This window comes from Scyliorhinus canicula, chromosome 3, assembly GCF_902713615.1.
Source record: "Scyliorhinus canicula chromosome 3, sScyCan1.1, whole genome shotgun sequence".
NCBI classification, from domain to species: domain Eukaryota; kingdom Metazoa; phylum Chordata; class Chondrichthyes; order Carcharhiniformes; family Scyliorhinidae; genus Scyliorhinus; species Scyliorhinus canicula.
Genome location: NC_052148.1, coordinates 179,107,459 through 179,251,637, shown reverse-complemented (window position 1 = coordinate 179,251,637; position 144,179 = coordinate 179,107,459). Strand labels below are relative to the sequence as shown.

Genomic DNA, 144,179 nt, shown 5'->3' with positions numbered 1-144,179 from the left:
GGTTTTGTGTGTGTGTGTGGGCTGTGTCTGTGAGTGGGCTGTATCTTGGGCGGGTGGGGACTCTGGCACACTGACACCAGTAATGTGTTTTTTATTGTCACATTGCGACTTTTACGGCTCAAAGGCTTTAGATACAAAGATGTTTCAAATTTGTCACAAATCGTGACAAATCGCACCTGGCCCACCACTCATTTCGGCCAAGGGGTTTTATTTCATTAGCAACACGGCGACAGAGGCTGAAAGACGGGACAGTGCAGCTCAGACAGGAAGGACAATCAGAGACAAGGGACAGAAAACGGACTGATCCAGGGAACGAGGTGGAAATATCGAAATATATTCACAGTTCTACTTTTAACTTACCTGATACATTGTATACAGTTGATAACCAAGTCTTGACTTTGTGGCACATTAGCAAACCATTCGTTTTGCCTTTGCTGTCCATCTTGAATAATTCTACCTAGTTGTAAATTCTCAATACTTATAACAACCTAAGACGTTTTAAAATAGGAGAACATCTGTTTCCAAAGAACGGGGGGGGGGGGGGGGGTTAGTGCCCTAATTGTCACTGAACCAGAACTAATGGTGGGGAGTGTGGGAAGGTCGAGTCCCACCCAGATATTACAATTTGAATTCAATAATCTGGAATTAAAAGTCTAATGATGTCGATTGTCGTAAATATTCATTTGCTTCACTAAGGAAATCTGTCGCCCTTATGCGGTCTGGCCTACATGTGACTCTAGCTTCATAGCAATGTGCTTGACTCTTAAATGCCCTCAGGCCCCACCTCCCATGGATGAGTAAAATAAACATTCAATCGTCCTGAACAAAAAATAAAGCGGCCAAGGCCAAACCGCTCGTGGATAGTTACTCTGGACCAATAAATGCTGAGGATACAACGCTGATGTGGCGGTGTCTGTAAAAGGGATACACTTGGCCCGCCGCCAGCTCATCTTTTCTGGCCTTAGACGGTTATATAGGGCTGCCCAGCAAATCCAGCCGGTAAACGTGTGTTTCATGTCTTTCTGAGGAGTAAATCTGCTGACACGAACTCGACAAGATGAAACGGCGCGGTTTCTAATGAATGGGGGCAGATTAGTGTTTGATCAACACACGTGCAGATGGGGTGGCTTCAGTTTGGTGCTATCGCTTCTTTCATGGCTTGTACAACTCAATCTTCTATCTCTGCAAAAACAAATGTCACTGCTTCCAAAGGGTAAACAGCTGCAGATGAGTGGCGTGCTCTGAGCACACATTTCCAGATTAAATAAAATCAAAATATGAACTAACAGCGGCAGCAAGGGGCCTTGTACACGTTCCCCATCTAGTGGCCGATCGGAGTGCAGCGGCTCTCCTGAGTGGTGACCTCCTGGTTGCGTTAATATCTGTGCAATTTCCAGGGTACTGTTTCAGGGCTGATAATGATTTAAAAACTCATTATTGCATTGAAATAGGAAAGAAAAATCATCCCATGTGCGACACGCCCGTACTTAATCTAATTTTAAATAGATTTTAGTCGGTCCCTGTCTACAGACCGAACCTTTGAAAATGAGTGGTATACATTTAATGTGTGGTGGGCATCAGCAACATGCAGTTTTGTAAGGGACCTGGTGTAATACTGAATTACAGCGGTCAGCGAAAGAGACGGGAGAGTGCGCCTGCACACAAAAGACCAAAACAACCAATTTTACAGATTTTATTTTCGGAATTCGATTTAGTTTTAAACTGGTGGTTTTCACACGTTTCAACAGAAGACAACGATCAAATGTTTTGACAACGTTGATTGCTTCTTTTAATAATTCAGAGTATTTCATTCCCTTCTGCTGTTTGATAACAGACGTGTTTAAAAATCCTCTTATGATTTTCCATTGTGAAGCGCTCTTGTGCAAGTGACTACTTGGTCCCGTTACATTTGCTTGCAGAACCCCCCCCCCCCCCCCGCTTTATTTTCAATTTCTGGCGGAACCAATAAGCAGACATCCTGTGGAAAGAATGCCAGCATGTCACCAGCCCCATCCTGTGGAAAGAGAGTGAACTGCAGTCCTCCACATCTCCCCAAGAGTCAGCAAACATCACAAAAAAATCACATCATCAAACTCTTACACCAGCGTTTTTATAGGAAGTAAAAGCAATGGTTTCAGGGATGTTCTGACTACAGGGACTAGGCAGACATTTAGTCCGGCGTGAAGAAACTTCGTAACCATTTCAACTACAAATTTATTCCTTTTAGGAGAGGAAGGCAAAACAGCCAAATCCTTGAATTGTCCACCACCAATGCATCCCACTTAGAGATTTGTTGCTGCCTCATGGTGAAAATTGTTGACCCAATTTTAGCTGCGGAGCATTTCCTTATCAAATGTTATCAGTCTTGTGGCGAACATGGGACAGATAGTCTGTCTACAGTATGTTCAACCTCAACCTGGAGGTTTAAAATATAAGCATGGATAAATGCAACAGGTTGTCCTTGTCACATGGGTTACCGGACAGTTAAGATGGTTATATTATTCTTCTCCTCTTTCACTGGGCGGCAACGGCCGAGCGAATAAGGGGATGGATCAAGGAGCCAGAAGCCAAGTGGGTGCGCGCGGAAGAGGCCTCCTGCAGGGGGACCTCCCTCCGGGCCCTCGCCACGGCAGCACTCCCATCCACACCCTCCAGTCCTGGAACCAGCTACGGCAGCAATTTGGCCTGATCAAAATGTCGGACAAGGCTCCCATCTGCAACAACCATATGTTCACATCAGCACTGACTGACACCACCTTCAAAAGGTGGGGGCAGGAGGGAGGGACACTGACAGTCAGGAACCTACACATCGACGGCAGGATTGCAACACTGGACGAACTGACAGAGAAATTCCAGCTAGCCAGGGGGAACAAGCTAAGGTATCTACAGCTCAAAAACTTCCTACGAAAGGAGACAAGGACGTACCCACAACCGCCACGACAGGCACTACTGGAAGAACTACTGGATGCAAGCATACTAGATAAAGGAAACTGTAGTGACATGTATGACCGACTGATAGAAAGGGCCGACACCGTACTGGACGCAACAAGAAAGAAATGGGAGGACGACCTGGGGATGGAGATAGGGTGGGAACTCTGGAGCGAAGCACTGCATAGGGTCAACTCCACCGCCACGTGCGCAAGGCTCAGCCTGCGCAACTAAAAGTGGTACATAGAGCCCACTTAACAAGAAACCGTATGAGTAGGTTCTCCCCGGAGGTGGAGGATAGATGTGAACGGTGCCAAAGAGGCCCGGCCAACCACGCCCACATGTTCTGGTCTTGCCCCAGACTTGCAATGTACTGGACAACCTTCTTCGAGGCAATGTCCAAAGTGGTGGGGATGAGGGTGGAGCCATGTCCGAAAGTGGCGGCCTTCGGGGTTTCGGATCAGCCAGATCTATTCCTGGGGAGGAGGGAGGACGCCCTTGCCTTTGCCTCCATGATAGCCCGCCGTAGAATCCTGTTCGGCTGGCGGTCAGCAGCACCACCCAAAGCTGCAGACTGGCTGTCCAACCTCTCGGAATCTCTCCAAATGGAGAAAATCAAATTCGCCATCCGAGGGTCAGATGATGGCTTCCACAGAATGTGGGAGCCATTCATGCGACTGTTCCAGGACCTGTTTGTGGCCAACGAACAAGCAGAAGAATTGCCAGGTAGCCAGGAATCAGGGGAAAGTCGGCAAAACATGAGAGGGAGAGATAGACCGGGAAGGGGGAGGGGGGACAGCTAAACCTAAGAGGAAAGAAAGGCGAATCACAGGAGGGGGGAAGGGGGGGAGAGGGGAGAGGCAGGAAATAAGAGAGTAGAACCAGGAAGGTGGGGGGGGGGGGGGGGGAGGCAGGGAAATGAGAGCCGGAAGGAAGGTACGGGATACAATAACGAACATGGCATCTCCAGGAGCAGGAAACGAGGAGCATAAAGACGAAAGACGGGAGGAATGGCAGAAGCGGAGGTGAGCGCGAGACGGCAGCGAGATACGTCCGGGAGAAGCAAGCGACAACACCAACACCAAACCCATTCGAATATTGCCCACTGTAATTTTTTCTCTGGCACCCAAATGTATATTTACCTCCTCAGTCTCCACCCTCCCCCCCTCCCTTCCCCCCACCAACAGTCGCCCACTTATGTGTTGTAAATAATTTTGCCAGGTGTACAGAGTTGCTGCTGTTGAGCTGGTGCACAATACCCTACCAGTTATTCTATTTTTTTTAATTGTATTTTTTTATTTTATTTACTATTTTCTTTTCTTTGGTATGTTTGGGTGTGCCCTTCTCTTCTATATATGTGTGTGTATATATATGTATATATATATATATATATATATATGTCTCTTTTGCTGTGTACATAACGGTAAATATACTTTGTTCAAAAACCCAATAAAAAACATTTGTTAAAAAAAAATTCTTCTCCTCTTTCTTCCTTTCACTGTCCAGCATGCATGATTCAGTGACAGTCCCAAAGGGTTGTGAATCTGTGGAATTCCCTACCTAGTGAAGCAGTTGAGGCTACCTCATTAAATGTTTTTAAGGCAAAGATGGATGGAATTTTGAACAGTAAAGGAATTAAGGGTTATGGTGAGTGGGCGGATAAGTGGAGCTGTGTCCACAAAAAGATCAGCCACGATCTTATTGAATGGTGGAGCAGGCTCAAAGAACCAGATGGCCTACTCCTGCTCCTAGTTCTTATGTCCTTCTGTTCTTATTAAAACTTCGGAGTTTACAATTTTAGCAGACTTTTCATTATCAGCATGAACACAAGGATCATCCTACTACCTTTGAAACCTTGGACAGGATTTCAAATATGAGCTTCTTAACAGCACCATCAGGCTGAAATGTGGGTCAGAAACCTGCACTATGTGGGGGAAAATCACTCTTTGAGATTTCCCCCAGAGCAGCATATTAATGGTTTAAGGTAGGGCATCACCAGACTACTAAACTGGCCCACGCTGCCTGCTGGAATCTGGAAACTGACTGGAAAATCCCAGTCGGCTGCCTTTAACAGGCATTCAGTGGCCGTTCATGAACTGTGATGGTTACCTACCATGCACAGGAGGTTAGCCCTGCCTCCTTTTATTCCACCCCTATCAAAATTCAGGCATGCTGGCCAGTGGGGCAATTTTTAGCTCCCACCCGTTCTCAGCCCCAGCAGGAGCTAAAAGTGCTGCCCCTTATAGTTGCTGACCAGCGAGAAGTGTGTGATTATTGAATCGGAGGTTGGCAGATTGTGATTTCTCACGTGGGGCCTTACTTAGTACAAGAGTTGTTTAGCCTGTAATTGGCCGCTAGAACATGTCGCAATTTCAAAGGGTTTTTAACCATACCATTTGTTCTCAGAATGATCCACATTCATCTATTTCCCTTTTTAGAAATGCCACATATTTTCTTGGCCTAAATTCAACTATTCTATGCTGCATTGGATTGATTTTGCAGAGAGGTTGATTGGCAGTCATTAACAATTAGCACATTGTTAAAAGAGTACTTATGCCATTAATTTCCAGACTTAGTTTTTTGGGGCACGTTTAACGAGCAATTAACACAGCAACTTCATGAAAATGACAAGGAAATTAAGAGTGAGATGCAGTTTCCATGAAGCTAAAGGCAATATGGCGCAAATAGTCTAGTAACTTGTGGTGATTCGCAATTCATGGGTCATCTCTCCCTCCCCTTAAGTTGCCTGCTAATTTACACTTTAATAATGGCATGTATCATTTAGACAATTATTTTTTAGCAAAATCTGGTCCAAAATGAAGTAAGGCATATAACAGCTGGCCAATATGATACCATCCATTTAGCGCTTCTGTCAAAGATTAATTTGTGTTTCTAAAGAAAGTGTTAGTTATCAGAATCACTTCCTTCCCCAGAAGAAAAAAACTAACTGGAGGAGAATTTTCACCATAGCAGGAAAGTGTTTTGAAATTTGACTTCATGAAATGGACTTTTCAAGGATGCTCTTAAATTAACTGTTCAAAGCTAGAAATTGCACTTGAATTTTACTCAGAGGAAATTAATCCGATAAGCGGAATTAAATCATTTCTGATTTAGTCAAAACAAGCTTTTCTACTACTTTGCCTTAATTGTATATGATTACTTAAGGAGCTAAGTGCTGACTGGAATGAGGTCCCTGTTACTCAAGTAAGGCTCAATATAATGAGGGCATAATATTTTCCAGAGTTGTGCATGCCATATGAAAGGATCATATGTAAGTGATGGCAACTTCAGGGTTAATCCAAATTTATGGCCCCACTGAAATGCTAAATTTATGTTTCTCACTTGTCCAAACCATTGCACAAATATGTATCAAGTCTGGCATTCATAACATCTCAGGTTACAAATCCCAAGTCATGTCATAAGAAATTGTAATTCAATTGGTCCCTGATCTGATCATAAAAGTGAATTATAAGACTAGTTGTGATACAAATATATCCTAAAATAGCACAAACATATATGCTGCAAGAGCCACATTCCAGTAGTAGCTAAATATATTCCTGTAACTGAGGAAATATTCAGGGTAGCAAAATATGGTTTTGGAAAAGAAAAATACACATCCATTTAAAAATAAATGCACAGTCCAAAATAACTGAAGTGTTCTATATCAGACTTATTTAAGCAAGAAAACTATTAAAAAGCAAATCTTCTTTGATTTAAAATTTATGTATAATTCACTCAGATCCTGATTGTGCAAAATAATAAACAATATTACTTCCTTATTCTTCTCATACTTCTTTACTGTGAAACAAAGTCTAGAAATTGCTATTAACGATATTAATGAGCAAAGGGTACATTCACACAAAGTTTATTATTCACCAAAGGCATTGATCTGTTTATTTTAAAATAACATTTTCCTTAAAATAATGGACAGAGGAGTGTAATGTACACTTATCAAGCACTTGTTAATATTGACTATAATGTTTGTACATTATACTATTTTTCTTGTTTAGAATTCTAAATCAAAAGCGTGGCTTTGAAGCATATTGGCTCATTAAATTTAGTGTAAAGAAGTGTCAGATACTATGATTTACTAAGGTGAAGAAAGCAAATATAATTACTGTTCAATGCATAATATTAAACTATGAAGGTCATAGAGTATTTTACCACCTGAGTAGGCTCTTCCTGATGTTGTCATGGCAATGTCTTATTGTCATCATTAATGATAAAGCTATGGTATTGTATACTGAAATCGTCACAAGGTAACAATTACTAATAACAATGAATGTTAAAGTGTCTAAATGTCTTATGTGCACATGCATGCATTTCTAATGGAAGCATTATGGAACAGTGCAAATGAATGTGACAAGCTATGAAGAAAGAGAGCAAGATTTTATGAAAAGATTATATGAAGCACAGAAGTTTTGGTAAAATTATGCAGAAGTCTGATTAGGAGCCACTACAGAATGAAAGGAATTAGTATGGAGGCCATTCTTGGGTTTATAAACTTCATTAAAATGTTCGGTATTCCTATTCCAATATATTTAATAACAGCAATTTCAGAATTAATCCAGGGAAAAGATAGATCCCAAGAAGTATGGGCAGAACGGCAGCACAGTGGTTAGCACTGCTGCCTCACAGCGCCAGGGACCTGGGTCAATTACAGCCTTGAGTGACTGTCTGTGTGGAGTTTGAACGTTCTCCCCATGTCTGCTTGGGTTTCCTCAGGGTGCTCTGGTTTCCTCCCACATTCCAAAGATGTGCAGATTAGGTGGACTGACCAAGCTAAAATTGTCCCTTAGTTTCCAGACATGTGCAGGTCAGGTGGAGTTACAGGGATAGGGCAGCGGAGTGGACCTGGGTAGGGATCGGAGGATTAGTGCGCACTCAATGGGCTGAATGACCTCCTTGTGCGCTGTAGGAATTCTATGATTCTATAAGTTTACATTAGAATTAAAGCTTTCAGATAATGTTTTCTATTACATTTCCAATGAATATGATTGAAAGAAAGTCGGCCTAATAAAAACTGAAAATAAGTGTATTAGTTCAATTGTAAAATAAGTGCCACATTGCTGAATTTTGCAGGGAACCCTGTATGAATTGCAGAATAGTTTTGCAAAGCAATTAGATAGCTGCTAATGGGTCATGCTTCCTTTTGTTTGCAAATGCTGCTATAGATGGGACTGTGTTCTGAAGAAGATTCATCTTGGATTTGAAACATTAACTCTGCTTGTCTCCCCACAGATGCTGCCAGACCTGCTGAGTTATTCCAATGCTTTCACTTTTTATCTCAGAGGATTATTTGGCTGGATTATATTGCAAAATTAAGCCACAATGTCATTTTACTTTCCTAATCCTAGCCCTTTACCAATGTGTAGGGCAGAAATATAATAACAGCAGTATATGTTACAGGCTGAAAGCTCAACTATGATCTGAACAAAACTCTTGCCAGTAGCATCCGCAGCACCATTAATATTTGCCACCAATGCAGCTTTTCATCCGGGAGGAAGATAGGTGATTGTTTATGCCTCTCAGGCATATGTCCCTCGCATATATTATAGAATTGTCAGGTGAGGAAAGTCAGAATAGGCAAGTTACTATCCATAGAATCCGTGTAATCCCTACAGTGCAGAAGGAGGCCATTTGGCCCATTGGGTCTGCACCGACCCTCCAAAAGAGGACCTTACCTAGGCCCCCTCCCCCACCCAATCCCTGAAACCCCGTAACAAAACCTAATACTTTGGACGCTAAGAGACAATATAGCATGGCCAATCCACCTAACCTGCACATCTTTGGATTATGGGAGGAAACCGGAGCACCCGGAGGAAACCTATGCAGACACGGGGAGAAAGTGCAAACTCCACACAGACAGCCACCCATGGTAGGAATCAGATCCAGGTCACTGGCACGGTGAGGCAGCAGTGCTAACCACTGTGCCGCCTTGCCGCCCTATCATTCATGTTCGCTACCTATTTAATGTCGGTACTCTGAATACACCCCATGGTAAATAATATGAGTTTACAGACTCAGCACATAATGGATCCACTGCCACAGTGTCAGAATTATCTTCCACTCACCCAGCTTTCTAAAAACAATCTTCATTTCTGGTGTTGCAGGGAAGACAATCTCACAAGAGGACAGAAACCTTTTCTGAACATTACAATTGCAGAGTTATCCGCTGCCAGGTTTCAACTCAGTGGATATAATGTTAGAATCCATCCCTCAGGACAACGTTGTCCAAGAAGATGCAACTAGGTCCATGTAGGATGATGGTAATGCTGTTTTACCAGACTTTATTAGACAACATCTGAGACACAACACAGGCAAATGCACTTCCTATGTATATCTACTTAACAAATATTTACCATAATTTGGTGATTGTAGATTTTTGCTCTCACAGAAGTTTTGAAATCCAGTATTAATTTATCAGAGACAATGCTTCCAGCTCTTTACCCAGTAGCTGAAAGCACAATTTTGAATTTTTCAGAGTGATTGCTGAGAATATTGTATGTTGAATGAAGTGTTATGAACATAGGAATTTTAGATCTATTGTATTTTATGTATTTGGTGAAGTTAGGGTTAAACGTCTGAGTTAGAGTGTGTTTGACTGCTGAGGTAATGTTTTAAAATAATTTTGGTTTGAAAGACAACAGAGCTTGTAGGAGTCAGAGGTACAATTAACCATGATAAATAGCTTGGGCTAATACACTTTTGATTAAGGGGATTTCCGGGTGTGTTAATTAATTTTCAGCTTGGTGAGATGATGTTATTGTTGGGTGGAGCTCAGATAGCAGACATTTTGGGAAAGCATTTTCAGTTCAGTTCTGATCTCACTGAAGCTGTATGCACAGTGAAACAGTTCTGCTCTCACTGTAAGTTAGTTAAAATAGATTCACTGCATTTAAAGCCGTACAGACTTGTCTGAGGACAAGGCGTAGCTAAAACATGCCAGTTGAAACAGTCTTTGAAGATACACAGCCAAAGTTTCTGCATGGGTCTTACCAGAGTTAGATCTTCTCAGTAAAGAATTGTCAAGAGATCTCTTTCTCAAAGAATAACTGTAAAGCAAGTATTCCTTTTTGCCATTGGCATTTAAGGTGGATTGAGAGCTGAGATGGTTGGTTTCTTGTTGTTTAAGTGGGAATAAAATAGGAATTAAGGGTATTGGATTCACTGTATTAAGTAGTATTGTTTACAGTGTAATTGTAATTTATTTTCTGTTGTGATGTAAAAGATTTTAATACAGCATAAACTTTATAGTAATAAGGTTAATTTTAATATGCCGTATCACTATTTCCTTGTGCAATCACTGCTGGAGAGAAGTATCCTTTCCTCACAGTTTACAAAATTAAAATGAAATATTCAGGTTTCTGTTAGTTTTATGCAAAATACTGATGTTAGTTAAAAGAGATTAACTGCATTTAAAGCAGTGCAGCCTTGTCTGAGGACAAGGGAGAGTTGAAATAAGCCAGTTGAAACAGCTTCTGAAGCCAGAGTTTCTGCACGGGCTTGACTGGAGTTAGATCTTTTCTGTAAAGTGTTGTTAAGAGACCTCTTTCTCAAAGAATAACACTGTAAAGCCAAATATTCCTCTGTGCCATTGATATTTAAAGTGAAATGGGATCTGAGATGGTTGTTTTCTTGTTGTTTAAGGGGGAATACAGATAGCAATTAAGAGTATTATATTCACTGTATTCAGTAGTATTGTTTAAGGGGTAATTGTAAGCCATTTTCTGGTGTGACGCTAAAAATTTTATTTTGTAATGGTCTCGTCGGATGGCTTGATTTATTACAAGAACACTTGTAGCTAAAGTCATAAATGATTTATTAACTTTAACTGTGGGTAAACTACATCCAAAACAACAGATGAAAAACAGTAAAATCATGCAAAGCAACCTCTCTTCTTAAACTTCCTCCAACCAGTCTGAGGTCAGCTGTGTTTAACATTCACTTATAGACTAGTGAGTCTCCTAATGGTCAGTCAGTGAATTACAACACAACCATGATATAGAACATAGAACATACAGTGCAGAAGGAGGCCATTCGGCCCATCGAGTCTGCACCAACCTTTTTAAGCCTTCACTTCCACCCTATCCCCATAACCCAATAACCCCTCTTAACCTTTTTGGTCACTAAGGGCAATTTATCATGGCCAATCCACCTAACCGGCATGTCTTTGGACTGTCAGAGAAAAGCGGAGCACCTGGAAGAAACCCAAGCAGACATTGGATTGGATTGGATTTGTTTATAGTCACGTCTACCGAGGTACAGTGAAAAGTATTTTTATGCAAGCAGCTCAACAGATCATTAAGTACATGGGGAGAAAAGGGAATAAAAGAAAATACATAGTAGGGCAACACAAGGTACACAATGTAACTACATAAGCACCGGCATCGGATGAAGCATGTATCGCCTACCCGATGGAAGAAGTTGGAAGAGTGAGTAAGCCGGGTGGGAGGGGTTTTTGATTATGCTGCCTGCTTTCCCCAGGCAGCGGGAGGTGCAGATGGAGTCAGTGGATGGGAGGCAGGTTTGTGTGATGGACTGGGCGGTGTTCACGACTCTCTGAAGTTTCTTGCGGTCCTGGGCCAAGCAGTTGCCATACCAGGCTGTGATGCAGCCACATAGGATGCTTTCTATGGTGCATCTGTAAAAGTTGGCAAGGGTTAAAGTGGACATGCCAAATTTCCTTAGTTTCCTGAGGAAGTATAGGCGCTGTTGTGCTTTCTTGGAGGTAGCGTCGATGTGGGTGGACCAGGACATATTTTTGGAGATGTGCACCCCTAGGAATTTGAAACTGCTAACCATCTCCACCTCGGCCCCGTTGATGCTGACAGGGGAGTGTACAGTACTTTGATAACTGAAGTCAATGACCAGCTCTTTAGTTTTGCTGGCATTGAGGAAGAGATTGTTGTTGCTGCACCATTCCATTAGGTTCTCTATCTCCCTCCTGTATTCTGACTCGTCATTATTCGATATCCGGCCCACTATAGTCGTATCGTCAGCAAACTTGTAGATGGAATTGTAACCAAATTTTGCCATGCGGTTGCGTGTGCACAGGGAGTAGAGTAGGGGGTTAAGTTCGCAGCCTTGCGTGGCCCCAGTATTGAGGACTATTATGGAGGAGGCGTTGTTGTTCATTCTTACTGATTGTGGTCTGTTCGTCAGAAAATCGAGGATCCAGTTGCAGAGTGGGGAGCCAAATCATAGGTTTTGGAGCTTTGATATGAGCTTGGCTGAGATTATGGTGTTGAAGGCGGAGCTGTAGTCAATAAATAGGAGTCTGATGTAGGAGTCCTTGTTGTCGAGTTGCTATCGGGATGAGTGTAGGGCTAGGGAAATGGCGTCTGCTGCGGACTGCTTGCGATGGTATGCGAATTACAATGGATCAAGGCGTTCTGGGAGTATGGAGGTGATGCGCTTCATGATCAGCCTCTCGAAGCACTTCATTACAACTGAAGTCGGGGCCTCCGGACGGTAGTCATTGAGGCATGTTGCCTGGTTCTTCTTTGGCACCGGTATGATGGTGGTCTTCTTGAACCAGGTGGGGACCTTGGAGTGGAGTAGGCACAGGTTAAAATGTCCGGGAACACCTCTGCCAGCTGGTCCGCACAGGCTCTGAGTGCACGACCAGGGATCCCGTCCGAGCCCGTCGCCTTCCGAGGTTTCACTTTCAGGAAGGCCGATCTGACTTTGGAAGCTGTGATGGTGGGTATGGGTGAGTTATGGGCTGCTGGGGCACTCGACAGCGGATTGTTGGTTACCTGCTTGAACCGAGCATAGAATGCATTGAGTTCATCGGGGAGGGGTGCGCTGCCGCCGGAGATACTGCTCGGCTTCGCTTTGTAGCCTGTTATGTTGTTTAGTCCTTGCCACAACCAGCGAGAGTCTGTCTGTAACTCAAGCTTGGTTTGATAGTCTCTCTTGGCATCTCGGATGGCTTTGCGGAGGTCGTACCTGATTTCTTGTATCGGTTAGGGCGTCTGACTTGAACGCCTCAGATCTGTCCTTCAGTAGGGAGTCAATCTTGTGATTGAGCCATGGTTTCCGATTAGGGAACGTACTTACTGCTTTCTTTGGCATGCAGTCGTCCATACATTTGCTGATGAAATCTGTGATGGTGGTGGCGTACGCATTTAAGTTGGTCGCTCAGTTCTTAAATATGGACCAGTCCACTGTCTCTAAGAAGTCACGTAAGAGTTATTCTGTTTCCTCGGACCAGCACTGCATGACCTCATTAGCTGGATTCTCCCGCTTGAGTTTCTGCTCGTATGCCGGGAGAAGGAGCACTGTCTATGGTCTGATTTCCGGTCGGGGGATGGAATGGTAGGCGCCCTTGATTTTTGAGTAGCAGTGGTCAAGAGTGTTGTCGCCCCTGGTGGGTCAGGAGATGTGCTGGTGGAATTTTGGCAGTACATCTTGAGGTTGGCCTTGTTGAAGTCCTCGGCCACGCTGACAAGGCCTCCGGGTGTTCTGTTTCGTAGTTATTTATAACTGTGTACAGTTTATCTAGTGCCTTCTGTGTTGTTCCTTGTGTCTTAATAAAGCTCGTAGACTCAAAGGTGGAGAAGATGCTTTATTGTGAATTTGTTCTGTCTTCAGAGCTTAACTTACGGCTACCTCAAATGCTGCCTGCCTGTGTCTGTGTCCTGCTACCAGTTCTGCCTTCCGTGAAGTGTGTCCTCACTTCCTGTCCCTGTGTATTTATAGCTCTCCCGTGCTCCCTCTAGTGCTTGATCAGTTGTATTGCATCTACTCAGATCTACAATCACCACATCCCCCTTTTTTCTTTACATATTTTCTGTACATTGTTAAAGAAAATTGTACAAAACAGTTACTTATGATATGTGTATCTATACAAGTGATGGTGCTATTGCATATTTTACAAAGCCAATTTATATTTATGAGTCCAATCTTAATAAAAACATTTATGAGTCCAAACTTGATGAATTTGTTCACTGAGTTTTTTCTTTTGTTGTTGTTGACATGGTGATATTGATATTGCAACTCCGTTGTGAATGTTGTCGGTGTTCTTGTTATTTTAAGTAACCAATACGTCATCCCATGGTGTTTGCATGGTCGAACCACTGATGTTGACTGACATGGACTTTTTTCTGTGCTTGTGGTATCGATTTAGTATGTCATCTGCCTTGAAAGTTGGTGTGCTTGCTTGTTCTGGAGCAGATGTGAGTTTGTGCGATTCGTTGTCATCCCATGGCATGTTTGTAGTCTTGTCATTGCTTTGCAGTGTGCTGTGGCATTATCTTTCATGTGCAGAGTTGTACTTGTTTCTGCAGTGCTTCTTGCGATTTTTGTTGTTCTTATCGCGCTTCGTGTTGCTTTTGTTCTTGCTGTTGTTGTTCTCGTTTCTGCTGTGCTTCTTGTGGCTTTTGTTTTTCTTGTTATGCTCAATGAGTGTCCCGTGTGGATAATTTGAGTCATTGTCACAGTTATTGGTGCGAGTGTCCTTTGTGGAATCTGTTACATTGAACGTTTCGTCTCGAGAATGGTGAGAATGATCTGATGTTGCATTGATGCTGGTGACATCAGTCATTTGTGGTGGATTTGATTCGTCGTCTTTGCTTTCTTGGTGCTCCTCTTCTGGAGTCAAATTCTTCACGATTTCATTTGACGCGGTCTCCCTGGACTCTTGGTGCTCCTCTTCCGGAGTCAAAATCTTCATGATTTCAATTGATGTGGTCTCACTGGGCTCTTGGTGCTCCTCTTCTGGAGTCAAAATCTGGATGGTTTCTATTGGCGTGGTCTCTCTGGACTCTTGGGTGGTCCTACTCTGTGGCTCTGTACAGACAAGCTGAGAACTGTCAGTCTCGCTGTGATCCTGTGCCTCCTGTATGTTGAGTGTGATCACCTTGTCACTGTTTTCGCATCCAGTGGGTAGATGTACATTGTCTTCTTCTTGATTATGTGAGCTTGGTAGGCTTTCATAGTCTGCTTGCGGTTGCGCCACGCCAACTGGCGCCAAAGGGCCTCTGCCGGCCAGCGCGAGTCGGCGCATGCGCGGGAGCGCCAGCGCATGCTGGCGTCATCCCCGTGCATGCGCACAGGGATTCACTTCCACATCGGCCATCGCGGAGGACCACAACGGCTGATGCGGAAGGAATAGAGTGCCCCCACGGCACAGGCTTCCCCGCGGATCGGTGGGCCCCGACCGATTGCGGGCCGGAGAATTCGGGCAGCCCCGCCACCCATTGAGTCGTGCCGGACCCCACCATTCTCCGAGGCGGGCGGCGCAACTCATGCCGGGCCGGTTTTTGGGGGGGCCGGAGAATTTATGAGGACGTCGGGAGTGGGATTCACGCCGACCCCCAACAATTCTCCCACCCGGTTGGGGGGGGGGGGGGGGGGGGTTGGAGAATCCTGCCCAAGGTATAGTTTTAAGTGTGTTTGAATTAATTTTTCTGTGTCTGGAAGAGTAAAGCTTGTATTTAGGTTCATGTATGTGTGGGGATTGGTTAAGTTCCAACTGTGTTTCTATTGTGCTTAGAGAGGGCTGTGGTGTGAAGAATAAATAGTAGTAGCGCGGCATTGCTTCGCAACAGGAGGGCACTTTCCTTTGTTCTTAGTCCTAACTGGAAGTCAATGCAGATGTAGATATGTAGGGAGCCAGAAGGAGGCTCTCACAGCTCTGCTTGAAGCAGTTGGTTTAGAAGGCTAGAGAGGCAACATTGCTCTCAGTTTTGCTACAAGAAAAACCATATCACGGAGTAATCAGCAGCTACCTAAGGAAACAAGGGAAACTAAGAGAAATTTCCAAGGAGTCTGGAGGTAAACAGAATAGAGGAAACTGGGAACATTACTGTCCAGTAAAGTTACAGAGAGTTGAAAATACATTGGACTTTGAGACGCCAGAATGATATCTGTGGTAGTGCTGAGGTTTGTGAGACATTTCAACAGCTTGAGACATTTTTTGAAAAATTCAGTAAATCAGTGGCTGGATTTCAGAGTTTATGCAGAAGATAAAGAAACCCTAAAGGGGTTGGTATGAAACCCTGGACTCGCTATTAAAAGTGGAATGGGAGCTATGTTTAAAAGTGTCATTTGTAAAACTTGGACTGGATTTCAGAATGCAAACCACTAAGGAAAAGCATTATTGTGAGAGAATATTTTAGTGTGTTTTTGGGAGTGCATTTTGGAAACTCTCATGACAATTATCTGGGGAGATTCTGAGGAGACGTGCACCAGCCTTTACTAGGGTTTTGAGAGGAGTGTGTCTTTCCACAATCATATTTTGTGCTCAAAGGGGACTTTGTGTTAATGAGACCATTATAGAGGAAGACATACTTTATAATCTGTGTTAATCCTAAAAACTATGTGTAAATATTATGTTAAGGGGGAGTAAAGGAGAATTGTATTATAATCCAATTTTTTCACGTTTGATAAATGTTTTTTCCTTGTTCTTCAAACTAATTAGTAGCCCTATGACCTGTTCCTCCACATTTTAGAAAAATAAAGTTATGGGGTGGTATTCTCCCCCCCCCCCCCCCCCCGAACGCCGGGTGGGAGAATTGCCGGGGCGCCGCGCGAGTTGCGCCACGCTGCCCCGACACCTGCATGCAATTCTCCCACCACCCCCAAACCAGGGCCGCTCGGAGAATTCGCCGCTCGCGTTTGCGGCGATTCCCCAGCCCGGATGGGCCGAGCGGCAGCTACGACACAACAGGTTCCCGCCGTCGCCATCCACACCTGGTCGCTGCCGGTAGGAACTGTGCAGGAACGCTGGGGCGGCGGCCTGTGGTGAGGGGGGTTCCTTCACTGGGATGGGGGGGTGGCTACGATGGGGTTTGGCCCACGATTGGGGCCCACCGATTGGCGGCAGGCCTCTCTAAAGGAGGACCTCCTTTCCTCCGCTGCCCCACAAGATCCATCCACCATCTTCTTGAGGGGCGGCCTTGGGGAGGATGGCAACCTGCGCATGCGTGGGTGACGTCATTTACGCGAAGCCGGCCGCGTCATTTATGCGGCGCCACTTTTTACGCAGAGCCAAGGCCCAGCGCGCGTAAAAGACGCGACCCCGCTCCACGCCCCCCAGGGGTGGTGGAATAGTGGGCTGGGAGCGGGCTCCGACGCCTGAGTGAGACACTCCGGTTTTCACTCCGGCGTCGGGACTTTGTCTCCCTTTGGGAGAATCGGGCCCTTCGTCTTTTGAGCCAGGGTCACATTCTGGGATCTTCCTGTCCATCAACTGGGACCGTAACTCACAGCAATAAACAAAAGTTTACATATTTTGCTTTTAGTTTTACAACCAACAGCAACAATTTCCATTTATATAGTGCCATTAATGTAATAAAATATCCTAAGGTGCTTTACAGGAGCCTTATTAAACAAAACTTAATGCTGAGCCACACAAGGAGATATTCGGCAGTTGATCAAAGGCTTGGTTAAAGTGGTAGGTTTTAAGGAGCATCTCTAAGGAAGAATGAGAGGTGATGCTTGGAGAGGAATTTGAGAGCTTAGGTCCATTTTACTATTTTATAAACACACAAAATGTTAAAGTACACATGTATCCAACTTGAAAATCTGAGTACTGAGATTGTATATCCAACAATAGTGTCTGTTATTAATTTTTAAAATTTACTAATCAACAATTTAATTAGCAACATCTGTATTCCTAATCAGGCACATGTGGCAAATGTATTGGGCAATACTATCATGGGGAATTTCCTGATGACACTGCTCTAGAGACACCACTCATCACCTAAGTATTAGAATTTCAACTCCCATTAGATACTCCTGGCATTTCGATTACCTGGTCTTAGCTTGCACAAGTCATGATTTGGCATTTACTCAAACTCTTTCTGAGTTCTAAATGCTTTAATTCCCACATTGCTTCTACGAATCAAAAACTAGGTCAGAACCCGTGCAGTTTGGAACCATAGAATCTCTACAGTGCAGACGGAGGCCATTCAGCCCACCAATTCTGCACCGACCCTCTGAAAGAGCATCCTACCTCGTCCCACTTCCGCACCCTTTCTCTGTAACCTCATCTAACCTGCACATCCCTGGACGCTAAGTGGCAATATTATCATGGCCAATCCACCTAACCTGTTCATCTTTGGACTGAGGGACGAAATCGGAGCATCCGGAGGAAACCCATGCAGACGCAGAGAGAAAGTGCAAACTCCACACAGTCACCCAAGGTCAGAATCGAACCCGGGACCCGGGGGTTGTGAGGCAGCAGTGCTAACCACTGTTCTACCGTGCCACCCAGGTCTCACAACAGCATGGAAAATTCATTTGTCTCTTGGATTCTGATCATTGTGTCTTTGGCAATGGTAATCATGGCAACTGAAAAATTTCATAATTCGGCCTACCAAGGCTAAGGATGAGAAAGAACATTGATTCAAAGGTAGACAAAATCAGTGTTTGAAAAGTAATCAATAGAAGCTACTTAATATACTTCAGTTTCTGATACATGCAGTGTAACAATTTGAGTTAAAGAAAGTTAACAACACTATTGAAACACAAGAACAGCTGCTTTTTTGCCGAAAGATGAAGGTTATGGCACACCGCCAAACTGGAAACTATTAAGATTTGTACTCTTATTATCCACACGCCTGTTTGGGAATTGTAGAATTGGAAGTTGCTGATCATTGAGTGCAGCCTTCCCAGAGAGTTTCAGATACAGAGAATTTTTTTTTTTCACCCTAATTTCTGGATTTCCTTGATCATTGTTCAATGATTTATATTTGAAATATTTGTCACATTTGTACAGATATTGTAATGCTGCATGCACAACACGTAAAAGGTGTTTCCTTAAATTGGTGCATGGGCTGATGTATGCGCATGGATGTGCGTGTGCACATGTATGTGTATGCGCACATGTGTGCATACAGGTGTGTGTATGCGTGCGCACACGCGCATGTGTTTATGAGTGTTTGAAGACCCCCTTTTAATTTTCCTCTGATTCAATTAAAAAATAACCCAGCACTCAAGTTTATTCTTAATTATTTTTTTAATATAGATTTAGAGTACCCAATATTTTTCCAGTTAAGGGGCAATTTAGCGTGTTCAATCTACCTACCCTGCAAATCTTTGGGTTGTGGGGGCGAAACCCACGCAAACACGGGGAGAATGTGCAAACTCCACACGGACAGTGACCCAGAGCCGGGATTGAACCTGGGACCTAAGCGCGTGAGGCAGCAGTGCTACCCATTGCGCCACTGTGCTGCCCTAGTTTATTCTGAAATAACATTGTTGCGGGCATGTTGCTTGAATGTTTTTCTTCCAAAGTGAAGGGGCACACTTCTCTTTTTTATATGTGAGGTTGAGGGATTGGGTGGCCGGGAGGAACCTCTGAAGGTTGGCGTCATGGCCGCAGATGGTAACATTGTCCAAGTACGAGTATGTAGCCCACAAACCGTACTGGTCCACCATTCGGCCTATTGTTCTCTGAAAGACCTAAACCCCGTTAGTGACGCCGAAACGGACCCTGAGGAGGTGGAAGAGTCGGCCGGCTGCTTCAAAGGCCATGTAGTGGCGCTCTTCCGGGCGGACCGGGAGCAGGTGGTAGGCCGACTTCAGATCGACCGTTGAGAACACCCGGTACTGTGCGATCTGGTTGACCATCTCTGCTATGCGGGGGAGGGGGTACATATCCAGTTGCGTGAACCGGTTAATGGTCTGGTTGTAGTCCACAACCATCCGATTCTTTTCCCCGGTCCGGACGACCACCACCTGCACTCTCCAGGTGCTGTTGCTGGCCTCGATGATCCCTTCACTCAACAGTTGCTGGACCTCCGATTTGATAAAAATCATGTCTTGGGAACTGTACTGCCTGCTCCTGATGGCAACAGGCTTACAGTCAGGAGTGAGGTTTGTAAAGAACGAAGATGGGGGAGCCCTTAAGGGTCGCGAGGCTGCATACCGTGAGGGGGCGTATGGGTCCGCCAAACTATAGGGTCAGGCTTCGGTGACTGCATTGGAAGTCTAATCCAAGCAGTAGGGGGGCGCAGAGGTGTGGGAGGACGTACTCCCACATTTCGCGATACAGTACCCCCGGATCTGAACCGAATGGGATTCGGAGGCAATGGAGATTGTTTGGGATGCGGGGTAGATGTGAAGGGAGCAGCCCCTTACTGTGTCAGGCTGAACAAAGCTCTCCGTGCTCCCGGAATCGAAAAGACAGGGTCTCGTGCCCGTTGACCCGAACGGCCATTATAGAACTTTTCAGGTGTTTTGGCTGCGACTGGTCGAGGGTGACTGCGCCAGCTGCGGGTAGCCTGCATGGTCGGTGGTATTGGGATCACAAAATGGCGACCCCCATGAGTTGCACGTGTCGAGCTGGATCGAAGATGGCGACCAAGATGGCCGCCCCCATCGGTCGCACGTGTCGGTCGGTGCCGGAACCAGTGACCAAGATGCCTGCCCCCACGAGTCGCACGTGTCGGTCGGTGTTGGAGCCGCTGGCCAAGATGGTGGCCCCCACCAGTCACACGAGGCTGATGACGCGTCTGAAGGGGGCGTACCCGGCAGGCACGCAGCCACATTGTGGGGTCTGCGGGCCTGTGAGTCCACGGGTCAGGCCTGGTGAGTTTTCATCTTCTGGGCTTTAGGTCGGCCCAGACAAACTCTGGCAAAGAGTCCCTTTTTTCCACAGTCGCTGCACATCGCAGTGCGGGCTGGGCACCACTGCCGGGGGTGTTGACCCTGGCCGCAGAAGTAGCACTGCGGTTCCCCGGTCTGGACGGGCAGCCTCGCAGCACAGGCCTGTGACGTAGTTGGGTCCGATGGGGGCCGCGACGATGGTGTCCACAAGGGGTTCGCCGGGTCCACGGGGAACGCACTGAGGCTCTAGTAGGCCACCTCTAACAAGTTTTACCATGTCCTGCAGGTCAGTGGTCCCGTTTTCCAGTAGGCGCTGCCTGACGTAGTTCAATCGGACCCCAGCCACGTAGGTGTCCTGGATCTGTAGCTTCATGTGTTCCTCTGCCGTCACATTCCAATAGCTGCAGTTCCTTGCGTGTAGGGTCAGGTTTTCCAGATACTCGTCCAGCGATTCCCCGGCGCGTTGACGGCGAGTAGTGAGGAGGTGTCGTGGGAACACCTCGTTTACGGGCTTCATGAAATGCGCCTTGAGGGCCGCGACCGCTGCCTCGTACGTGGCAGCTTTCTCTATCATTACAGAGATCCGATGGCTCACCCAAGTGTGGAGGAGTCGTAGCTCGAGGGTTTCGGAGGGAGGCGTTGCGGAGGAGTCAAGGTAGGCCTCGAAACAGCGAAGCCAGTGTGAGAAGATCTCTTTGGCCTCTGTAGCTCGCGCATCGACTTCGAGTTTATCTGGCTGTCGCTGGATAATAAATTGTTACACCATCAATTCACTGCGAGACTGTGAGAACGAGTGAATATAAGGCTCTATTATCCAGGAACTCGCCTGCCAGTGTCTGCTGTACAAATGAGTGTCACCCACAGGTGGCCGATCTATATATCGCCCCGGGAAGGGCAGAACCAGAGGCGGAGCCCACCGTGGTTCCAGTACAGTACCTGGAAGTAGACCGTATTATCATTTCCAAGAATTTGGTTAACATCAACAGAAGTCTAGCAATGGGTATCTTTTTTATTCATCAATTCACCTGATTCCTTGTTAATGTTCCTTACATATCATGTTGGATCTTCAAGATCATTCTGATTGGGAGGGCTGGTTTAGCTCAGTGGGCTAGATAACTGGTTTGTGATGCAGAATAAAGCCAGGCAGCGCAGGTTCAATTCCCGTACCAGCTGAAAATTATGAATTCTGCCTCTGTTTACCCGAACAGGTGCCGGAATGTGGCGACTAGGGGCTTTTCACAGTAACTTCATTGCAGTGTTAATATAAGCCTTCTTGTGACAATAAATATTATTTATAGGGGCTGGTTTAGCTCAGTGGTCTAAACAGCTGGTTTGTAATGCAGAACAAGGCCAGCAGCGCGGGTTCAATTCCGTTACCAGCTTACCCGAACAGGCGCCAGAATATGGAGACTAGGGGTTTTTCACAGTAACTTCATACTTATGACAATAAAAGATTATTATATATATCTTCAAGACCATTATCATAATTTTTCATGTTAACCTTTTGGAACAGAATCGCTTGAGATTAACCTCTGATACTCTCTTCGTACTTCCAATGACGCTGAATCTCCATGATGTTCTGCTGGATTACATTTGTTCATTAATGGATATTGATATAAATAGATTATAAATCCAGTCATTCTCAAACATTTCCTGACCACAGACAATAAATGCCTCAACTATATAATTCTAAACTTTAATTGGAAAATGTTGCCAGAGAAACCACAACCACTACCATCTAGAAGGACAAGAGCAGCAGGTACATGGGAACCCCACCACTTGGAAGTTCCCCTCCAAGTTATTCATCACCCTGACTTGGAAATATATCGCCGATCCTTCGCTGTCGCTGGGTCAAACTCCTGGAACTCCCTCCCTAACAGCACTGTGGGTGTATCTACACCATATGGATTGCAGCGGTTCAAGAAGGCAGGTCACCACCACCTTCTCAAGGGCAATTAGGGATGGGCAACGAATGCTGGCCTCGCCAGTGATGCCCACATCCTGTAAAAATGAATTCATTAAAATCATTTACTTGGGGCACTATTTTCATGGAGAGCCTTTTGGGAAACTTACTTCCGCTTTGTAAAAAACATCAGAAGCAGCAAATGCCATTTGAGTCACTGAAATGACATAAACAAATAAAGCAATAGTCGTCAGTGTGATTCTATAATCATGTTGTGTGTCTGTAATTCTCTAAAAAGCAGCTTAATGAAGAGTTTTGATGACAATATTTAGTTACTAGTTTGCAGTAAGTATCCTTTTTGGTTTTGACTCGGAAAAACATGAACAGTTTTATACTTATTCGTTGCAATTGATTTTTATGTGGAATAGGTTTGTTTTTCCTTGTTGCTAAGGAAATTTATCAGTACTTCGGGTCTGACATGAGTGGTTCCCAGACATAATGCTCAGTTTCCAATTTCCAAGATTTAAATAAAATTGAACTTGCACCTTTGACCCGGTGTCCTGCTCCCAGTTAATCTCCCATTTTCAAAGTCAAAACATACATTTGTCAGTTTGAATAAAGCAGAGGAAACCGGTGTTTTGATTTTAGTCTTGAAATCAGTCCTCTCTCCACCGCTCTTCTCAGTGTTATGGCTACAAAGTTTTCCTTCTCAATGGAGAGCAAGTGATCAGCGAATGTGAAATGACATTTTGAAACATTATTTCCCCCTCGATCAGTGGTCCATTGGATTTTAGTGCATTGACAGAGGTGAAGAGGATAGAATACCTACAGTGCAAAGAAGGCCATTCAGCCATCATGTCTGCACCGACCCTCTGAAAGAGCACTCCAACCGGGCCCACTCCCCCACCCTATCCCCGTAACCCTCCAACCGCAATTATCCTTTGGACACGAAGGGGCAATTTAGCATGGCCAATCCACCTAACCTGCACATCTTTGGACTGTGGGAGGAAACTGGGCACCCTGGAAACACACGCAGAAATGGGAAAAACATACAAACTCCACACAGACAGTCACCCAAGGTCAGAATTGAACCTGGGTCCCTGGAGCTGTGAGGCAGCAGCGCTAGCCACTGTGCCACCATACTTCTGGTTTTCTGAGAAGTTCCTTAAATGAGAACCTCATTACTGACGTGATGCTCAAGGTGATATTGGAATTTTGCATAACAAATTGGAATCCGAGTTACCACATGAAATCATAATAATAATAGCTTATTGTCACAAGTCGGCTTCAATGAAGTTACTGTGAAAAGCCCCTAGTCGCCACATTCCGTCACCTGTTCGGGAAGGCCGGTACGGGAATTGAACCCGCGCTGCTGGCATTGTTCTGCATTACAAGCCAGCTATTTAGCCCACTATGCTGAACTAGCACCTATGTAAATAATACCAGTTCTCAATTGTTTTCACGCTTGTCATCTTTCATTGTCAGACGTGAATAATTTTGGAAATATGAAACTACTGAGTTTGGCCAAATAACTCTTACACTATTTGTCCTTATGATCAGTGTTTAACTTGGGTTTCAGGACTTTGATACAACATTTTGTTTGGCCAAAGTCATGTCCTGTGTGAAACAATCACTCATCACACATGGCAGTCATTACCTTGTGATTGCGAAACCGCAGGAACAAGCTTTTGTTCCTGCTCAGTAAGTAACAAGTAAGGCTGCGCTTGTAAATCCACAGGCAAAAACTTTGGTTGGTTGGAACTGGTCATGTTTGAGTCACTGCTCTTAAACTTTTTACCGTTTCACCTAAACATCTACAAGCTTAAAATTGTAATTCATAGAAATGAACAGGTTTTAACAAAAACAATAAAGCTGAGGATGATTATTAATCATTCATTGGATTCAAACACTTCCTAATCAAGTAAACCTTCCTCTCCCTTCTGTAGCAAAATGCAATTGCAGGGAGGAAACAAGAAGCAGTTTGATAGCACCAGTCGAGCCAGAAACCATATTGTAAAAAGGAGATGTAATTCTTTTGGGAACATTTGACTTTAATGATTGTTGGCAATACAAAGATTTGGGAAAAATGTACTGGGGAACCAACGGCAAGTAAAATATTCTCCGTAACATATTAGCGGCATTCTTGCTCAAGGACATATTTTACTCGAGGATTGCATGAACAAATCCACTGTTTCGTTACCGATGAATAAGCAAGGAATGATCTGCAAGCAGGACCCAGACCTTCATGTCATTTGCCATTTCAACTCACCGTTCTGCTCTCAGGTCCACATGTCTGTCCTTGAGCTGCTGCAATGTTCCAGTGAAGCCTAGTGCCAACTGGAGGAACAGCCTCATCTTCGGATTAGACACGTTACAGCCTTCAGGACTTAACATTGAGTTCAACAACTTCAGACTGTGAACTCTCTCCTCCACCTTCACCCCAATTTTATTTTTATCAGTTTATTTTCATTTCTTCGATAGACCTGTTTTCCCCTCACCATTGACCCCCTCCTCCCACCCCACCCCACTTGGGCCACCTGTTCCCTGTTCCTAGTTTCCATTTAACACACTGCTTTGTTCTACAATTAACACATTCTAATCTCTTCATAAAGTAACATTGCCACAGTCCCATATGACCATAGGCTGCTTCCCCTTTGAGGGGGAGAGCTGACTGGTGGTGATTTAACCTGAGGATCACCACACCTCAGGGCAGGGGCAAGATTGAGAAGATGGGGCCTTCATGAATTATCTCAGCCGGTACGGGAATTGAACCCTCACTCTGCATCACAAACCAGCTGTCCAGCCAACTGAGCGAAACCAGCCACTATCAGCCACTATCAACATCCTTCTTAGCCTTAATTTACATTCCCTTTGTCTTTCTGTCCACAACATCTTTGTTAATCTCCACCTATAGCTGGCGCTCTATCCAGCCCCACTGTTCCAGCCGCCACCCCCGCCCCCCTCAACAACAGTATAAATCTGGCCCTATTTCCAGTTCTCTCTCCAGCTTTGACAAAGAGTCATCCAGACTCGAAACGTTAGCTCTCTTCTCTCTCCACAGATGCTATCAGATCTGTGGAGATTGTCCAGTATTTTCTGTTTTTGTTTCTGATTCCAGCATCTGCAGTAATTTGCTTTAATATTTATGATTAAGCAAGGAGACAGAGTGACCCAAATGAGATGTATATTGCCCTTTCACTGATTTGAGTTGATTTTGAATCCAACCAAGATTGATGTGTTGAAACTTTACTCTTTTGCCAATTGTGAAATATGAAATGTGAAATAATTTTGGGCATTTCCACCTCAGTTTTCAGCATAAGAAAGTTAATAGCCTAGAATTTGGTACAGATAATCATAGATTCAGTCAATTTGATTCGCTTCACGTGCTATCAAGAAAAGCTGAAAGCACTGGGTACTGCAAAGGCTATGGGCCTTGACAATATTCTGGAATAATATTGAAGACTTGTGCTCCAGAACTTGTCTGGCCCCTAGTCATACTGTTCCAGTACAGCTACAACACTGGCATCTACCCGGCAATGTGGAAAATTGCCCAGGTATGTCCTGTACTCGAATAGCAGGACAAATCCAACTCTGCCAATTACTGTCCCTTTAGTCAACTCTCGATCATCAGCAAAGTTATGGAAGGGATCGGCAAAGTGCTATCAAATGGCACTTGCTTACCAATGACCTGCTCACTGATGCTCAGTTTGGGTTCTGCCAGGGTCACTCAGCTCCTGACCTCATTAAAGCCTTGGTTCAAAAATGGACAAAGAACCAAGCATGAGGTGAGGTGGAAATGACTACTCTTAACATCTAGACAGCATTAGATAGCTGGTTAGTAATGGTCAGCAGCGCGGGTTCAATTCCCGTACCAGCGTAACTGGAATGCGGTGACTAGGGACCTTTCACAGTAACTTCATACTTGTGACAATAAAAGATTATTATTATTATCCCCAGCAGACATGCCACTATCGAGAGTTTGTGCACTCTTGATGTAATCGTTGAGAACATATTCAAACATGTTGCTATACCAGGAAAAGCATGCCAATGCAAAAAAGAAACAACAGCAGCAGTAGTCCATAACAACACTGAACATAGTGGAGAGGAGCACTGAAGAGGAGCATCCTATTTTACTGTTTGAATGTGGTCATGATGGCTACAACTGAAATTGTCCTGAAGGTAAGCAGCAAACCGTTGAAAATCAAAGCCGGCACTGGGGCCTCGGTGGCCGTCGTGGGGAACAGACTTTCAAGTATATCCGTGACGGAGCCCCAAACTTTAAACTTGAGCCAAGCTTTCCACTTTCACTGGGAAAACCTTGAAAATCTTCGGAACCACTTACACACTAGTGGCCCATTTGGCCCTGGTTGTCATGGTAGGGCACAACCCAGCCTGATGGGAAGAGACTGATTGCAGCAAATCAAACTTACTTGCCTGGAAATCTAAAGAAATTTCAACAGTGTCCTTCAAGATGTCCTGAGAAGGTATGAGGATGCTTTTCACAACAATAAGGCCGTGTCAAAGCCAATATATACATCAATCCCCTTTAGGGCTAGGCCAGTGCCCTATGCTCTTCATCAGAAGGTTAAAGCTGAACTCAAGAAATTAGAAGAACTGGGCATAATCAGACTGCTTCAGTTTTCCAAGTGAGCAGCACCCATAGACCCCCACCATCAAGCTGGATCGTTCCATAAAGATCTGTGGGGACTATAAGCTAACCATAAATCAGGCTGCCCAGGTGGATAGGTACCTGAATCCCTGGATTGAGGGCCTCTCCACCAAGCTGGCGGGAGGCCACATCTACATTAAAGTGGATCTCAGCCATGCATTCCTTCAATTAAAATTGGATGAAGAATCCCAGAAATTTTCCACTTATCAGTTCATGAGGTTGCCATATAATATCACATCAGCCTGCGCTATTTTCCAGCATATGATGGAAAACCTCCTCCATGGATTCCCAAGGTAATGGTCTAACTTGATGATGCTTTGGCTTCTGGCAACACCTTGACGATCTTATGTCTAGCCTGGAGGAGATGTTAAGATGGTTTTGTGACATGGGGGTCCGTCTCAAACATGAAAAATGTACATTCCAGGCCTCAGAAGTGACATATTTAGGTTTCCCCGGCGATGCAACAGGGTTTCCTCCCCTCGAGGAGAAAGTCTAGGCTCTCCGTGAAGTCCCAGCACCCAGAAATGTCAGTGAGCTTAAATCCTTCCTCGGCATCTTAAATTTTTATCAAGCATTAATTTCAAATTCAGCCACAGCATTGGCACCTTTGCACCAACTGCTAAAGAAACGTCAACGGTGGCAATAGAGGGAGCCTCAAGAGAAGTTTTTCATTTGGTGAAGCAAGCTTTACAACCCTCGAACCTTTGAGTTCACTTTGACCCTGGGACGCCCATCATGCTCACATGTGATGCATCTCCTTACAGGATAGGGGCAGCACGATCCCACAAGATGTGCCCCATTGCCTTTGCCTCGAGGACCCTTTCAGAAGTGGAGCAAAACTACGTCAAATAGAGAGACAGTTTAGTTGTTATTTATGGTGTGAAGAAATTCCACCGATATGTGTACAGACGGCGATTTGACATAGCCACCACCATAGGTTGCTGCCATGCTTTTTGAGGGAGAACAAACCAATGCCACCGATAGACTCGGCTAAAGTGCAGCATTGGGTTTTGCTGCTGGCGGCCTGCAATTATGCCTTCTAGCACCGTCCAGGCATGCAGACCGCCTTGGCAGATGCAATGAGCATCCATCTGCCACCACCACCAGCACCCCAGGAGGTTGTATCAGCTTTGAATTTCTTAGACACCTTGCCTGTGTGGGCTGGCCACATTCATAACTGGATCCAGGGGAATCCAACTCAACCGAAAGTCAAGAGGATGATGCAAACAGGGTGGCACTATGAGAAATCCAAACACTTGAGATCCTATTTTATCCGTCAAGATGAACTGACCTGCGAGGTTGGTGTGCTTTTGTGGGGCTCACGAGCTATCATTCCGTCACCAACCAGGTGAGCTCTCCTACAGGGGCTGCATAGTGCCCACTCAGGGGAAACAAAGACGAATATACTTGCATGCAGCTGTATTTGGTGGCCAGGCATTGAAAAAACATTGAAGAAATAGTGTAACAATGTCATCCTAATCAGATGCAACAGTCCCTGTCTCCGTCAGCTATTCTCCACATTTGGGAATAGTCCATGGACCTAGGCCCTTTCTTGTCAGGTTGTTTTTCATTTTGGTGGAGTCCACTCCAAGTGGCTGTCTGTACAGGAGGTAGAGACCACCACCTCAGAGGCCACGGTGGATGCCTTGCGCCGTATTTTGTCTTGTCATGGACTGCCGCAGTCAATTATGTTGGACAACGGTACCCCTTTTACAGGGGACAAGTTTCAGACTTTCATTTGAGCTCCGGGCATACACCACACTAGGATGGCCCCATACCACCCTGCGTCTAATGGATTGGCCGATGTAACCAGTTAGATCTTCAAGAACGGCATGCAGAAACAGTCTGCCAAACCGTTACGCCAACGACTTGCCAATTTCTTGTTGTCATATAATTCAATACCCCACACTCCCCCGGGGGTCACAACTGCTGAGTTACTGATGGACTGCCACCTCAAAACACGTTTGGACTTAGTAACTTTGGGGGGAGGATGAGGTATGACATGCCCCCCAGAGAAGTCAACAGGCTATGCAGAGGGGTGACAGATCATCCCGGGTGGGGTACCCGGTCTTTGTTCATAACGTCCCCTCGGGGCCACTATGGTTAGCCAGATTGTGGCCCAGACAGGGCCTGTCAGTGAGGAGTACTCCATCACAGTCCTGACTTGTGCCTTTTAGTTGGGGGACAGGCTTTGGGAAGTCAGGAAGTGATTTATTCACCACTGGATTCCTAGACTCTGACCTGTTCTGGTAGCCACAGTATTTATATGGTTTGTCCAGTTAAGTTTCTGGTCAATGGTAACCCCCAGATGTTGATAGTGGGGGATATCTGGAGAATGCGATATTCTTCTTAGTTTCCAGACAGCAACAGTCTCTACGTAATTGTGGTCACATACGTGATTTTTACACTTACGAACAACATTCGTGAATTGTATGCTGATCGCTTCACTGGTATTAGCAAACTGAAAGGTGGTACGTGTGGAAGAAATGGTGTCTTTAAAAATACTATAAAATTAGCCGAAATAGTATTGTAAATGCTTCGCAGAAGGTTGTATGCTTTCTATTTCTACCTTTGTTCATAAAAAACAGTCTTATCAGCCAGGGACTGAGACAAAACAAAGAAGTACATCTTCTAGAAATGAAAGCAGAGTCTTTTTGTGCCCAGTGTCTAGTAAGGCATACCGTGAGGGGGGTATGGGTCCGCTGAACTGTAGGGTCACGCTTCGCTGACTGCATTGGAAGTCTAATTCAAGCAGTGGGGGAGGGGGGGGGGGCGCAGAGGTGAGGGAGGACGTACAGCTTAAAACGAGCGTACTCGGCGCCCTGCATCACGAGGTTAGCAATATAGTACCCCCGGATCTGAACCGAATGGGATCCGGAGGCGAGGAGATTATTTGGGATGAGGGGTAGATGTGAAGGGAGCAGCGCCTTACCGTGACAGGGTGAACAAAGCTCTCCGTGCTCCCGGAGTCAAAAAGACAGGGGGTCTTGTGCCCGTTGAACCGGATGACCATCATGGAATTTTTCAGGTGCTGTGGCTGCGACTGGTCGAGGGTGACTACGCTGAGCTGTGGGTAGCCTGTGTGGTCGACGGTATCGGGGTCACAAAGTGGCAGCCCCCATGAGTCGCATGTGTCGAGCTGGGTCAAAGGTGGCGACCAAGATGGCTGCCCCCATCGGTCGCATGTGTCGGCCAGTGCCGGAGCTGGCGGCCAAGGTGGCAGCCCCCATGAGTCGCACGTGTCGGTCGGTGTTGGAGCCAGCGGCCAAGATGGCGGCCCCCACCAGTTGCACGAGGCTGATGACGCATCAGAAGGGGGCGTTCCCAGCAGGCACGCAGCCACATTGCGGGGTCTGCGGGCCTGTGAGTCCACGGGTTGGGCCTGGTGAGGTTTCGACTTCTGGGCTTTAGTTCGGCCCAGACTGACTCTGGCGAAGTGTCCCCTTTTGCCACAGTCACTGCACGTTGCTGTGCGGGCAATGCTGCCGGGGGTATTGACCCTGGCCGCAGAAGTAGCACTGCGGTTCCCCGGTCTGGACGGGCAGCCGCACGGCACAGGCCTGTGACGTAGCCGGGTCCGATGAGGGCCGCGACAATGGTGTCCACGAGGGGTTCGCCGGGTCCACGGGGAATGCACTGAGGCTCTGGCAGGCAACCTCTAACGAGGTGGCTAGTTTTACCGTGTCCTGCAGGTCAGCGGTCCCGTTTTCCAGCAGGTGCTGCCTGATGTAGTTCAATCGGACCCCAGCCACGTAGGTGTCCTGGATCTGTAGCTTCATGTGTTCCTCTGCCATCACATCCTGATAGCTGCAGTTTCTTGCGAGTAGGGTCAGATTTTCCAGGTACTCGTCCAGCGATTCCCCGGCACGTTGACGGCAAGTAGTAAGGAGGTGTCACGGGAACACCTCGTTTACGGGTTTCACGAAATGCGCCCTGAGGGTTGCGACCGCCGCCTCGAACGAGGCCGCTTTCTCTATGACCACGGAGATGCAATGGCTCACCCGAGCATGGAGGAGTGGTAGCTTGAGGGTTTCAGAGGGAGGCGTTCAGGGCCGGCTCAAGGCACTGGCAACTCGGGCTGTCGCCCGGGGCGCGATGTGCTCGGGGGCGCCAGAGACTCGGGTCCCGCGCATGCGCAGTTGGGCCGATGCCAACAGCGCATGCGCGGTGGCCGCCCGCCCCCAGGGCGGCCCCCCGGCTCGGTCCGCCCCCCCCCGCTCCCCCGCCCCGCCCTCGGGTCTGCCCCCCCGCCCTCGGGTCCGCCCCCCCGCCCCGCCCTCGGGTCCGCCCCCCCGCCCCGCCTCGGGTCCGCCCCCCCGCCCCGCCCTCGGGTCCGCCCCCCCGCGTGTCCGCCCCCCCCGCGTGTCCGCCCCCCCCCGCGGGTCCGCCCCTCCTCGGCCCCCCCCCCCCCCGGCCCCCCCCCCCCGGCCCCGCCCCCCCCCCCCGGCCCCCCCCCCCCAAGGGCACCGAAGTTCAGCTTGCCCGGGGCGCCAGCAACCCTTGAGCCGGCGCTGGAGGTGTTACAGAGGAGTCAGGTAGGCCTCGAAACAGCAAAGTCAATGTGCGAAGATCTCTTTGGCCTCTGTCGCTCGTGTGTCGAGTTCGAGCTTATCTGGCTTTAGAGCGGTTTCCATGGTGCTGTCACTGGATAATAAATTGTTATACCATCAATTCACTGCGAGACTGTGAGAACAAGTGAACATAAGGCTTTATTATCCAGAAACTCGCCTGCCAGTGTCTGCTGTACAAATGAGTGCCACCCACAGGTGGCCGATCTATATATCGCCCTGGGGAGGGCGGAGCCAGAGGTTGAGCCCACCAGGTTCCAGTACATGGTCATAGGTCACAGCATTATACAGACAGCTCATACTTGGGTGAATACATTCACCACAGAACCCATTAAGTATTGCGATGGCAAGCCAATCGTTAAAAACCGTAGAGCAAAGTTATTTGCAAACATGGAGAGAAGTGCCATCAATCACATGGGGGGAATGTTACATTTTCATCTCTGCTTGTATGGAAGAAAGTTTGATGTAATAATCGATCAAAGATCACCAGTAAGCTTATTCAACTCAGAGTATTGGATACTCAAACTACAAGAGTACAAATTCCATGTTAAGTATCAACTCGGCAAGCTTCGTCCAGTGAATATCTTTTGTGACATCTGTCAAGAGTCTGTATACTAGTCTTGAGGAAAAGGTTACTAAACAATATCTTAATTATGCAATTCGAAGTGCTATTTAAAGTCATTAAAACTAACTGACATCAAAGCGGCAACAAAACAAGATGAGGCGTTACAACTCAGTATACCAGCTATGGAATTGGGACACTGAAAAGACTGATCAAAAGTGTGGCAACAAAAAAAATCCCTGTAAGGTCTTCACAATGGTTGAAATGAGCTCATTGTTATAGCATCAGATCACATCTTACACAGCAATTATATTGTCATTCCGTGAGAATCAGTGAGAATATCTTGTTGGTATAATCCATGAGGGTTAGCAGGGACTTGTCAAAACCAAATAATTCCTTCGGGAAAAGGTATTGACAGCATGGAGGTTCACAAAATCAATCCGTGTCTGCTTTGTCAAACAATCACAAATCTTAGTTATCCTCTCAAGATGCCTGAACTATCTCCAGTAACTTGGATGGAGCTAAGTATTGATTTTGCAGACTTTCACACTGGTGAATATGTGCTTGTTGTCATTGACAACTACAGCAGATTCTCAGTCATAAAAATAGTTATGTCTACTTTAACGAAAACAGTCACCCTAAAGCATTTTTTGTGATGATTTGTTAACCGCTTGACTGTGATCATTGATTCTTTTGTGTTGGTTGCAACAAATGATTGGATTTCCAACATGGCCATCACGCATCAAAAGCGCTTTATCTTCTGGCTTGAATGGTGTAACTCTAAATTCCTGTTTTGCTCTGCATTTATTCTCATTCTGTTCTTGAAAGCACCAAAAACATAATTTGGCAGCTCATTAAACTATTATGGAGGGTTTGTCCCTAATACATAGAATTTTTTTTTTACAGTGCAGAAGGAGGCCATTCGGCCCATCGAGTCTGCACCGGCTCCTGGAAAGAGCACCCTACCCAAGGTTAACACCTCCACCCTATCCCCATAACCCAGTAACCCCACCCAACACTAAGGGCAATTTTTCATGTCCAATCCACCTAACCTGCACATCTTTGGACTGTGGGAGGAAACCGGAGCACCCGGAGGAAACCCACGCACACATGGGGAGGATGTGCAGACTCCGCACAGACAGTGACCCAAGCCGGAATCGAACCTGGGACCCTGGAGCTGTGAAGCGATTGTGCTATCCACAATGCTACCATGCTGCCTTCACATCTTGAAGGCGATCTAGTATTTAATCTAGCAACTATTCTCAAGCCTGTACAGAACCTATTGTGTCAAGGAAGGAAATGGAAGCGAGCGGATCAGTGCAAGAAGGTATTCTTACAAGCTAAGGAGATACTGCTAAAGTCAAAAGTCCTGACAGACTTTGACTCAAAATTACATTGCAACTAGCGTACGACATATCATCTTATGGGTTGGGAGCTGTGGTTTCTCATAGAACGGCCAATGGTGAAGTGATGCTCATAGTGTTTGCATCAAGATCCTTGAACAAAGCAGAAATAAACTATGCACAGATGGATGAGTCTTATGGTCTTATGGTCTTATGAGGAACCTCGAGGCATCATTTTCAGAATCAAACGTTTTTACCAATACCTGAAATTGGTATTGGTAAAATACCAATTCCTGAAATGTGGAGGAAGAGGATGATGACTGAGAATGATGATAATTCTGCACATTATTTTGATAATTGAATAGTTATTTCTGTGCATGGCACAATTATTATCTAATCCTCATTGGCATAAACCTGTCCAGCCTTACAAGACATTTCAACGTTGTTTTACATATTTGACACTGCCAAACACTATTTTCATTTTATGTATGCCAAAATTTTATATGTAAACTTTTACATATAAGTTTACATGGACTGAATGCATTGAAGGTAACTCATTAGCAAGGATCATTATCAAAATAACCAAGCAATTCCTGATGACATAGAGGAATACAACACATTCAACAACCTAAAGTTCTCCAGCATTACTCATGGTAAAACATCAGTTACGCACAGTGTTTGATCTGCTGAAGCCACCTAAGGCAAGAAAAATTGTTGAGAGGAAACAGCAAAGTTAGGTTTTGTGGCGTGAGAACAGGGCTAAACGCCATGTTTATCAGAAAGGTCAGGATTTATTGGCAAAGAACTACATCACCAGTGAGAAGGGGATACTTGCCATCATTTTGGCACAGGAAGGACTGGTCTCCTACACCAGGGTTTTACAAAGTGCGGGTCTTAACCCTTGGGTGGGTTGTGGACAGGTGTCAGAAGGGTTGCGGAGTTAAGGGTTGCGGTGCCCATCGGCCACTAACAGCATTGAGAGCAAGCATTGCTGTGCAATCAGCAGTGCAGTCCTGAGAAGACACGCTGATTTGCCAAAGAGTCAACATCAACTCTGGTGGGGACAATTACTGATGACGTCCAAGCTCAACCAAAAACACCAGAGGTTACGGTCAACATTAAAACACAGATGTCTGAGGTTGGCTGACGAGGTCGGCGGGAATACAGCTGTTGGAGTGAGCGGAGCTACAGAGTCGGGGGATGAGTATTTAAACTAGCTGCTTCGTGGATTCGAGTCTTTTCGGCGGGAATTCAGCTGTTGGAGTGGGCGGACCTACAGAGTCGAGCGGTGAGTATTTAAACTAGCTGCTTCGTGGATTCGAGTCTTTTCGGTGGGAATTCAGCTGTTGGAGTGGGCGCAGCTAGAGAGTCGAGCGGTGAGTATTTAAACTAGCTGCTTCGTGGATTCGAGTCTTTTCGGTGGGAATTCAGCTGTTGGAGTGGGCGGAGCTGCTGCGCTGCTTAAACAGCGGCCACAGGGTCTTTAGGGATAAATTTGATGAGTGACATCACAGCAAAGCAGTGACCTGATTGGCTGGTAAGGAAAGTGCTCCAATTAGCAGTAGCTTGGAGAAATTGAACTCTTCGTGTGTTGGTAAGTATTGTGATTGGTAAGTAAAATCTTTATTCCTTTCACTTATTCATTATTTGATATTATATTTGTAATCAGTTAAGGTAAAGTGTAAAAATGGTAGGAGAACCCAGACCCATGTTATGCTCCTCATGCTCAATGTGGGAGTTCAGGGACGCAGCTGATGCCCCTGCTTCCTTCATGTGCAGGAAGTGTGTCCAGCTGCAGCTCCTGTTAGACCGCATGACGGCTCTGGAGCTGTGGATGGACTCACTTTGGAGCATCCGTGATGCTGAGGAGGTTGTGGATAGCACGTTCAGTGAGTTAGTCACACCGCAGATTAGGATTGGTGAGGGAGACAGGGAATGGGTGACCAAAAGGCAGAGAAAGAGCAGGAAGGTAGAGCAGGTGTCCCCTGCGGTCATCTCCCTCCAAAACAGGTATACCATTTTGGATACTGTTGGGGGAGATGACTCACCAGGGAAAGGCAGTAGTAGCCAGGCTCATGGCACCGTGGCTGGCTCTGCTGCACAGAAGGGTGGGAAAAAGACTGGCAGGGCCATAGTCATAGGGGATTCAATTGTAAGGGGAGTAGACAGGCGTTTCTGTGGTCGAAAACGAGACTCCCGAATGGTATGTTGTCTCCCGGTTGCACGGGTCAGGGATGTCTCAGATCGGCTGCAGGACATACTGAAGGGGGAGGGTGAACAGCCAGTTGTTGTGGTGCATATAGGCACCAACGATATAGGTAAAAAAAGGGATGAGGTCCTACAATCAGAATTTAGGGAGTTAGGAGATAAGTTAAAAAGTAGGACCTCACAGGTAGTAATCTCAGGATTGCTACCAGTGCCACGAGACAGTCAGAGTAGAAATTCAAGAATAGTCAGAATGAATACGTGGCTTGAGAGATGGTGCAGGAGGGAGGGTTTCAGATTTTTGGGACATTGGAACCAGTTTTGGGGGCGGTGGGACCATTACAAATCGGATGGTCTACACCTGGGCAGGACTGGAACCAATGTCCTCGGGGGCGCTTTTGCTAACACTGTTGGGGAGGTTTTAAACTAATGTGGCAGGGGGATGGGAACCAGATTAGGAAGTTAGAGGTCAGTAAAGAGGCAGCAACTAAAGCCAGTAAGGTACTAGATAATAAACTCATTGTGACTAAGGGGAATAGTAGACAGGGAAGAGATGATGAATGCAAAGGGCCAGGTGGTCTGAGGTGCATTTGTTTTACTGCGAGAACTGTAGCAGGTAAAGCAGATGAATTTAGGGCTTGGATTAGTACCTGGGAATATGATGTTATTGATATTACTGAGACTTGGTTGAGTGAAGGGCAAGATTGGCAACTAAATATCCCAGGGTATAGATGCTTCAGGAGGGATAGAGATGGAGGTAAAAGGGGTGGAGGAGTTGCATTACTGGTCAGAGATGATATCATAGCTCTGATTTAAGAGGGCACGATAGAGGATTCGAGCACTGAGGCAATATGGGTAGAGCTAAGAAATAGGAAGGGTGCAGTAACATTGTTGGGACTTTACTACAGGCCTCCCAAAAGTCAGCGTGAAGTACAGGTACAAACATGTAGACAGATTATAGAAAAATGTAGGAGCAATAGGGTGGTCGTGATGGGAGATTTTAACTTCACCAATATTTAATGGGACTCATGTAGTGTTGGAGGCGTAGATGGAGCAGAATTTGTAAAGAGCATCCAGGAGAGTTTTTTAGAGCAGTATGTAAATAGTCCAACTCTGGAAGGGGCCATACTGGACCTGGTATTGGGGAATGATCCCGGCCAGGTGGTTGAAGTTTCAGTCGGCGGTTACTTTGGGAATAGTGATCACAATTCCGTAAGATTTAGAATACTCATGTACAAAGACGAGAGTGGTCCTAAAGGAAGAGTGCTAAATTGGGGAAAGGCCAAGTATAACAAAATTCGGCAGGAGCTAGGGAATGTGCATTGGGAGCAGCTGTTTAAGGGTAAATCCACATTTGAAATGTGGGAGTCTTTTAAGGAAAGGTTGATTAGAGTGCAGGACAGACATGTCCCTGTGAAAATGAGGGATAGAAATGGCAAGATTAGGGAACCATGGATGACGGGTGGAATTGTGAGACTAGCTAAGATGAAAAAGGAAGCATACGTAAGATCGAGGCGACTTAAAACTGATGAAGCTTTGGAGTAATATCGAGAAAGTAGGACAAATCTCAAACGCGCAATAAAGAGGGCTAAAAAGGGTCAAGAAATATAGAACAGTACAGCACAGAACAGGCCCTTCGGCCCTCAATGTTGTGCCGAACAATGATCACCCTACTCAAACCCATGTAACCCGTATACCTGTAACCCAACAATCCCCCCATTAACCTTACACTACGGGCAATTTAGCATGGCCAATCCACCTAACCCGCACATCTTTGGACCCGGAGGAAACCCACGCACACACGGGGAGGACGTGCAGACTCCACACAGACAGTGACCCAGCCGGGAATCGAACCTGGGACCCTGGAGATGTGAAGCATTGATGCTAACCACCATGCTACCGTGAGGCCCCCTATATTAGCCAAATATCTTTGGCTAACAGGGCTAAGGAAAATCCCAAAGCCTTTTATTCGTATATAAGGAGCAAGAGGGTAACTAGAGAAAAGATTGGCCCACTCAAAGATAAAAGAGGGAATTTAGGTGTGGAGTCAGAGGAAATGGGTGAGATTCTTAATGAGTACTTTGCATCGGTATTCACCAAGGAGAGGGACATGACGGATGTTGAGGTTAGGGATGGATGTTATAAATACTCTAGGTCAAGTTGGCATTAAGAAGGGGAAGTTTTGGGTATTCCAAAAGGCATTAAGGTGGACAAGTCCCCAGGTCCAGATGGGATCTATCCCAGGTTACTGAGGGAAGCGAGAGACGAAATAGCTGGGGCCTTAACAGATATCTTTGCAGCATCCTTGAGCACGGGTGAAGTCCCGGAGGACTGGAGAATTGCTAATGTTGTCCCTTTGTTTAAGAAGGGTAGCAGGGATAATCCAGGGAATTATAGACCTGTGAGCTTGACGTCAGTGGTAGGCAAACTGTTGGAGAAGATACTGAGGGATAGGATCTATTCACATTTGGAAGAAAATAGACTTATCAGTGATAGGCAGCATGGTTTTGTGCAGGGAAGGTCATGTCTTACCATCCTAATAGAATTCTTTGAGGAAGTGACAAAGTCAATTGATGAGGGAAGGGCTGTAGATGTCATATATATAGACTTCAGTAAGGTATTTGATAAAGTTTCCCATGGCAGGTTGATGGAAAAAGTGAAGTTGCATGGGGTTCAGGGTGTACTAGCTAGATGGATAAAGAACTGGCTGGGCAACAGGAGACAGAGAGTAGTGGTGGAAGGGAGTGTCTCAAAATGGAATCCACACGGAAGGTGTTCCACAGGGATCCATGCTTGGACCACTGTTGTTTGTGATCTACATAAATGATCTGGATGAAGGTATAGGTGGTCTGATTAGCCAGTTTGCAGATGATACTAAGATTGTTTGCAGATGATACTAAGAAGTTGCAGATAGCGAGGGGGACTGTCAGAGAATACAGCAAAATATAGATAGATTGGAGAGTTGGGCAGATAAATGGCAGATGGAGATCAATCCATGCAAATGCGAGGTGATGCATTTTGGAAGTTCCAATTCAAGAGCAGACTATACGGTCAATGGAAGAGTCCTGGGGAAAATTGATGTACAGAGAGATCTGGGAGTTTAGGTCCATTGTACCCTGAAGGTGGGGTCGATAGAGTGGTCAAGAAGGCATACGGCATGCTTGCCTTCATCGGATGGGGTATTGAGTACAAGAGGTGGCAGGTAATGTTACAGTTGTATAGGACTTTGGTTAGGCCACATTTGGAATACTGCGTGCAGTTCTGGTCGCCACATCACCAGAAGGATGTGGATGCTCTAGAGAGGGTGCAGAGGGGGTTCACCAGGATGTTGCCTGGTATGGAGGGTGCTAGCTATGAAGAAAGGTTGAGTAGATTAGGATTGTTTTTGTTGGAAAGACGGAGGTTGAGGGGGTCCTGATTGAAGTCTCCAAAATTATGAAAGGTATTGACAGGGTGGATAGCAACAAGATTTTTCCAAGAGTGGGGGTGTCAATTACAAGGGGACATGATTTCAAGGTGAGAGGGGGAAAGTTTAAGGGAGATATGCGTGGAAAGTTTTTTACGCAGAGGGTGATGGGTGCCTGGAACATTTTGCCAGCGGAGGTGGTAGAGGCGGGCACGATAACGTCATTTAAGATGTATCCAGACAGATACATGAAAGGGCAGAGAGCTGAGGGATACAGATCATTAGAAAATATGCAACAGTTTTAGATAGAGGATCTGGATCGGCGCAGGCTGGGAGGGCCGAAGGGCCTGTTCCTGTGCTGTAATTTTCTTTGTTCTTTGTTCTTTGTTCTTGACAACCACACAGAAATCAAGGTCCTCCGAAATGTCTAACTTATTGACAGATGTGTTTGTTAATTGTTCATACTGTACATTTTTATTGTTAATGTTATATTGGGCGGAATTGGCCGGGTGGGAGAATCGCGGGAGGGCCGGGCGACACATTACACGCTGCCTTGGCACTCCCCGCAATTCTCCCAACCCTCCGTTCGGAGAATCGACGGTCGCCGTTTTTTGCGGCGACCGGCAATTCTCCGGCCCGGATGGGCCGAGCGGCCTGACGTTCCCGAACTGTTCACGTCGGCGGCAACCACACCTGGTCGCTGCCGTCGTGAACATGGCGCCAAAGGTTCATTTGTGGCTTGTGGGGGCGGAGAGGGGAGTGAGCACCACGGCCGTGCTCAGGAGGGGACTGGCCCGTGATCAGTGCCCACCGATCGTCGGGCCGGCATCTCCTTTTTTTTTTAAATAATTTTTATTGAAGAAATTTTTCAAAATACAAACATTTTAACCCCCCCTACATTTACATTTAAATTATAACAAAACAAAGTCAAACCCCCCTACTTAACAAAAAAAAGAAAAAAAAAGTCCCCCCCCCCCCACCCCCCTACTCGCGCGTTCCCCCCCCCCCCCCCCCCCCCCCCCCCCCCCCCCCCCCCCCCGCCGGCGAACCGACAGTCCGACCAACTTATCATTTCTAGCAGCGTCCTCGGGCAGGCCTTGCCCGTGCCACCACCGCTACCGTACTTCCTTCGTCTTTGTCCCCCCTCCCCCCCCCTCCCCCCCCCTCCCTCCCGCCCTCCCCTCCCCTCCCGGGTTGCTGCTGTCACGGCCTCAGTTTCTATCTCTGATCCAAGAGGTCTAGGAAGGGTTGCCATCGCCTGAAAAACCCCTGCACCGACCCTCTCAGGGCGAATTTGATCCTTTCCAATTGGATGAAGTTTGCCATGTCGTTTAACCAGGTGTTAACACTCGGAGGCCTTTCGTCCCTCCACTGAATCAAGATCCTCCTCCGAGCCACCAAGGACGCAAAGGCTAATATTCCAGCCTCCCCCGCCTCCTGTACCCCCGGTTCCACCCAACCCCGAAGATCGCAAGTCCCCATCCTGGCTTGACCCTGGACCCCACCACTCTCGACACCGTCCCTGCCACCCCCTTCCAGAACTCCTCCAGTGCCGGACATGCCCAAAACATATGTGCATGATTCGCAGGGCTTCCCGAACATCTAATACACCTGTCTTCACCCCCGAAAAACCGACTCATCCTTGTCCCCGTCATGTGGGCTCTATGCAGTACCTTAAATTGAATGAGACTTAGTCTCGCACATGACGACGACGAGTTGACCCTCTCCAGGGCGTCTGCCCATGTCCCGTCCTCTATCTGTTCCCCCAGCTCTAACTCCCACTTATCTTTCAGCTCCACTACTGGTACCTCCTCCACCTCCTGCATAATCTTATAGATGTCCGAGATCTTCCCCTCCCCGACCCAGACCCCTGATAGCACCCTATCACTCACCCCCCTGTCGGGGAGCGCGGGGAACCCCGCTACCTGTCGTCTGGCAAATGCCTTCACTTGGAGGTACCTGAACGTGTTCCCCGGGGGGAGCCCAAATTTCTCCTCCAGCTCTCCCAGGCTCGCAAACCTCCCCTCTATAAACAAGTCCCTCAGTTGTCTAATACCCGCCCTCTGCCAGCTCTGGAATCCCCCTCCTGTGTTTCCCGGCGCAAATCTGTGGTTCCCTCTTAGTGGTGCCCCTATCAGACCTCCCACTTCCCCCCTGTGTCACCTCCACTGCCCCCAGATCTTGAGGGTGGCCGCCACCACCGGGCTCGTGGTATACCTTGTGGGAGGGAGCGGCCATGGTGCCGTTACCAGTGCCCCTAAGCTTATATTGCCGCAGGACGCCCTCTCCATGTGCTTCCAGGCTGCCCCCTCCCCTTCCATCATCCACTTTCGTACCATCAATGTATTTGCCGCCCAGTAATATCCTGAAAGGTTGGGTAACGCCAGCCCTCCACTATCCCTACTCCGCTCCAAAAAGACCCTTCTAACTCTCGGGGTGCCATGTGCCCACACATACCCCATGATACTACTCGTTACCTTCTTGAAAAAGGCCCTGGGGAGGAAGATGGGCAGACACTGGAACAAAAACAAGAACCTCGGGAGGACCGTCATTTTAACTGACTGCACCCTCCCTGCCAGCGACAGCGGCACCATGTCCCACCTCTTAAATTCCTCCTCCATCTGTTCCACCAGTCTGGAAAAGTTCAACTTGTGGAGGGTCCCCCAGTTCTTTGCCACCTGCACCCCCAAATACCTAAAACTTTTAACTGCTCTTTTGAAGGGGAGCCTCCCAATTCCCTCCCCTTGGTCTCCCGGGTGTATTACAAAGACCTCACTTTTCCCCAGATTTAATTTATACCCCGAAAAGTCCCCGAACTCCGCTAGTATCCCCATTACCTCCGGCATTCCCCCCTCCGGGTCTGCCACATACAACAACAAATCATCCGCATAGAGCGAGACCCGATGTTCCTCCCCTCCCCTTGTCAGTCCTCTCCACCCCCCTGAACCCCTCAGTGCCATCGCCAATGGCTCAATCGCTAATGCAAAGAGTAAGGGAGATAGGGGACATCCCTGCCTAGTACCTCGATGGAGCCCAAAATATTCTGACCTCCTCCCGTTTGTTACCACGCTTGCCATCGGAGCTGAATAGAGCAGTTTTACCCACTTGATAAATCCCTCCCCAAACCCAAACCTTTCCAACGTCTCCCACAAGTATTCCCACTCCACCCTGTCAAATGCCTTCTCCGCGTCCAGCGCTACCACTATCTCCGCCTCCCCTTCCACTGCTGGCATCATAATCACATTTAGCAATCTCCGGACATTTGTGTTAAGTTGGCGTCCCTTCACGAACCCCGTCTGGTCTTCATGGACTACCCCTGGCACACAGTCCTCTATCCTGGTTGCCAGGACCTTTGCTAACAGCTTGGCGTCAACATTCAGGAGGGAGATGGGCCTGTAGGACCCGCACTGGACCGGGTCCTTGTCCCGCTTCAAAATCAAGGAGATCAGGGCCTGCGACATCGTTGGGGGCAGAACCCCCCCCCCTCGCGCGCCTCATTAAAGGCTCGCACCAGCACTGGACCCACCAAGTCCACAAATTTCCTGTAAAACTCCACCGGGAACCCATCTGGCCCCGGCGCCTTCCCCGCCTGCATCTGGCCTATCCCTTTAATTAGCTCCTGCAGCTCTATCGGCGCCCCCAACCCTTCTACCAGCTCCTCCTGTACCTTTGGGAACCCCAATTTGTCGAGAAAGTTCTTCATTCCCCCTCTCCTCTTCGGCGGTTCAGACCTATACAATTCCCTATAGAAGTCCCTAAAGACCCTATTCACCTCTTGCCCCTTCTGCACTACGTCCCCACCCCTCTCTCTCACTCCCCCAATCTCTCTGGCTGCATCTCGCTTACGAAGCTGGTGTGCCAGCATCCTGCTCGCCTTTTCCCCGTACTCATACGCCGCACCCTGCGCCCTTCTCCACTGCATTTCCGCCTTCCTAGGGGTCAGTAGGTCGAACCTGGCCTGCAAGCTACGCCGCTCCCTTAATAGCCCCTCCTCTGGTGCCGCCGCATATTTCCTATCTACTTCTAGGAGCTCCCCCACCAGCCTCTCCCTTTCCTGCCTCTCCTTCCTCTCTCTGTGTGCCCTTATGGAGATCAGCTCTCCTCTAATCACTGCTTTCAAGGCCTCCCAGACCGTCCCCACCTGCACCTCACCTGTGTCATTCGTACCCAGATAGTTCTCAATGCCCGTTCTCACCCTTCTGCACACCTCTTCGTCCGCCAACAGCCCTACATCCAGGCGCCACAACGGGCGTTGATCCCGCGCCTCCCCCATGTCCACGTCCACCCAATGTGGTGCATGGTCCGATATCGCAATGGCCGAGTACTCCGTGTCCTGCACTCTCGGTATCAGCCCCCTGTTCAATACGAAAAAATCGATCCTAGAGTACACTCTGTGGACGTGGGAGAAAAAAGAATACTCCCTCGTCCTAGGCCTACCAAATCTCCATGGGTCTACCCCTCCCATCTGCTCCATGAACCCCCTTAACACCTCTGCCGCTGCCGGCCTCCTATTCGTCCTGGAACTCGATCTATCCAGCCCAGGGTCTAACACCGTATTAAAGTCCCCTCCCATGATCAGGCCCCCTGCCTCCAGTCCCGGGATGAGGCCCAGCAGGCGCCTCATAAAACCCTCGTCGTCCCAGTTCGGGGCATACACATTTACCAGTACCACATTCTCCCCCTGCAGCCTACCCCTCACCATCACGTACCTGCCCTCCTTGTCTGCCACCACCTCTGACGCCACAAACGACACCCTCTTTCCCACCAAAATCGCCACCCCCCCGATTCTTGATATCCAAGCCTGAGTGGAACACCTGTCCCACCCACCCCCTTCTCAGGCGGACCTGATCTGCTACCCTCAAATGAGTCTCCTGCAGCATTGCTACATCAGCCTTCAGTCCCTTCAGGTGTGAGAAGACCCTTGATCTTTTGACCGGCCCATTCAGCCCCCTTACGTTCCACGTGATCAATCGGATCGCAGAGCGACCCGTCCCTACTCCCTGTCGATTAGCCATGTCTTGTCCCTTGCTCGCCCCGGGTCATCCCTCCTTTTCTGACCCGCTTCCCATAGCGATGGCCCCCCCCCCCACCCCCCCGGCTCTCCCCTTCTCGTCCCTGGTCTTTCCAGCAGCAACCCGGTGTCCCCCCCCCGCCCCCCCCCCCCCCCCCCCCCCCCCCCCCCCCCCCCCCCGCCCTGGCTAGGACCCCTCCTAGCCGCGATGTACCCAACATCGTACTCCCGAGAGTCAGCTGGTCTCCGCTGACCCGGCTGCTCCTGCCACATTCCGACTCCTCCCGGTTCACCCCATCTGCGCCCGTGAAAGATCCCCTTAAAACCCCCGAGAAAGACCCGCATAATCAACCCGCTCCCCCCCGTCCCGTCTCCCCAACTTAACGATATAAATACCCAATGGCAACTAAATACATAAATACTTAACTACATACTTAAATAACAAAATAATTAACTAACTATCAACTAACAGTGTGCCCAACCATCACCCTCCATCAAACAGTATAAATAACCGCAGATAACCATAACCCGAAAAAAAAAAGGGAACAAAAAACCCCCCCAAGCACCCAAAGAAAAAGGGTAAGAGGGGTAAATAACTAAGGGAAATTGGAAACGGGAAGAAACACCCCATAAGAAGCCAACGACCCACAATAGAGATTTCAACAGTACAAATATACAGAAACACCCAACAACTCGAAACCTTCAAGATATTCAGAAAAGTCAACCGTTCGAGAAAAAACACCCCAAACAATCCACGAAATCACAGCTGTTTCTGTAGTGTAGTGGTTATCACATTCGCTTTACACGCGAATGGTCCCCGGTTCGAAACCGGGCAGAAACATCTGGTGTTTCCAGTTTGGGGCAGCAGGGTAGCATGGTGGTTAGCATAAATGCTTCACAGCTCCAGGGTCCCAGGTTCGATTCCCGGCTGGGTCACTGTCTGTGTGGAGTCTGCACGTCCTCCCCCTGTGTGCGTGGGTTTCCTCCGGGTGCTCCGGTTTCCTCCCACAGTCCAAAGATGTGCAGGTTAGGTGGATTGGCCATGCTAAATTGCCCGTAGTGTCCTAATAAAAGTAAGGTTAAGGGGGGGGGTTGTTGGGTTACGGGTATAGGGTGGATACGTGGGTTTGAGTAGGGTGATCATGGCTCGGCACAACATTGAGGGCCGAAGGGCCTGTTCTGTGCTGTACTGTTCTATGTTCTATGTTCTATGAAACTGTTACCCAGTTCCGACCTGGCCTGAAAAAGAAAAGGGCCACTTGCTCAATCAAGAGTCCCCAGGCGGCTACGACCGCCGGTGCTCCCAGGTTTTAGTTCGTGTCCAACTTTTCCTCTTGTACAAAGGTCCAGGCCTCCTCTGGGGACTCAAAATAATGATGTTGGTCCTTGTAGGTGACCCACAAGCGCGCCGGTTGCAGCATTCCAAATTTGATCTTTTTCGCGTGTAGCACCGCCTTTGTCCGGTTGTACCGGGCCCGCCGCTTTGCCACCTCCGCACTCCAGTCCTGGTACACCCTTACCGTCGAGTTCTGCCACTTGCTGCTTTTCTCCCTTTTTGCCCACCTCAGGACTTTCTCTCGATCACTTAGCCGCTGGAACCGCACCAGCACCGCCCTCGGGGGCTCGTTTGCCCTAGGCCTCCTGGCCATGACCCAGTATGCCTCTTCCAATTCCAGGGGCGCCGGACCGGCCCCTTCCCCCATCAGGGAGCTCAACATCTCCGCCACATATCCCGGGAGATCCGACCCCTCCAGGCCTTCTTCCAGGCCCAGGATCCTCAAATTTTTCCTCCTCATCCGAGTGTCCAGCTCCTCGAAGCGGCTCTGCCACTTCATGTGGAGTGCCTCGTGCACCTCCACCTTTGCCCCGATGACTGTGGCCTCCTCCTCCCTCGCGGTCATCTCCTGCTGCAGATCTTTAATCGACGCCTCTTGGATCGCCTGGGCTCCCACCAACCTGGTGGCCGTCGCGTTCATGGACTCTAAGAGCTCCACTTTCATCTCCGTGAAAAAACGGAGGAGAGCGGCCTGCTGCTCCTCCGCCCATTTCTTCCACTCCTACGATGCGCCGCCGGCCACCATTTTGATTTTCTTCCCCCGCTTTTTTTGGGGAGCTGCTGCCGTTTTTCTTGCCGCTCCACTCCGGGTACCGACCATAAAATCGGTCTAGTTCTCCTCAGGGGACCTTCCCCCACCGGGATTCGTTTTTTCAGCACCGTTGGGGCCCTCCAATTGGCCCAAAAACACCTTTGTCGCAGGAGCTTCCAAATGTGCGGCTTAGCTAGTCATAGCCGCAACCGGAAGTCTTGTCGGGCCGGCATCTCCAAGAGACGCACTCTTTCCCCTCCGCCGCCCCACAAGATCAAGTCGCCACGTCTTGCGGGGCAGCGGCGGGGAAGACGGCAACCGCGCATGCGTGGGTTGGAGCCGGCCAACCTGCGCATGTGCGGCTGACGTCACTTAGGCGCCGCCGTCGCGTTATTCTCGGTGCGCCGTCTTGACGCAAGCGTCAGGGCCCAGCGGCCGAGATTTACGGAGCGCCGCTCCTAGCCTCCTGGGTGGGGGGGTGAATAGGGTGCAAGGAGCGGCCTCCGAGGCCGTCGTGAAACTCGGCCGAGTTAACAACAGCCTTCCCGATGCCGCGCGGGAGCGGAGAATTCCGCCCATTGTGTTTCATTGCAGGAACTTCTGATGTAAAGGGGGAGGAAATTGTTGTGTATTCATGTTTGTTCCTCGTTGGAATAAGCTCACTTTAAGAGTACGATATGCCTTTTGTGACATATTGATGATATCATTGACTGCAGGTGCAGGGTAACAATCAGTCTATTGTTACAGCTTGTTGAGTAAACACCTTTCCAATAAAGCTCTTGTTGTTTGTACCTTCATGGTCTGCAAGCCTATCTTTTAAAAATATCACAACCTCCATTTAATGCTGCCCAATATCCTTAAAATTCTTTGACACCTTTTCCTGATTTAGCATTAAATGTGGCTCTTTCAGTGCATTCTTGAGCTGTACTTTATAAAATTGATAATTTGTTAAGTGTATTTAGCAAGTGTACCCTGTCTCTTAAAAAAAAACCCACACCAATAATGTTTGAAAGAGTAACCACGATTGCATTCCAATGTATAAAGAAAAGCACTTGGGAGATTAGTGCATGTCAGAGGCAATTCGAGAAACCACACTGTTGAAAATAAATTGCAGAACACAGACTCCATTAGACACACATGGGAGGTAGGTGTCATGTGCATTTCTAAAGAAATGGTGTGGGAGATACTATGCTTGTCAGCTCATTCAATTCCCACCTTAGCAAAATGCTAGAAGTCTAATGCAAGTTCATCTGACAAGCATACAACACTCTGCACAACAACTAGTTTAACACTGGCTCTGGCTCATGCCAGAAAAGATATGGTGAAAAATGGAACATTCAGGCCTGCTTTCTGTTTCTGACCGAATCTCTATCGTGCTCAAACTCACTTGCATTTTGACACCACAACATCTTTCGATCTACTTGTAAGATATGCCTTTTGTGAGATGTGATTTTTAATCTCACACAAAATAAATTTTTCATATTTGTCCTACATGTGTGATCCAGATGTCCCTATTACTCATTTGAAATACATGGCGGCTTGGAATTGCTACTGGTGTTAAAAGGGAATAGGTGCAGAAGGAGGCCATTCAGCCCATCGAGTCTGCACTGAACCATGAAAAGAGTACCCTGCCTGGGCCCATGCCTCAACCCTATCCCCATAACCCCACCTCATTTGTTGGACACTAACAGGCAATTTAGCATGGCCAATCACCTAACCTGCACATCTTTGGACTGTGTGTGGAGTTTGCATTTTGATCCCTCAACAATTCACCCGGAACACCCGGAGGAAACCCACGCAGTCATGGGGAGAAAGTGCGCACTCCACGCAGAAAGTCACCCAAGGCCAGAATTGAACCCGGGTCCCTGGCACTGTGAGGCACTAGTGGTAACCACTGTGCCAAGGTCCATTTATATGGGTTAATATGGTTGTTCAAATGTGGATGGAGGAGTGTTATGTGAATCGTTGAGTGATTATCCATTTGTTGTCCATATTAAATAGATCTGCTCCCCTTTCCTGCCAACCTTTCCAAATAACTTTTGGATTAAAAGTCACTGAGCTGAAACATTGGGATGGATAGTATGTGATGCTCCCCCCCCCCCCCCCCCCCCCCCCCCCCCCCAACCACCACCACCACCACCACCACCACCACCACCACCACCACCAACTCCCCACTCGTCGGGTGTGTTCCTGGCAGGGGCGCATGTAAAATAGCTAGCCCACCACCCTCATACCCATCCCCAAGGTCACCCCCATAACATGGTAGGTTTGCAGGTGCCGAAATTAGTAGCCCATCACCATATTTAAATGAATAAATACCGGTCAATTCAGGCTAATAGCAAGCCAATTGATCTCAACGATATGCTACCCAAACCGTAATATGTTTGGGATGGGCAGGAGGGTGGTAGTGTGAGCAGAAGTTTAGAAAAAAATGTTTTGAAAGATTGGGAAAGAAAAGGGAAATGATGATCAGATGGTGCATTGGGGGCAGCCTGCTAAGATATAAACACCCTTCCTGCCTACCCGCCTGTTCTTCAAATGCATCCCGCCCCCCCCCGCCCCCTCAACATCCCCACCACTCTCCATAAGCTGGCCAAATACACCCCCCAATACCCTGGGCTTACCTCATTCCAGGGTCTATTGGGCTTTCTTCTTGGGGACTGGTTGCCATCCCAGCAACGCCCACTACAGAGCTCGGATTGGTCAGCAGCTCCTGAGGGCAGGACTTTTCCCATCGTTAGGAACGGAAGTTTCACTGTCAGTCAATTTAGCCCACCTGCAGTGTATTCTGGCTGTGGGGCAGCTTGCATGGTCCTTCCGGGCTCTGGGAGGGAGGCTGGATGTTGGGGGAAGTTTGCAGGTTCTGCTCCTTCAAAAAATGCTGTTCCCTCTTCACAGATGCTGCGAGACTAGCTGAGTGTTTCCAGCATTTTCTGTTTTTATTTCGCTTTCAATTCCCTACTTTAGACACCTCCTGGGTCAGACGTCTGATATTTGTAGGTAACGCTGCTTTTTTGATAATGAGGCAAAGCTGCAGTCTCATGGACTGCAACCATAGTATAAAATGTATGAGAGCAAACAGGCAGACGTCTCTTTACAGAGAGATGTAAAACAGGCTGTCGATCTGTTATAAATTGCTTTACATTATCCCACAAAGTCGAGATCTCATTCCAAATATGCAAAAATGCTAGTTGTAGATCCTTCTTTAAAATTTCCAAGTGCAAAAATTATTTTTCCCTTGGAGTTGATGTTACCTGTGATTGGGTATCTTCATTGACAAGTTGGAAAAAGGTCACAAAGGCAATAGAGGTAATGTTGAAATGTTGCACCGGCCTATCATGCAGGTGACATACATCAGAATTTGGAGTGTACTCAGCGCATAATTTTCAGGCCATTCATTTAAATAGTCAGAAAATCAAACGCAAGGCATGCACAAAGTTTGATAAATGGATAAGGATATAAAGTGGGAGTGTAAGGTTGGAAATTAAATCCTAACAGCTGTATTATTTAGTACATTAATGTATTTTAACACTCAGAGCTGAGTGACGTTACGGTGAGAAATGGAATCTTTTCAACACTAGACATCAAACACTTTCAGATTAGCTTTGCACAGATCAAAGCAAAATAAACTTCCCACTACTCTGACCCAACAGCATGTAAAGTCAGCCAATGTGAGAGGAGCATTCTTCAACTGCACCAAAGTGAAATTTCCATTTTCTGGATTTCCCACCATTCTGATCTGAGTTAGGCTGCAAACGTAAAGACATATTATGGGTTGTTTTGGATTCATAAAGAACCAGTGGAGAATGCCTGCTACTTCATTTGGACCTTTCCAGCTGATAAAGGAGGTTTTCATATCATCTAAGACAGCTCCGAATTTATAATTTCGAAAGGGGTTCATCAAGGTAAAATAATTCTCTGTGTTGTGTTGCTTCTAGTGCACATTGACAAAACACATTGCAAAATTTGCATTCCTGCCCTGCAGTTTTTACTTCAGTTCAAGTCAGTGGACAAACAATCATAGGCTCAGGGTGTTTAATTTTGCAATATGAACAGCAAATGCCAGGAGTGGTACAATTACACTTTTACCCCATCTTCCTTTCAAAGTTTTTTAAATCAAAGTTCCTGGAACAATGGAAAGCAGCTTATTCTGAAAATTCTACGTCACTGTTCAGGCTATCACTCGGACTGGAGTTTTGGGTTCAGAAGTGACAGAAACCTTGCAAATATTTAAACGACAATTGAATTTTGTGACAGATTTTTCCTGATGAGCTTTCTCATCTTTATATGTCTTATGACCTTGTGACATGTGCTGCACCCTGAACTTGTTGCTATAGGATTTTTATGGGTCTGTGCTTTTTGTTTAGTTTTACAGAGACCTACCGAATGACCTGATGACATCATCATTTTGTGGCAGAGTGCATGCACGAGATTTGTATAGAAACGCCACTGAAAGTTGGAGCAGTCCCTTTGCCGCCCACAGGTTTCACAGAAGTAATAAAACACTTTGTATAAATAAATATTGAGTCAATTAAAAATGCTTCATTCTTACAACTGGGAGCTCACAGCACTTTGCTTCTTTACTAGGGGATTAGGTGTGTGTTCTAATAGAGATGTACTTCTCTCTCTTTCTTTCTCTCATTTCTTTTACCTGGTGCCACTGTGAAAAGTTGGATACCTGCCACTTCCACAGCTGCAAGTGACTTCATCTGGCTCCGCACATTCATCTCCAAACAGAGACCCAATGGAGCTTTGCGAGATCTAAGAAAATCTGGCTTCTCCACTACAGAGGGAAGAACAAAGATCAGGTTGTTTATCCTTACAGTTCTTTCTCTGTTGGCTGCACTCTTCAAATGTAAGAATGCCTTTAGTTTAGTTCTGACAGGGCCTGAACATAATGGAAGAGGAGCAGATGTTCTCCTGCCTGAAAACAGCAACTGTACAGCTACAGGCAGATTTAACTTTCCTCTCTTATTTCAGAAAGCACAGTGACTATGTATGTCAGGTGTTTCAAGTTAAAAAAAATACTAATTGTATTAGAACATAGAACATAGAACAGTACAGCACAGAAAAGGCCCTTCGGCCCTCGATGTTGTGCCGAGCAATGATCACCCTACTCAAACCCACGTATCCACCCTATACCCGTAACCCAACAACCCCCCCCCCCCTTAACCTTACCTTTTAGGACACTACGGGCAATTTAGCATGGCCAATCCACCTAACCCGCACATCTTTGGGCTGTGGGAGGAAACCGGAGCACCCGGAGGAAACCCACGCACACACGGGGAGGACGTGCAGACTCCGCACAGGCAGTGACCCAGCCGGGAATCGAACCTGGGACCCTGGAGCTGTGAAGCATTTATGCTAACCACATGCTACCGTGCTGCCCCTTTGAGAATATTGATATTCTCCAGTTGTTTTCTTGGCTTCAGCTATAATTATTTTGATGAACAATATCAACAAGAGATGTTTAATTATTGCAATTTTTAAATAAATGCCCTTTTGGTTGACTTCAGTTAGCCTTAAGGAAAAATAAAATTCTTCTTACCTGATCAGTTTATGGCTGCTCTCGTCCCTTCTTTTTATCTGAAGATGTTTGTTTCCTGCTTGAGTAGGGTTCCAGATTGATTGCTTGTTCTCCGGTCCTTCCTACAAGTGGCCATTATTCACATTGACAGCGAGCACCAGCAGTCTGCAATGCAGGAAAGTATCGCAACTAATGTTTCATCATGAGGTTGTAACTGATTTATGCCTATTTCCTGGTGAGACATGCAGCTGGATTTTGCAGTCCCCGTCCGACGAATTTGAAGGTATGTTAAATCAGTAGGTGTCCTGCCCGCTGCATACCCACCTGCCCCTGCGCCCAACTGCAAGTATACCAGAGGCAGGGGTAGTGTCAGACATGCCACCTTCCATTGGGATAATTAAGGCCCTTAAGGAGGCAATTAATGTTCACTTGGAGTGAGGAGGATAGTGCAGAACTTCAGAAGGATGAAGACAAGTTGGTGGAATAGGTGGACAGGTGGCAGTTGAAGTTCAATGCAGAGAAATGTGAAGTGATTCATTTAGGTACGAAGATAAAAAATAATCTTTATTGTCACAAGTAGGCTTACATTAACACTGCAATGAAGTTACTGTGAAAAGTCCCTAGTTGCCAAATTCAGGGAGGGAGAATTTAGAATGTCCAAATGACCTAACAGCACGTCTTTCGGGACCTGTGGCACGAAACCGGAGCACCCAGAGGAAACCCGCGCAGACACAGGGAGAATGTGCAGATTCCGCACAGACAGTGACCCAAGTCAGGAATCGAACCTGCGGCCCTTGCGCTGTGAAGAAACAGTGCTAACCACTGTGCTACCATGCTAGAGAGACGATACAAAATAAAGGGAACAAGCCTAAAGTGGTTCAAAAGCACAGAGACCTGGGTGTATAAATGCATAAGTCAGGGCAGCACGGTGGCACAGTGGGTTAGCACTGCTGCCTCACGGCGCCGAGGTCCCAGGTTCGATCCCGACTCTGGGTGTACTGTCCATGTGGAGTTTGGACATTCTCCCCGTGTCTGTGTGGGTTTCACCCCCACAACCCAAAGATGTGCAGGGTAGGTGGATTGGCCGCGCTAAATTGCCCCTTAATTGGAAAAATGAATTGGGTACTCTAATTTTTTTAAATAAATGCATAAGTCATTATGGGTTGCAAGAAAGATTGAGACAGTGTTTAATAAAGCAACCAGTATCCAAGGCTTTATTAATAGGGACATAGAGTACAAGAACAAGGAGACTGTTGAACTTGCATAAGATACTGGCCCAGCCTCAACTGAAGTATTGCATCCAGTTTTGAGCGCCACATTTTAGGAAGGATGTGAGGGCATTACAGCGCGTACAGAAAATATTTATAAAAATGGTTAGGGATGAGGAACTTCAGTTATGCAGATAGATTGGTAAAGCTGGGCTGTTTTTCTTGGAAAAAGGAAGGCTGAGAGGAGATTTGATCAAGGTGTTTCAAAACCATGATGGGTCTGGATAGAGTAGACAGGGAGAAACTGCTCCCGCTCATGAAAGGATCAAGACCAAGAGGGCACAGATTCAAAGCAATTGGCAAAAGAAATAAAAGTAATAGAAGGAAAAACATTTTCATCCTGTGAGTGGTTAAGGTCTGGAATGCTCTGTTATGACACCCTGGGGTCATGCAAGGTCAATTCTGACCCCACTTGACCCAGAAGTAAATTAACCAATAATTCTTAGAAACATACACAAAGTCTTTGGCTCTTGACTGCCCAATAATTACACGCATCAGGTTTGTAAATATTAACACAATTACTGTTTATTTATAACAAGAACTATAAAGAAATATGCAGAAAGTACAACTGGTTAACTATTATCTTCTTCTTAATTCCCCACTTTAACTTGTCCCCGACCCTCCACACACATACAAGACAGACAAACACAGATAGGAAGAAAGGGGTAAAAAAGCACAAGTATAGGGAAAGAAAAAGAGTCTTTTTTTCAGATGTTGCTTTCCAGCATCTTACTCATTTTCAAACCATGCTTTCAGTTTGTGGTTTTATTGTAGGTTGTTCAGCTCTCCGCAGTTTCAGAAATACAGTACTCACAGCCTTCCTGAGAGAGAGAGAGGGTCTTTTCTTTGCAGCCTGTAATGGCTTTCCTGTAGATTCATTCATTCAGGTTCTCTGCAGCCCCAGGAATACAGCATTCACAGTCTCTCTGGAGAGAACACAGAGGAGAAACAGTAGGACCTTGGAAGTCTGAAAATCATTCCACTGGGATAGGAGCCAATCACTACCCGTTAGCGGGTAGAGTGTGGCATTTTGGGCCAATCAATCAGACTGGGTCCCACCCCATCTCTCTCTCTGTTACTGACAAGTCTGCAGCGCCTGTTCAAACAAACAGAGAGTAGCAGGGTGTTCTCTCAGGTAAATTCTGAATTTTGCTGCTTGACTTAAAGATAAATCATCCATGGATCAAAAATAATAATGGCAAAATAAAAGACAGGAGAAATAAGGGAATAAACAGGGATGACTCTTACATCTGTTTGAGAGGGCAGTGGAGGCAGGTTCAATTGAAGCATTTAGGATGGAACTGGACAGTTATCTGAAGAGGAGGAATTTGCAGGGTTATGGGGCAACGGTAGGTGAATGACAGTTGGGGATTTAATCATTTGGGGAGCTGGTATAGACATAATGGGATGAATGGCCTCCTGCACTGTAACAATTCTGTGATTATGTGGTTCTGTGATATTGAGAACTGCCCTACTGTCGAGATCAGTACACTCAAAATGTTAAGACTTTGCCAATCCCCTCAACCAGGAAGAAGATGAGGTGGAGCACTATGCCACGAGATAGTAGCCCATTCTCTGTTGGCTTGGAGGGGAATTTGCAGACTGTTGTGTTCTCATGCATCTGCTTCCCTTGTTCTTCTAGGTAGTTACTGTTGAAGGAACGTTGGTGAGTTGCTGCACTACATGTTGTAGACGGTACATGCTTCTATCATGATGTCTTCATGGTGGAGGGAGTGAATGTTTAAGGTGGTGGATGGGGTGCAAATCAAGTGTCATGGATGGTGTTGAGCTTCTTGAGTGTGGTTGGAGCTGTACTCATCTATGCAATTGAAGCCTACTCCATCACACTCTGGACTTGTACCTTGTGGATGGTGGGTAGGGTTTAGGAGTCAAGGGGTGAGTTACTCACTGCAGAATTCCCAGCCTTTGACCTGCTCTTACAGCTGCAATATTTATATGGCTGGTCCAGTTATTGATCAACGGTAACAATTATGATGTAGATAGTGGTGTATTTAGCATTGCAATGTAATTGAATTGTTGGAGATGGCTATTGCCTGGAATTTGTTACTTGCCACTTAGTAGCAGAATTCTGAATGCTGTATAAGTTTTGCTGCACATGGATATGAACTGCTTCAGTATCTGAGGAGTCACAAATTGTGCTGAACATTGTGCAATCATCAACAGGCATCCCCACTTCCCACATTATGATGGAGGGAAGATCATTGATGAAAGAGACCATATTTAGACCAAAGGCTGTAATGAAGCCAGGAGCTTAATGGGCCTGACAGAACCCAAACTGGGCACTGGCAAACAGCTTATTGCTTTGTAAGTGCCGCTTAATAGCACCGTTGATGACACCTTTCATATAATTAGCCAGGTTGGATTCTCATGTTTTTATGGACACTTGTACTTATTTTATGTTAGTTATTATGTTCTAAAATAGGCGATTGTGTTCCACAGGAATTTTGAGCATAAATAAATAAAGCATAAATTTGTGTCAGAAAAATTACCTTAGAAATTAACATTAATTTTGACATAAATGTGTGTCAATGGAAGTGGTGAAATTCTGGGCCAAAGCATAAGATTCAGAGATCGTAAACCCCTTAATCACAATGCACTTGACGTCAAGGGGGATAGAAATCAGGAGAAATGTGAAAAGGGCTGCCCATTATCTTTATAATAAAATGTCTTTCTCCTCAGTGGGTAAGTGGTTGAATCTGTTTTTCTCCTCGTTAACAAATAGTCAATGCAGAAAAGAACTATTATCATTCAAAATCTTTCCCTCAATCTCCCGCCTAAATTAATTGCACCAAAAATATCCATCAGGACATAGTCCAGCAGACTTTCACTTGATATGGCATTCCACGTATCCACCCTCTGCCTCCCCATTGGTCCACCCACTAGCTTCCTTGTTTTTAAGAAGTCAATCTCTGCCTTTGGTGTCTTTAATATTTTACCATGTGAAAGGCACCATAGACATACAAGTTGTTGGTGATGTTGCACATGAAGAGTCAAGACTAAGGACATTTTTCAGGTCAAGCATGGTAGGACAACACAGAGATAATTAAACCCAAGAAGAAAGGAGAGATGAGGCAGATGGAAGGGTGAGGGAAGACAATAAGGATAGGAGGGAAAGGGAAAGAACAGAGAATTGGGATAGAGTAGGAGACCAAGACTGAGATTCAGGTAAGGGTGAAAGGAGAGGAGGGGGTCTTTCATGGGGTCAGATAGAACCAAAGAGGTGGAGGAATTGAGGATAGGAACAAATAGGAGAAGGAGACAGGAAAAGATAGCAAAAAGGGAACAAAGGATGCAAGATGAAGTGCGAAATAGGTGAGAAGTAAGATAAACGGGACAAAAGAGAGGAGATCGGGAACGGATGGGAAGAGCAAATAACATGAAGTGTGGAAAGGGGAAGGGAGGAGAAGAGCAAGTAGAGTGTGAGTCAAGGAGGGAAGAAATGAAGAGGAATGAGGAAATGGACCGGAAGGTGTGAAGGAGAGTGGCAGTCGTGAGGAGGAGAGAAGAGGGAGGAGGAAGCTGAAATTAGGGTTCAGCTGAAAGAGAGGAAAGAGGCAAAAGAAGGATACAGGAGGGAAGAGGAAGGGTTGGGAGAGTAGGGATAGAGGGAACCAGAAGAGAGCGAGGAGGGGATAGAAAAGAGTGATGTGACAATGAGATGACGAGCTGGGGATTACTAACAGTGGGGTGGAGGAACACTTTTCATTCAGTTGCAAGGATGTTTTCAATAGATATGTTTGTCTCAGTGGATGGTATTCATACCAGAATTTTATGTAAGTTGGAGGAAAGGTGCAGTAATATTTTTGAGTCTGCAGGCTTTGCGGAGAGCAGGTGGTGAGCAGGAAGAGTTGCGAGTGTGTTGATAATGTATGAATGTTGCACCAATTGCAAAATATGCTTTCTCTCTACAAGGTTCCCTGATGACATTGCTCTTACAAACGGTTCCAGAATTTAATCTAAATTAATCTTAATAAGGGACAGGTCCACAATAAAAACAGACACATATGCACAAAACACTGGGAATCCTTGGATATTCAACTTCCACATCTGGGGTGGGATTCTCTGACCCCCCGCCGGGTTGGGGGGGGGGGCGCGGGGCAATCTGACCCTGGGGGTGCACCCACGGTGGCCTGGCCCGCGATCGGGGCCCACCGATCGACAGGCAGGCCTGTGCCATGGGGGCACTATTTTTCTTCAGCCTTCGCCATGGTCTTCACCATGGCGGAGGCGGAAGAACCCCCTCCCCTGTGCATGCGCCGGTATGATGTCAGCAGCCGCTGCCGCTCCGGCACATGCGCGGACTTACATCGGCCGGCATGGCGCCAAAGGCCATTCACAACAGCCGGCGGAGTGGGAACCTCTCCGGCGCGAGCCTATCCCCTCAATGTGAGGGCTTGGCCCCTAAAGGTGCGGAGACATCCGCACCTTTGGGGTGGCCCGACGCCGGAGTGGTTCATGCCACTCCAACACGTTGGGACCCCCCGCCCCACCGGGTAGGGGAGAATCCCGGCCCTGGTCTCCCTGTAACCAGGGGCTGGATTCTCTGCTGTCGGGATTCTCCGTTGCGCCAGCAGCCCGGTGATTTCCCGACGGCATGGGCTGCCCACAATGGATACCCCATTGGCCGGCTGGCGAGACAGAGAATCCCGGTGATGGAGAAGATCCAACACTGTTTTATTCAACTATAGAACTGCTAAGCGCTGGAAAACATGCTGCAGGTTATTAAGAACAGTTTTGAGTCGTTGAAGCGGGATAACTTGGACCCACTTCAGAAGGCAGTGGATCAGCTGAACCAGAGGCTGGATGCCCAGGACAAAAAAGTTATGGAGCTGGGAGAGGCGGTGGAGGAGCAGGCGGATGCGCAGACGATTGCGGCGCTAGAAGTCGACGGGTTGAAGGAGAGGCAGAGAAGACTGCTGGACAGAGTAGAGGAGCTGGAAAATAGAGCCCGCAGACAAAATCTGAGGCTCATCGGCCTCCCGGAGGGGGCTGAGGGAGCTGATGCCACAGCGTTTGTGGCGGACCTGCTGATGCAGCTGATGGGGGCTGAAGCCTTTCTACAACCGCCGGAGCTGGAGGCGGCACACAGAGTGCAGGCGAGGCAGGGGCATCCAGGGTGTCCCCCCTGTCCAATGGTGATTAGGTTCCACAGGTTTGTGGAAAAGGAGCGGGTGCTGCGGTGGGCAAAGAGCGCCAAGAGCAGCACGTGGAATAACAGTGTTCTTCGCATCTACCAGGACCTAAGCCAGGAGGTGGCTCGGCGGCGAGCAGCCTTTAAACAAGTTAATGAGATGGTATTCAAAAAGCACGTGAAGTTTGGTCTGCTGTTCCCGGCCCGTCTTTGGGTCACGCATTGGGGTCAACACCACTACTTCTTCGAGCCCGAAGAAGCGATGGACTTTGCGAGGGATCAGGGGCTGGTCCCGAAAAAGGACCCACGGACGCAAGCTAGGGTCCGAGAACTACCGTTTGAAGGGATGCCGACTGTGCCTGGACTGTTGGTCGACTGTTTACTGTTTTATAGGTGCCATGTGGGCTATTTTGTGTAGGCAGTTTATGCCTGGGGGGAGAGACTCTCCCCCCCCCCCATCTCATACGGTCTTGTTCCTGCTTTTGCTGCTTTTATTTTTCTTGGTCTTTCTGCTGGGGTGGGTACCTTTTGTTGGGCTCTCTGAGTGCACTGGAGCCGGTATTTTAAAAAAGGGGTGGCCGGTCAGCAATGGGGATTAAAGATGTTGGTCGAGGGCTTTCGTTTCATTTATGTCTATGGTTTTTATGTTTGTTTCGGGTGGGTGTTGTATGGGTACTGTGTTATTGCGGTGTTATTTTATTAATGCTTAGAAATGGACGTGGGTTAACACTTTTCTGTGTACACAGCTGGAACTGTATTGTACCTGGAGCAGCCTCGCGGGGCGGTTTGAGCTTTACATTTTGTTTGACCTTCCTCTGTTAGTGAGATTGCTCCAGTGGGTTGGAGGGGCGGGGGGGGGGGGGGGGGGGGGGGATGGTGGGCTGAGGAGTGGAGGGATGAGGTCGGGGAAACAATGGGAGTGAGACAAGTGGGCGCCGGAGCGATGAGTCACCGGGCTAGCAGTTTGGCTAATCAAGGGAGTCATGTGGGGGGGGGGGGAGAATACAGCCAATGGATGGCAGGGGTGGGGTTACCGGGGGATGTTGCTGTGGGGGGAGGGAGGGTCTTATTCTGCTGACGTGGGGGGGGGGATCTGAAGCAGGCAATGGAAAGGAGGGTCGGGGGTGGAGGCAGCCAAGAGGCGAGCCAAGAATGGCGCGGCGTAAGGGCCGGGGGCGGGCACAAGAAAGGTTATGGCTGACCGGCGTGGGGGGGGGGGGGTTGTGCCCCCCAACCAGGCTGATCACCTGGAATGTCAGGGGACTAAATGGGCCAGTTAAAAGGGCGCGTGTATTCGCGCATTTGTAAGCTCTGAAGGTGGATGTAATTATGTTGCAGGCGACACATCTGAAAGTGTCTGACCAGACTAGGCTAAGGAAGGGCTGGATTAGCCAGGTTTTCCACTCGGACTTGGATTCTAAGTCCGGGGGGTAGCAATTATAATCAACAAGCGGGTTCAATTTGAGGCGGAAGGCGTAGTCGCCGACGGCGGGGGCAGATTCATTATGGTAAGGAGCAAACTGGAGGGGAGAAGAGTGGTGCTGGTGAACATATATGCTCTGAACTGGGACGACGTTGACTTTATCAAAAGAGTGCTGGGGAAGATCCCGGACCTAGACTCACATGGGTTGATAATTGGGGGAACTTTAATACGGTCCTTGAGCCGGGGCTGGACCGGTCGTGCCCCAGAACGGGTAGACTCCCAGCAATGGCAAGGGAACTGAAAGGGTTCATGGACCAAATGGGGGCAGTGGACCCCTGGAGAGCCAGACAGCCGACAGGAAGGGGCTACTCGTTTTACTCGCATGTTCATAAAGGGTATTCTAGGATTGATTTCTTTATCATGAGCATGGACTGTGTATGGGAGGTATAAAATACGGAATGTTCGGCAATCACTGTCTCGGACCATGCCCCGCATTGGGTGGACCTGCAGGGCGGGGGGGGGGGGGCGAATTACCAACGCCCGCAGTGGAGGTTAGACGTAGGGTTGTTGTCGGAGGAGGGGATATGTGAGAGACTTCGGAAGTGTATGCAAAACTACTTGCAGGTGAACGATACGGGGCAGGTTTCAGCAGCGACCCTGTGGGAGGCGTTGAAGGCAGTAGTTAGGGGGGAGCTGATCTCAATTCAGGCCAGGGTCAGGGCGGACAGAGCAGAAATGGACAGATTGGTTAGGGAAATTTATCGGATAGACGAGGAACATGCGGGATCCCCGGGGGAGGACCTACTTAGAGAGAGGCGGAGGTTACAGGCGGAACTGGGGGTGCTATCCATGAGTAGGGCCGTGGAACAACTTAGGAAGGCGAGGGGAGTGGTGTATGAGCATGGGGCAAAGGCCTGCAGATTGCTAGCGCAGCAACTCAGGAAGAGGGAGGCGGCCAGGGAAATAAGTAGAGTGATGGATGGGGAGGGGTGCAGAGTGGAGGACCCGGCAGGACTGAATAAGGTATTCCGGGACTTCTATAGGAAGCTGTATGCTTCAGAACCCCCGGAAAGGCCGGAGGAGATGAAAAGGTTCCTGGACGGGCTAACATTCTCAAAGGTAGGCGGGAGACTAGTGGATGAGCTGGGGGCCCCGATTAGAGTGGAGGAGGTATTGGAGGGCCTAAAGGCCATGCAGTGGGGGAAAGCCCTGGGGCTGGATGGATACCCAGTAGAGTTTTGCAAGAAGTTCTCGGAGATAGTGGGACCGGTCTTGACTAGGGTTTTTAATGAGGCAAGGGACCCTGCTGCCGCCGATGTTGCAAGCCACTATCTCACTGATATTGAAGCGGGACAAGGACCCGGAATCCTGCAGGTCATACAGGCCAATCTCCCTAATCAATGTGGATGCCAAGCTCCTGGCAAAGGTCCTGGCAATTAGAATTAAGGACTGCGTACCGGAGGTGATTGGGGACGATCAGACAGGGTTTGTGAAAGGCAGGCAGCTGACAGCTAACTTGAGAAGATTGCTTAATGTAATCATGATGCCCCCGACGGGCAAGGAGGTGGAGGTGGTGGTGGCAATGGGCGCTAAGAAGGCCTTCGACCGGGTGGAGTGGGACTATTTGTGGGAGGTGTTGGGATGGTTTGGGTTCGGGGAGGGACTGGTTAATTGGGTCAGACTATTGTACCAGGCCCCAAAAGCTAGTGTTAGGACAAACAGGATAATGTCAGAGTATTTCAGACTACATCGATGGACCAGACAGGGATGCCCACTCTCCCCGTTGCTGTTCGCGCTGGCCATAGAGCAGTTGCCGATTGTGTTGGGAGCTGCAAGGGGGTGGAAGGGAATGAACTGGGGGGGGGGGGGGGGGGGGGGGGGGGGGTGGAACATAGAGTCTCTCTCTATGTGGACGACCTGCTCCTGTACGTGTCGGACCCACTGGCCGGGATGGAGAGTATACTGGAAACATTGAGGAAGCTCGGCCGGTTTTCAGGGTACAAATTAAATATGGCCAAGAGTGAGATGTTTGTGGTGCAGGCAAGGGACCAGGAGAATAGACTGAAGGAGCTGCCATTTAGGCTGGGTGAGGAAAGTTTCCGGTACTTGGGGATACAGGTGGCACGTGACTGGGGCAGGTTGCACAAGTTAAATTTGACGAGAGTGGTGGAACAAATGAAGAGGGAGTTTTGGAGATGGGATGTACTCCCGCTGTCACTGGCGGGGAGGGTGCAGACTGTAAAGCTGACAATCCTCCCTAGATTCCTGTTCATCTTCCAGTGCCTCCCGATCTTTATCCCACGGTCCTTCTTCAAAAGGACTGGAAAAATCTTCATGAGCTTTGTCTGGGCGGGAAAATCCCCGCGGGTGAAGAAGGCGATGCTTGAAAGGAGCTGCAGCGAGGGAGTGCTGGCATTGCTGAGTCTGATTAACTACTACCGGGCGGCTAACACAGCCATAATAAGGAAGTGGATGGTGGGTACGGGGTCTATCTGGGAGCGGGTGGAGGCGGCTTCATGCAGGGGCACCAGTTTGGCAGCCCTGGCCACGGCTCCCCTACCGCTGTCGCCGGCCAGGTACTCCACCAGCCCAGTAGTTGGGGCGGCCCTGCGGATATGGGACCAGTGGAGGAGGCATGTAGGAGAGGTGGGTGCGCCTGTTTGGGCTCCTATATGTGATAACCATCGATTTGCCCCCGGGAACATGGATGGAGGGTTTCGAACATGGTGGCGGGCGGGGGTGAGGAGTGTGGGCGATATGTTCCTGGAGGGGAGCTTTGCGAGTTTGAGGGGCTTGGAGGAGAAATTTGGGCTGGCATGGGGAAATGACTTTAGGTATTTACAGATACGGGACTTTGTTCGCAGACAGGTCCCATCCTTCCCATGCCTCCCGCCAATAGGGATCCAAGACAGAATAGTCTCTGGAGGAGAAGGAGGAGAGGGTAGAGTCTCGGATATTTACAAGGTGCTCATGAAGGGGTAAGATTCCCAGACGGAGGAACTGAAACTCAAATGGGAGGAGGAGCTTGGCAGGGAGATGGAGGACGGGCTGTGGGCAGAAGCCCTGAGTAGGGTAAACTCAACCGCAACATGTGCCAGGCTCAGCTTGATTCAATTTAAGTCGTTCACCGGGACCACATGACGGTAGCTTGGAGGAACAAATTTTTGGGGGTAGAGGACAAGTGCACTATATGCGCGGGAGGACCAGCGAACCATGTTCATATGTTTTGGGCATGTACTAAGCTTAGGGGGTACTGGGAGGGGTTTGCGGGGATCATGTCCCGGGTGCTTAAAACAAAGGTGGTGATGAGTCCAGGGGTGGAAATGTTCGGTGTTTCGGAAGACCCGGGAGTGCAGGGGGAGAAAGAGGCCGATGTTTTGGCCTTTGCTTCCCTAGTAGCCCGGCGGCGAATACTGCTGGCATGGAGGGATTCAAAACCTCCGAAGACCGAACTATGGCTTTCGGACATGTCAAGTTTTCTGGGTATGGAAAAAATGAAGTTCGCCTTGAGGGGCTCTGTACTGGGGTTCGCCCGAAGGTGGCAACCATTCATCGACTTCTTCGCGGGAGAGTAAACGTCAGCGGGGGGGGGCGGGGGGGGGGGGGGGAAATTAAAGTAGGGGGGATAAATAGGCGGGTAGTGTCTATGGGAGAGGAGCGGGCTTGTGCAGTATGGTTTGATTGAGACATTGGTTTTACATTGGTGTTTGCACATTTTTGTCTTTTTTTTCTGTTTGTTATCTGTAACTTTACAATGCCGAAAAATACCTCAATAAAATTGTTTGTTAAAAAAAACTTAGCACTGATATACATATTCAGCTGTGGGTCGACACTATACTGATCTGACTGGTGACCTTGTAGTAGCCTGACCAGACTTACTAGCTACCACATGGTGTTTGCACTTGCTAGCGCGTGGACTCTGACTGTCTCATGTAGCCACCTGGGGCCCAACACAAAATGGAAGATTGCAAGGAATGCAGGGAAAATGGACATGTTGGAAAGCAAGCAGCTTGCAAAGTGCTCGTATATTTGGACTGCTGCAGAAACCAGTTTTGACTGTTGCAGAAACCAGACAGCACTGTGAAAAGAAACCAGTTAACATACTAATGAGGCGATACCGGGCGATCCCCAGATACAATGGAAACAAGTTAAACACAGATCGATACATTCTATGGAAGGCCAGACCCTGTGGCGCCAGAGAAGCCCAAAACAATAAGTCCCAAGAACCGCCCCAGTGACCGAGGAACTGCCCTATGATTGGGGGGTTCAAACAAATCGATTGGGAAGAGACCCAATCGATTCCAAGCAGGTAAGGGAGTCCGCCCAAAGGGGCGTGGACCCCCTGGGACCTATAAAAGAAAGGTCCCACACATGGTTCAGTCTCCTGTCTCCTGGTTCCTGTCTCCTACTCCAGCCGTCGAGCAGCAGCCACCAATAAGTAAGTGCCTAACGACGACCGCTACCAGAAATAGGCACTCCTGACCCCCTTTTCAATTGATAACAATCTGAAGTCTGCAGACCAGAGCAGAGCAAGAGGCCTTGTTCCCTGACCCAGCAGTTCCTTCGAGATAAGTATTAGTTGTTTAGCGGTAGGAGTAAGTTTGTACAAACGGTGCTTGAACAAACGTACATACATGGGAAGGTGTCGATAGTGCAGATACATGGCAAACAAAGCAATATTTACAAAGGTTAAATCGATGAATTCAGTCACAAAATTTACAAAAGTTCAGTCTACAGATTCAGTCTTTGTGGTGGGCGACGAATTCTTGTTGATCGCCACAGAGGTGGATCAGGAGCCCGCCTGCATGTGGATAGGTGGGATCGCTGCCATCATGGTGGTCACGTGGGCCAGCAGGATTGCTGGCAGATTGGTGGCCTCGTGGCAGGGTACGTCCGGAGGAAGTATGATGGCCGGCGGTGCACTGCGGTCAGGTGGTGGGCGTGGAACTCTTCGCAATGCCCGTCTGTTGCGCGTAGCAGGGAGCCATCAGCCATGCGGACAAGGAAAGACCTTGGGGCAACTTGTTTGACAACAACAGCTGTGGCTGACCAACCGCCCTCAGGCAACTGGACGTGAGCATGATCGGCTGGAGCCAGGTCGGATAGATCCGTGGCATGAGCATCATATGTGGCCTTCTGTTGGGCCCAGGACTGCTGCATTTTTTGTAAAACCATGAGGTGGTCAAGATCTGGAACATGGGTGGCTGGAACTGTGGTCCTCAGAGTGCGATTCATGAGCATCTGCGCTGGAGACAACCCAGTGGACAGTGGGGTTGCCCTGTATGCCAGCATTGCCAGGTTGAAGTCAGAGCCTGAGTCTGCAGCTTTGCACAGCAACCGCTTGACAATATGGACCCATTTCTCGGCCTTCCCGTTTGATTGCGGGTAGTGGGGACTGGAGGTAACGTGGCGGAAGTTGTAGGACTGTGCAAAATCAGACCATTCCTGGCTGTAAAAGCATGGACCATTGTCGCTCATTACCATGAGCGGTATCCCACGCCTGGTGAACGTTTCTTTGCAGGCTTTGATGACCACCTTCGACGTGAGGTTGGACAGTTTCACCACTTCTGGGTAACTGGAGAAGTAGTTGACCAGAAGTACGTAGTCACGCCCCTTGGCGTGGAAAAGGTCTACACCTACTTTGGACCACGGAGAGGTCAGGATCTCGTGCTGTTGCAGTGTTTCCTTGGGTTGAGCCGGTTGAAACTTCTGACAGTTGGGGCAGTTGAGGACCGTGTTGGCAATGTCCTGGTTAATGCCCAGCCAATAAACCGCCTCCCGAGCTCTGCGTCGGCATTTCTCGACTCCAAGGTGACCCTCATTGAGTTGACCCAGCACCATAGCCCGCATGCTCTGAGGAATAACGATCCTGTCGAGTTTCAGAAGGATTCCCTCCACAACCGTCAGCTCGTCTTTCACGTTAAAGAATTGGGGACATTGTCCCTTCTGCCAGCCATGGGTAAGGTGCTGCATCACACGCTGCAGTAGAGGATCCTTGACTGTTTCCTCACGAATTTGGACCACTCGTTCGTCAGAGGCTGGGAGGTTGGTGGCACACAATTGCACTTACGCTTCTATGTGGCAGATGAAGTCACCTTGTTCACACGGTGTGGTGATGGACCAGGATAGGGCATCTGCAATGATCAGCTCTTTGCCTAGCGCGTAGACAAGTTCGAAGTCATAGCGGCGGAGTCAAAGAAGAATTCGCTGTAACCGAGGTGTCATGTCATTTAAATCCTTCTAGATTATGTGGACTAGAGGCCTGTGGTCCGTTTCCACCAAGAATGTTCCAAACGCTTTGTGCATCTAGATACAAAGCTTTTAAATTTGTTCCATTGTTAAATTCCCTACTCTAAAGACCTTTATGTGCATAAAGACATTTACCCGTTATGTCCCTCACTTTTATTTTCTGGTAACCATCCGCCACATTGCTAACCTAAACTCTCACCTCCTCCTTTAATTTGGGTTTTCTAATTTCCCCTCCAACTGAACCCCACCCCCCCATTCAGTTTAAAGCCCTTTCTGCAGCCCTAGTTACACGATTCGCTGAGACTGGTCCCGGCATGATTCAGGTCCCACTGGAACATCTCCCTTCTTCCCCAGTTCTGGTGCCAAAGTCCCATGAATTCAAACCCATTTCTCCCACTCTTTGAGCCACTCATTTACCTCCTTAATCTTATTGACCCTGTGCCAGTTGTCAAGGGATACTCCGGTTGGAATTAGTCCCATGTCAGCTGGTAGCTATATTTGGATTTCAGATTCACTCGCCATTCACTCTGGGGTAGAGTCGGATGTCATTGCTTTTGCCTCACTGGTAGTCCGGAGGCAGATGTTGCTTGGTTTGAGGGGCAGAATTCTCCACTCCCCACGCCGGGTGGGAGAATCGCATGAGGGCCGGGCGACTAATGACACGCCCCCATGGCACCCCCCGCAATTCTCCACCCCCCCCCCGCTCGGAAGAATCGCCGCTCGCTGTTTTTCACGGCGACCGGTGATTCTCCGGCCCAGATGGGCCGAGCGGCCTGCCGTTCCCGACCGGTTCACGATGACGGAAACCATACCTGGTCGCTGCCGTCGTGGGTGCCAAAGTACCGTTTGAAGCTTGTGGGGGGCGGAGAGGGGAGTGAGCACCATGGCCGTGCTCGGGAGGGGACTGGCCCGCGATCGGTGCCCACCGATCGTCGGGCCGGCGTCTCAAAGCGCTGCACTCTTTCCCCTCCGCCGCCACGCAAGATCAAGCCGCCACGTCTTGCGGGACAGCGGAGGGGAATACGACAATCGCGCATGCGCGGCTGACGTCATTTAGGCGCGCCGTCGCATCATTCTCGGCCCGCCGCCTTGACGCAAGCGTCAAGGCCCGGCGGCCGAGAGTTACGGAGCGCCGCTCCTAGCCCCCCGGGTGGGGGTGAATAAGGTGGGAGGAGCGGCCTCCGAGGCCGTCGTGAAACTCAGCCGTGTTCACGACAGCCTTCCCGATTTATCGAGGGAGCGGAGAATTCCGCCCGAGGTCTCCCATTCTGCCCAGTGCCTCTGGCTGGTTGGGGGATTTAGTGTCCTTTTTGCACTTAGAGAAAATTTAATTCACTATCAGAGGTTCAGTGGAGTGGTTCTACCTGAGATGTCAACCATGTATTTCATTTTTCAAAGATCTCGACACTGTTAGAGCTTTGAGGTATAGTGTTTAATGTTAGTTACTGTTTCTTTATTTGCAATATTTGCAGTCTTGTATTTCTGTTAATTGTTTATTAACATGAAAAACTTTAACAAAAATACTTTAAAAAGAGCATCTCCCCCTTGTTAGCGGCGAGCAACTGAGGTGCAAGTCAGACGAATCAGATGGCTAGGGTGACAGGAATGGCAAGATTCACATGGGGGATCATTTTTTGCACTAAGTGAGGGTGAAGACAGGTCGCGATCTCATCATTGCAGCCAACCTGAAATACCCTGCGAAACATGCCCAAAATGAGTCATTTTTTGGGTGAATCATGCCCCTTGCTCCAGGCCGTTGAGAGGTGGGAAAAAAAAGAAATTATGCCACATCTGTCCCCTAACTGACACCGGAATCGGGAAACGTGATTGGTTGGAGAATTGGTTCCGATGCCGAAATCATGGCTGGTGCAGGTATCAGGCCAAATTGCAATTCTCTGTTGTCTTGACAGCAGCGTCAATGCATTCCAGAACGCACGTACCGTAAACACCCTTGGCAAATCATTAACGGACCTGACCATGTATTCACGGGGCCTTCGCGATTCTCCACCTCCACTGGGGCGAATTCTGATGGTGAGAGTCACTTGTGCTTTTAAAAATCACGGCTGGTGAGGGAGAGAGAGGAGGCAGGAGACAGCGAGGCTTAACTGTCGGCTGCTGGTCCTTACACTGGCGTGGCTGGCTTGGGTGGGGGGTCATGCCAGGGCAGGGGAGGGGAATGGTGATGGGGAATGGGCTGTGGGATGGTGACCCCCCCATGGGACTGGTGCGCTATCCGGGCATGGATCGCCATTGCCACAGCCTGCAAGGCAGCCAACTTTACTCCCTTCAATCCTGGCCCAGGTACTGGCACATCTATGGGCCCAACATAAAAATCATGTTGGAAAAGTACATTCTGCCCCAGCGCATAGGGTGCAGTTACAGAAGAACGTTGCCCTGCCCTGCTTAAAACTATACTGGCTAGCACCAGAAGCAGAAAAAGGGATAGAGGGAGTGATCAATGCACTATTACAGCAAGAGGTGCTGAAGAGAACACAAAGCCCCTGTAACAACCCTATACTCCCCATTCCAAAGGTAGGAAGACCTAACGAGTGGTGGTTTGTGCAAGATCTCAGAGCTATAAATAAAATTGTTATCACGATTACTCCATTGGTGCCAGACGCAAATGCCATTTTGTCTTCTATACCACCAACAACGGATACTTTTTCAGCCTTTTTCTCCACACCATTGCACCCGGAAAGTCAGTATCTATTTGCTTTATGTATCGGAATCAAAAGTATTAAAAGAGACTTGGACAAGTGCAAGCTCAACTACAGGCTCAACATTCCCTCAATATGATGACGATTTATTGATAGCCTCACAGGGAAGGCTAGTTTGTCAACAGAATACCGTTTTGTTATTCTCACATCTGACAGAAAGAGGGTAAAGGGGGCTGGATTCTCCCCAACCCGGCAGGGCGGGGGGGTCCCGGCGGGATGGCGTGTCGTGAACCACTCTGGCGTCGGGCCGCCCCAAAGGTGCGGATTTCTCCGCACCTTTAGAGGCCAAGACCTCACCTTGAGGGGCTAGGCCCGCGCCGGAGTGGCTCCCATCCGCCTGCCGGCGGAAGTCCGCGCATGCGCGGAAGCGTCAGCGGCTGCTGACTGTTGGAACCAACAATCTACGGACACGTGCTTGTAGGATTAGAATAGCGGTTTTAATATACTCACAACAGAGCCAGCCGGTTAGCCATTGAACTTTCGGTGAACTGGCCAGCTGACCATATGGCACTGATCTTTATACAGCAGCTCCAGGGGGAGGAGTCCTGGGCGGAACAAAGGGAGAAGCCCAGTACAATTCTCGAGCATTCCCAGAGATACTCCCCCTGGTGGTCAGGTAGTGCAACTGCACTTACAATATAGGCACATGTATATACAGACTATAATCCGGTGTGAATCACATTCACCGCACTGACATCATCCCCGCGCATGCACAGGAGAGGAGGTCACTTCTGCATCGGCCATCGCAGAGGTTATGGCCAACGTGGAAGGAAAAGAGTGCCCCCACAGCACAGGCTCAGCCGCGGATCGGTGGGCCCTGTTCGTGGGCCAGACCACTGTGGGGGCACCCCCCCCCCCCCGGGGCCAGATCGCCCCGGGCCCCCCCCAGGACCCCGGAGCCCGCCTGCGCCACCAGTCCCGCCGGTAAGGGATGTGATTTGATTCACGCCGGCGGGACAGGCATTACAGCAGCGGGACTTCGGCCCATCGCGGGCCGGAGAATCGCTGGGGGGCGGGGGGGGGGGGGCGTCAACCGGCGCAGCGCGATTCCTGCCCCTGCCGAATCTCCGGTGCCGGAGAATTCGGCGGCTGGCGCGGTCGGGATTCACGCCGCCCCCGGCAATTCTCCAACCCAGGGTCTCAATGGGCAAACTGCAATTCTGTCAGGAGACTGTTCAGTATTTGGGATTTCAATTGCTGCAAGGACACCGTAGGCTTGGGTCTGTGCACGGAAAAGGAAACCTTTACCTTCCTTAGCATGGTGGACTATTGCAGGCAGTGGATATCGGAGTATAGAGAGAAGGACGCAGTACTGTGCAAGGCTACCCGACAGGACACCCCTTGAGTTGTTACCTGGATCCCAGAGAGGGAGCAAGCATTTTGTAATTTGAAACAAACCATGATTAGCGCCCCTACTTTGGGACTTCCTAACGTCAGCAAGCCCTTTACTCTTTATGTGAATGAAGCAGGGGGAATTGCAACAGGAGTCCTGGGAGGGAAAAGACCCTTGCCTGTTACTCGGTGGCCCTATGTGCTGTGGCAAAGGGTATGCCAAGTTGCTTAAGAGCAGTTGCAGCCACGGCGGCCAGAGTAGAACAATCAGTTTTGCTGCTGCTTAATTCATCCAGAACGCAGCATTTTACTGTAGCTCGACGCACTGGGTACGAAGTAATCCTCTCTAAAACCAACTTTACCTCCAACCGAGCGCCAGCTGTCAACCCTGCTACACTCTTGCCGCGCCCTCAGAAGCAGAACATCTGTATGATCATAACTGTTTACAATTGGTTGAAGCCACCACAACCCCTCGACCTGATTTATTGGGTCACCCACGAGAAAATCCAGACATCATCTCTTCACCGATGGGTCAGCCGACCAAATGATATGACCCTCCTGGCCGGCTATGCAATAGTAACTCCATTCAAGATAGTGGAAACTTTTGCTCTGCCTTTGGGAACGTCTACTCAAGCGGCTGAATAGTCTGCCCTTACTAAAGCATGTATTCTAGCTAAAAATAAAACAGTCAATATTTATACTGATTCCCAATCCGCTTTTGGGGCAGTACATGATTTTGGCCAATTATAGAAAAACAGGATATTCATAACTTCCTCCAGCCAACCTATTAAACATGCTAAATTGGTTATAAATTTACAAGATGCTGTTCAGCTGCCCAGCAAGCTAGCCATTTTAAAGTGTGAAGCGCATACTACCGCAGACGATGAAGTCTCATGCAGCAATAGATTTGCTGATAAATTAGCTAAGGAAGTGGCTCTCAAACAGCAGCCACAACTGCAAGCTGCTGCAGTTGAACTTCCGTCCTCAATACCAGAACCAAAGTTAAAACAGGCACAGGACCAAGCCTCCCCACAGGAGTATCGCTCTTGGCTAAAAGCACGTTGCTATCAAGATAATCATCAAATCTGGATCCACCCAGAAACCCGCACAGAATGCCCCAGAAGTTTGTTTTTGCCACAATGCCGCCTTGCCCATGGGCAGGCTCATGTGGGCAAGGGGGGATGACACATGCCATATGCCAACAATGGCATATACCAGGTATTACGGTAACAATTAAAAAAGTAGCCCGCGACTTCCGGTTGCGGCGATGCGGAGCTATGCCGTACGTTCGACGGCTCCCGCTTTCTTCAGTCTTTTGGGTCCTTTTTAGGGCCCGTAACGGCGCTGGACAGATCTTTCCCGGTGTGGGAAGGCAACTACAATACTTCCCTGCTGTTTGGATGGACTGGACCAGCAGCGGGGCAATAAAGAAATCGACACTGGAGCAGAGAAAGGTGCGAGGGAGGAAAAACAAAATGGCAGCGGGCGGGGAACCGGCAGCGTGGACGCAGTGGGCGCAGGAACAGCAGGAGCTTCTCCACCGCTGCTTTAGAGAGCTTAAGGATGAGCTGCTGGAACCGTTAAAGACCTCTTTTGACAAGCTCCTGGCGACCCAGACGGCCCAAGGGGCGGAGATCCGCGAGATCCGGCATAAGGCCTCAGAGAATGAGGATGAAATTCTAGGCCTGGCGGTGAAGGTGGAGGCGCACGAGGCGCTGCACAAGAAATGGCAGGCGAGGCTTGAGGAAGTGGAGAACCGCTCGCGGCAGAAGAATCTGCGGATCCTGGGCCTCCCGGAGGGGCTGGAGGGATCGGGCCTGGGGGCCTATGTGGTCACAATGCTGAACTCGCTGATGGGAGCGGGGTCCTTCCAAGGGCCCCTGGAGTTGGAGGGGGCCCACCCGGTGCTGGTGAGGAAGCCTAAGCCCAATGAACCAAGGGCGGTTCTTGTGTGGTTTCACCGGTTCGTCGACCCAGAATGTGTGCTCAGGTGGGCCAAGAGTATCTACCAGGACTGGAGAGCGGAGGTGGCGAGTAAAAGGGCCGGTTATAACCGGTCAAAAGCAGTGCTGCACAGGAGAGGGGTGAAGTTTGGCATGTTACAGCCGGCGCGCCTTTGGGTCACCTATAAAGACCGTCATTATTACTTTGACTCCCCGGAGGAGGCTTGGGCCTTTGCGCAGGCCGAGAAGTTGGACTCAGACTGAGGGTTGTGGGGTGGTCGGGGAGTGTTGTATAGTGTTTTGGGTTTTCTTTTCCTCGTTCCTTTGTTTCTTGGGGAGTCTGGGGGATGTTTTGTAGGCCCGTTGGTCGGGCTCGGGGAAGGGGAGGGGAAGGCGCTGTTGGAGGGAGGGTAGGATGGCCTGGGTCGGGGCTGGGGAGTTGGGGCCTGGAAAAGGAGCTGCGTCAGAGGGGCCGAGACCGGCCGAGCGGCTTTTTTCCCGCGCTTTGGGCTGAGGGGCGGGGCTAATGTTGGATACGCGGGGTTTTTCCCGCGCTGGGGCCGGAGTGGGAGGGGATTATGCCTGTTGGTGGGCAGGGAGTGGAGGAGCAGCATTACACTGGGGAGGTCGTTGGGGTGGCGGGAGCGGCCGGGGTCAGCAGGAGTCAGCTGACTTATGGGAGTACAATGAGAGGGACAACGCAGCTAGGGGGGCCCTAGCTAGGGGGGGAGGGGGGGGGGGGGGTACCGGGTTGCTGCTGGAAGGGCCGAAGGGGAACGGAGGCTCTTAGGAGGGGTCAGGACGAGGATCTGCCACTATGGGGAACGGGCCGTGCAGGGGATGCGGGCACGTAGCTGGCTGGCCTAGGAAGAGCTACGGCTGATCAGTGGGAGTTGGAATAACCCCCTGATTCGGCTGGTCACCTGGAATGTCAGCGGTTTGAATGGGCCGGTCAAACGGGCCCGGGTGTTCGCACATCTGAAGGGGCTGAGGGTGGATGTGGCCATGCTCCAGGAGATGCACCTTAGGGTGGTGGATCAGGTAAGGCTGAGAACGGGGTGGGTTGGGCAAGTGTTCCATTCGGGTTTAGATGCGAAGAACCGGGGGGTGGTGATTTTGGTGGGGAAGAGAGTATCGTTCGTGGCGTTGAGTGTGGTGGCAGACAGTGGCGGCAGATATGTGATGGTAAGTGGTAAGCTCCAGTGGGAGCGAGTGGTGCTGGTCAATGTGTACGCCCCAAACTGGGACGGTGCGGCTTTCATGCGGCGCATGTTGGGCCGGAATCCTGACCTTGAGGCAGGGGGTTTAATAATGGGAGGGGATTTTAACACAGTGCTGGACCCAGCACTCGACCGCTCTAGGTCCAGGACGGGTAGAAGGCCGGCGGCGGCCAAAGTGCTGAGGGGATTCATGGACCAGATGGGAGGGGTGGACCCTTGGAGATTCATGAGGTGGGGGTTAGGGAATTTTTATTCTTCTCCCATGTCCACAAGGCTTACTCCCGGATTTACTTTTTTGTTTTGAGTAGGGCGCTGATTCCGGGGGTGGTGGGTGCGGAATACTCGGGGATAGCCATTTTGGTCCAAGCTCCACATTGGGTGGACCTGGAGCTGGGGGAGGGGAGGGACCAGCGTCCGATGTGGCGGTTAGAGGTGGGGCTGTTGTGGGACGAGGAGGTGTGCGGGCGGATTCGGAGGCGTATAGAGGGGTACCTAGAAATTAGTGATAACGGGGAGGTGCAAGTGGGGGTGGTCTGGGAGGCACTGAAGGCGGTGGTTCGAGGAGAGCTGATCTGCATCAGGGCGCATAGGGAGAAGGGGGAGAAGAGAGAGAGGGAGAGATGGTGAGGGTGGATAGGGAGTACGCGAAGGTCCCGGAGGAAGGGTTGTTGAGGAAGTGGCGTAGCCTCCAAGCGGAGTTCGATCTATTGACCACCAGAAAAGCGGAGGCGCAGTGGAGGAGGGCGCAGGGGGCGGTATACGAATATGGGGAAAAGGCGAGTCGGATGCTGGCGCACCAGCTCCGGAAGCGGGAGGCGTCTAGGGAGATAGGGGGAGTTAGGGATGGAGGAGGGAGCCTGGTACGGAGTACGAGGGGCATCAACGGAGTGTTCAGGACTTTTTATGAGGAGTTATACCGGTCAGTGCCCCCCGTGGAGGAGGGAGGGATGGACCGCTTTTTGGGCAAGCTAAGGTTTCCGAGAGTGGAGGAGGAGTTGGGGGGGTTGGAGGCGCCAGTTGGGCTGGAGGAGCGATGGGAAGGCACCGGGGCCCGATTGGTTCCCGGTTGAATTCTATAAGAAGTTTTCAGACCTGCTGGGCCCGCTGCTAGTGAGGACCTTTAATGAGGCAAGGTGGGGGACTTTGCCCTCGACGATGTCTAGGGCACTGATCTCACTGATTCTGAAGCGGAATGAGGATCCCCTTCAGTGCGGGTCATCTCGACCGATTTCGCTCCTGAATGTTGATGCGAAGCTGCTGGCAAAGATATTGGCCAGGAGGATAGAGGACGTTGTGCCACAGGTCATACACGAGGATCAGACGGGTTTTGTGAAGGGGAGGCAGTTGAATGTTAATGTACGGAGGCTGCTGAATGTCATTATGATGCCGGCAGTGGAGGGGGAGGTGGGGATAGTGGCGGCGATGGACATGGAGAAGGCCTTTGATAGGGTGGAGTGTGGATACCTTTGGGAGGTGTTGAAAAGGTTTGGGTTTGGAGAGGGATTTATTAGGTGAGTGAGGCTTCTGTATGAAGCCCCGGTGGCGAGTGTGGTTACGAATGGGAGGAGGTCGGAGTATTTTCGGCTGTACTGGGGGACGAGGCAGGGGTGCCCCCTGTCTCCCCTACTGTTTGCGTTGGCAATCGAACCCCTGGCCATGGCGCTGAAGGAGTCGAGGAACTGGAGGGGGATAGTGCAGGGGGGGGGGGGGAGGAGCATCAGCTGTCGTTATTCGCGGATGATTTATTGCTGCACGTGGCAGACTCGGTGGGGGGGATGCCGGAGGTGATGAGGATGCTCGAGGAGTTTGGGGACTTCTCCGGGTATAAGCTCAACGTGGGGAAGAGTGAGCTGTTCGTAGTGCAGCCAGGGGACCCGGAGAGAGGGATTGGGGAGCTCCCACTGAAAAGGGCGGAGAGGAGTTTCAGGTACCTGGGGTCCAGATAGCCAGGAGCTGGGGGGCCCAGCATAGGCTCAACTTTACGAAGCTGGTGGAGCAGATGGAGGAGGAGTTTAGGAGGTGGGATGTGTTGCCACTCTCCCTAGCGGGCAGGGTCCAGTCTGTCAAAATGACGGTGCTCCCAAGGTTCTTGTTCCTCTTCCAGTGCCTCCCTATTATGATTCCGAAGGCTTTCTTCAGGAGGGTCAATAGGAGTATTATGGGGTTTGTGTGGGCGCAGAAGACCCCGAGGGTGAGGAGGGTGTACCTGGAGCGGGGCAGGGATGTGGGGGGGGGTTGGCGTTGCCCAACCTATGTGGGTACTACTGGGCCGCCAATGTGGTGATGATACGTAGGTGGGTGATGGAGGGGGCAGCATGAAAAAGGCTGAAGGTGGCGTCCTGTGTGGGCACGAGCCTAGAGGCGCTGATGACGGCGCCGCTGCCACTCCCCCCAACAAGGTATACTACGAGTCCGGTGGTGGCGTCGATCCTCAGAATTTGGGGGCAGTGGAGGCAGCATGGGGGGAGGTGAAGGCTTCAGTCTAGTCCCCGATACGGGGGAACCACCAGTTTGTACCAGGGAGGATGGACGGAGGGTTTCTGAGCTGGCACAGGGCAGGTATCAGGCGGATGGGGGACCTCTTTCCCGATGGGAAGTTTGCGACCCTAGAGGAGTTGAAGGGAAGGCTGGGCCTTCCCCCCAGGGAACACATTCAGGTACATGCAGGTAAGGGCGTTCGTTAGGCGGCAGGTGGCGGAGTTTCCATGGTTGCCGCCAAGGGGGTTCAGGACAGGGTGCTCTCAGGGACGTGGGTCAGTGAAGGGAGGATTTCGGCAATCTACCAAGTGATGCAGGAGAGGGAGGAGACCTCGGTGGAGGAGCTAAAAGAGAAGTGGGAGGAGGAGCTGGGAGAGGAGATTGATGAGGGGATGTGGGCGGATGCCCCGGGGAGGGTGAATTCCTCCTCCTCCTGCGAGAGGTTTAGTTTAATTCAACTAAAGGTGCTGCATAGGGCGTACATGACTGGGACAAGGCTGAGCCGGGTCTTTGGGAGTGAGGATAGGTGTATCAGGTGTTCTGGGAGCCCAGCAAACAACACCCACATGTTTTGGGTGTGCCCGGCGCTGGAGGGCTTTTGGAGGGGCGTTGCGGAGACGTTGTCAAGGGTGGTTGGCTCCAGGGTTGAAACGGGCTGGGGGCTCGCAATATTTGGGGTTGCAGTGGAGCCGGGAGTGCAGGAGGCGAAAGAGGCTGGAATTCTGGCCTTTGCGTCCCTGGTAGCCCGGCGCAGGATCCTTTTTCAGTGGAAGGATGTGAGGCCCCCGAGCGTGGAATCCTGGATCAAGATATGGCTGGGTTCTTCAAACTGGAGAGGGTCAAGTTTACCCTGAGGGGATCGGTGCAAAGATTCTTCCAGCGGTGGCAGCCGTTTCTAGACTTCCTGGCGGAGCATGAGAGGATGGTTAATTTCAGCAACAACCCGGGGTGGTGGTGGGGGGGAGGGGGGGAGGGGGGGGGGGGTGATGGGCTGGCTTGTTCTTTTTTCCTGTATTGGATATGTGTATTTGTTCCCATGTTAACTATTTTAGTTCATTTATTGCTGCTGTATTTAGTGGTGGTGGTGGTGGGGGGGTTACTGTTATTTCGCTTTTTCTTTTGTTTTTGTTGGTTAAAACTTGTTGAAAATTTGAATTAAAATTATTATTTTTTTTAAAGTAGCCCGCACATGTACGATTTGTCAGAGGAATAATCGGGGTAAAAAACACCCGCTGCCTTTGATCATTTACCACAACCCGAAATGCCTTTGGAAAATTTGCAGATAGATTTTGCACACATGCTGATGGCTAAAGGATTCAAATACATACTGGTGATAGTGGACATGTTTTCAGGGTGGGTAGAGATGATGAAAAAATGAAAAATGAAAATCGCTTATTGTCACTCACGAGTAGGCTTCAATGAAGTTACAATGACAACCCCTAGTCGCCACATTCCGGCGCCTGTCCAGGGAGGCTGGTACGGGAAATGCTAGAACATTGGTAAATATTCTGTTAAATGAAATAATACCTGGGTTTGGGCTACCAATGGATATTGACAGTGACAGGGGAACTCATTTCACTAGCAAATTGACCAATTCCCTAACAGAAGCCATGGGATACGAATGGAAATTGCATGTACCATTTCAGCCACAATCCTCAGGTATGGTGGAAAGGGCAGAAGGAATAATTAAAACTGCAGTTACAAAAGTGTGTCAACAAAATGGACTGCTATGGCCACATGCCATACCCAATCATGTATGCCCTGAGAAATCAGAGAAATCGTAATAGGGGTTTAACCCTGTATGAGATATTAATGGAACGTCCCATGACAACTGGAACTAAACCCCCAATGACTCCAGCGGCAGTAGCCATAATATGGGCAGATGAGGCATCACTAAAACATGCCCAGGCCATGTGTGAAACCGCTGAAAATAAAAATACATGAAAAGGTGTGACAGGCTCAAATGCATCCAAAAGAGGGAAATACACACTCTTTAAACCTGGAGATCAAGTATATGTGAAAGCACTAAACAAAGATTATTTTTCTCCTGGGTGGAATGGACCCTACTAAGTGCTGCAACAACCCGAACAGCTGTTAAAGTCAAAGAAAAACCACATGGGATCCACGCAACTCGGTGTAAACTACATCATACAGAACATTGAGAGTACTAGCGAAACGCTGATCTGAAGAGAATGACAGCACTACTGTTCTTATGTATTATCACATTAATCCAACATCATATCGAGGGTAAACTGCATACTAACACCTTAATATACATAGATTCATAGAATTTACAGTGCAGAAGGAGGCCATTCAGCCCATCGAGTCTGCCCCGGCTCTTGGAAAGAGCACCCTATCCAAGGTCAACACCTCCACCCTATCCCCATAACCCAGGAACCCCACCCAACACTAAGGGCAATTTTGGGCACTAAGGCAATTTATCATGGCCAATCCACCTAACCTGCCCATCTTTGGACTGTGGGAGGAAACCGGAGCACCCGGAGGAAACCCACGCACACACGGGGAGGATGTGCAGACTCCACACAGACAGTGACCCAAGCCGGAATCGAACCTGGGACCCTGGAGCTGTGAAGCCATTGTGCTATCCACAATGCTACTGTGCTGCTCCGGTCTCACTCACATGTCTCACTCATACGCAGAGAGGGTAAATAAATTCAGTTGTTGGGTTTGTACACAAATTCCCAGATAAGGGGGGGGGCTTCCCTGTGTGACCTATCCCATTCACTAGTAATGAGATAGCAGAATGGGCTCTAAGGAGAAATAGTACAGGACGTGGTGAAGATACACAGAATATATTAGATTGGAGATCAGCTGGATACAATATGAATAAGTTTGAGGAATGGTGGTGGCCTAGATTTAATGTAACACGTCAACCGCCCAATTATACTGGAGTCCCAAAAGGAAGTATATGCTTTAAGAATCATAAAACATACGGGACCCACTCAGTAGGTCCGAGTCAGTGTGATCAGACCTTGAATTGGCAACCCCCTATGTTCCACCTTACAGCTAAAGGATTGCTCATCTTTGATTTTTCAGGAGTTAAAAATCAAACAAGTGGAAGATCCTGGGAAGGGGATCCGATTTGACTAATGATGACTGATAGTAAAGGAAACCAGACCGCATATAACGGCACATATTTTATCTGTGGCCATAAGGTTGTTGGTTATCTTGGTTAAGAGAAAATTGGGAAGGCTCCTGCTATTTGGGATACGTGGTCCCTTATCTGCATCATGTTCAGCAATTGCAGGGCCATCCCCATCACAGGATGACACAAAGTATTATGACATGGGTGCACATGCTGGGAATAATGTTACAATGTTACCACCATTAGGAATAGCCACTAATTCATACGAACTACGCGAACTACGAGACATCTTTGAGCAGGTAACTAATGACACTGCAGAAGCTATTAACCAGATAGAAAGTGAGATAGTTGCTATAAGAGCAGTTGCCCTGCAGAATAGAATGGCCCTTGATTTCTTGTTAGATTAAAAGGTATGCATTTGTGCCCTGACTGGAAGTGACTGTTGCACATACATCCCTGATAACTCAGAAAAAAATGATAATCTGATGGATCACATTCATAGAGAGGTAACAAGATCACATGAAAATGAGTGTTGGGATTTTGGCTTTGGGTGGTAGGATCGTTAGGACAGAGGATTATAATCTGGATTATAATCGCATTGTAATCTTGATTGTCGTATGGTTTTAATGTTGCGCAAGATATTTTTATTGTACGAACACGGGAACAGCCCTAGCCACCTTGCCTCCTTGCTACCAGGCTCATAACATGCAGGGAACTGTCATACATCCGTTCCCCTTACATTATAAACCACCCTTCTGTCCGGAGGACATGATAATTTACTAAAAGGTGTAAGGAGGGAATTGTGGAAGAGAAATTAATGAGTTGCCAATTTAGAAGCATGCTGGGAAATGCTTGACTATATAGTTTACCACTGCTTTTGAACGAAAATAAGTAGGTCAGGTAACATAAACGAAATACTGCTTAATATTTTGGTCTCGGCCTTATTATGACAACACATTGCCCTCTGAAAGATAACAAAATGTGTACTCGAGTTGTTTTTAGCCGAGAGCAAGAACATATGTACTACGTATTTCATCTTACGTACTTTCCAAGGTCTATTTAATATAAACATGTCTGTTTACTTCAAGCTGTTATTTCAGACTATAAAAACATGCTTTCTTCAATCGAATCTCAGAGTGTATGCACTGGCTACGCAGCCGGAACATTCTCTCTCTGCAAATATATTTGCATAAATAAATTTCCATAAATTGAACCTCGAGGCATAATTTCCTATATTTTAATTACTATATTTTACTATAATTTCCACGACAGACCTCCAACCAGCTGGTGGCATCAGACATCCATCACGTGTCTTGGGATACCTGCCCGTTGGTAGTAAGATGTATGAGAGGTTGGTTGCACTGAGAGTAGCTCCAGGAGAATTCACTGAATTCATTTAGTAGCTATTGTTTGCAAAGTAGTTTGTTAATTATCTTTCCACATGTTTGCTAATAAATTATCTTTCTAGTTAAACATCGATATGCTCTGTGCACATCCTTACAGTGGTTAGATCACAGAACGCAACAGCATGCAGCCCAAGTGGTCGGTAGCTGGTGGCTTCGATGGCCAGTACACTGGGCCCTGGCAGCTGGTATAAGTGCCAGCATGTGGTGTAAAATAGGGGTTCAGCTGCCCATTGGGTTGCGGGGGAGGTGGGATAACAGGTGTGTGGGATGTGGGTTGGTACCAGAGGCACTGTGCTGCCTACTAACCCAGGCCACCCTCAGGAGGTCGTGCAGTTTCTTCCGGCACTGCAGGTTGGTGCGGATGGTGTGTTGGTGGTGCTTACTGCCTCTTGCACCTGCGCCCAGGCACGGCGAACAGCAGTGGCTGGCAACCTCCTTCCCGGGCCGGGGTACAGGGTGGCCCGCCACTCCACCACAGCATCCAGGAGTGTCATCAGCTTGGCGTCTGTGAATCTCGGGGCCCCTCTCCTTGCTGCCACCTTGTTAGCTGGGATGGTGTGTGTGGGGAGTGAAGTGTGTATATGCGGCTGCAGCTTGTCAACCTCCTGCGTGGAAATCACGAATCCGGCACCGTTTCTGATCGGAATTGATTGTGTTCCACGCGGTGCCGCTGCTAGTCCCTTAACAGTCACTGAATCAGTCCAGGTGCGGCGCCAGTTTTGCTGCCCTGGAAGTTCACGAATCCTGACCCGCTGTCAACACCTGGGGCCGGATTCTCCGACCCCGGGCCGGGTTGGAGAATGCCGGGAGGGGGACACGATTCACGCGATGCCGCTCCGTGCCGGTCCACCGAATCTCCGGTGACTGGAGAATCAGCGCTATTGACACCGGCGAGGCGTTGTTCAGAAGCGGGCCCCCCCGGCGATTCTCCGCGCATGTTCGACCGAGTGGCCGTCAAGATAGGCCGGGTCCCGCCGGCGCCATTCACGTGTGGTCCTACCTGGTGGGACCTCAGTGTTCATCATGCGGGGGGCGGCCTGGTGGAGGGGAGGAGGATCCGACCCCGGGGGGGGGGGGGACCTCCACCGTGGTCTGGCCAACGATCGGGACCTACCGATTGCCGGGCCGGGTGATCCTGCTGGGGGCCTGTGTTCCTCCTCGCTGGGCCCCTGTAGCTCTCCGCGATGTTGCGTTGGGGCCAGCGCGGAGAAGGCAACTAGCGCGCATATGCGTGTTCGCGCTGGTCGTAGCGCACATGTGTGAATTTGTGCCGGCTGTAGCGTGCATGTGCAGACCCATGGTGCCGGTTCTGACACCGGTATCGGCAGCTGGAGCTGCGTGAGTTGCTCCAGTGCCGTGCTGGCCCGCTGGGAGGTGGGGGATCGCTGCTCCTAGGGGCCTATTGACACTGTCGTAAACTGCGACGGAGTTTACGACGGCATCAACACTTAGCTTCAGGATCAGAGAATCCTGCCACTGGTCTCTGGAACGGGGAATCCCGCCCCCTATATTTTTTTGGGATAGGAGCCCAACATTATCTTCTCCTCTTCTGGTTTCAACCAGAGTTTGAAGGTGAGCAGGGAAACCCCACGGAGCTGTCACGTAAGTCATTTAAATATTCTAATTAATAATCATGTTCTGCTTTAACCAAGCATTCTGGATTTAACAGGCAGCAGGCGTATCTCTTGAAACTGAAGAGCTTGGAAGCCATTGTTTCGTGAAACTGAAGAGTTGCAGCTCTGGTCAGGTGGGAGGATGCTGATCCTCGCCTGAGAGAGTGCTTTCTGCACTTGACAAGTGATTGTCAACTTCTTGGAAGTCACTTAATCAGTTTTACACTTCATTCGCCTTCAGCTACACTTGTCTCCTCCTACGGTATGGGAGCAATTTACGCAGCTCCCCCTTGTCCCACTGACGGAGACTAAAGGGGGCATCAACACAAGTACCAGCTGCCTTCTCCTCATCCATACACAATTCCATAAGGCAGAGGAGATGGGCACACAGCTATAATTCCAAGGAGGTGAGACCCCCAGCATTGGGGCCGGGATTCTCCGAAAACCCGGCAAAGTGTTGACGCCGGCATAAACACCGGAGTGGTTACGCCGCCGTCAACGGGCCTCCTGGCCCAGTAATTCTCTGTTTTTTGGGGGCTAGAATGGCGCAGGAGTGCTGCGCACTGCTCCATCCGCACATGCGCGCCACGGCTGGCGCGGGTCCATGCAGGCACGCTATGGCCGTCTACGCATCGACGGGGAGCAAAACATCGAGAACCGAAAGCGGGCCCGTGGGGAGGAAGATAGGTCCCTCCCAGATTGCGGTGGCCCGCCGATCGGCGGCCCCCGATCCCAGGCCTGGCCACAGCTGAGGCCCCCTCTGGAGTCAGATACCCCCTGCCCCCCATCAGGACCGCCACCGTGGCTGCGGGCCCCAGCTCCCACCGGGTGGTACAACATGTAAACCACGCCGGCGGGAGTTTGGCCGGTTGACCGTGGAGAATCGCCACGGGGGCCTGTCCCAACGGCCCTGACCGGCGCCGCATTGAAAATTCGCGTAGGACTGGCGGGTCCACAGAGAATCGCGGAAGCGCCGTCGTGCTGGATTTCCGGCGTGAATGGCTATTCTCCGCCTCCGCACCGACCGTGATTCAGGCGCGCAGGGTCGAGAATCCCGCCCAAGGTTTACAGAAAATTAAATCTCTCATGTGCATGCACAACAATTTCATGGCAGGTCATTGCTGACATCTGCAGTCTCATAGAACAAGATCTCCTTCCAACAGGAGTAAGTAGTCAGTCATTGTCAGTGGACAATAAGGTAGCTATCACTGGAGGGCTTGTGATGTTGTTAGTGAGACCTCGGTAATCTGGGCCGGGATTCTCCAGTATCCGGAGGGCGGGCCGTAACTGCGCCAAAGAGTGGCATGAACCTGTCCTGCATTGGGCTGCCCGGAAGGTGCAAAATCCTCCGCATCCATCCTCGGGGGCTAGGCCGTCGCTGGAGTGATTGGCAATGCACCAACCGGTGCCGAAGGGCCTCAGCCAGCCGGCGCGAGTTGGCGCATGCGCAGGAACGCCAGCCTGTTCTCAGAACTGCTGGCGTGATTCCTATGCATGCGCAGGGGGTTTTCTTCTCCGCGCCGGCCATGGCGGAGCTTTACACAGGCCGGCGCAGAGGGAAAGAGTGCCCCCATGGCACAGGCCCGACCGCAGATTGGTTGGCCCCGATCGCGGGCCAGGCCACCGTCTCCCCGGGGCCGGATCCCCCCGCACCCCCGCTGAGGACTCCGCCGGTCACCCTCAGAGTCAGACTCGCCTTACACAGACCTTGTGTAATTCACGCCGGCGGGACTGGCCGAAAACAGGTGGCCGCTCAGCCCATCAGGGACTGGAGAATCGCCGGGGGGCCGCTGGCAACGGCCACCGACTGGCGTGGCACGATCCCCGCCCCTCATCAAAAAACCGGCGCCGGAGAATTCGGCAGCCGGCATCGGAGCGGCGGGGCGGGATTCACGCCACCCCCCAGCGATTCTCTGACCCGGCGGGGTGTCGGAGAATCCCGCCCCTGGAGTTTACATTTTCAAAATTATCAGAGATTCTTCACTTGAACTCATACAATCAGACCACACTGTCAGTGCTTCCTAGCCCTAAGGAACTAGGAACTATTTTGAGTAAATTGTCTCATACTGAAGATTTTCATTAGATTGTAAAAGGAAGCAAGTCTGCCCCTCCCTAAGGTTGTGCATTCCTTTCTGTGAGGCAAGCAAGCAGGGTTATGACTGTTAGAAATGGCTTGTGTAGTGACAAGGGAAAGACACCATTTGTAAGGGATGATTGTGAGACATGGGTGCATGAGAGCAATGGGGGGAGGGGGAGTTTTAGTGGCTCAGATGGGGATGTGAAGTGCCTGGAGAGAGAATGACTGGAGCTGCACTGTGTGTTATCCTGAGGGATTCTGTGTAGGAGAATGTAGCAAAGTCAGAGTGTGGGACTTGACACCTGAAAGTGTTATGTCACTCACCGTTCCCACCCTACTGAGGCCCTGTACCCCTTGGTCACTGGCTCCGTGTTGAAGGTACCGCACGTCTGCTGCTAATTTCCTCGACCACCTCCATGCATACCTGCTTGGTTGGAGAGGTGGTCCTCTGCCTCTTGTCCTGTTACACAGGATCTGCTCAGACGAGGAGGAGCGTAACAGACACCTACAGATGCTGAAAGATGCTCTCGTACGAACGGGATATGGCGCTCGACTCATCGATCGACAGTTCCAACGCGCCACAGCAAAAAACCGCACCGACCTACTCAGAAGACACACACGGGACACCACTGACAGAGTACCCTTCGTCGTCCAGTACTTTCCTGGGGCGGAGAAACTACGACATCTTCTTCGCAGCCTTCAACACATCATCAATGAAGATGAACATCTTGCCAAGGTCATCCCCACACCCCCACTACTGGCCTTCAAACAACCGCGCAACCGCAAACCATTGTTTGCAGCAAATTACCCAGCCTTCAGAACAGCGACCACGACACCACACAACCCTGCCAGGGCAATCTCTGCAAGACATGCCAGATCATCGACGCGGATACCACCATTACACGTGGTAACACCACCCACCCACCAGGTACGCGGTACATACTCGTGCAACTCAACCAATGTAGTCTACCTCTTACGCTGCAGGAAAGGATGTCCCGAAGCATGGTACATTGGCGAGACCATGCAGACACTGCGACAACGAATGAACGGGCATCGTGCAACAATCACCAGGCAGGAATGTTCCCTTCCAGTCGGGGAACACTTCAGCAGTCAAGGGCATTCAGCCTCTGATCTCCGGGTAAGCGTTCTCCAAGGCGGTCTTCAGGACACGCGACAACGCAGAATTGCCGAGCAAAAACTTATAGCTAAGTTCCGCACGCATGAGTGCGGCCTCAACCGGGATCTTGGATTCATGTCGCATTACATCCACCCCCCACCATCAGGCCTGGACTTGCAAAATCCTACCAACTGTTCGGGCTTGAGACAATTTACACCTTTTTAACCTGTGATTATCGCTCTCCCTGGATCTGTAATGATTTGATTACCTGTAAATGCCTGCATTCCAAGCATTGTCCAGCATCTCTGACTTTGTCTATATAAATGTTTCTGGAACATACCTTGCCATTCACCTAAGGAGCTGCGCTCTGAAAGCTCGTGTTTGAATCAAACCTGTTGGACTTTAACCTGGTGTTGTAAGACTTCTTACTGTGCTCACCCCAGTCCAAAGCCGGCATCTCCACATCTTGTCCTGAAGAGAGTTCACCTCACTGCAGCTCCTCAAACCTTGCAGCAGGACACCTCGGTAAGAGATACCAGGGAGCTGTCTTCTTAGGTTTTCTCTCCATTTCTGTCATTACTGCAGCCTTAAAAATCCATGTGTCACTGAGCATTCTAACCCCTGCCAGAATCCCTTTATTTAGAAATCCTTCCCTTGACAGAATTGCCGTGTCACCCGCCTTTCCTCCCAATGACTGTGGCTTAGTTAGAGTCACAGCAAAGCCCACAAGAGTTTTCTACAAAGTCTCGAGCACTAAGAGTCCCACCATTTTGTCAGAGTAAATTGATAATATTTCTCCTTTATTTCCGAGCGCCAATGCAGCATCGATTTGGGTGCCTGTCTTCAATAGGATATGTGAGGTCGAGCAATTATCATGTACCAATATTGGTGCCATTGGAACATTGAATGCATGATGATGCATTGAATTTCTGTTCACACCAAAAAGCAGGATTAAATCTTATTTGCAGTTTACAGAATTTACTAGATTCTCCAATGACTCGGTTTTTAAAAATGAGCTAAGGCAGAGCAGACTCGATGGGCCAAGTGGCCTAATTCTGCTTCTATGTCTTATGGTCTAAGTGTGACACCAAGCTCAGGTTCAGCCTGCAGTCCATGCTTAGTTCGCTAATTAGTAAGAGTGGTAGTAACGCATCCTGGACAGGATTGGCGGGAAAAACAAATTGGTGAAAATTCCAGCTCTGCATCAATGTTCAGGAAATAATTTCATGCTTATATTGGATGAATCATAGTCATTTACATCAGAAAAGGAGGCTATTTCAGTCTATGTCCGATCTTCAGACTGCAATGCAGTCAGTCTCTATCCTGTCCCCCAGAACATTTATTTCCTTCATGTGCCCATTCAATGACCTTTTGGATTCATTGATTGTCCCTGCATCCAGCCTTCTTGTGAGAAGCAAGTTCCTGGTCATTATTACTCACTGTGTAAAAAGGTTCTTACTTACATTCCCCCTGCATCTCTAGCCCAAAACCTGTGTCCCCCAGTCCTTGTACCATCAGCTAATTGGAAGTATTTCATTGTCTACTTGAACAAATCCCGACATAATCTTGTGCACCTTTATCAAATCTCCCCTAAATCTCCTTTGCTCAAAGGACAACCCCAGCTTCTGACACCTAACTTCACAGCTAAAATATCTTAAGCCTGGAACGTATCTGGTAAGTCTCCTTTTTTGTCCTCTCAAGGACCCTCATGTTTGTCTTAAACTGTAGTGACCAGAACTGTAAACAATATTTAAGTTACCAACTAACAAGAGTTTTATAAAGGTGCAGCATAACTTCTCTGATTTTGTATTCAATACCTCAATCTATAAAGTCCAAGATCCCATATGCTTTATCAACTACTCGCTCCATATGCTCTACCGCCTTCATTGACCAATGCACATGTAACCCCAGGTCGCCCCGTATCCAACGGACTCTTTAGGACAGGCATTAAGTCTACATTGTCTCTTCCTATTCCTTCTTCCAAAATGCATTGCTTCACACTTCTCCGTATTAAATTCCATCTGCTACATCAGCCTTTGTACAAAATACGCCTTTGTCCATTTTAATAATGAAGAAGTTAATTTATTTCTGGGAAACTGTGTTAAAGGTTTTCATTAAAGTAGCATATAGAGGAATTCCGTATAAACGCAAGGGAATTTGATATATCTGGAGAAACAAGTTGCAAGGATATGGTGAATAGAGGGTAGGAGAAAACAAGAACAAGGCCTCCACAAATGCTGGACTGCTCCTGACTGTCAACATAGAATCTCAATTGTAATCGAAAAGTAACCACCCAATTGTGTGTTCTGGTGCAATCAAACTCCTATTCACAGATTATGCTGAATATGTCTGAACCTGGAGAAATATGTGAATGTGTTCTGTTGAGCACATGTATACAAAAGATGCAACAAACTCATAATTTGTCAGGTTGAATCTTTTCTTTCCAAAAGTTGAAAAAAAGTTACACGATATTAAACAGTCACGATATGTTACAAAGCATTCAACATATATATATACACATCCTATCAGGTCGATAATAAATTGAACAAAAATATTACCATTGGTCTATAGCAGAGTAAATTGAAAAATGTTTTCATGCAACAAGTTATTATGTGAATAATAAATGCTGTTCAGGGCACATATCAAACACGGAAGTAATTTTCCTGGTTGACATATTCAGAAATATAAGAGAAAGCTTTCATTGGATATATTTATATATAAAGACAAAGTTCAAAATGATATCCTAGATTTAATATGGATTAAAATTTCAAACAAGTGATTACTTGAGCAGAATTTCCATCCAATCAACAAATTTAATCAGAATGTGAAATTGATTTGTACCCTCCCATGTCAGATATGATGTATGGCCTCCTCTTCTGGACGGTTACACATCTCAGATACAACATTATTTTTTGTGACAAGCAGAAGCTATTTGCAATTAATTATTACCCAAAAGGTCTTATTACACAAAATTGTAGGACAAATAATAGCAGACATGGGAGCACTCACTGGTTTTGGAGGTTTAATTGCATTTCTCACCTCCGCCACTGATGAGATATTACTTCGAAAGAGACCGAGTTTACACTGTCATCTTAATACCAGCAACTTTACTTTAGCATCACAGCAAGACTCGTTGGCCACATGCAATTTAAAATGCAAAGTGTTTAACAACTGAGACATGCAGTTTACATAAATAACAAATCAGCTTCTGAACAAGAACCACTTGGATACGCATTACACCACAGGGAGGGTACATTGGCCTTGGAGAGATAAATGGGACAAAGTTGGGTGTATGGATTTGGAAAATCCACCATGAACTCATTGAGTAGCAAATTCCTATATCACGCAAGCAAACTTTAATGCTCCTCAGCACGGTAGCATTGTGGATAGCACAATGGCTTCACAGCTCCAGGGTCCCAGGTTCGATTCCGGCTTGGGTCACTGTCTGTGCGGAGTCTGCACATCCTCCCCGTGTGTGCGTGGGTTTCCTCCCACAGTCCAAAGACGTGCAGGTTAGGTGGATTGTCCATGATAAATTGCCCTTAATGTCCAAAATTGCCCTTAGTGTTGGGTGGGGGTACTGGGTTATGGGGATAGGGTGGACGTGTTGACCTTGGGTAGGGTGCTCTTTCCAAGAGCCGGTGCAGACTCGATGGGCCGAATGGCCTCCTTCTGCACTGTACATTCTATGACAAAAACGGGTCGCAATATCACATAGAATTAAGTTACATTGCAGAACAATACTGTGAACAGGTGTGAAAGCTTTTTTTTAACACAGAGGTGTCATTGAAACAGCAGTGGGAGGAGTAATGTAAAATTTGTTGTTACTTGTGTGAATCAAGGGAGGAATATTGATAAGGACACGGGAAAGCCTCTTCAAAAATGACTTGCTGCTCTGGGCACACGTACTGTGCCCCCAGTCCACAAGAAGGCAACCAGCTTTTATTGGGCAAATTCTTCATGTGGCATACACATTAGTGTCCCCCGCTGCTGGTATTGTACAAGAAGTGACAGGCTGAGGGTCTTAAGTGGACATTAATCTGTCATTAATCTGTCTTAATTGGCATGCATACAGAAAGCCATGCTCAAATTTCACAGCACCAGACTTAATTGGGGAGTGAAGGGAGTGGGGGAAAATTGGGAAGTTGATGGAAACTCTGCTCCCCACCTTCCCTCCCTATTCTGCATACACAACCCCATCCTGCTTCCCAGGCTGCATCTGAGGGCAGAATTAAATTTTTCCCCACAATGTTACAAACTGAGATAAATTGATGAAAAGCCGGAATGATTCGGCCATTTGCAATATTTTCGAATACACAAGCACACTGATTTCCTTTGCATTACCATTGCATGGATTCTGCTGTCTGGGTTGTAGGTTCTAGAATTCCCTCTGTAGATCTCTCTTCCTCTCGGCTTCTCGCTGCTCCTTTATTTTTTAAAATAAATTTAGAGTACCCAATTCATTTTTTCCAATTAAAGGGCAATTTAGTGTGGCCAATCCACCTACCCTGCACATCTTTGGGTTGTGGGGGCAAAACCAACACAAACACGGGGAGAATGTGCAAACTCCACACGGACAATGACACAGAGCCGGGATCGAACCTGGGACCTCGGCGCCGTGTGGCAACAATGCTAACCACTGCGCCACCGTGCTGCCTCACTGGTCTTTTATGTTGCTCCTTGAATCTCCCCCTCTTTGACCATATTTTCCTTCCTAACTTCTCTTTACGTGCTTCACGATGGCAAATGTTGTTTGGTGACACTCCTGTGAATTGTCTTGGGATGTTTTACTACATAAAATAAGCCATGCAAATTGTTTTATTGCTGGCATGGCTGAAAAGGCAAGCTTTTGAGTCATATTTAATGTGTTGTTTTGGACTCTCTTAGAAACGGAAACATAGAACACAGATTAAAATATAACAAACAGCAGCAACTACATCTGGACAATCCTCGGCAAAGGCCTAGTGTTGTTTGACGGCATTGATAAATATTCATAGCAAATCGGTTTTGGTCCACGGTTGCTATTTTGGATGTCTTTTTGCTGAGGTATTATCTGGAACTAAGAGTGCAAAAAAAATGTTTAGGATTAGTTCAATACAGTTTTCAGAAGTAGTTTTTGAATGCAAGTCTTCCAGTAAGTGCTGCAGACATACCAAGACAATGATTCACAGTAAAGGCTAGCCAAAGACAGATATCCCAAGAATGAAAATTTTTCACAAATTATACAATCGCACGGAGCCAAATAGACAAGTCTATTTGACGTGGAACTGGAATTACATCATTAATCCCAAGAATAGAATTCATTTTATTTAAAATGCTATAGTATTGAGCTGGTCTATTTCTTACCCTTTGTCCTGCATTTTTCAGCATTTTGTTGATCTGGTGAAAGCTGGTTGGAGTATGGAATATACCACGGACACTCTGGCTGCAAATTACACATTATATGTATGTTAGAATTGAACAAGTGTACTGTAAATTTATTCCATGGCTGATGAAAATTATAAGACAGTCTTGCATTCTTTAGCACAAATGCCAGAAGTAATAGCTCAGAAGTTAAATGGTAGGTTATGCTTTAAAAAAATGTTTAAATATGTCTCAACCACATATATGAATATAATCATGTGATAAAGGGAAGAAATTGCGATGAACAGCAGGATTAGAGGAATACTCCAAGATAAGACTCTATATCAGTTCGATCCTTGAGCATTCTTCTGAATGTAGAGGCGAATGCAGAATTTAATATTTAAAATTCAAAGCCTCCTTGGGTCAAGTTCTCCATTATCAGTTTTGGATAATCTCCAGGGCAGGGGATGATGCCAGTGATATTCATTTTAAATCTAGGTATAAACCTGGTCTGGCAATAGTGAATTCAACAAGCAATTTGAACTGTTTCTGGCAGTACTTGTAGTCTAGAAGTAAGGGGCACAGCGATCACTGTCAGAAACCTCCACATCCAGCAAGGAACAATGTGGTAGAAATTCATTTAGGGAAAGAGGGCTGGGTGGGGAGTTAAACTTCTCTTCTCCAGAAAAAAAAGCTAGAATGTTAAATGGGATGCCAATTTGTTATTCTCATTATTGTGTTACCATCCAACATTTATCTGGATTTTCAAAAGGCCTTCAATAACGTACCCTATAATAGACTATTAATTAAGGTCAGAGAATGTGGAGTTAGGGGACTAGTGGCAGAATGAATTGCTAGTTGGCTTCATGAGAGAAAGCAGAGTGAAGTAAAGGGTAGTTATTCAGTGTGGCAGAAGGTGGGAACTGGTGTTCCACAAGGATTAGTGCTGGAACGACTGCTGTTCAGAATTTACATGAATGATTTGGACTTGCATAACAAACATACAGTTTCTAATACTGTGAATTGTTATGATCACCAAAGAGACTGATAACTCGAAAAATAGACAATTGAATATGCAGTTGATAGCTAAAAGGATATCAAGATTTCACATTTTAAGATGTTTACTGTAACAAAAAGACTAAAAGCACTGTTGACTAAACTAGTTTTGTGGGTAACTTATACTTTGAACCACAAATTATTCTGTGTAAGTACTTTCCCCTTTTACTTTTAACATAACCAATCCCACTTCAAAACTATAGTTTACGCAGTCAGTCAATTTTCATGAACCAGTCCAAAGTGATTCTTAGCTCCCAGGGGTTTACTCGTGTTTCTTTCCTTTCCTTTCCCAGAATAGTCTTTCACCAGGAAAGTTTTCCACAAGATTCTCCCTCGAGCACAATCTTCCAGCTTCATATCAGATCCTCGTGAATTTGGCCTTTTCAATCCTTGCATGAACTCAAATACACATTCAGGAGTGGTGAACCACAGAGATTTGCAACCTCTGGCTGTTCCCTCCCTCCTAGATCCTGGAAGACTGAGAGTTTCATGGCTATCTCAAAACCGTTCCCCTCTCAGAGCCCATCTCCATGGCAATGTGAATCATATGGGCCTTGTATCCGGATAAAAATGCTGATTAGGTATCCTTGACAGTCCAATTCTCTTTTGTCTTGGAAGTAAAGGGACAGTTTAAAGCTTAACTGGTTACAGCCAAACATTCCTGGGAGTTTGAAGACTAACAAGCTAACTACTGCAAACACAGATGATTCTGCCATTGTCTCCAAGTATGAATATGTTATACTGAATTTCCAACAAAATTATTTGTTGTTAGGTAGAGTTCAGGTAACATGACTCCCTTCATTTTACCCTAAAAAACATAAAAATCTTATAAGCCTCATACTTCTAGCAGGATAACAGCAAATTGGGTGGCGGGGAAGATAGTCATTATTAAGAGGACTGCAACAAATTACAGGATGATATTTATAAATATTAAAGGGAGAATAATTGGCAAATGAAGTTCAATGCACATAAATGTGAGGTAGTAGATTTTTATCGGAAGAATATGGAGGTCAGTTATTATATGGAAGGAGCAATCTAGATGGGGTAGAGGAACAAAGTGATCTTGAAATACAAATACAGCATTAAATATTGTGCCACAGGTTAGCAATGCCATACAAAATCAAACCAAGCACTAGGATATATGACTAGAGAGATAGAATTGAAAAGTAGTGAAGTTATGCTATATCCACATAAAACCTTGATGAGGCCACACGGACCTCCACCCTGATCACCATATTATAAAAAGGATAAATAGGAATCGGAAAGGGGTGCAGGAAGATTTACAAGGATGATACACAAAACACCTGAGTATATATGTTAGGAAAGGATTGACAGGCTGGGCCAATTTGCTCTTGACAAAATAAGGCTGAGGAACAACTTAATTCAAGTCTTTAAAATGAAGAAATGGTTTGACAGAGTGGATACAGAAAGAATGAGCACGATTCAGCAGACTTGAGTTAAAGTCTGCTGGCTGGTGCGTTTAGCTAGGGAGTGCCGAGAAATATCTCGCTATTCAGCGACACTTTGCCTTTTTTTGGCCTTGATGAGATTCTCTCAGCTGAGGCCGCACTAGAGGGATTTCCCCCCCTCTACCTGGTAAGGTCCCCCAACCAATCCCCCTACCGCCCGCCCTCTCGGGCCCAATATCTGTTGGTGTCAACCTGACACCTGGGCACAATGGCACTGCCAGCCTGGCACCCTGGCAATGCCCATGTCAGCCTAGGAGTAACACCCTGGCTTTGCCAGGGTGGCACAGCCAGGGTGCTTGGGGGCCACTACCAAGATGCCAGACCAAGGTGCCAAAGTGCCTTGGTGCCAAGGGGAGAGCCAGGGTGTCACTCTGCCCTGTCCCCAACTACCTGGGAGTCTCCAATTATCTGGGAGACCCTCTGGGTGCCATACGCCTGGTCCACGTTTGTGTGGACCAGGACTAAACTGCACCTTGGCGAAGGCTCCAAGGCACGTCTATTGAGTTCCGTACAGCTCATTTAAATATGCTGATCTGTGTCATGCCCAGAGAGGGCGCGATCCAGTTCAAGATGTCTCACGAGATTCCGTTGAATCTCGTGAGACGTTTCGTGCGCCGCTCTCAACGGCCTTGTCCTTACTCCAAATCGGGCGCAGCGAGGCCGCTGAAACGCGCCCAATGTTTCCTTTTGTGGGGGCAGCATAAATATAGGCCATCAATATAATATTCTCCTGAGAAATACAATAGGGAATTAAGAAGAAACTACTTTATTTGAAGTGTAGCGGGAATGTGGAACTCGCTCCCACAGGAACTCGTTGAAGTTAATTGAAAGGATGCATTTAAAGAAAACCTAGACAAGCGTTTGAGAGGAGAAGAGAACGGATTTAGATGAGAAAAGATGGGAGGAGGCTCAAATGAAGCAGAAACACTAGCAATGACTGGTTGGGCAAAATGGCCTGTATCTGTGATATATATCTTATATAATATGCTAACCATTCTGTTTTCAAGTTTATTGGCACTATTGTTCCATTATATGATATTCCATGCATTTTCTGCAGTGAAGTGGGAAAACCTCCAGTATTCATGTTAACAAAGAAACACAGAAAATAGGAGCAGGGTGAGGCCATTCAGGTCTTTAAGCCTGCTCCGCCATTCATTATGATCATGGCTGATCATGTAACTCAGTAACTTGCTCCTGCTTTCTCCCCATATCCCTTGGTCCGATCCCTTTTGTCCCAAGAGATATATATAACTCCTTCTCGAAAATATACAATATTTTTCCATCAAGTGCTTTTTGTGGTAGAGAATTCCACAGACTCACCATTCTCTGGGTGAAGAGATTTCTCCTCATCTTAATCCTGAATGGTTTACCCCGAATCCTTCGACTGTGACCCCTGGTTCTCGACTCCACCGCAGTCGGGAACATCCTTCCTGCATCTACCCTGTCTAGTCCTGTTAGAATTTTATAGGTTTCTATGAGATACCCCCCACCCCCAACTCCAGCAAATCTAATTCTAACCCACTCAATTTCTCCTCATACATCAGTCCCACCATCCCAGGAATCAGTCTGGTAAACCTTCACTGCTCTCCCTCCATAGCATAACCATCCTTCTTCAGATAGGGAGACCAAAATGGCACACAATATTCCAACAGGGGCCTCACCAAGGCTCTGTATAATTGCAGCAGGACATCCCTGCTCCTGTACTCGAATCCTCTCACAATGAAGACCAACATACCATCTGCCTTCTTCACCACCTGCTGCACCTGCATGCTTACCTCCAGCGACTGGAGTATAAGGACATCCAGGTCTCATTGCACATTCTCCTCTGTGTCTTCCAGCTTTTTCTACCAAAGTGGCTAACCTCTCATTTATCCACATTATACTGCACCTTACATGCATTTGCCCACTCACTCAACTTGTCCAAATCACACTGGAGCATCTCTGCAACCTCCTCACAGCTCACTGTCCCACACAGCTTTGTGTCATCTGCAAATTTGGAGATATTCCATTTAGCTGCCTCATCTAAATCATTAACATACTTTTGCTGATCCATATCAGTGATGCAAAACTGACTTCAAGAGATACCTAACCACAATAGGTTACACCCGGCGACTATAAATGTGATTTCTGGGCTCCAATGTCTCAACCATGTAACTGGTTTCTGTTGAACTTTGGCTCTTAATGGCTTACTGGCTACTTACAAAAGACTAGGCTGAGTGGGGTAGGTGTCTGTCTGGAGCTTGTTGTGTAAAATGTATGACAGTGAACGGGTAGCCCATTTTACAACCCACCTGAGTGGTGTACGATGAGCTGCTGATGAACTAGAGCCATTTTTACGTTACCTCCCAAGACAACATTTTACCCCATTGTGCCTTGCTTAAAGCTGCTCAAAGGGAGCGTTTTTCCAACCAGCATTAACCCCTCAGCCAACACTGCCAAAACAGTTTAATATGATCAGGAAGGAAATGAAATTGGTTGTACTTAAGTACAAAGGTAAGCTCATATTAATGTCCAAACCTAGGATCAACAAGCAGATATGGAATTCTGGAATGATGCAGGACAGAAAGAAACTATTTGGTCCTCATTGCTATGTTGGTCCTTTGAAAGGGCTTTGCAAATAGACCCACTTGCAGTATGAGACCATTGGTAAACTGCTGATAAGTATTCCCGAACAATGTAACTATTTGGCAGTTAAATCAAATCTAAAAATGGGACAAATGAGTGCAGACCCACACATGTATGAAGATATCAAACTTTGCTTGGGTATAATGCCACATTCACCAGGTATCACTCAGTACTTTGCTTAAATGACTATTACTGTGCGACCTTGATGATAAGAGCAGTGAGAGGCTTTCAACCATATTGTTATCACGGCTGTGCCTGATCCCACCATCGCCAGTTACCCATATGTACAGGGATTATTGGTAGAATAGATGGGCAAGAACCCTATCTAATTTTCCCCTTCCTAACCCAGTCCATAGAGTTCTTCTGATAAGTAATCTGCTCCTGGAATAGGCACTGGAAAGCACATCACAAACAGGGCAGCAACAACTCTCTGATTTCCCCCCACTGTGTCTCACCTCTGTATCACGGTGGAAGCAAATATACCATCCTGCACAAGCATGATGGACCAAATTAAATGAAATCCAGTCACATTATTTTCAGCTACTGTAATTATCTATTATGGACGGGATTCTCTGTCGGTCAGATCCTCCACTTTGCCGGCAGCGCACTCATACCCGGGGATTTCCTGAGGGTATGGGGGTGGCCACAATGGGAAATCCTTTTGGCCGGCTGCCGGGACGGAGGATCCCACTACTGGCGGGGGCGCCCCGCCCCAGAAAACGGGTCTGGCGGGCAGAGAATCCCGCCGTATATGTTATTAGTTTCATTTTGAAAACACAGTTTGGGTGAGAGCGAAGGAAGACTTTGGATACTACGGTAATTTGGTTATATGTAGCCAATTATTTTCCTGAGGTTGGCTTTCTCTGTATCGGCTCCCAGTTGGTTCCCCATTTAAATCAGATGAGGCCAGTCACAGACACAAGCAGATTCTCCCTTTATTGAGGCTACCAGGACAGCATGGAGGAAAGTGACCTGGCTTGGAGGATCCCTATTGAAGTGGGAACTTTAAACTTTTCTTTTAAACACAGAAAATACTCTATATACATAGTCAAGAGTGGGGTACATTAAACAAAAGATGTTATCCTTCCCTTACCCCTGAATTGCCCTTCAAGGACAAGTTACAATTTATAATTTATCTTTGTACATTTTTAGGATTTCACTGTGTGACACAAACCAAACTATTACTCACCATGGCTTGCTGACAACTTCTACTTTCTGCCTGTGATGTCAGAAATGCAGGCCCTGGATAGTGGATAGGGATTCCATAGGGATGTCCATAATTAACGTATGGTGCACAGGCTGCATATGCAAGAGGCGGGTAAGGGGTTGTAGGTGACTGTGAAAAGCCTGTAGCCTGAGAGAAAAGTACAAATAGTTATATGATTTACTTTGGAACTGACTGAGTGGGTTAATGCAAATTTTACACCATTGACTGGAACTGTGCCTTCACTTTACTATTATTAGAAACATAAACAGAACAAACTGTTTTATCTTCTGGCAGTGTCATAGCTCCTCTGAATGCACTTTGGACTATTAGCATATTTTATAGTCAGCAAAGTTGAACTGGTCTCTTCAAAGGTTATACTGAGGCTGCATTTGTATCACTCACGGACATTTCAACCCCTTGATCACCTCTGCAGTGCTTCATTTCAACAATTCAAAAATAATATTCACAACTCCTTGATATTGGCACGGCAGGTTGACAAAATAGTAAAGAAAGTATTTGTGATATTTAGTTTTGTAAATAGCTGCATTGGGGAAAAAAATCAAAGAGGTCACACCAAACCTTTACTATTTAATGGTTAGGCCTCAGGCGGAATATTGTATGCAATTCTGGACACCGCTAATGATACCAACACCCTAGAAAGGGTACCAGGCTCCACCATCTGGGAATTTTATCAATGGGATAGGCAGACAAACCTAATGGGCAATTTTAGCAAGTCGTCAGCGTTTTGACAACAATGGATTGACCCCCATCCTTCCCTGGGTGGGGAGGCTGCCAGCTGAATGCAAGTGGTCTCCCCAGCAGCAGCTCACAGTGAATTGTGTTTTTAAAAATCAAAGACTGGACCCCAGGCAGAGAAGACATCTCCTTGGCCCCAGCGATTAACTCAGAGGGGGTTCACTTTCATTGATATAGTTTTAATGTTTTGAAAACGTTTCTTCAGCCTACCTCCAGGTAGGGCCACTACATGACTCAGCAGTGGCCACTGCTCCGGGGGGTGCTGCTGAGCTGCCAGTCCTCTGATTGGACTACCAGCTATCGGAGGCGGGGTGGGCAGGGGGCTGGCATCTCTTGGGGGAGGGGGGGGGGGGCACTGTCCTGCACAAGATGGTAAACCCAGCGGCAGTTTCGTCATGAGCTACCATTAAAATTGAGGTGGAAGTTCCACCTTCTTCCTCAGTGCGGATTTGCGCAAGGTAAAATTCTGCCCAATGTTTCCTCTTTTGGAGGAAGGGCATAACTAGAGGATATCAACATAAAAAATCCAATATAGAATTCAGAAGAATTTTGTTTTAGCCAAAGAGTGTTCAGAATGTGGAACGCACTACCGGAGGGTGAGGTTGAAGTGAATAGTATAGATGCATTTACGGGGAAGCTAGAAAAACACATGAGTGACAAAGGAATAGATGGTTACAATGGTATATTTAGATGAGAGTACGTTTGAATAGACCATAAATACTGGCATGAACTGGTTGTGCTGTTTCTGGGTCGTATGTACTATGCAGTCCGATTAAATTTGCAAGATTATGCGGAAAAAGCCTGGGTGCGCGACTACATTGGACAGCTCTTTTGAAGAACCGGAACAGTCATGTGAAGCAGGAATGACCTCCTTCCATGCTGGAAGATTCCATGATCTTTCTATTCTACTTCCACTTAAAAAAAGAAAATGGCCATTTCTCCCTTCACACTTGCCCGGAATAAAAAAGAAAAATTAAAAAAGAAATTAATAAAAGAACATTGCATAACAAATGGTGAGAGATATAAGAATATATAGTCTTGATTTACATTCCTGTTACTGATGCAGATGGGGTTTTATAGAACATTCAGAATCAAAGTGCAGACTCACTGCCTTATTCCTGTTGTGGCCGGTCTTGCTGCTCTTTTGTCTGGGGCCTTCAGATAGGCAGTCAAGACCAGAAACAAAACAACTTTGTACACAATCACCACAAACTTAACCAACAGTCCTTAAAAGGGACATTGTGTGCTCCTCCAAAAACAAAGGATATGGTTTACCTTTTAGCAATTTTGAGGAAGGGGCATGTGGGGAAAACAGAAGAAGCATTGACACAAGGGGTGGGATTCTCCGACCCCCCGCCCGGTCAGAGAATTGCCGGGGGGCGGCGTGAATCCTGCCCCCGCCAGCCTCCGAATTCTCGGCACCGGAGATTCGGTGGGGCGGGAATTGCGCCACGCCAGTCGGCGGGCCCCCCCCGGCGATTCTCCGGCCCGCGATGGACCGAAGTCCCGCTGCTGTAATGCCAGTCCCGCCAGCGTGAATTAAACCAGCTCCCTTACCAGCGGGACCAGGTGGCGCGGGCGGGCTCCGGGGTCCTGGGGGGGGGGCGCGGGCTGATCTGGCCCCGGGGGGGTGCTCCCACGGTGGCCTGGCCCACGATCGGGGCCCACAGATCCGCGGGTGGGCCTGTGCCGTGGGGGCACTCTTTCCCCTCCACGTTGGCCATCAACCTCCGCGATGGCCAACGCGGAGGTCACCCCCCCTGTGCTAGCGCGGGGATGACATCAGCAGCCTCTGACGCACCCGCATAAGCGCGGACTTCTGCTGGCCGGTGGAGTCCCTTCAGCCCCGGCTGGCGTGGTGCCAAAGGGCTTCCACGCCAGCCGGCGGGGCGCAAACCACTCTGGCGCGGGCCTAGCCCCTAAAGGTGAGGGCTTGGCCCCTAAAGGTGCGGAGGATTCTGCACCTTTGGGGCGGCCCGACGCCGGAGTGGTTCACACCACTCCATTCCGCCGGGGCCCCCCACCCCGCCGGGTAGGGGAGAATCCTGCCCAAGATCAGAATATGCCAGTTTAACATAAGGAGAGGCTGCCAGATTTCTTACATTCCACCTCTTCTTTTGTTGTGTATCTCTTGCCTCCTCAATAGATCTCATACTTTTACTGTCCACCGATTGTGACACGCAAATCGGGTTAACACCAATGTGGCCATTGTAAGCGGTGCGAACTGTCTCCGGAACTGTGCTTGCCCTGGGACACTGTAGTAACAATACAGAAATTATGAAGATTAGCCAGGCACGGCACAGTGGTTAGCACTGCTGCCTCACGGTGCCGAGGACCCGGGTTCGATCCCGGTCCCAGGTCACTGTCCATGTGGAGTTTGCACATTTTCCCTGTGTCTGCATGGATCTCACCCCCACAACCCAAAGATGTGCAGGGTAGGTGGATTGGCAACGCTAAATTTCCCTTTAATTGGGAAAAAAAGAATTGGGTACTCTAAATTAAAAGAAAGACTAACCAGGCATACTTCACTGCAGACCTTGGGATACATTTTAACATTGTGCTGCAGGGTAAAATATGTGGTAGTGAGTTGGTAGCCTGTTTTAGATATTTGCCATGAGGCCAGTGGAAATAAAATTCAGGAGAGCTGAAAAACAGGCCATCAATTCTCCATCACCTGTTTTACACAAAGTCAAAATCTATCCGCTCAGTTTCAGCAAGTGATGACTTTGATACCATAATTAAACCTCAACAGTTCCCAGTTTCTATCTCCAGCCACTTCACAGGTAGCCAAGTAAATTGAAAGGTTGAAGGAAGTTTGTTCTGTGTTATGCAAATTCAAAGAGGTTTAGGCACAATACAAACTTTTAACATCACCTTCGAAAGTTTGCATTTATGTCAAAAGTATTTGAAAATCTAGAAGACATAAGCCTGTTAGTGGTTAATGTGTTGAAAAATTGACTGTCATCATTTTAAATTCCAATCTGTCCCACACCTCACTGATGTAAATACAGTTAGTCAGTTCTTTGGCAGAATGAGTTATGGCAAGAACAGATAAAGACTGAGAAGTGTGTGGGAGCAGCCTGAGGTTTGAATAATGATGGCTGCCGCATGATCCAGGGCTAATTTATTAAAAATGTCTTTCTGATTCCAAAGCATGTTCCCTTGTCACCTGTCTTCTCCTGGGCAGCAGTGATTGAGGACATTAAGCCATCGCTGGTTATAGTTGCATCAGGGTCTCTGTTCTTGTTGAGTCAGTCAAGTTATTTTATCGGCTTTGAACGTTGGTCCAGGTCACAAATGAATTCCAGACCTCTGATAGGAGGTTAATGCTACAGTAATCTTTGTTCTCAACTGGAGAACTTTGACATGTGTAAAGATTACCAGAGATATACAGGAATATTTTTGGCATAACCTCTGCGAGAACCTTGGGGAAACCATCATAGTAATAATAATCTTTATTAGTGTCACATGTAGGCTTACATTAACACTGCAATGAAGTTCACTGTGCTAGTCGTCGCACTCTGGCGCCTGTTCGGGTCCACTGAGGGAGAACTCAGGATGTCCAATTCACCTAACAAACACATCTTTCGGGACTTGTGGGAGGAAATCGGAGCACCCGGAGGAAACCATGCTGACAGAGGGAGAATGTGCAGACTTCACACAGACAGTGACCCAAGCCGGGAATCGAACCTGGGTTCCTGATGCTGTGAAGCAACAGTGCTAACCACTGTGCTACCATGCCGCCCACATCACTGATCTCCCCGTGGGATTCGTGGCTGACGAGATTCCCAGGTATGAGCCACCCAGCTGTGGCTTGTTTTTAAAAAATAAATTTAGAGTATCCAATTCATTTTTTCCAATTAAGCGGCAATTAAGCGTGGCCAATCCACCTACCCTGCACATCTTTGGGTTGCGGGGGCAAAACCCACACAAACATGGGGAGAATGTGCAAACTCCAGCTGGGGCTTGTTATGAGCGAACATAAATGCAGGCCCAGAAAAGGGCCTGGTGTGCTTAGTCCTCCCTGCAAGGGTTATACTGGGAATGATACGCTGTGTTATGCAGACCTTTGTAAATAGTGTAAATAAATCTATGTTCATTTACTGCCAGCCTCCCCTGAGTCATTAAAATTTTATAGGGAAAAAGGGTAGGTGAATAATATTTACCTAACCAGATTGAGAAAATTCCTTCAAATTTTCTTCCTGTTCCTTAAAAGCCCTTACTGGAAGACAGTTCCACAAATACCTGTAACCTCTCCCAATCTTCAACCAAGAATTTAATTGTCATTTAGAAGTCTAGTCAGAGAGTCAGCAAGTGATTTGGGCCGGCATCGACACAATCCTCACTCACTCAATACAGGACCCACTTTAGCAGCGATTAGGAGTTGGAAGACACAATGATTTTACCTCTGATCCGCTAACCAGCATAGACGAGATAGTAAAATTGGAACTTTGCTGCTCTGCACAGTTCAGTCTCACAAAGGTTTGCTTCTAAAAGAGTAATAAATGATGGGATGAGAACTGAGAAGTTTAAATCCAGACTGGTCTAGGTTTTTAAAAAATGCATGCAGGATATTACTGCTGGATTTTCATTCTACCATCATTGCTGGCTTAACATAGAACATAGAACATAGAACAGTACAGCACAGAACAGGCCCTTCGGCCCTCAATGTTGTGCCGAGCCATGATCACCCTACTCAAACCCACGTATCCACCCTATACCCGTAACGCAACAACCCCCCCTTAACCTTACTTTTTGTAGGACACTACGGGCAATTTAGCATGGCCAATCCACCTAACCCGCACATCTTTGGACTGTGGGAGGAAACCGGAGCACCCGGAGGAAACCCACGCACACAGGGGGAGGACGTGCAGACTCCACACAGACAGTGACCCAGCCGGGAATCGAACCTGGGACCCTGGAGCTGTGAAGCATTTATGCTAACCACCATGCTACCCTGCTGCCCTTTGTGTATCTTTGTGTATAGGCCAAACCGGGGCAAGTATCCACATTGCCAGGTAGATGCCAGTCTTATAGTTGTACTGGAACAGCTTGGCTAGGGGCAGGGCTAGTTCTAAGAACACGTTTTCAGTACTGTTGCTAGATTGTTGTCAGGGCCATAGCCTTTGTAGTATCCAGTGCATTCAGCTGTTTCTTGATATCATATGGAGTGAATAGAATTGTCCTAAGACTGGCATCTATGAAGCTTTGGACCTCAGAAGGAGGCCAAAATGGATCATCCATTTGGCACTTATGGCTGAAGGTGGTTACAAATGCTGCAGCGTTGTCTTTGCACTGATGTGCTGGGCTCTCCTATCATTAGGGATGGAGGTTATTTGTGGAGCTTCTCCTCCAGTTAGTTATTTAATTGTCCATGACCATTCACAACTAGATGTTATGGGACTGCAGACCTTAGATTTGATCCATTGGTTGTGGGATTGATTAGCGCTGTCTGTCACTTGCTGCTTATGCTATTTGGCATATAAGTAGTCCTGTTTTGTAGCATCACCAAGTCAACACCTCATTTTTCGCTATACTTGGTGTTGCTTTTGGCATGTCTTCCTGCACTCTTCATTGAACCAGGGTTGGTCCCCTGGCTTGGTGGTAATGGTAGAGTGGGAGATATGCTAGTCCATGAGGTTACAGATTGTGGTTGAATACAATTCTGCTGCTGTTGATAGTCCAAAACACCTCATGGTTGCCTAGTCTGCTAGATCTCTTCAAAATCTATCCTATTTAGCGTCACACAACACATCACCTTGAGGTATCCTCAATGTGAAGACAGGACTTCATCGGCACTAGGACTGTGCAGCGGTCACACCTACCAATATGGTCATGGACAGGTGGATCTGCGATAGGTAGGTAGGTAGATGAGGATGAGGTCAGGTAGATTTGTCCCTTTTATTCATTACCTCACCACCTGCCGCAGACTCATTCTACCAGCTATGTCACGGCCAGCTCGGTCTGTAGTGTTACTACCAAGCCACTCTTGGTGAAGACATTGAAGTCCCTCACCCAGAGTACATTCTGCATCCTTGCCACCCTCAGTGTTTTCTCAAAATGGAGTTCAACATGGAGGCATACTGATTCATCAGCTGAGGGGGACAGTATGTGCTAACCAGCGGGTGGTTTCCTTGCCCATGTTTCACCTGATGCTATGAGGCATCATGGGGCCTAGAGTCGACGTTGAAGACTTCCAGAGCAACTCCCTCCTCACTGTTTACCATTGTGACACCACATCTGGTGGGTCTGTCATAAAATCACAGAATCATAGAATTCATACAGTGCAGAAGGAGGCCATTTGGCCCATTGAGTCTCTACCAGCCCTCTGAAAGAGCACCCTACCTACGCCCATGCCCACACCTTATCTCCATAACTTAATAAACCCACCAAATCTTTTGGAATTAAGGGGCGATATAGCATGGCCAATCCACCTAACCTGTACATCTTTGGACTGTGGGAGGAAACCGGAGCACCCGGAGGAAACAGCAACGGGGAGAACGTACAGACTCCACACAGACAATGACCCATGGCGGGAATTGTACCCCGATCCCTGGCGTTGTGAGGCAGTAGTGCTACTCACTGTGCTGCCAGTGAGACAGGACATTTCCAGGAATGGTGATAGTGGTGTCTGGGTCTTTGGTACAACTGAGTGGCTTGCTAGGCTGTTTCATTTCAGAGGGAAGTTAATAATTAACCACATTGCTGTAGGTCTGGAGCCATGAGTAAGGCAGACTAGGTAAGGACGGCAGATGACCTCCCCTGAAGGACATTAGTGAACCGGGTGGGTTTTTACCACAATCGGCATTGGTTTTGTGGTACCATTACTGAGATTAGCTTTTAGTTCCAGATATAGTAATTGCATTTAAATCCCACCAGGTGCCATGGTGTGATTTGAACCCATGTTTCCAGAGCATTAGCCTGGGCCTCTGAATTGCTAGTTCAGTGACATTACCACAATGTCACCGCCTCCCCAAGCTGGCTTCCTGGCAAAGACCCTGTTAAATAAAAATTGTGCACGCTATGAAGCTAAAATCCCTTGACATTTACTTGCTCCAGAACTCCTCCCCACCACTTAGAAATCCTGCCCCAGTAAAGATCAGGGTCAAAGATTCTATCAGGTTCCCTTACTTGGCAAAACAACGTAACTATTTTATGCACTTTCGGCTTTGTGAGAGTGGGAGTAAGATAGACTGTGAGGTGTCTGGTTTTAACAGATTCATTTTAGTACACTGCTGATGCTGAACTTTATCTGTCCTTCTGTAGTGTTTTCTGGCTTTTACTCAACCAAAAAATAAAAAAGGAAAAGTAAATGTCAATAGAAACTGAGAATCACCAGCACATTGTACTGATAAAGACTTACTATCTTGAGGCAGGTGATCAACAGATTACCATCTTCTGTGGGCGACTTTTGCAAAACAGAGATATTGGCAGATGGTTTAATGCTGCAGTTATATGCTGTTGAATTATTATCTTTTGCACCAAGCATATGCCAACTGATTCCGTTGATAGCAAAGGCAGAAAGACCACTTAGCTTTGCGATACTAAGGCTGCACAGCACCTGCAGATACACAGCATCCCGTACAAAACTGGGGTTTTCAAAATTTACAACTTACAGTCACCCATTGTTCGGTCTGTAAATTTCTAGTGTTTGCAGTAAGTTTAGAAGGCATCTAGTTGCAGAGACAGCACAATTCACAATGTCGCGTGACATCGACTGTTTCAATTTCTCTGCTCCTTTCACCCGCTCTAATCTGTCGCCTTCTGAATTTGCTGCGCTCTACTCTCTCAGGTCCAACCCTGACTTTGACATCAAACCTGCCAACGAGGGTGGGGTTGTTGTCTGGCGTACTGACCTCTACCTCCCAGAGGCTGAGCGGCAACTCTCAGACACTTTCTATCACCTTCCCCTGGACCATGACCCCACCACGAGCATCAAGCGATTGTTTCCAGAACTGTCACTGACCTCATCTCCTCTAGAGATCTTCCCTCCACAGCTTCCAACCTCATAGTCTCCCAAACCCAGACAGCCCGCTTCTACCTCCTCCCCAAAATCCACACACAGGACTGTCCCGATCGGCCCATCACGTCACCTTGCTTCTGCCCCACCAAACACATTTCTTCCAATCTTGACTCCATCCTCTCTCCTCTTGTCCAGTCCCTTCCTCCCTACATCTGTGATTTCTCCGATGCCCTACATAATATCAACAACTTCCAGTTCCCCAGCCCTAACCCCCTCCTCTTCACCATGGATGTCCAATCCCCCCCATACCTCTATTTCCCACCAGGATGGTGTGAGGGCTCTCCGCTTCTTCCTCAAACAGAGACCTGAACAATCCCCGTCCACCACCACTCTCCTCCATCTGGCTGAACCTATTCTTTCACTGAACAATTTCTCTTTTAACATGTCTCATTTCCTCAAAGGTTGTGGCTATGGGTACCCGTATGGGTCCCAGTTTTGCCTGTCTCTTTATGGGCATGTGGAACATTCCTTGTTCCAGTCCTACTCCGGCACCATCCCACAACACTTTTATCGACGACTGTTTTGGTGCTGCTTCATGTTCCCGCCTGGACCTGGAAAAATGTATTCATTTTGTTTCCAATTCCCACCCCTCTATCACCTTCACATGGTCCATCCCCGACACGTCCCTTCCCTTCCTTGACCTTTCTATTTCACTTTCTGGGGATAGATTGTCCACTAATATCCATTACAAACCCACTGACTCCCACAGCTACCTGGACTACAGCTCTTCACACTCCACACCCTGGAAGGAATCCATCCCATTCTCCCAGTTCCTTCGCCTCAGTTGCATCTGTTCTGATGATGCTACTTTCCAAAATGGTGTTGTTGACATGTCTTCATTCTTCCTTAATCGTGGTTTTCCACCATTATGGTCAACAAGGCTCTCAACCGTGTCCGGCCCATTTCCCACACCTCTGCTCTTACCCCCTCCCCTCCCTCCCAGAACCAGGATAGGGTCTGCCTTGTCCTCACTTTTCACCCCACCAGCCTCCGCAATCAAAGAATCATCCTCTGCCAACTCCAGCATGATTCCACCACCAAAGACATCTTCCCTTCACTCTCCCTGTCAGAATTTCACAGGGACCGCTCCTCCGGGATACCCTGGTCCACACCTCCATCACCCCCAACACCTCACCCTCTTCCCATGGCACCTTCCCATGCAATCGCAGAAGGTGTAACACCTGCCCCTTTACCTTCTCACTCCTCACCATTTCAGTCCCTAAACACACTTTTCAAGTGAGGCAACGCTTCACGTACACCTCCTCAATCTGGTCTATTGCATTTTCTGCCCCCAAGCGGTCTGGTCTACATTGGAGAGACGAGACACTGACTGGGTGACCGCTTTACAGAACACCTCCCAGCCATCTGCAAGCAGAACCCAGACTTTCCTGTTGCTTGCCATTTCACTCACAATCCTGCTCTCACGTCCATCCTTGGCCTGCTGCAATGTTCCAGTGAAGCCCAGTGCAAACTGGAGGAACAGCACCTCATCTTCCGATTAGACTCATTACAGCCTTCTGGACTAAACACTGAGTTCAACAACTTCAGACTGTGAACTCTCTCCTCTGCCTTCACCCCATTTTTATTTCCATCCAATTATTTACATTTCTTCCATTGAACTGTTTTCCCCTCCCCATTATCCCGCCCCCTCCCCCCACTCCACTTGGGCCAACTGTTCCTAGTTGCCCTTTGACACACCTTTGTTTCTTCCATTCACACATTCTAATCTCTTTATGTGCCACTATCTGCACCCTTCTTAGTCTTAATCACTGCCATTTACATTCCCATTGTCTTGCTGTCCACGGCATTTTTAATCAATCTCCACCTATTGCTGGCCCCCTATCCAGCCCCACTGCTCCAGCCCCACTGCTCCAGCCCCCCCCCCCCCCCCCCCGCCACCACCAATAACTGTATAAATCTGACCCTATTTCCAGTTCTCTTTGGCTTTGACAGGGTGAAATGAAATGAAAAAATGAAAATCGCTTATTGTCACGAGTAGACTTCAATGAAGTTACTGTGAAAAGCCCCTAGTCGCCACATTCCGGCGCCTGTCTGGGAGGCTGGTACGGGAATTGAACCGTGCTGTTGGCCTGCTTTAAAAGCCAGCGATTTAGCCCAGTGAGCTAAACCAGCCCCTAAATGAAATGAAAATCGCTTATTGTCACGAGTAGGCTTCAATGAAGTTACTGTGAAAAGCCCCTAGTCGCCACATTCCGGCGCCTGTCCGGGGAGGCTGGTACGGGAATCGAACCGTGCTGCTGGCCTGCTTTAAAAGCCAGCGATTTAGCTGAGTGAGCTAAACCAGCTAAACCAGACAGAGTTATTGAGACTCGAAACGTTAGCTCCATTTCTTTCCACAGACGCTGTCAGACCTGCAGTGATTGTCCAGCATTTTCTGTTTTTGTTTCAGATTCCAGCATCCGTAGTAATTTGCGTTTATCTAACATTAGAAATTCTACCATCAGAGGTAGACCATAACATTTTTAAGGTTCCACCTTTTCTGTGTTGAGATGCAACTTTTTTATATATTCACTTCACACGATATGGGCTTTGCTTGCTGGGTTAGCACATGTTGCCCATCCCTAATTGCCCTTGAGAAGGCGGTGATGAGCTGCCTTCTTGATCTGCTGCAGCCTATGAGTTGTAGGCACACCCACTGAACTATTAGGGAGGGAATTCCAGGATTTTGACCCAGTGATAGTGGAGGAACTGAGATTTATTTCCAAGTCAGGATGGTGAGTGACTTTGAGCTGAATATCCAGGATGTTGCCTGGTATGGAGGGAAAATCTTATGAGGAAAGGCTGATGGGCTTGAGGTTGTTTTCGTTAGAGAGAAGAAGGTTAAGAGGTGACTTAATAGAGGCATACAAAATGATCAGAGGGTTAGATAGGGTGGACAGCGAGAGCCTTCTCCCGCGGATGGAGGTGGCTAGCACGAGGGGACATAGCCTTAAATTGAGGGGTAATAGATATAGGACAGAGGTCAGAGGTGGGTTTTTTACGCAAAGAGTGGTGAGGCCGTGGAATGCCCTACCTGCAACAGTAGTGAACTCGCCAACATTGAGGGCATTTAAAAATTTATTGGATAAGCATATGGATGATAAGGGCATAGTGTAGGTTAGATGGCCTTTAGTTTTTTTCCATGTCGGTGCAACATCGAGGGCCGAAGGGCCTGTACTGCGCTGTATCGTTCTATGTTCTATGTTCTATGGTGGCGTTCCCATGTATCTTCTGCCCTTGTCCCAATCTAGATAGTAGCAGTCATGGATTTGGAAGGTGCTGCCTAAGGAGCTTTGGTGAGTTCCTCCCGTGAATCTTGTAGATGGTACACACTGCTGCTACTGTACGTCAGTGGTGGAGGAGTGAATGTTTGTGGTGGAGGGAGTGAATGATCATTTTTAAAGGTCTCTCAAGTTGTTCTGACAGAGAAAATCTGAGGTCTAGTTTTAAGGCAAAAAGAATAAATCGGATGTTTTTTTGTTGAGGTGAATATGAACCAGAAAACCGGAGACAACTCCGCCATGGTAATTTAAGTAAGAAGTCTTACAACACCAAGTTAAAGTCCAACATGTTTGTTTCAAACACTAGCTTTCGGAGCACTACTCCTTCACCTGAGGATTCACCCGAGGAAGGAGCAGTGCTCCGAAAGCTAGTGTTTGAAACAAACGTTGGACTTTAACCTGGTGTTGTAAGACTTCTTACTGTGCTCACCCCAGTCCAACGCCAGCATCTCCACATCATGGTAATTTAAGGAAGGCCTGGCCGTATTTTATGACCATCTTGTGACTAATGAGCTGCCACTGGGGCTCTTACCCCTTCAAGGGACAAGGTCATTTTCCAAGAGCTGCTGGCCAATCGCTGTTCTTCAGTCCCAGCATCACTGGCAACAGTGGCCATGGCTTGGATTGCACCCAGCCAAGAGGCGCAGCGTTGGTGCCATCTCTGCAGTAGGATAAATGGGGAGGGGAGTTCAAGGCCCCGGTGAGGTGTGGGTGGTTGTCGAGAGTGGGGGAAACTGTTGCCATCGTTGCAGCCATTGTGACTAGTCATCTCTCTATTCAATTAAGTGGCCTCCCTGGTGGTTCCCGCTAGACAGAAGAAAGCCTATTGGTTTTCCAATTATGCTAAAACTAACTGTACTTGAAAGTATAAGTTGCCTACAAAAATAATGTTTAGTCAATAGTGTGTTTAGTCTGTTTGTTAGAGTAAACACTTTGAAATGTGAAATCTTGTTATGTTCATATGTCCTTCCCCCACTATCCACCTTCACTGTTTTCCATTTCCCTCTTAGTGTTGGCTCTCTGGGGACTGCCGTTAGCACTCTTTCCCCATGCTTTTTTTTTTACATAGAATTTACAGTGCAGAAGGAGGCCATTCGGCCCATCGAGTCTGCACCGGCTCTTGGAAAGAGCATCCTACCCAAGGTCAACACCTCCACCCTATCCCCATAACCCAGTACCCCACCCAACACTAAGGGCAATTTTGGACACTAAGGGCAATTTATCATGGCCAATCCACCTAACCTGCACATCTTTGGACTGTGGGAGGAAACTGGAGCACCCGGAGGAAACCCACGCACACACAGGGAGGATGTGCAGACTCCACACAGACAGCGACCCAAGCCTGAATCGAACCTGGGACCCTGGAGCTGTGAAGCGATTGTGCTATTAGCACCCTGTTTCCCTATGTTTCGGTGGCTATGACTCGTTTTTATTCTCACTCCATAGTATAAATATTTCCCAATTTCTCTGTCTGTAGCTCTGACAAAAGATCATCTGGACTCTAAATGTTAGCTCTTTTATCTCCCTACAGATGCTGCCAGACCTGCTGAGGTTTTCCAGCATTTTCTTTTTGGTTTCAGATTCCAGCATCCGCAGTAATTTGCTTTGAATCTTGTTATATTATCTGTTCAGCTATTAACTGGAAGTTTGAATTATGTTTTAAAAGTCATCATTTTCTACTGTGAACTGTTGTCGATAAACTCCCCCCCTTGTCTACATATTGGCTTTGGCAGAAAGATCAAATTAATATCTGAGTATTTTTCAATTCAATTACAGTCTGAGTGGTTACCTGTTCCTTTATTTTGACGGCTTTTGGTCGGTTACCAAGGCTTATTAGAGTTTCATAATAACCCATCTCATTCAATAATTACAGGCTTGATAACTGAATTCATCACAAAGTCTGTATATATTTGTCATTGGTGAGTTAGAACTTGTTTAGCGCCTGCCGCTAAGGCACACATCACAAACATGAAACAAAATGGGTGCAGGCTAAGGATGTACTGTTTGAAATCTCACGTATTGCATTAGAATGAGAGCTCAGCTATCAGATCAAAACAAAACTGCTTCTTATTTGTCACACCCCTCGAAGGCACTTTCCCACACAAGTTGCTCCAAGATCAGAACAGATAGGAGATAAACTGTTAGTTGTGTTTAAGTGACACTCAGATACATTTATCCTCAAACTTAGTGACTCCTGTATATTCGATTTCATATTCCTTTCTAAGTGGACAATGGCGAGCAACACAAAGTTTTATGTTCAAGTAAGATCCACCTAACAAATTTCAGAATTTACAGTTCTTTTTCTAGGCACCATTTTAATTAGCAAAGGTTTCATATGATACACATTCAATAATACGGTCCCGTACCTGCTTTTTCAGTTTCTTCCCCAGTAAATCCTTTTCTTTCCTTTCCTTCATAAAGTCTTCCTCATAAGTCTTAAGCTGTGAAATAAAAAGTAAAAATTCCCTCAGCTAAAGCTGCAGAATCAAACAAATAAATAAGCAAGTGGAACATGAAGCAGTCATTTATTTAAAATAGTAGTAAATATTGAAACAAATGAAATGTAGAAAGGCAGTTTCTATGGTAATACCCTTGTGTTAAGTGAAGTAAGTTTTGACTGTAGGTGCTCAATGTTTTTCTTCAGTTCTTCTTTCTCTTCATTCATTCTTTCCCGGTCACATCTTTCTCTCTGAAAGTCCTCTTCAAATATCTGCACCTTTAACAGAACCCCAAACATTTTAAGAGCTCAGGGATATAATTTGGATTAACTATTTCTGGTCAACATTCCTGATTGTCCACAGAAGAAAGAACACAAAGCTTTTTCAGATACATATCCCAGAACACACATCGCTTTCTTGATGTGGTCAAGGAGGGAAAATGAAGTGCAAGGCCGTAGCTATGAAATTCTAAATTAGAAGCTAAAATGTGGAGGACATAATGTGTTCAAGACCCCAAATAGGGAAATCAAACTTGACACAATCTGAACTAAAAAGCCAAATGGAGTCCAGGCTGCAAAAAAAAAACTGAAACATTTTCCGCGGGTAGCCAAGGAGGTCGGACACATTACCATTCACTCCTGTCACCAATTTACCAAGAAAAATCAGAATGTCAAATGCATGTGAATACAATTAAAGATGGGCACATTCAAGGTTCATTGACTTCCAAATGTTGTTCACCAATGCTGACGCCATTGCTCATATCTCAAAGGAAGCAAATCTATAAAGGGATGTTTATTTAGCCATAACATTCAAGGCTATGGGCCAAGTACTGGCAAGTGGGATAAATTGACAGGTCAGGGTCTTTCATGTGTCGGTGCAGACTCGATGGGCCGAAGGGCCTCTTCTACACTGTAGTATTCTGTGATTCTGAATCGAGCCCAGAGGGTTATTGAGTATATTCATGGCTTGGTTGGATAAATTTTTGATCTCTGTGGGAATCAAGCCAAAAAAGGAGTAAAACATCTGAAAGTGCTTCACAGAAGTCCTGTAAAAATAAAATTGACAGTGAACCGCGGAAGGAGATGTTAGAACAGATGACCAAACGCTTGGTCATAGAGGTAGATTTAAAGGAGCATCTTAAAAGGTGGAGAGAGAGGTGGAGTGGTTTAGGGAGGAGCTAAGAATGGCCACCAATGCTGAAGATGAAAATCAGGGATGCACAGGAGGCCAGAATTGGAGGAGAGCTGTTGGTTCTGTGGGACATTATAACAGTGCGCCCATGGAAGGATTTGAAAAGAATAAGAGTTTAAAAAAATAGAATACTTAAGAAATAAATATAAACAAAACAATGTATCAGGTTTTTCTAAACTCCATAAATCGTAATGAGTTACAATTACTTGAAAAACATTCAATGTGTTATTTATTACCTGTTGCTTTAGGACCTCAATTTGCGTTTTCAGTTCTTCAGGATGAGATTTTTTCATTGACTCTGCGCTTTCAAAATTGTGAGACACGCAAGAAACATTCTGCTTTCTTAAAGCATCGGATAGAGCCTACAACATAATTAAATTGAAATACTTCAGACTAATTAGTGTTATCCACTGTGTCACAATAGTTTTTTATCCCCCAAAAACATGAGTAAGTATGGGTCCAGTCTTATATTCTCCTACTGTATGGTACAACACGGAGCTCCAGTCTACTGAGGAACTGTGTTGCCGTCTGGAGTCCTTAGAGATTTGAGTACCCTTCTGTGAAGCATTTGTTTTTTTTTAATTTTTAAAAATAAATTTAAAGAACCCAATTCATTTTTTCCAATTCAGTCCATCAATCCACCTACCTTGCACATCTTTGGTGTGTGGGGACGAAACCCATGCAAACACGGGGAGAATATGCAAACTGCACACAGACAGTGACCCAGAGCCGGGATCGAACCTGAGACCTCGGCGCCATGAGACTGCAGTGCTACCACTGTGCCACCATGCTGCCCTTGTGAAGCATTTGTGAGGTATAGCTCCACAGTATTGTTTCCAAAGAGGACATTGAGTGCATGGTGAAGTGGGCAGTCAAATGCTTGCCAGGTAATATCCTGCAAAAGCTCAAGCCATTTTGATTCCCGGCAATATTCACCACCATGAGCTTGAGCCAAAACAGAATATTTTGAAAGTTCAGAGTAGGTCTGTCAGCATTGGAAAATATTTAAATGGCATTGGCAAAAAGGGGCAAACAAGGTGAGAAGAAATTAATATTTTGGGTTTGTACTCCTCATTGAAAGACAGAGAGTTACCTTGAAGGGTGTAAATCTGAACTGGACCTTGTCTTTTCTCTTTAGAAACTGTCAGATCTCCTCTATTGCCAGCATTTTGATTTCATCTTGGTTTTTTTTTTAATATCACCTCAAGTTTCTTCAAACGTTTCACCCTGATAATTTATTGGCATTGGCAACAAGGCCTCAACTGTGGTTGCATTTCTAATTTTCATTTAATTAGCAAAATATATAAGAACTATCCAGTCGGACAAAAGTGCACTGATTCATTCTGGAATTAGCACAGAATAAATAATAATAATAAATTTTCCACAAAGTACTTAAGGTCTCCTGTGATTTTGGACTTTAAAGTACTTAGGAAAAACACTTAAATCATCTTTTTCCTCTCCCAATATTCGCTTTGGAAGTTCTCCCATGATATACAGTATTCCCAAATCTACAGTGAACAGCTCCCAGAGACAGACAGATACACACACAGACACACACAGAGGCTGCCCTCGCAGTGTTGGTGACAGCTGAGGTGGCCAGAGGCTGGAAAAGGCAGCAGCCTCATCGCAGGTTGGAGGTGGCACCCTTTGCGCAGGGGACCGCCGCACACCCTGAAGACCCGGCTGCCACCCATCAGACTGAGGAGGAACCAAGAGAGGGGCACCAGCGATAGCCCAAGGTGTACAGGCGTGTTGGGTCTTTTGAGGAGATGACAGACAGCATGTGCCGCAGGAGCCTGCGTCTCAACAAAGAGACAGTGCGGCACCCGTGCCACGATCACGTGGACTTGGCACCCCATGGAGGAGGAGTACAACGGCTCTCGGTGGCTGTGAAGGTCACCGCAGCACTGATCTTTTTTTTGAAAAACATTTTATTGGAGGCAGTTTCGAATATATACACAGCAAAGAAGAAAAAACACAAAAAACAACCGCGGCAACAGCAAACAGCCTAAACATCCTGACACACATTCCCCGACTCTAATCGCTGCTACCCTGGCGCCTGCCCCCTTATTTTGTAATTTTAACCCAACCTGAACTGACGGCTCAATACTCCTTAAAGAAGTCGATGAACAGCTTCCACCTCGAGGTGAACCCCTCCTTTGCCCCGCAATGGAGAACTTGATTTTATCTAACTGCAGGAACTCTGCCAAATCGCTCACCCACACCCCTACACTCGTCGACTCTGAGACCCGCTAGCCCAACAAAATCTGTCTCTGGTTATCAGGGAGGCAAAGGCCAATACATCGGCCTCTCTTCCAACCTGCACTCTCGGATCCTCCAAAACTCCAAGTATTGCCACCTCCAGATCCGGAGCCACTCCCAAAATATTTGACATTATCAGCGGGATTCTCCCTTCTGGGGACTAAGTCCCCATGCCAGCGGGAGAACCAGTGCCAACCACTCGACGCCAACAGCCCCTGGAAGTGCGGAGACGCCAGAGGGGTTGGCGCCGCTCCTTTTTTAGGAAGGTTAATGCAGATCGGCACCCATAGGGACATGTCTTCCATTCTAAATGCTGCCGGCACTGGTTCCACACCCTCAACACTGATAGCACCACCAGGCTCATGGAATACATGGCAGGCAAGAACAGAAGGGGTGCCAGCAATAATGGCCTCAAACTGGTCCCTTTACGTCTGGTGGTGGCTATGAAGGAGTATGTCGCACATTTGGTGGCTCCCGCTCGGGTTGGACTTTTAGACCTTTTCCCACAATTTTCTACCGGGCTTGAATTGTAAAACTGGTAACAGAAGCAATTGTGTACTGGATTCCCACATCTGTGCATGGAGAGAAGGATTAGAAGCGCTCGTAAAGGCAGAAACAGAAAGACAGAGAAGGCTTGGGCTGAAGCTGCAGCAGGAGACAGCATGGCGGAGGACCAGACCTCTGGTTTGTCGACCCAGCAGTCAACGGAGCAGCTGATGCAAGTTATTCAGGAAGGCTTTGCTAAGCAAAAACAGGACTGCTTTGACCCGATAAAAGAGTCACTTGAGTGTCTGGAGCTTAGATTGGACGGCCAAGATTGGGCGATCCAGAAGGTAGAGAAGGCGCTGGCTGAACAGGAGGAACATCAAACTGCGGTGGAGCTGGAGGTGGAGATGCTGAGAGACCAGCAGAAGAAGCTCCTAGAGAAGGTGGAGGACCTAGAGAATAGGTCCCGCCGGCAGAACTTGAGAATCGTTGGGCTCCCAGAGGGGTCTGAAGGAGCGAACGCTGGGGCATACATCGCAGACATGTTTGAGAAGCTGCTGGGGGATGGGGCATTCTCCGGCCCTTGTAGGTGGACAGGGCTCGCACAGCACTCGCGAGGAAGCCACGAATGAGAGACCCCCCATGGGCAATGGTGGTGAGATTCCACAGGTACTTGGATAAGGAGTGTATTCTACAGTGGGACAAGCAGACACGGATCTGTAAGTAGGACAACAGTATCCTGCGGGTTTACCAAGACCTGAGTGTGGAGGTGGCCAGGAGAAGAGCAGGCCTCAACCAGGTTAGGTCGATCCTTTTTTAAAAAAAAGTGAAGTTCGGACTTTTGTATCCGGCCTGTCTCTGGGCCATGCACGAGGAACAGCACTTTTATTTCGAGTCGCCTGAGGACGCGCTGGACTTTGCAAAAAGGAAAGGACTGGTGGTGAACTGAGAACTTTTGAACTTTGCTGCAATGGTCATGTTTTTTTTTTTGTTTTTCTGTTCTTCTCGTTTTTCATTTTGTGGAAGCTGTTTGTAATGCCTTTTGCATTGATTTGGGACCAGTGGCAGAGTTAAGGTTTTCATTTGCACTGTTGGGGGATGGAGGTGTGCTTGTTTAGACCTTAGTGTTTTTCTGTTGGGCAATTGTGTGGGGATTGTTTGATGTTGGAATATGTTTGAATGAGCGGGGGGGAAGGGTGGGGAGGGAACAAAAGGTGGGAGACTATCTGGCACAGGGATGGGGGCCACCAACCTAGCTGGGCAGACTAGATCACGGAGGGGTTGGGTTACAGAGTGTTGCTACTGGGGGGGGGGATAAATGTTCTGCTGACAAGGGAGGAACTTGGGCTAAGGGACAGAGAGGAGGTTGGTTGCGGAGGCTGCCTGGGGATGGGCTGGTAGAGGCGCGGAGCATGGGCTGGAGGCGGGCCCAAAAAAGGGGATGACTGACCGGCGAAGGGTGGGGGGCAATCACCCCCCCCCCCCAACTAGGCTGATCACCTGGAATGTTCGAGGGTTAAATGGGCCGGTCAAGAGGGCACATGTGTTCGCGCATTCTAGGGGACAAGGCGGATGTGGTAATGTTGCAGGAGATGCACCTTAGAGTGGCTGACCAGATTAGATTGAGGAAAGGTTGGGTCAGTCAGGTCTTTCACTCGGCACTAGACTCAAAGACTAGAGGGGTCGCGATCCTGATCAATAAGCGGATGGTGTTTGAGGCGGGTAGAATAGTCTCGGATATGGAAAGTCGGTATGTTATGGTCAGTAAGAAATTGGAGGGGTTGCAGGTGGTATTAGTAAATGTGTATGTGCCAAACTGGGATGATGTGGAGTTTATGAAGAGGATGTTGAGGAAGTGGACTCGCACAGGTTGGTCATGGGAGGGGATTTTAACACAGTTACTGACCCTGGCTTGGACCGGTCAAGCTTGAAAATGGACAGGGTGCCAGCAATGGTAAAGGAACTAAAAGAGCTCATGGAGCAGATTGGGGGGGGGGGGGGGGGGGGGGGGGGACTGGGTTGACCTGCAGGTTAGTCAAGGCAGTAACCAGCGCCCGCACTGGAGGTTAGATGTGGGACTTTTGGCTGACGAAGGGGTGTGCGAGCAACTGAGGAAATGTGTTCACAACTACCTGCAGGTCAACGACACAGGGGAAATTTCAGCAGCGGTTGTCTGGGAAGCGCTGAAGGCAGCGGTCAGAGGGGAGCTGATCTCGATACGGGCCCATAGGGAGAAGGTGGACAGGGCAGAGACGGACCACCTGGTAAAGCAGATACTACAGATTGATAGGAGGTATGCGGAGACCCCTGAGGCATGGCTTTTAAGGGAACGGCGGAGGCTACAGGTGTAGTTCGGCTTGTTAACCACAGAAAGGGTGGTGGAGCAACTGAGAAAGGTGAGGGCGGCGATCTATGAGTATGGAGAGATGACCAGCAGAATGCTTCACAGCTCCAGGGTCCCAGGTTCGATTCCCGGCTGGGTCACTGTCTGTGTGGAGCCTGCACGTCCTCCCCCTGTGTGCGTGGGTTTCCTCCGGGTGCTCCGGTTTCCTCCCACAGTCCAAAGATGTGCAGGTTAGGTGGATTGGACATGCTAAATTGCCCGTAGTGTCCTAATAAAAGTAAGGTTAGGGGGGGTTGTTGGGTTACGGGTATAGGGTGGATACGTGGGTTTGAGTAGGGTGATTATGGCTCGGCACAACATTGAGGGCCGAAGGGCCTGTTCTGAGCTGTACTGTTCTATGTTCTATGTTCTATGAATGCTTGCACAGCAGCTTAGAAGGAGGGAGGCAGCCAGGGAGATAGGGAAAGTAAATGACGGAGATGGGAACCTGGTTGAAGATTCAGCAGGGGTGAATAATGTGTTTAGGGATTTCTACAGTAGGCTGTATAGGTCGGAACCCCCTACGGAGCCGGAGGGGATGAGGCTCTTCTTGGAGTGGCTGAATTTCCCAAAGGTGGACAGGGAGCTGGTAGAAGGGCTGGGGGCCCCGATCGGGTTGTAAGAGATAGCGGAGGGTCTGAAGGCCATGCAGTCGGGTAAAACCCCGGGGCCGGACGGGTACCCAGTGGAGTTTTGTAAAATGTTCTCTAGGATATTGGGCCCGGTGTTGATAAGGATGTTCAATGAGGCAAGGGAAAGAGGGGTGCCGCCCCCGTCGATGTCACAGGCCATGATTTCGCTGATTCTGAAGTGGGACAAGAACCCGGAGCTGTGTGGGTCCTACAGGTCGATATCCCTGTTGAATGTGGATACCAAACTGCTGGCCAAAATGTTGTCCTCCAGGATTGAGGTTTGAGTTCCAGATGTTATTGGGAAGACCAGACGGGGTTTGTTAAGCGTAGGCAGTTGGTGGCCAATGTAAGAAGGTTGTTGAACGTGATCATGATGCCCCCAGAAGGTAGGGAGGTGAAGGTAGTGATCGCAATGGATGCAGGAAAGGCTTTTGATCGAGTAGAATGGGATTATCTGTGGGAGGTACTGGGACGGTTCAGATTTGGCCGGGGCTTTATTGACTGGGTCAGGTTCCTGTGGCAAGCATACGGATGAATAGGACATCAGACTATTTTAGACTGTACCGGGGGACAAGACAGGGGTGCCCCCTCTCCCCACTGTTGTTCGCGCAGCTATAGAGCCGTTGGCAATTGCTCTGAGAGCCTCAAAGGGCTGGAAGGGGCTGGTCCGGAGGGAGGGGGGTGGAGCACAGAGTCTCGCTCTATGTAGACGACCTGCTTCTGTATGTATCGGACCCAATAGAGGGGATAGAATAAATTATGAGGATTCTAGGGGAACTTGGCCGGTTTTCGGGGTATAAGCTAAATATGGAGAAAAGTGAGATGTTTGCGGTCCAGGCGAGGGGACAGGCGAGGCGATTGGGGGAGCTGCCGTTTAGATCAGTAAGGGGAAGCATTAGGTACCTAGGCATTAAAGTGGCGTGGGAATGGGACTGGCTGCATAAATTAAATCTGGCCTGACTAGTAGACCAAATGAAGGACGATTTTCGGAGGTGGGACGCGGTTCCGTTGTCATTGGCTGGGAGGGTACAGACGGTGAAGATGACGGCCCTCCCGGGATCCCTGTTCGTGTTTTAATGTCTCCCCATTTTATTCCGCAGTCCTTTTTTAAATGGGTCAACAAAGTGATCTCTGGCTTTGTTTGGGCGGGCAAGACCCCGCGAGTAAGAAAGGTAATGCTTGAGCGGAGTCGGGCAGAGGGTGGGCTGGCGCTGCCAAATTGTAGTAACTATTACTGGGCAGCGAATATAGCCATGATCAGGAAGTGGGTGGTGGGGGAAGTGTCGGCATGGGAGCGAATGGAGGCGGCTTCATGCATGGGCTCCAGTCTGGGGGCGTTGGTAACTGCGCCTCTGCTGTTCCCGCCGGCACGGTACTCCACCAGCCCCATAGTGGTGGCGGCCCTGAGAGTCTGGGGCAATGGAAGAGACATGTAGGAGCAGAGGGAGCATCGGTCTGGTCCCCAATCTGTAATAATCACCAGTTTGCCCCGGGAAGTATGGATGGGGGGTTCCGGATATGGCGGAGAGCAGGGATTGAGAGGATGGGGGATATGTTTATAGAGGGGAGCTTTCCGAGTATGAGGGCGCTGGAGGAGAAGTTTGGGTTGGCAAGGGGAAACAAATTCAGGTATCTGCAGGTGTGGGACTTCCTACGTAAACAGGTGTCAACCTTCCCACTCCTAACGCTAAGGGGGATTCAGGACAGGGTAGTTTCCAGAGGGTGGGTAGGAGAAGGAAGTGTCTCTGACATTTACAAGGAATTTATGGGGTCAGAGTCACGCAGACCGAGGAGCTGAAGCGCAACTAGGAGGAGGAGCTGGGAGGAGAGATAGAGGATGGTCTATGGGCGGATGCACTGAGTAGAGTCAACACGTCTGCAGCATGTGCCAGGTTCAGCCTGATACAATTCGAGGTCGTTCACCGGGCTCACATGACAGTGGCCCAGATGAGCAGATTCTTTGGGGTGGAAGACAGGTGTGCAAAATGTACGGGAGGACCAGCGAACCATGTCCACATGTTCTGGGCATGTCCGAAGCTTACGGGATTCTGGCAGGGGTTTGCAGATATCTTGTCCACAACGTTAAAAACAAGGGTGGTGCTGAGTCCAGAGGTGGTGATTTTCGGGGTGTCGGAAGACCTGGGAATCCAGGAGAAGAAAGAGGCAAACGTTCTGGTCTTTGCTTCCCTGGTAGCCCGGAGACAGATACTATTAGCTAGGAGGGACTCAAAGCCCCCCAAGTCGGAGACCTGGCTATCGGACATGGCTAGCTTTCTCTGTTTGGAGAAACTCAAGTTCGCCTTGAGAGGGTCACTGTTAGGGTTCACCCGGAGGTGGCAACCGTTTGTCGACTTCTTCGCGGAAAATGAATCATCAGCAGAAGGGGGGGGAGGTTGGTTTAGCTTAGAATAGGGGATTAATAAAGGTGGGACCAGTAAGGGAGGGAGACGGCTTTTGCACTATGTTTATAGTTTCATGTACATTGTTTATTTTGTTGTTGCCTCAATAAATACCTCAATAAAATGTTTATTAAAAAAAAATGGTCCCTTTACTCGAGGCCGCCTCCATTTGCTCCTACACCGTCCGCACCTCCAACTCTCATTTCCTAATCATTGCAATGTTTGCTGCCCAAAAATAGTTCTGCAAGTTCGGCAACGCTAACCCCCACCTTCCGGCAATCCCTCTCCAGGAACACCCTCCTAGCCCGCAGAGCCTTGACCGCCCACACGAACCTCAAAATCATCCCATTAACCTTCTTATAAAAGGACAAAGAACTGGAGGTTCTGAACACAAGCAAATACATTGGCAATACCATCATCTTTACCATCTGGACGTGACCAGCCAATGACAAAGGCAGCATATCCCACCTCTTAAAGTCTGACTGCAATCCCTCCACAATAGCCCTGATCTTCTATGCAACTGGATCATTCCAGGCCTTCTACTTTGTGATTGTCTACTGTGCCCTCCACAATCTGGCACAGCAGCGAGGTGCCATGCTGGAGAAGGAGGGAGATGCGGCCTTGTCTGAGGAGCGGAAAGAGGATGGATGACAGGTGGCGGCAAGGGTCTGGCAAGCCCAGAAGAAAGGTAGGCCATCATCATCGTCCGATTCTCGTAGGATGAGGCCTTGTCCATCAGCTTACTCCCCCTCCCATTCCCCTCACACCCCCCATTCCTCTCCTTCCCTCCATTCCCCGACCACCCCATCCCCCCTCCACAAACCGTGTTCCACCCACCCAGGGTTTGTATAACATTACTCCAGGGTGATGGAGCTGTGTCCGCACTGCCAGTGGATCAATAATTCCCCCCCCCCAATCTCCTCTAACCCCCATTCCACAACCCCATTCTCCACCCCAACCCCCCCCCTCTCACACACACCCCCTACCTGTCTACCCTCTTCCTCCCTCCATAGGTCTGTATTATATATTTACAGGGTGATGGGCCTGTGTCGGCACTGTCAGGGGAGAGTGATGACCACTCGCTGTGAAGAAAGCTCCGGTGCTTCTCAATTGATGCCAAAGTCTGACTCCTGTCTTTCTGCTGGCGGCACGCTCACACCCATCCTCTGAACGGGGTCTGCATCGGGGGTGTTTCGTCTTGGATCACTGTGCCTGGGGGGTGAGGGGAGCGGAGGGCAATAAGGGGTGGGGGTGCAGGCAGGCTCACTGTGAAGATTAATGTGACAGAGGCTTCACATATATCAGGTGTAGCATGCTTTAATAGTGCACGTTTTACTTTTCCATTCACCTAGCAACATAATGCCCCCCCCCCAAAGTGCCCACTCTGTGATGCTCTCTCTTCTTGATCTTTCGTGGCCTACTGCTACATCTAGGTGTGTCCCAGGATGAACATCAGATGTGGAGGCGGCCTTCTGCTTTCTGTGTCTTGTGGCCTTGATCCCCTTGGCGAAAATCCTCCCAGAAGTCCCGAAAGATGTGCTTGTTAGGTGAATTGGACATTCTGAATTCTCCCTCTATGTACCCGAACAGGCACCGGAGTGTAGCGACTGGGCGATTTTCACAGTAACTTCATTGCAGGGTTAATGTAAGCCTACTTGTGACACTAATAATGATTATCATTATTATAAAGACAGCCAAGCACCCTCAAAGCGAGAAACTGGTCTGCGCGCTGCCATGCATGTGTGTTGACTGGGAGTGAGTGATGAGGGAGCGTTTAAAAGCAGCTCCCCCCTGTTATCAGTGAGATGTTGAGGCGCGAGTCTGGCGAATCAGACAGCGAGACAGCCAGTAATGGCGAGAAGCTCATGGAGGTTCACTTCCGGCACTAACTGCAGTTAAATATGGGCCGTGATCTCACCAACATTGCTGTTGAGAAACACCACGCCAAACACGGCCAAAATGACTCTTAGAAATTTTTCCATTTAATCACCTTGACTAACAAAGAACAAAGAAATTTACAGCACAGGAACAGGCCCTTCGGCCCTCCCAGCCTGCGCCGATCCAGATCCTTTATCTAAACCTGTTGCCTATTTTCCAAGGTCTACTTCCCTCTGTTCCCCGCCCGTTCATATACCTGTCTAGATGCCTCTTAAATGATGCTATCATGCCCGCCTCTACCACCTCCGCTGGTAAAGCGTTCCAGGCACCCACCACCCTCTGCGTAAAAAACTTTCAATGCACATCCCCCTTAAACTTTCCCCCTCTCACCTTGAAATCGTGACCCCTTGTAATTGACACACCCACTCTTGGGAAAAGCTTTGTGCTATCCACCCTGTCCATACCTCTCATAATTTTGTAGACCTCAATCAGGTCCCCCCCTCAACCTCCGTCTTTCCAACGAAAGCAATCCTAATCTACTCAACCTTTCTTCATAGCTAGCACCCTCCATACCAGGCAACATCCTGGTGAACCTCCTCTGCACCCTCTCCAAAGCATCCACATCCTTCTGGTAATGTGGCGACCAGAACTGCACGCAGTATTCCAAATGTGGCCGAACCAAAGTCCTATACAACTGTAACATGACCTGCCAACTCTTGTACTCAATACCCCGTCCGATGAAGGCAAGCATGGTGTATGCCTTCTTGACCACTCTATCAACCTGCGTTGCCACCTTCAAGGTACAATGGACCTGAACTCCCAGATCTCTCTGTACATCAATTTTCCCCAAGACCCTTCCATTGACCATATTGTCCGCTCTTGAATTTGACCTTCCAAAATGCATCACCTCGCATTTGCCTGGATTATAAGACCATAAGACATAGGAGCGGAAGTAAGGCCATTCGGCCCATCGAGTCCACTCCACCATTCAATCATGGTTGATTTCAACTCCATTTACCCGCTCTCTCCCCATAGCCCTTAATTCCTCGAGAAATCAAGAATTTATCAATTTCTGTCTTAAAGACACTCAATGTCCCGGCCTCCACTGCCCTCTGTGGCAATGAATTCCACAGACCTACCACACTCTGGCTGAAGAAATTTCTCCTCATCTCTGTTCTAAAGTGACTCCCTTTTATTCTAAGGCTGTGCCCCCGCGTCCTAGTCTCCCCAGCTAATGGGAGCAACTTCCCTACGTCCATCCTATCCAAGCCATTCATTATCTTGTAAGTTTCTATTAGATCTCCCCTCAACCTCCTAAACTCCAATGAATATAATCCCACGATCCTCAGACGTTCATCGTATGTTCGGCCTACCATTCCTGGGATCATCCGTGTGAATCTCCGCTGGACCCGCTCCAGTGCCAGTATGTCCTTCCTGAGGTGTGGGGCCCAAAATTGCTCACAGTATTCTAAATGGGGCCTAACTAGTGCTTTATAAAGCCTCAGAATTACATCCCTGCTTTTATATTCCAAGCCTCTTGAGATAAATGACAACATTACATTTGCTTTCTTAATTACGGACTCAACCTGCAAGTTTACCTTTAGAGAATCCTGGACTAGGACTCCCAAGTCCCTTTGCACTTTAGCATTATGAATTTTGTCACCGTTTAGAAAATAGTCCATGCCTCTATTCTTTTTTCCAAAGTGCAAGACCTCGCACTTGCCCACGTTGAATTTCATCAGCCACTTCTTGGACCATTCTCCTAAACTGTCTAAATCTTTCTGCAGCTTCCCCACCTCCTCAATACTACCTGCCCCTCCACCTATCTTTGTATCATCGGCAAACTTGGCCAGAATACCCCCAGTCCCGTCATCTAGATCGTTAATATATAAAGAGAACAGCTGTGGCCCCAACACTGAACCCTGCGGGACACCACTTGTCACCGGTTGCCATTCCGAAAAAGAACCTTTTATCCCAACTCTCTGCCTTCTGTCTGACAGCCAATCGTCAATCCATGTTAGTACCTTGCCTCGAATACCATGGGCCCTTATTTTACTCAGCAGTCCCCCGTGAGGCACCTTGTCAAAGGCCTTTTGGAAGTCCATCTGCCATTTCTCTGCCCAACTCTCCAATCTATCTATATTTTGTTGTATTCTCTGACAGTCCTCCTCGCTATCTGCAACTCCACCAATCTTAGTATCATCTGCAAACTTGCTAATCAGACCACCTATACCTTCCTCCAGGTCCAGGACTAAAAAGGACATACGTTGGATCTTTTGAAAGTTTAACCTGAGGCAATTTAAAAATTATATCATTTTGAAGACCATTAGTGAGGCCCTCCAATCCTTCGTAATATTGCTTGCTGAACACAGCTGAGAGGTCATGTCCATGGACCTGTGTCTCAGCACTTTCAGAGGAGTGTAGGAGAGAGAAAAGTGGATTTTCAAAAGCCTGCAGAGGATTTTGTGATCATGGGTATAAGAAGCAGGTTTTACAGAAGAGAGATTGATTTGTATGTGGAGCTATTCGACTGCACTGAGCAACAGATGTACATGCAGATAAGAACAAAGTAACTATACGAACCTTATTCAGACGAGCAATTTCATATTCATAATATCCTTTTTGTTTGGTTATTGATGTGTGGCATTCTTTCAAATGTTTATTCTCTCCTTCAGTCTCAAGCAACTTTGCATTTAGTGTCTGCTTCTGTTCCTTTTTTTCCAAATAAAAAGAAAAAAACCCATAAGTAATAGGAAAACCAGATTTTAAAGAAACAGCTTCAGCCAATTTAAAGTTACATTTGTGCAGATGAACATAATATTAACTGTGTAACTGCTGTAGCTTTTGGAGAAGTCCAAGTTTTCTATTAAATGAGTCTGCTTGATTGTCATTAAACATCAATTATTTTCAAGCCATTTTAGAGAAAAGCATACTTCGGCCGTTTCAAGTTTTGCTTTGGCAAGGAGCAGCTTCTTATCGAAATCCCTCTGCCTTTGGTCCAGGTCCTTCTCGAGGTCACTCAGGGACTGCTGGTAAATGCTGAACTTTTCCTTCAGCTGCAGAAAATGAAAGCCAATTAAGGATACATTACACATGGAATATTCTGGATGATTCAATTAAAACAAACCTGTTAGGACTTAGAAATGACTTGCGGGGGCGGGGAAGGGTTATTGTTAATAAATAATTAAGAACCCAAATTCTCATAGCACGACCCAAACACACAATTTTAACGCATTTCATTTTTTTGGAACATTTGTTTTTTCTTCTCTCTGCCTTTCTACGTCCTAAGCATCTACGTCCCGAGAACCAAACAACACGGCCAACTGTGAAGGTGTACAAATAACTCGCTGCCAGGTCTGTGCAGATGTAATTCTCTACAAACTCACTAGGGGGTGTGTGTGAGAACAGTTTAACATCACAATCAGATACCGACTGTTATTTCAAAAAGTACCTTTATGTTGAGATTATCGTGGACTTGGTTGGGAATTAACAAAAATAATTTTACACAAGGGTTTTGAAAACAAAATAAAACAAAGCAAATTTTATTTTACAATAAAATATTGCACAATGTATTTCAATAATTTTTAGAATTTGTATATTAACAAGATTAATTTTAATCCACACACGAGATATACCACAAACAAAAAAAACCTAGAAAAAAGTGCGCAGCAGATGTGGGTGTTTTACCTTCTGCTCGTACACCGCCTTCATGTTCCTGAACTCCTGGTCCCACTGCTTGTTTATCTGCAGAAGCTGACAGAACAATAAATTCATTGAGCCACATCAAACTAAAAAGAGACGTTTCTTCATACACAGCCTAAAGGTTTGAATTTTTTAATGCCACAAGTAAAGCCCAGTCTTCACTGACAGGGGAAACAACATGAAAAAAAGCACAACTGATCCCGAGTTTCAGAGACAAGGATGAACATAATTTTAGGACGTGCCATCACCAAACATATCTGCCCTCCCCACACCTTATACCATTCAGCTATTCCCATCATGATACGTTGGTCCGCTGCTCAAATCACCACCAACACCCTCACCCTTTCAAACATTTGCCGGACTCATTCCATGACCCAACCTCCACTATTCTCTGGGGTAGAGAATTCATTTTATAAGTTATATTAATGTCTTAGATGAAGGGACCAAAAGTATGGTTTGTTGATAATAGGTGGGAAAGTAAATTGTGAGGAGGACATAAGGAGGCTACAAAAGGTTATAAATAGGTTAAATGAGTGGGCAAAGATCTGGCAAATGGAGCATAATGTGGGGAAATGTGAAATTGTCCATTTTGAATAAAAAAGTTAATTATCAAATGATAAGAGATTGCAGAGCTCTAAGATGCAGAGAGATCTAGGTATCCAATGCATGAATTGCAAAAGGTTAGTATGCTGGTCCAGCAAATAATTAGGAAAGCTAATGGAACATTATTGTTTATTGGGAGGAATTGAACAGGAGAGGTTGTGCTTCAGTTATATACGGTATGGGTGAGACCCACATCTGGAGTACTGTGCACATTATTGGACTCCTTATATAAGGAAGGATAAATGCATTAGAAGCAGTTTTACCGGACAAATACCTGACTAATAAGGAAAGATTGGATAGGTTAGGCTTGTATCTGCTGAAGTTTAGAATAGCAAGAGATGACTTGAATGAAACATACAAGATCCTGAGGGGTCTTTTCAGAGTGAATGTGGAGAGGATGCTTCCTCTAGTGGGAGAATCTAGAACTAGGCGCCACTGTTTAAAATTAAGGGGTCACCACTTAAGACAGAGTCAAGGGTAGCATGGTGGCACAGTGGTTAGCACTACTGTCTCAGGTCACTGTCCATGTGGAGCTTGCGCATTCTCCCCGTGCCTGCGTGGGTCTTACCCCCACAAGCCAAAGATGTGCAGAGTAGGTGGATTGGTCATGCTAAATTGTGCCTTAATTAGCATTTTTTAAAAAAGTATTATGAGTCTTTGGAACTCTCTTCCTCAAAAGCCAGTGGGAGCAGAGTATTTTAAGGCAGAGGTGGATATATTCGTGTTAAGCAAAGGAGTGAACGGTTATAGGGGTAGGCAAGAATGTCGATCTGAGGTGTCAATTAGATCAGCCATAATTATAATGAAGGTGGAGCAGGCATGAGGGGCCGAGTGGCCTACTCCTTCTGCTAATTTGTATGTTTGTATGAAGACTAATGACCCTTTGTGAGAAGAAATTCCTCCTCATCTCAAGTGGGAGACCTCTTATTCTGAAACTATGCCCCCTAGTCTTAGAATCCCCTGCGAGGGGGACCATTTTCTCAGCCCTGTCAAACCCCCTCAGAATCTTTTATGTTCTAGTAAGACCACCTCTCATTTTTCTAAACTTCAATGAGCATAGGCCAAACCTGTTCAACCTTTCCACATAAGGCAACGCCCTCACCTTAGGAATTAGCCCAGTGAACGCGCTCTGAACTGCCTTCTATGCAAGCCTATCCCTCCTGAGGGAGACCAGTACTCTAGGTGTGGTCTCACCCATGCCCTTTACAGTTGTAGAAAGACTATCCTATTTTTATACTTCATCCCCCTTTTAATAAAGGGCAACATTCCTTTTAAATGGACTATGCGACTGTAAGTTGTTGGTGTATCCAAAAATCATTACAGAAAGAGGAGACTGTATTACAACTGCAATTTCAAAATTAAGGACCTCTTTTTTCTGATTTTCTAAAATCTTAATCCGTCTCTCGCACGCTTCGTTTCCATCTATGGAAGACTTCCTCTGGTTTTCGATTTCCATTCCAGTTACATTCTACCAGGGAAAAAAAGACAGAAGAATCTTGTCACTCTCTTTTTCAGTGATCTTCTAGTTCTGCACTTTGTGGTGCTCGCACACAATTGAAATTAAATGATTTTAACATTCATAATCATAAGTGTTTTTCAATGTCGGTAACGTTGAAATAGAAACCAGATCATTTTAGCAGCGTTTAATTATTGGTATCCTTTCAGGAAATCGAACAAATGGAAGGGTTACCATGTTCCATGATTTTCTTGCACATTTATTTTTTAAAATAAATTTAGAGTACCCAATTCATTTTTTTGTTCCAATTAAGGGGCAATTTAGCATGGCCAATCCACCTACCCTGCACATCGTTGGGTTGTGGGGGCGAAACTCATGCAAACACAGGGAGAATGTGCAAACTCCACATGGACAGTGACCCAGAGCTGGGATCAACCCTGAGAGCTCTGCGTCGTGAGGCAGCCGTGCTAACCACTGTGCCACCGTGCTGCCCTATGTCTTGTACATTTATTCGATGATAGTGTCAGAGGAAGGGAGTTTTAGTAATCGTTGTACCAACCACTGTTAATAGCAATCATCTACCTATGCTAATTTAACTTGTTCATATTGGCTGGCTCATTAATTCACATTCAGCCAAGTCCCTTGAAAAGGTCATCAACAATCTCAGCATTTAAACAATACAATGTTTCTCCCAACCACTCAGTTACTCTTTCCTGTCCAATGTTTGATGACATAATAATGGCTCCCGTCACTGTGACTCTGTTGCCTTTTCCCAATCTCTATCAATACCTCTTGGTCAAAATGTTCACCTTTTACCTTTGCATCCTCTCCATTTCTGACCTTATCTCTCATTTCCCTTTCCTCTCCAAGAACATTTAGAATGTTACTATTTGCAGCTCTATTTTCACTTCACCCACTGTGCCTTTGCTTGAATATCATCTCTGACTATCAGCACATAACTTTCCATTTTTTTCTTCACTTTTCTGAAGCATTACTGTGCCATTCTCCTCCACTATCTCTCCTTCACAATCCAGTTCCATCAGAATGTCCTCACATTCTTTTATTCACCACATCTTTCCTCATTGGCCTACACTGATGCTGCAATGATATTGAAAATTTTGTTCCTCCAGAGCGTCTCTCTGTAACCTTTTCTAGATTCGTAATCCTCCCCATACTCGCAGATCTTCTGACTTTGCCCTTCAGTGAATTCCTCACACCCTGATATTCCAGCAACATTAACAAAAGTTTCAGTCATTTCTGCGTTATTCTTTAAACAAGCACACCAGAGTCACGCCACTTCTCTTAACTATCCATCAGGGGGCAGTATCTGTTCCTCTCCTCTCCATTTCTCTGTGACAGGTTAAGGCCACTATGTAAATTCAGGGATGTTCTTGTTAAGCAAAGACTTTCCACCATTTTCCTTAAAAACAGCTTGTGTGTACACAGCACAGTAAGAACAAAACAGCATTTGCACACATTCTTACAATTTCCACTATTTTGTAGAAAAGAGAAAAGATTAATCCAGTATTATTTTGATGCTACAGTCCTCTAAGGGTTAGTTAGTGAGGGTTTTTGACCCAAGTGTTCAAACAGAAGTAGATAAAAGTGACTGTGTGACTTTAAGACACTTCTCTTTAATTTGAGTTCACCAACCTTTGTAGAATCTCTCCCTTCATTCGAAACTCTCTGCTTATTTACCATAACGTTTGGGGCTTCGCAAGGCAAAGACAATAGCTGTACTTCCAGCTCCAATTCAATACAGTACACTGATTCAAATCTGTTCTCACACCCAGACTTTTAAATGATCCCAGTTCCTTTATCATATTTCAAACCACACCAAATTACATAACATTTTTGATCGATGACAGTTGATATGAACAAGGTCCGGGTTTCCCATTATGTTGCAAATGTGATATGCCTTGTTTGAATGACTAAGATATTAAACATAATCATCCAATAGCTGGAAATGGCAATACCTGAAAAACCTGCTAGCAGCAGGAATGATACAGTGGCCAATTAGGTTAACTGCACAATGTGGGAAGAGCTGAACTTTAAATCATGAATGTCAGAACAATAAAGTGACCCTTATTTAATCTTGTAGGCAGAACATAATTGTCCCTGCTCAACTTTGCATTAGTCCAGGTGATTACTCAGCACCAAAACACAAAGAGGAAGAGGATCTTCCTTTTTGGGTTTGTACAGAACAGCAAGAGCCAACATGGTTGGTCCTGTGTTCCTCAGACTAGTGGCTGTTCCAGTTGTGATCAACAGCTCTGAGGGTTTGTCAACAGTCAGGTAAACCAATAGTAATTTGAGTCTCTTTTCATTGATAATTTAACTCGTTTTCAGACTTCCAAAGCAACTGCTCTACTTTGGGAAAGGCTCATGCAGAGAAGACACCAAGCATATCGAGAGATGTGGTCCAGAACAAGGAGTAGTGATGTTGGAAGTATAGAACATAGAACAGTACAGCACAGAACAGGCCCTTCGGCCCTCGATGTTGTGCCGAGCATTGATCACCCTACTCAAACCCACGTATCCACCCTATACCCGTAACCCAACAACCCCCCTCCCACTTAACCTTACTTTTTAGGACACTACGGGCAATTTAGCATGGCCAATCCACCTAACCCGCACATCTTTGGACTGTGGAGGAAACCGGAGCACCCGGAGGAAACCCACGTACACACGGGGAGGATGTGCAGACTCCACACAGTGACCCAGCTGGGAACCGAACCTGGGACCCTGGAGCTGTGAAGTATTTATGCTAACCACCATGCTACCGTGCTGCCCCGTGCTCTCAGAGAACAAAACCTCCAAACAACTCAAAAGCCCAACTCCCCGAGCACCATCTGCCCCTTTTGCTAATTTGACTTATCAGCCATCTTAATACCCATCAAACTAAAGGGGCAGCACGGTAGCACAAGTGACTAGCACTATGGCTTCACAGCACCAGGGTCCCAGGTTCGATTCCCCGCTGGGTCACTGTCTGTGCAGAGTCTGACCGTTCTCCCTGTGTCTGCATGGGTTTCCTCCGGGTGCTCCGTTTCCTCCCACAGTCCAAAGACGGGCAGGTTAGGTGGATTGGCCATGCTAAATTGCCCTTAGTGTCCAAAAGGTTAGGAGGGGTTATTGGATTACGGGGATAGGGTGGAAGTGAGAGCTTAAGTGGGTCAGTGCAGACTTGATGGGCTGAATGGCCTCCTTCTGAACTGTATGTTCTATGTTATTCTATGTAAAGTGGTTGCAAATCAAACACAATCCTGATGGACTGCCTAAAAAAGAGAATATAACTCGTAATTAGTTTTTTATAATAAGAATCTTTCTTATTGTCACAAGTAGGCTTACGTTAACAGTGCAATGAAGTTACTGTGAAATGCCCCTAGTCGCCACATTCCGGTACACTGAGGGAGAATTCAGAATTTCCAATTCACCTAACAGCATGTCTTTCGGGACTTGTGGGAGGAAACCGGAGCGCCCAGAGGAAACCCATGCAGACATGGGGAGAACGTGTAGGCTACGCACAGATAGTCACCCAAGCGGGATTCAAACCCAGGTCATTGGCACTGTGAAGCAACAGTGCTAACCACTGCGTTACTGTGCCGTTGCATCTTACATACATTATGGGAGGTGGTTTGACGTAGAAATAGAGTAAGTTTGTGTCGGTATGGATTGTAAGTGTGGATTGGCGACTATAGTGGAACATTATTGCCCTGAAATTGGAAGATTTGGCTGCCTCTGTAAAAGTGCTGACCTGAGAGTCAGATACAAAGGTCAATGCAGCACATTTATCACGGGCCTTATTTTGCAACAATTAAAATCCTTGGCCAGGAAATCAGTGATCTCATTAAACTATTTCAAATCAAAATCAATTAATTCGCAAGGAACTGAATTGTGACTAATGAGCGAGTTAGGAGGATTTCCCTCATTTATTGAGTCATCTGAAAATCCACTGGTTTTCACTATGTATTCAATTTATGCAACATTTTAAGGAGTATTTAACATGTTAATGGTCTTTAATTAGGCACACTGAAACTTATTTGTTTATGGGATGTGGGCTTCGCTGTCTAGACCATTATTTTTTTGCCTATCCCTAATTGCCCTTGAGAAGATGATGGTGAGCCATGGCCTTGAGCCAATGTAGTCCACCTGGTGTAGGTACACCCACAGTGCTGTTAGGGAGGGAATTCCAGGATTTCAGTCTTTCTTCCACGTAAGAAACCCACTCCAATCAACAGAATAAACTGCAAGTTCCCACACCCAAAATCACTTCGTTTATGACTGATGTTTTAAAGAATGTTTGTGTCTGGCTGACGGCACAAATGGCACATTATTAACCTGGCATAAGGTGCGATCCTGGTGCACACGCGTTTACATGTTCATCAGAAGTCCCTCTCCTCGGTAGAGACATTCATCTTTCTAAAGCAAACACATTAGAAACTCTGCTAGAATAGAGTTAGGAATTTCAAGGCGAACGTGGTAATTTGTTCGTCCGTTTGGACCGCACGTAATCTTTCGTGCGCGTGTATATATCTGGAGTACATTGATCCATCAAAACACTTATCCTTTTCAAAGCAAATTCCGGAGACAGAGAACTATCATTTAAAAAATCAATATAGTAATGTGTCCCTGATTTCTGGTGCAGTCTTTTATGCTATTTAATTTGAACCCACTCTTTTTTGATCTGGCTTGGTTGCACAGAGGACGGAACTAGCGTCTTGAACAAATCCTTTTACTCTTAAATTCCCGCTCGCCTAGCTTTGAACCTGAAAGTCTTGAGTGGGCTCGCCTGAAATTCGATTAAAAATATGCCTGACATCCAGGCCCAAAATGTTCTAAATAACGCCCCTATTTTTGTTTTTCCATTTATATTTGTGCCTCGTGATGTAAAGGCAGTTATTAGTGTGGAGAACTTGTTTAATTTGTTTTGTCAGCAACAATTCACAATCGAAGCCAAGATCCCGCCCTCCTGGCCCCACCTCCCTCCCGCCCGCTCTTGTTCAGGTCTGGACTTGACAAGAAGCTACAGTGGATTCTCTTACACGTTGAGCTGCTCAGATCTGATCCCCAGATGCACTTACAGATCCGGAGGTTTCGAGGTCTCAGGCTTTGTAATTCTGAGAAAGGAATATATATATATATATTTAAAATACAGAGGTTTGCAGATGTGCGTGCTTGAAATTAAACGGAAAGCTTACCTTCCACCCCCCACCACCTTATAAACACAGAAATTCCAGCTCCATTCGCAAACACTTATATCACAATCCCTAGTTACCTGAGGTCTTTTCCTCAAGCTAAACTGAAATCGGCCGCCGAGAGAGCAGCAGCAGCAGCAATGTTGGGTTGACTTCCAGCACGCCGAGCCTGTACAGTTGTTGGAGCAGATTGTTTGCAGGCAGTTTCACACATACAGTGGAAGTAGCACAGCGGTTTGACGATTAACCTGCACCACTTCAAACACGCCAAACCGAGTAGCTGCACGATTTACATTCAATTGTTTTTGTAAACTACACGCCCAGCTCAATGAAACAAAATGCAGGTGCTGACAGGGTTAAAAAGTGCACCTTACCTACACTTGTTGGAAGGCGTAAACAAAATCCTTTCTAATTCTGGTTGTTATTCTTTGCCAATTTACTAATGAAAAAATTCAGCTCCAACACCATTGCGTGGGGTGATGGTAATAAACTGTGCTGCACCCTCTCGCAAAACTGCAGATATTAGAGTTTTGATGCTGCCCTCTAACGGAGCTTCGCTTCCAGACTTCATTCCAGTTTTTTTTTAGTGCCAATGTAAAACTCACGCACCATCTACTTTATAAACAAGGATGAAAGTACCACCAGGATCACTCAGCTATTCCTTCGACTGAGCTCAGATCCCAGCGATATATAGCTCTATTCTTAGAAATGGGTTTTTAAAATTCTAGTGCCAAGAGTTCAGGTTTTATTCTTAGTGCTGCAGTGCAGAGATCAGAAGAAACTTGGGCTCTGGTTTTAAGAATGCACGCTTCTGATCGGGAGTTTAGTACCCTGGAATAATAAAATAATTAGCATGTTTCTCCTCACAATGGAAGGAAATGGGCAGGGCCATCAGTAGCTTCCTGTTCTGCGCTCCCTCGAATTCCCATTTTCTAAAATTGCCCCTTTTTACTAGTAGTTCTGTTCGAGACTTCCCAAAATTTAATCAGACATTAGTTCGAAACTTAGGCAGAAAAAAGTATCAATGTCTTCAAAAGTGTAGCTGTTGCTTTCCGAATTTTCATTCTAATCATTTCAGACTTTTGCAAAATATATTTTGGCTAAAAACATATCTTAATTGTGGTTTGACTTAGACAACTCGCGAGGCCACAAGAAACGTTGAAAAAGTACAATAAACTGGTGTTCTACTGAAGAGCCACAAATTGTTTGATAGTTCAAGTGAAATCGTTAACTGGTGTAAAAACAAACTCGTAAAACATTGCTTCAAATAGTCACCAAACAAAATCTTTGTAACTCTGGAACCCTAACAGGAAGTTTTTGTGACGGAGGATTTGTTACAGCTGTTATTTTTTTTGAAGCAATTTTTCAGATTTATTTTAATCTCAAGTTTGTGATGTAATTGTGATTCAATATGTATATAGAGACAGCAAAAACAATAGGTTTTAAACATTTCCTATTTTTGTCAGGTATTTTTAAGGCCTGGAGAAGGCATTTTATGTTATCAGGAGGAGTGCCAATGTAAACATCCTCACCTTCATCCGTTGGGCATGGTTCATTTGGCACAGAACAAGTCTGTCAGCTGACCTTTGGGGCCTATGACAAGAGTGTGGAGATAGCTTATCCTGTTTTCTACTCACTGTTTAATTGCAGGTCACCTTTTGGTTTGTGGGGCACACCAGCAGTTTCACTGTGACACACAAGTGGCCAAAGGTTTGAACTGTGGATTTGCCCATTCCCACACATCCCCTCCAAATGGTCTGAACTAACACTGCCACTTGAAGCCGTGTTGGAATGCATTCACACTCAGAAGGATGTGAAGAAGCCACAGGGGTCTGAGTGTTCTGCCAGTTTCTAACATCTGGATATAGGGGGCGCGATTCTCCGACCCGTACGCTGGGTGGGAGAATCACGGGAGTGCTGGGCGATTCCCGCCACGCCGCCCTGGCACCTGCACGCGATTCTCCCACCACCCCCCCCAAAACGGCGTGCCGAGTTTTACGACAGGCCGCTCAGAGAATCGCCACTCGCAGTTTCTAACGGTCGAACGGCGATTCTCTGGCCCGGATGGACCGAGCGGCCTGCACAATCCGACCGGTTCACGCCGGCGCCAACCACACCTGGTCGCTGCCGGCATGAACAGCGCGTGAACGCTGCATGTACGGCCTGTGTGGGGGGGGGGGGGGGTGGGGGGAGGAGAGAGGATCGAGCACCAGGGAGGTGCTCAGGAGGGGTCTGGCCCACGATCGGTGCCCACCGATCGGCGGGCCGGCGTCTCTAAAAGACGCACTCTTTTTCGTCCGCCGTCCCGCAAGATCAATCCTCCATGTCTTGCGGGGCGCCCGCGGGGAGGACGCCGGCCAACCTGCGCATGCGCGGGTGATGTCATTTAAGCGCTGCCGGCCGCGTCATTTATGCGGCGCTGCTTTGACACGGGCGCCAAGGCCCGGCGCGCAAAATTGACGCGGCGCTGCTCCTAGCCCCCTGGGGGTGGGAGAATAGGGGGCGAGGAGCGGCCTCCAACGCTGGAGTGAAACACTCCGGTTTTCACTCCGGCGTCGGCACATAGTCTCCCGTTTGGAGAATCGCGCCCCTTGTGTGTACTTTCAAGAGGAGACTTCATGTAACCAGTTCTGCTGTCAGCAGACCTCTAAATCTGAAGGAGCTGTAGATGTTTGGGTTGCATTTGGGCTCTTATAGGCTAGAGCCCGGGAAAGGATTTGTATAGGGAGGAATTTGAGGCATGTGCCATCCCCTGTTAATCTCAATGTTACCTTTAATAAAAGCAAATTACTGCAGATGCTGGAATCTGAAAGAGAAAATGCGGGAAGCTTTGACAAAGAGTTGTTGGACTCAAAACGTTAGCTCTTTTCTCTCCCTACAGATGCTGCCAGACCTGCTGAGATTTTCCAGCATTTTCTCTTTCGTCAATGTTACCCTTATTCATTACCTTACTCGACAATCTGGTCTAATAATCAACAGACCACCAAAGTTCAAATGCCACCACAACAGCAGAGGTATTTAAGTTCTGTTAATTAAATAAATCTGGAATTAAACAACTGGATTGTCATAAAAGCCCAACTGGTTCACTAATGCCCTTTAAGGTAGGAAATTTGCCATCCCCTTACCCAGACTGGCCTTCAGGTGATTCCAGATCCACAGCAATGTGATTGACTCATAATTATCCTCTGAATTGGCCCAACATATCGGTCAGTACTATCAAAAGTGCTGTGAGAAATAGTAATACTGGTCGGATCATCCAGCGCCAAGTTAGACAGCAGATTCAGACAGGACAAACCCTGCACATTCAACTCTGTAAATTCCTCACAAACAGCTGGAAACTTGTGCAAAAATGGAAGAGCTGTCGCACGGATGAGTGAAGCACAACCCGTATCTCACAAAATCATACCTTTCAACCAGCGTCCTAACCTCCAGAACCATTCCCTTGGCAAGCTGCTCCATCAGAGTTGGTGGCACAATGGTATACAGCTGGGAGTGACAGGCTCTGGGAGTCCTCAACATTGATCCCATACCCCATTAAGTCTCATGGAATCAGGTCAAGCATGGGAAAGGAAATCTCCTGCTGATTATCAGCTACAGCCCTTCCTTACCTGATGAGTCAATGCTCTTTCATGTTGAACTCCACTTGGAAGAAGCATTGAGGGTCGCAAGGTCACAGAATGTACTCTGGAATGCCCATAATCAAGAGTGGCTCTGTAGCACAGGAGCATCACGACTGACTGAGCTGACCAAGTTTCTGTAGGACATATCTACCAGATTGAGCCTGCAGCAGGTGGTGAGAGAACCAACAAGAGAGAAAAACGTACAGCCTCATACTTACAAAACTAGTAGTTGCATATGCATCTGTCGATGACAATATCAATAGGAGTGGTCACTGCAGTTACTGTGGAGATAAAGTCTTGTCTTCACACTGAGGACATTCTCCCCTGTGTTGTGTGGCACTACCACCATGGTGAATGGGATAGATTTAGAACAAATCTAGCAACCCAACAATTGATATCCTTGAAGCTCTGTGGGCCATCAGCAGCAACAGAATAGCATTCCACCACCAATGGAACCAACATTGATCCAAACAAACATACACAAAAGGAGCTGAATTTCAGAAGTCGTGTGCAAGTGACTGAGCTTGATATCAAGGTAGCATTTGACCAAATGTGGAATCAAGCTACCCTATCAGTCCAGCTGATTCTTCCCTTCTACAGCCAAAGTATTGCACCCTTGCAATCGTTTATTTTTGCTTTCAATAATACCGGCAGCTGAAGCTGAGCTGTGAGAGTATTAAAAATGAAAATTTATTTTGTCACAAATGTTTTTGTTTAATGCAATTATGGACTGCAGAGTGGATGATCTGACAGATGGCCTGAGCAGTTACATGAAATGATCACGTAATATAAATTGTTATGTTTTGTTCAGCCATGAGAGGACAAATTCCTTTGGCAGAGGATTATCCGCAGGTTGTCCTGAAGCAGATGACACAGCTTCACGAGAAAAATGAATGTAATAAATCCTGACCTTTCTTTGATGTGCACCCAGGTAGGAGTTTTGGGGCCTATAAATTCAGGCCCTGAGTACTAATGGCTGCAGACATGGAGAGTGGAATATAGTGCTAAAATGGCAAGATGATTACTGGGTTGGGGAACTCATCAACCTCTCCAGCAGACTTTGCCAAGGCTCATCAACTGAGCCTTAACGTTCCCTGAATCATCATCGTGGGATCACATGCTAGATCTATCAAAAGAAGGATTTCTAATTTAAGAATCCCAGCAGTGCAGATGGAGGCCATTCAGCCCATCGAGTCTGCACCAACACTCTGAAAGAATACCCTACCTTGACCCACTCCCCTGCCCTATCCCTGTAACCCCACCCAACCTTCACATCTTTGGACACTAAGGGGTAATTTAGTATGGCCAATCCACCTAACCTGCACATCATTAAAATGAAAGGGAACCTAGCAGGGGTCGGAATAGTTGAATTAGATCTGGCTTCTTGTGGCTGTAGCTGCCAAAGGAACAGAGAAGACGCTGGGAGAGGCTGCTCCTTGGGTCTGTCACTCTTAGCTGGAACGTCTGCTGTGAGATCTGATGAACTGCAGTGAGATCATCTTTCCCAAGGAGGGGAGGAAGAAGATATTCTGTCTCACCAAGCAGATATGCTTGGAAATGGCCAAGGGAGTCAGCAGGAAAGTACACTCTAACCTGGAGGTAGTGCACCCACAAGCGTGTCCAGGACCTCAGGAGGTGTGGAAAAGTGAGTGCTGCAACACTTCCAAGTGCCAATCTCCACAATCTGACTTTCCCAGAATTCCCCTGCAAAGCACTCTGCAGGACAGCATATCTTGCTGCTGGCATTGCATGTCCATCTGCTCCATTGGGAAGGAAAGGCTCCTGTTCCAGGAATCTGCAGGTATCAGCATAAACCTGCTTTGAAGCATCCTCCCTGATGATCAGTGATGATCCAGCAACTCAAGACTGGGCATCCATGAGGTGCTGTGGGCCATCAGCAGGAGCTGAATTGTACTCAACCGCAATCTGCAACTTAATGGCCCGGCATATTCCCCACCCTACCATTATCACCAAGCCAGGGGACCAACCCTGGTTCAATGAAGAATGCAGGAGAGCATGCCAGGAGCAACACCAGGCATACCGAAAAATGGGGTTTCAACCTGGTGAAGCTATAACACAGGACTACTGATGTGCCAAACAGCATAAACAGCAAGTAATAGACAGAGCTAAGCAATTCCACAACAAATGCATCAGCTCTAAGCTCTGGAATTGTGGCACATCCAGCCGTGAATGGTGGTGGACAATTAAACAACCCACTGGAGGAGGAGGCTCCACAAATATCCCCATCCTCAATGATTGAAGGAGCGCAGCACATACGTGCAAAAGGCAAGGTTGAAACATTCACAACAGTCTTCAGTCAGAGGTGCCAAGTGGATGATCCATCTCGGTTTCCTCCAGAGGTCTCCAGCATCACAGATGTCAGTCTTCAGCCAATAAGATACACTCCATGTGATATCAAGAAACAGCTGAAGGCACTGGATACTGCAAAAGCTAAGGGCCTTGACAATATTGCGGCAATAGATTGTGCTCCAGAACTTGGCGCACACCTAGCCAAGCAGTTGCAGTACAGGTGCAACACTGGCATCTAGCCGGTAATTTGGAACATTGCCCGGTTGTGTCCTATACACAAGAAACAGGACAAATCCAACCCAGCCAATTACCGCCTTATCAGTCTACTCCATCATCAGCAAAGTGATGGAAGGGGTCATCAACAGTGCTACCGAGTGGCACTTACTCAGTAATAACCCGCTCATGGACGCTTAGTTTAGGTTCCACTAGGGTCGCATCATTACAGCCTTGGTTCAAACATGGACAAAAGAGGTGAATGCCAGAGGTGACGTGAGAATAACTGCCCTTGACATCAAGGCTGTATTTGACCGAGTATGGCATCAAGGAGCCCTTGCAAAACCAGAGTCAATGGGAATCAGGGGAAAACTTGCCACTGGTTGGAGTCACTGGGAAAACATACCCCTGGCACAAAGAAAGATGGTTGTGGTGGTTGGAGGTCAATCATCTCAGCTCCAGGACATCACTGCAGGAGTTTCTCAGAGCAGTGTCCTAGGTCCAATCATCTTCAGCTGCTACATCAATACCGCCCTTCCATCATAACGTCAGAAGTGGGGATGTTTGCGGATGACCTCAAAATGTTCAGCACCATTCGCGACTCCTCAGATAATGAAGCAGTCCATGTCCAAATGCCGCAAGACCTGGGCAATATCCAGGCTTGGGCTGACACGTGGCAAGTTACATTTGTGCCACAGAAGTGCCATCAATGACCATCTCCTACAAGAGGGGATCTAACCACCACCCCTTAACAGTTAATGGCATTACCATTGTTGAATCCCCCACAATCAACATTCTGGAGCTTACCATTGATCAGAAACTGAACTTGACTAGCTCTATTAATTCTGTGGCTACCAGAGTAGCTCAAAGGCTAGGAATCCTACGGCGAGTAACTCACCTCCTGAACCCCCAAAACCTGTCCACCATCTACAAGGCACAAGTCAAAAGTGTAATGGGATACTCTCCACGTGCCTGGATGAGTGCAGCTCCAACAACACTCAAGAAGCTTGACACCATCCAGGACAAAGCAGCCCACTTGTTTGCTATCCCTTCCAGAAACTTTCAATCCACTTGCCTGGGAAAATCTGACCAGGAGCTCAGAATGTTGTCGTACCTGCAATTTGGTGATGATGTATGTATTTGCTTTCCACATTATCATTTTTATTGTTATAACTTCAACAATTTTGAGGGAAAGTTTCATGGAAAAGCTATTACACAGACAAATTACACCCTTTACAGCAATATAAACTAATGTAGGGAACAAAATGTCAAAAAAGTTCTTTGTTATTTTCAAACAAAAAAACTGATATCAATTCTTTCAACAGAAACTTATTGTTGAGAATCCAGATTCAGCAGGCTCGTCCCATTGGCTGAGCCACCCAGCCATATTAATGGGATGGGGGAGCATTGGGAATAGAGCCTGATGAACATTAAATTTGACAAGGGACCTTAATTAGCACCTAACAAAGGTGAACATCGATTTTCCCTTTGTCTTTTTTGTTTCATTTCCCTGGCTTTCTTCGCTTCAGTGTCTTCCCAACTCAACTCCCTCCATCTCCACCTTCTCCATTACAGTGCTATTTAAAATCTATTGTCTTGTGAGGAAAGGCTGGACAGGCTAGGCTTGTATCTACTGGAGTTTAGAAGAGTAAGAGGTGACTTGATTGAAACATAAAAGATCCTGAGGGGATTTGACAGGGTAAATGTGGAGAGGATGGTTCCTCCTGTGGGATAATCGAGAACTAGAGACCACTGTTTAAAAATAAGGGGTCAGCCATTTAAGGCAGAGATGAGGAAAATAACTCTCTGAGGGTTGTGAGATTTTGGAATTCTCTTCCTCAAAAGATGGTTGAGGCATTGAACACCTTTGAGGCAGATGTAGATAGATTCTTGACAAACAAGGGGGTGATAGGTTATCGGGGGTGGGCAGGAATTTGAAGTTGAGGTTAAAATTAGATCAACCATGATCTTTTTGAATGGTCGAGCAAATTTGAGGGGCTGAGTGGCCTACTGCTGCTCCTAATTTGGATGGTTGTACCTATCTCCTTTGTCAGTGTCTTATTATAATACTCATTGACAAATTGTGTTTGAGAATACTTCGATGAAACACTTTGGGATGTTCTACTCCATATAAATCTCTATACAAATGCAAGTTGTTATTATTGTTGTAAAACACAGCAGCAGCTGCCCCAGCTCTGAGCTGCCAACAGAACCTTTCAAAACAAAAGCTTTTCAATGTTATCCATTCACAACCCTCCGAGCAAAAGCTTCTGTTTTGATTCTCAAACAGAGGAAAATAAAGTCCCAGCTGAGCACAGAGCAATACTGGCTCCTGCTGAAACAGCATCAAAATAGAGACAAATTCCTATTGAATCCTGAAGTTGCCGACTCACAGGACGACAGCTGGGTCAACTAATCACAGCTATAGCAAAGGAAACTGTGAGAATAATGTCTAGAATTAATTTTAACTGTTATCGGTGCATTGAAAGCTTGAAAGCATTCATCCTACATTTATTCATTATTCTTTAACAAATAACTTTACGGGATGATCAGCCTCCCTCTTTGATCTAGTTTAAAGTGTCGGTTTAATTAGGAGATGTGGATATCAAACAGTTTTTTTCACTAAGAAATGTAACCGTCACAACTCTATTCATTTTTCACCACAAACTTTGTTTAAAAATTGGAAAAGGAGACAAACTAAATACAAAATGCCATATATTTTTTGCCTAATAAGAACATGTTCTAAACTGGAGGAGGGGTCTGTGCCCCATTCAGATCTGTTGTGTACAGTATTTCGGGTGCCAACCCTTCTGACGCTCCCAGGTCCACCTGATGCAATTCTTAAACAGGCTGCAAAAAGACAAACATCTTGTACACCTGAAACAGCTATCAGCTGCCTAGATATCTAAATTTAGAGCCCTGTGTTTTATCACACTGATTGCAATTTTTAAGCTACATAGACATAGAATTTACAACGCAGAAAGAGGCCATTTGTCCCATCGAGTCTACACCAGAAAGACCAACCAACCTAAACCCACACCTCCACTAATGCCCACAAACCAGTAACCCCACCTAACTTTGTTGAACACTATGGGCAATTTAGCATGGCCAATCCACCTAACCTGCACATCTTTAGACTTTGGGAGGAAATCGGAACACCCGGAGAAAACCCACACAGACACGGGGAGAATGTGCAGACACCACTCAGACAGTCACCTGAGGCCGGAATTGAACCTGGGTCCCTGGAGCTATGAGGCAGCAGTGCTAACCACTGTGCGACCATTCTGCCCAGCAAGCTGTGGCAGGGATTCCATTTGGTGCCCGCGAATCAGCAGCGGGATGCTAATTGATACAATCAATTGGCATAGCGCTGCTCTGGTAATTTTGTGCCAACTTTAGGCGCTATTTCTAAATTGCCCTTTTACAAATAACATTGATTACCAAACTGTTGACTATATCTGACTGCATTAACTCTTCTGAGCTGACTGGAGCCACGAGTCAATAACTGGATTGTAATAGAGCTGAGAGCTACATAGATGACAGTACTTACCAAACACCAATGTTTTCAAATGCTGTCTTTCCCTAGCCCATATGACATTAACAATTTTCTCACAACATCTAGTTCCTGTTCAACAAGGGTACGTGTTATGAAAGGAAATGTAATTAGTGTGCATTCTGAGATTTCTTAAAAGCAGGAAGTTCGAGCTGGGCTTTTATTCTCTTACTTCCGAGAGGGTGTTCTCCATTCCTGCTTCCCGGCGATGCTGCTAAAGTAAACAGCCACTCACCTGCTCAGGGCTCTCTTCATTCCTGTTAATCCACTGATGCTCGGAGGCAATTTCAAGTTTCTGTTCCATACTTGTGCTCTCCTCACTTCAGCCTCGTGCCTCTCTCCTCACATCTACAGTTGCACACCTATTTAATACGAAATATGACAGCTTTAACCATGGGAATCTTGTGGCTGCTGTTCAATTCTATCCCCATTTTTGCAGCCATTCTGCCTTTGAATCTCTTCAATTTGGTTTCTATCCCACTCACAATGATGGGACGACTGCCTTGATTGAATTCCCTTTTTGTTTAGAAAATATTTTATTGAAGCATTTGTAATTTTCTTGATTGACTTGACAAGTGTGACTTTGACTGTGATTCATTATCCCTATCTTGATCTCTCTGTGACCTTTGATGAGGCTGGCTGATACAATCATCTCGACTGATCCATCCCATGGTGTCAACCAGTCATGACTCCATCCCCATCAGGCAGTACGTGGCCAACACATCTTTTGCAATGGTGTCTCCTCACATACATAAGATCATAAGAGATAGGAGCAGGTGTAGGCCTGTCAGCCTACTGAGCCGGCTCCGCCATTCAATAAAATCATGGCTGATCTGATTGTGACATTGGGCGGGATTCTGTGAGCCCCGGGCCGGAGAATCGTCGCAACCGCGCCACGCCGCCCTGACACCGGCACGCGATTCTCCAAGGAGTGGAGAATCGGCAGCACTTGCGCCGGCGCGTTTGGTGCGGCGCCGGTCGCGCGCTGCTGTCTGCGGCCGGGCCGCCGATTCTCCAGCCTTGATGGGCCGGGCGGCCGCGCAGAAACGGCAGAGTCCCGCCGGCGCCATCCAAACCTGCTCGCAGCTGGCGGAAACTCTGCGCGCCGGGTCAGGGGGTGGCCTGTGGGGGGGTGGAGGGGGGCTCCTTCACCGGGGTGGGGGGGCCTCCGATGGGGTCTGGCCCACGATCAGGGTCCACCGATTGACGGACCTGCCTCTCCAGCC

At 47.5% G+C, this 144,179-nt stretch overlaps 1 protein-coding gene and 1 non-coding gene across 11 annotated transcripts; one reads left to right on the top strand and one right to left on the bottom strand.

Moving 5' to 3' along the window:
• The first annotated feature begins 44,925 nt into the window (after window positions 1–44,925).
• Window positions 44,926–44,998, top strand: trnav-uac. Its single transcript has one exon. It is a non-coding gene; the product is annotated as a tRNA-Val (tRNA).
• A 43,447-nt stretch (window positions 44,999–88,445) lies between these two features.
• On the bottom strand, window positions 88,446–143,315 carry LOC119963155 (TNFAIP3-interacting protein 1-like). Of its 10 annotated transcripts, none has more exons than XM_038791824.1 (11): window positions 143,189–143,315; window positions 127,973–128,074; window positions 125,989–126,054; window positions 125,235–125,357; window positions 124,885–125,013; window positions 112,498–112,623; window positions 111,223–111,348; window positions 110,999–111,073; window positions 96,555–96,719; window positions 90,219–90,297; window positions 88,446–89,931 (listed from the first exon to the last, which is right to left on the bottom strand). In XM_038791824.1, exons 1-11 carry the CDS (start codon window positions 143,255–143,257, stop codon window positions 89,894–89,896), a joined length of 1,098 nt encoding a protein of 365 aa, XP_038647752.1. In that variant the 5' UTR covers window positions 143,258–143,315; the 3' UTR covers window positions 88,446–89,893. The 10 variants fall into 10 exon arrangements, with proteins under 10 accessions (XP_038647752.1, XP_038647757.1, XP_038647754.1 ...); XM_038791829.1 differs by lacking the exon at window positions 143,189–143,315 and adding an exon at window positions 142,951–143,007; XM_038791826.1 differs by lacking the exon at window positions 143,189–143,315 and adding an exon at window positions 133,867–133,993.
• Between the last annotated feature and the right edge of the window lie 864 nt (window positions 143,316–144,179).

Excerpts from the sequence above, each read along its gene's own strand:
- LOC119963155 (XM_038791824.1), bottom strand. The coding sequence starts at position 143,257 with ATGGAACAGAAACTTGAAATTGCCTCCGAGCATCAGTGGATTAACAGG. Across the intron at positions 90,298-96,554 it reads GAAGTTGTCAGCAAGCCATG|CCAGAGTGTCCGTGGTATAT; the intron begins GTGAGTAATAGT and ends TGTAATTTGCAG. Across the intron at positions 89,932-90,218 it reads TGAAAAATGCAGGACAAAGG|TTCCAGATAATACCTCAGCA; the intron begins GTAAGAAATAGA and ends TTGCACTCTTAG.